Raw genomic sequence first — 144,179 nt, 5'->3', positions numbered from 1 at the left:
TTTAATTTGTACAAAATACAATATCATCATTTATTCAAACTTCAATTCTATGATAGGAAATAGGGTGAGGGGTCCTTACTTGATTTGACACCGAAAAGCTAAATGGTTACTGCACCTATGGGCGGTCCCTGGGTTCCCTGAATTTTCCTTCGGGAACTGAAACGCGCTTATGGTACTGGCACTGGGGCTTTCCGGTGCAGCGGCTCCTCCGGCTCACGTTGCGGTTGGGTGTTTTGCTTCGATCAACCTCGTTTGGCGGTCAAAAATTGCTCTGGTATGGTGGCGGGTGGCGGTGGTTGGCTCCCTGGCGGTTGGGCTGTCTTCTCCGGCGAGGGGCTCTGGCAGCTAGGGTTCAGGTTTGGGTGCAGATGAGGTTATTTATACGCATCCACTTTTGATCTGGGCCGTCCATCACTTTTAATCTGGACCGTCCGATCACGATTAAATAGGGAGTGAATCTGGACCATTCATCGCGATTCAATCTAGGTCGTCCGTGCGCGATTCAATCTGGATCATCCGTGTGCGATGCAATCTGGGCCAGTCGTCCGTGCGCGCGGGAACAGATCTCAACCGTTCAATCGCACGCACGCGAATCACCCATGTAGCTCCCCCCGCATGGCCTCCTGCATCAGCGTCTCTGCCACCTGGCGCGTTCTGATTGGTCGGGAAAGCTGACTGAGCATCTAACGTGGCAAAATTTTTTTAAATTGTATTTTGGCCCTTATTTTCTGATTTCTTCTTCAAAAATACCCCCAGATTCTAAATTTTTATCCCTTTTTTCACCAAATTATTTTCAATTTCACCCCCCATCTATTTTCCTTCATTTTTACACAAAATAAATTAAAAAATTACTTTTTTTAATTTTAATTAAGATTGTTAAGGGAAAGGGTTCACGTGTAGCGGGGACACCCCTATGGATCCCCATGGATACTAGTAGGCTGGTGAAAACGAGAAACGGTGATAATTAGTTATTGTTAATTAATATGGATTTATGATATGTTTTATGTTACTGATTACCCATGAAATTGTGATCTGTATGATATTATTGCTTCTGTAATTTGTTTCCATAAATTCCCCGACGGTAAGAAAAAAAGGTAAATGGTTTTATTTTAAATAAATGTATTGGTTTAAATCTACTGCTCCATTGGTTGTTTTGATTTTCTACTAACCTTTACTTCTGTGACGGTGATATAGTGTAATGTCCTTACTGGACTAGTGTAGTTCACTGTAACACCCAAACTCTTATTTATTATTTTTATTGAAATTTTATAATTTATTCATAAGGGTGTAATTTAATTTAATTTAATTTACTTAAAATAAAAATAATAATAATGATAAAATGGTTAAAATTATTTTATGAATTTAATTGAAAATAATTTTGGGAAAAAAGGGTGAAAATTTAGATTCTGGGGGTGTTTTTGAAAAAAAAATCGAAAACTGAGAATCAAAACGTAATTTAGAAAAGTTGTGTCATGTCAGCAGCCACGTCAGCAGCTCAGTCAGCAGCCCCGGCCAACCAGGACATGCCGCATGGTAAGGATGCTGACGCGGGAGGCCATGTGGGCGATCCAGGTGCACGCGATCGAACGGTCCATGTAACGGCCCCGGAAATATTAAAATGAAATGAGTATTTAAATATATCAAATGCGGAAGCGAGATCAAAATTTCAGTTAACATCCCTTACACGAAAAAACCAAAAACGTACTTAAAATACAAAAGATTAAACTAACTAAGAGAGAAACTCGAAAATAAAACTATGAGTATGACTACAGAGTCTCTAGGCATCCCCTTCGTCGTCCTCCTGCGGAACGGGCTCGGGAACCATGTCTTCCTGATCTGAAATGGTTAAATAAGGAGTGAGCTACACTAGCCCAGTAAGAACATCACGATATCTCACCGTCACGGAGGTAAAGGTGGGTAGAAAAACACAAAAGACCAATGGAGCATAATTTACAACAAACTCGTTTATTAACATGAAAACCTTTACCCTCCACTTACCTCGGTGGAATTTATGAAAACAATATAAGAAAAACAATAACATTATCATAATCATTGAATAATATAAGCTGTAAAACATAACACTTATCACGCCCCTTGAAATTTCAATCATTGTACAACATATCTTTTTCTCATTTACCAGCCTACTAGTATCCGTGGGGGTCCATAGGGGTTCCGCTACCCGTTAACCTTTAACATTCATAATCAGTTTCCAGGGCCGTCCCCATACCCCGTCCGGTATGGGCGCCAAAACCATGAACCTCAATACCCCGTCCGGTATGAGGGTGAAACGGGCCGTCCCCATACCCCGTCCAGTATGGGCGCCAAACCATAAGATCTCCATACCCCGTCCGGCATGTGAGACCACAATCCCGGTAGGGTTCCCTACGGACCCGGTCCGTCCACCATCTCCCAGGATATGTAGTCAGGCTGACCCCCATAATACAATTATCAGTCTACACAATCTTTCATTTTCCTTTTCCTCAGTCAGCATCATCAATTCACATTTAAACAAGCAAAACAGTAATTCATGCCGAACAGACAACATACAGTATCAGTTTTTCAGTCATTCAACCCATGATTAATAAAAACGTAGTATATGCACACCAATCTATAAAATGAACACATCAAACCTCATTTTGCATTTAAAGCTGTAAACAGGCTAAATAACAGTAAATCACCAATCACACTAGACTCGGGCTCCATTAGCCACCTTAAGCAATTTCACACATTTGTTAATTCAAGAAATACCGTTTTATCATTTTGAACTTTAATACCGTGATAGGAAATAGGGTGAGGGGTCCTTACTTGTTTTCGGGATCCGAATACGATTCACAGTGCGCCTGCAGGCCGTCCCTAATTTTCCCTGAATTTTTCCCGGGGAACTAAAACACACTAACAGTACCTGCACATGTTCCAAAAAAAATCCAAATTAGGCCCAGGGCCTCTTTCGGCCCAAATCGCAACTCTGGCATGGCGGCTCCGCCGTGCTCCGGCGACGGCGCCGCCGCTGGCGGCGGCGAGTCGCCTCGGGTTGGCTGTTTTCGGCCGAATTCGGCCACACTTGCATTGGTCCTTGTCAGAAAACAACCCTAGGGCCCTCGGGGGGCCAAAAAATCACAGAAAAGCGGAGCTTACCGGCGGCGGCGCTCTCGGGTACTGCGGCTCTCCGGCGAGGTTCGTGTTTTGGTGATTCGGCTTCGGTCAACCTGTAGAGAAAAGAATGGTGATCACGGTGATATAAAAATTGCATCGAACGGAGGCCGGGAAGGACCTCGTCGGAGGCAAAAACCGAGAGGGGGCGCGGCGGCGCCGCTGGGTTTCGGCCGCGTATTCCGGCCGTTTGGCCGGGATTTCGGCCTCAATTTGGCCATAGGAGGAATCAGCGGGGAAAAACGAGTCGGGGGTATGAAATTTACCTCGATCGGCGGTCGGAAATTTCCCCGGTGCGGCGGCGGGTGGCGGCGGTCGGCCTCTGGTTCATCTTCTCCGGCGAGCGGCGGGCGGCTAGGGTTTGTGGTCTGGTGTGGGGGTTCTATTTATAACCCCTTGCCTTTTGATCACAGCCGTTCATTTCGTTTTAATCTGGGCCGTTCGTTTTTGATTGAATCTGGGCCGTCCGTGCGATTGAATCTGGGCCGTCCGATCGCGCGATTGATCTGGACCGTCGGATCGCACCCACGCGGATCGCCAACGTGGCTCCTTTCGGAGTGACGCGGTCTTGCCACGTGGCAGGCCCCGGTTGGCCAGGACTGCTGACCGGGCCTGCTGACGTGGCTGCTGACGTGGCCCCCCTTTTTTTTTTTTTTTCCTCCCTCGTTTCCGGGTGCTACAGTCCAGATCTCACGCGTGCGGACGACCCAGATTGAATCACGCACGGACGGCCCAGATCGTATCGTGATGGACAGCCCAGATTTATTCCTATTTTAATTGCGATCGGACGGTCCAGATTAAATCGCAATGGACGACTGAGATTAAAAGGGGAAGGTTATAAATAACCTCACTCACACCCAACCCCAAACCCTAGTCGCCAGTACCCTCGCTGGAGAAGAAGACCCAGTCACCGAAGGAGCCGACCACCGCCACCCACCACCGCACTGGAGGATTTTTCGACTACCAAATGAGGTAAATTTTCTCCTCTTGGCTCGTTTTTCGATGCTGAATCCGTCTATGGCCAAATCGGAGCCAAATTACCGGCTAATCGGTCGAAAAACTAGTTTACATGTTTATGTTTGATTGGATAATTGAGACCGAGAAAAATAGAATAAAGGTATGTGAATTGATAAATGGATAATGTCGACAGCCTAACTAGGTATCCTAGGAGATGGTGGACGGACCGAGTCCGTAAGAAACCCTATTGAAAATGTGGTCTCTCATATCGGATGGGGTATGGAGACCTTATGTGTTTTGGTGCCCATACAGGACGAGATATGGGGACGGCTTGTTTCACCCTCATACCGGATGGGGTATTGAGGTTCATGGTTTTTGGCGCCCATACCGGACGGGGTATGGGGATGGCCCTGAATCAAGTTATCAATGTGAATGGTTCACGTGTAGCGGGAACCCCTATGGATCCCCATGGATACTAGTAGGCTGATAAAAGAAGAAAATATGTTGTCTGATGATTGAAATGCAAAGGTATGATATGTGTTATGTTATAAAGTGTGTATGATTTCATGATATTATAATGTTATTATTTTCTTATATTATTTTCATGAAGCTCACCGAGGTAAGTGGACAGTAAAGGGTTTTATTATTTATAAATGAATTTATCATGAATTATACTCCATTGGTCGTTTTTATTTTCTACCAACATTTACTTCTGTGACAGTGAGATAGTATGATGTTTTTACTGGGTTAGTGTAGCTCATTCCTTATTTAATCATTTCATATCAGGAGGATTTGGTTCCTGAGCTCGTCCCGCAGGAAGATGGCGAGTAGACATTTAAGGATTTCATAGTTTTATTTATAGCATTCATTACTAATATTTAACTTAGTTAGTTTATTCTTTCATACGTTGAATATGTTTTTGGTTATTGTGTAAGGGATGTTAATTAGAATTTTTATTTCGCTTCCGCACTTAGAACTTTTTAATACATACATTTCATTTTTATTTCCGGGGTCGTTACACTCATTCTTTATTTAACCATTTCAGATCAGGAGGACTTGGTTCCAGAGTCCGATCCGCAAGAATATTGCAAGTAGATGCTAGATACTTTCTATTTTCCATTACTTTTCTTATTTCTCGTGTTACTTTCAGAGAATTCATTCCGTAATGTTGTTTAATACTTTTAAGTTATTGTATAAGGGATATAAACCTTAACCTTTTATTTCGTTTCCTCACTTAAATTATTATATATTTTCTTTTGAATTTTCGGGATCGTTACATGACCGATCTGTCCATATTTTCTTGCCACTTTGAACCAACCCAACACAATCCGCACATTAACAAAAAAATCATATAGATTAGGACCAAACTAGTCGAATTAGGGAAGTTTAGTATGTGTGTTGTATTTATCCTTTGTGTTTTTTAGATCCTCTATCTCTTTATATTAAAAAATTATTTTTTATTGACTTGTCGTAACGATTATGAGCTAAATTGACATTTACCTTTTACTAAATTAGCTCACTTTGATTATCAGCTAATATTTTCCTTAATAAAAGAAAATATTGAATTTGAATTAAAATGTTGGATTTGAATTTTGAACCGATGTAATTATCTAAATTAAGAGAATGCAGACATTACAAAATATTTTTTTCATTCTTAAATATAATGGACTCACTGATACTTAACTCGACTTGATCACCACAATCTCACCAACACACCAATAAATTTAAATTATTATTTGATACTTAAATTATATATATTTTTTTGTTTATTACGTCGAGACTTATGATTTACATATAATTTTTTGAAGTTTTTGTTTTTTTTTTTGTGGACTCACCCAATTCTTGCCAAAACGCGGGTCTCATACTTTAGACAGTTTTTGTAGCACCCGGAAAGGAGGAGAAAAAAAAAAAAAAAAAAAAAAAAAAAAAAAAGGGCGGCCACGTCAGCAGCCACGTCAGCAGGCCCGGTCAGCAGTCCCGGCCAACCAGGGCCTGCCACGTGGCAAGACCGCGTCACTCCAAAAGGAGCCACGCTGGCGATCCGCGTGGGTGCGATCCGACGGCCCAGATCAATCACGCGATCGGACGGCCCAGATTCAATCGCACGGACGGCCCAGATTCAATCAAAAACGAACGGCCCAGATTAAAACAAAATGAACGGCTGTGATCAAAAGGCAAGGGGTTATAAATAGAACCTCCACACCAGACCACAAACCCTAGCCGCCAGCCGCTCGCCGGAGAAGACGAACCAGAGGCCGACCGCCGCCACCCGCCGCCACTCGCCGCCGCACCGGGGAAATTTCCGACCGCCGATCGAGGTAAATTTCATACCCCCGACTCGTTTTTCCCCACTGATTCCTCCTATGGCCAAATCGAAGCCGAAATCCCGGCCAAACGGCCGGAATACGCGGCCGAAGCCCAGCGGCACCGCCGCGCCCCCTCTCGGTTTTTGCCTCCGACGAGGCCCTTCCCGGCCTCCGTTCGATGCAATTTTTATATCATCTTGATCACCATTCTTTTCTCTACAGGTTGACCGAAGCCAAATCACCAAAACACGAACTTCGCCGGAGAGTCACCGTACCCGAGAGCGCCGCCGCCGGTAAGCTCCGTTTTTCCGTGATTTTTTGGCCCCCCGAGGGCCCTAGGGTTGTTTTCTGACAAGGACCAATGCGAGTGTGGCCGAATTCGGCCAAAAACGGCCGAAAACAGTCAACCCGAGGCGACTCGCCGCCGCCAGCGGCGGCGCCGTCGCCGGAGCACGGCGGAGCCGCCGTGCCGGAGTTGCGATTTGGGCCGAAAGAGGCCCTGGGCCTAATTTGGATTTTTTTTGGAACCCGTGCAGGTACTGTGAGCGTGTTTCAGTTCCCCGGGAAAAATTCAGGGGAAAATTAGGGACAGCCTGCAGGCGCACTGTGAATCGTATTCGGATCCCGAAAACAGGTAAGGACCCCTCACCCTATTTCCTATCACGGTATTAAAGTTCAAAATGATAAAACAGTATTTCTTGAATTAACGCATGTGTGAAATTGCTTAAGGTTGCTAATGGAGCCCGAGTCTAGTGTGATTGATGATTTACTGTTATTTGGCCTGTTTACAGCTTTAAATGCAAAATGAGGTTTGATGTGTTCATTTTACAGATTTGTGTGCATGTACTACGTTTTTATTAATTATGGGTTGAATGACTGAAAAACTGATACTGTATGTTGTCTGTTTGGTATGAATTACGATTTGCTTGTTAAAATGTGAATTGATGATGCTGATTGAGGAAAAGGAAAAATGAAAGATTGTGTAGACTGATAATTGTATTATGGGGGTCAGCCTGACTAGATATCCTGGGAGATGGTGGACGGACCGGGTCCGTAGGGAACCCTACCGGGATTGTGGTCTCACATGCCGGACGGGGTATGGAGATCTTATTGGTTTTGGCGCCCATACCGGACGGGGTATGGGGACGGCCCGTTTCACCCTCATACCGGACGGGGTATTGAGGTTTATGGTTTTGGCGCCCATACCGGACGGGGTATGGGGACGGCCCGTTTCACCCTCATACCGGACGGGGTATTGAGGTTTATGGTTTTGGCGCCCATACCGGACGGGGTATGGGGACGGTCCTGGAAACTGATTATGAATGTTAAAGGTTAACGGGTAGCGGAACCCCTATGGACCCCCACGGATACTAGTAGGCTGGTAAATGAGAAAAAGATATGTTGTACAATGATTGAATTACAAGAGGCGTGATAAGTGTTATGTTTTACAGCTTAAATTATTCAATGATTATGATAATGTTATTGTTTTTCTCATATTGTTTTCATAAATTCCACCAAGGTAAGTGGATGGTCAAAGTTTTATTATTGATAAAAGGTTTTGTTGTTAATAAACGAGTTTATTGTAAATTATGCTCCATTGGTCTTTTTGTGGTTTTTTTTACCCACCTTTATCTCCGTGACGGTGAGATATCGTGATGTTCTTACTGGGCTAGTGTAGCTCACTCCTTAATTAACCATTTCAGATCAGGAAGACATGGTTCCCGAGCCCGTTCCGCAGGAGGACGACGAAGGGGATGCCTAGAGACTCTGTAGTCATACGCATAGTTTTATTTTCGAGTTTCTTTCTTAGTTAGTTTAATCTTTTATATTTTAAGTACGTTTTTGGTTTTTCGTGTAAGGGATGTTAAATGAAATTTTGATCTCGCTTCCGCATTCGATATATTTAAATACTCATTTCATTTTAATATTTTCCGGGGCCGTTACAGTTGGTATCAGAGCCGCATTTCCTCGGACCCATCCCTTACACTATAGTCCTTTAAAGAAATACTCACCGATTGGTCGTTACTCAACCATTCCTTGTAAATGCAGGTACACAGAAATGAGGAGAGGAAGGCCCCCACTAAACCGAGCGGCCCAAGATAATTCGCTTCGGGAGGATTTGGACAGATTATATGAGATGGTGGAAGCTCTCGTAGCTGCTCAGCGAAGGCAAGAGGAGAGAAGGGAGTTACCCGGACCTCCTCCGCTAGCGCAGGTTGAGCCCCCGTTACAGCAGGCTGATCCCGAGCCACCCCGGCAGGAGCCTGTTCCTCCACAGTACCACCCGGCACCACAGCCGCGGTACGACCCGGTACCACAGCCACGGTACCAACAGGTACCGCCACAGCACATTCCAGTGCCCCCACCCCATCAGCAGGCGCCACCACAGGGTCCCCCAGTTCACCCTCAGCCGGCCCCAGTTCCTTTACCTCGGGACCCCGCTCCCTCCTTGATCGACCCTGGCTTCATAGAGAGGTACAGGAGACTGAACCCTTCTACTTTTTCGGGGGAATCCTCTTTTGAAGAGGCCCAATACTGGTTGGCGGAGACTGAGCGAGCCTTTGAGACCTTGGGAGTAATTCCTGAGCAGAGGGCTGCCATTGCCTCCTACATGCTGGTAGGGGAAGCAGTACGCTGGTGGGAGCTCAAGCGGGCCACCCTGCCTGTACCAGTTACTTGGGAGCAGTTCCTAGCGGCTTTCCATGCGGAGTATCTCCCTAAGCACATCCAACATTTAAAGGAAATTGAATTTGCTCAGTTGGTCCAGGGTAATATGACAGTGTCGGAGTATGCCCGCAAGTTCCTGGAGCTGGGCCGACATGCCCCGGAGACATTGTTGGATGAGGGCCGAAAGGCCAGGAAATTCCAGTGGGGTCTCCGCCCGGTGATCAGACAGCACTTGTTGGTGATGGAGCTCGAGACATATTCGGCAGTCCTGGCAAAGGCGCAGATCATAGAAAGGAGCTTCGACACCCGCCCTCAGCTAGCGGGAAGTTCCCGACCTTCAGCCCCGCTCCGCAGGCCAGCGCCTACCATGCCAGTCCAACCCAGCAAGAGACCCAGGCCTGCTGCTCAGGGCCCTCCTCAGGCTATGGGGGCAGCTCGTGGGAAGATCTGCCAGTACTGCGGCAGGGATCATGGGGACCGACCCTGCTACCGCCTCAACAACACCTGTCGCATATGCGGCAGTACCCAGCACTATGCGAGGGAGTGTCCTAGGAACCAGAATCAAGGGAGGCCTCCAATCCAGGGCAGAGTTTACAACCTTACCCAGAAGGATGCCGATGCAGACCCGGACGTGGTACATGGTATGTATACTATCTCTGGCCACATTGCTCATATTTTGTTTGATACTGGTGCATCACATTCTTTTATTTCACATGTTCTTGCTTCCAAAATTTGTGTACCACCTGATAGACTTGATTCATTATTGTTTGTATCTACCGCTGGGGGGGAGACATTACTAGGAGAGGTTGTCTACAGGGCATGTGCCGTGGAGATAGCAGATAGGAAATTGAGGGTAGACCTGATAGGGTTAGACACAGGGGATTTTGATGTAATCCTAGGAATGGATTGGCTGGCGGCGTATCACGCCACCATAGACTGCTTTAATAAAAAGATTGTATTTAATCCTCCCAACGAGGAACCATTCACAAGTTAATAAAATTATTCGGTACTGATTCTCCCTAATGACAAATTCTTTTCTTCTTAATTCCCAGTGCGTTGATATTGTATTTTCCCTAACTAGGTAAACCCAAGAAGGAAGTTTGTATCCAAGAGATTCCAGTAGTCCGAGACTTTCCAGACGTATTTTCGGATGAACTGCCCGGTCTACCAGGGGACAGAGAGGTCGAGTTCACCATAGACTTACAGCCAGGAACCCAACCCATCTCGGTAGCTCCTTACCGAATGAGCCGCATCGAGATGGAAGAGCTAAGGAAACAAATCACTGAGCTACAAAACAGTGGCTTCATTAGACACAGCATTTCCCCATGGGGTGCCGGGGTTACTTTTGCAAAGAAAGGAGATGGAACGTTGAGACTGTGTATTGATTATAGAAGGATAAACAAGGTAACAATTAAAAACAAGTACCCTCTCCCCCGGATTGATGACCTTTTCGATCAGTTGCAGGGTGCACAGGTCTTTTCTAAAATAGATCTACGATCAGGTTACCATCAGGTAAAAGTGAGAGCAGAAGACATCCCCAAGACGGCATTCCGAACCAGGTACGGACACTATGAGTTCCTGGTTATGCCGTTTGGGCTAACCAACGCCCCGGCCATCTTTATGGATCTAATGAACAGGATCTTCAGAGAGTTCTTGGATAAATTTGTCATCGTGTTCATCGATGATATCTTAGTCTACTCAAAAAGTAGAGAAGAACATGCTCATCATCTTGCCCAAGTCCTCCAGGTACTCAGGGAAAAGAAGTTGTATGCAAAGTTGAGCAAGTGTGGATTTTGGCTCGAGCAAACCGCCTTCCTAGGACATGTTATATCGAAGGAAGGGGTGTCGGTGAACCCCGAAAAGGTTGAAGCGGTACTTGGTTGGGAAAGGCTGACAACAGTTAAGGAAATTCGCAGTTTCCTAGGGATGGCGGGTTATTACCGCCGGTTTGTCGAAGGGTTCTCCAGTCTAGCGGCCCCTCTAACCCGACTCACAAAGAAGAATGCAAAGTTTGATTGGAATGAGAACTGCGAAAGGAGTTTTTCAGAATTGAAGAAGCGACTGACTACTGCACCCGTGCTGGCTCTACCGAGTGGATCAGGAGGGTATACAGTTTATAGTGATGCCTCCTATCTGGGCCTGGGTTGTGTCCTGATGCAGCATGGAAAGGTTATAGCATATGGGTCTAGACAGCTAAAGAATCATGAGAAGAACTATCCTACCCATGATTTGGAGCTTGCCGCAATCATACACGCCTTGAAAATCTGGCGCCATTATTTGTATGGAGAGACCTTTCAGATCTACACCGATCATAAGAGCTTGAAGCACATCTTCACTCAGAAGGATCTCAACATGCGTCAGAGAAGGTGGATGGAACTCCTCAAGGACTATGATTGTGACATCCTATACCATCCAGGTAAGGGCAACGTAGTAGCCGATGCCCTCAGTAGGAAGAGTGCAGGCACCCTAGCCCATCTGATGGTTTCGGAATGCAGGTCCATTGGGGCTACGCAGCAGGTTCGACTGCAAGATCTGAAGAGGGCCACATGTTTGAGCCACCTAGCAGTCCAACCCGAGCTAATCCAAAGAATAAAGGAAGCCCAGTCAATCGACTCCGCCCTAGTAAACCGCAAGAAGGATGCAGAACAGGGAGTGAACTCAGAATTTCAGATCTCTGCCGACGGATTGATTCGTTTCAAGGACAGAATGTGTGTCCCAGACGACAATGAATTAAAAAGAGACATCATGACAGAGTCCCATAGTTCAAGGTTCGCCATGCATCCAGGAAGTACAAAAATGTACCAAACTATGCGACCCCGATTCTGGTGGAATGGGATGAAGAGAGATATAGCCGACTTTGTATCTAAGTGCTTGGTATGTCAGCAGGTCAAAGCAGAACATCAACGCCCAGGGGGGTTGCTTCAGCCTTTACCGATTCCAGAATGGAAGTGGGAACACATCACCATGGACTTCGTATCGGGACTACCCAAGGCACGATCGGGACACGATGCCATATGGGTAATTGTTGACCGACTCACTAAGTCTTCCCACTTCCTGGCCATCAGAATGACTGATTCGTTGGACAAGTTGGCAAGAATGTATGTCCGGGAAATAGTCAGACTGCATGGGGTCCCAGTAACAGTGGTATCCGACAGGGATCCCAGATTCACTTCTCGGTTTTGGAATAGTTTCCAGCAAGCTATGGGAACAAAGCTGTCCCTCAGTACTGCCTTCCACCCCCAAACCGATGGACAATCAGAGAGGACAATCCGTACGCTGGAGGATATGCTCCGAGCTTGTGTCCTTGACTCCGGAGGCCATTGGGACGACCATCTACCCCTGATAGAGTTTGCCTACAACAACAGTTACCAAGCAAGCATCGGCATGGCCCCATACGAGGCGCTTTACGGGCGTCCGTGCAGGTCACCGATTTGTTGGGAGGAAGTGGGCGATAGAAGATTGTTTGGCCCGGATTTAGTGGAAGAAACCACGTCCAAGATAGTTAAGATCAAGAAGAACATCCAGACAGCTCAGAGTAGGCAAAAGAGCTATGCTGATACCCGAAGGAGGGACCTGGCCTTTGAGAAAGGTGACCGGGTGTTTCTTAAAGTCACCCCCTTCAAGGGAATTAGTAGGTTCGGCAGAAGGGGAAAATTAAACCCCAGATACATTGGACCCTTTGAAATCTTAGACAAGATTGGTACCACTGCCTACAGACTTGCACTGCCCCCTGAGCTCTCCCGGGTTCACAATGTGTTTCATGTATCTATGCTGCGCAAGTACAATCCGGACCCTTCTCATGTCGTGGCTCATGAACCGCTCTCACTCCGAGAGGACTTGTCTTATGAAGAAGTACCGGTCAGTATCACGGACCGAGAAAGCAGAATACTCCGTAACCGGGAAATATCATTTGTAAAAGTCTTGTGGCAGAACCACACGCCTAGGGAGGCGACTTGGGAGCTGGAATCAGAATTTAGGGCCCAATATCCTCATCTGTTTGATCAAGAGTAATGAGGCAAATTTGGGGACCAAATTTCTTTATGGGGGGGAGAGTTGTAGCACCCGGAAAGGAGGAGAAAAAAAAAAAAAAAAAAAAAAAAAGGGGGGGCCCACGTCAGCAGCCACGTCAGCAGGCCCGGTCAGCAGTCCCGGCCAACCAGGGCCTGCCACGTGGCAAGATCGCGTCACTCCGAAAGGAGCCACGTTGGCGATCCGCGTGGGTGCGATCCGACGGCCCAGATCAATCGCGCGATCGGACGGCCCAGATTCAAACGCACGGACGGCCCAGATTCAATCAAAAACGAACGGCCCAGATTAAAACAAAATGAACGGCTGTGATCAAAAGGCAAGGGGTTATAAATAGAACCCCCACACCAGACCACAAACCCTAGCCGCCAGCCGCTCGCCGGAGAAGACGAACCAGAGGCCGACCGCCGCCACCCGCCGCCACTCGCCGCCGCACCGGGGAAATTTCCGACCGCCGATCGAGGTAAATTTCATACCCCCGACTCGTTCTTCCCCACTGATTCCTCCTATGGCCAAATCGAAGCCGAAATCCTGGCCAAACGGCCGGAATACGCGGCCGAAGCCCAGCGGCGCCGCCGCGCCCCCTCTCGGTTTTTGCCTCCGACGAGGCCCTTCCCGGCCTCCGTTCGATGCAATTTTTATATCACCGTGATCACCATTCTTTTCTCTACAGGTTGACCGAAGCCAAATCACCAAAACACGAACTTCGCCGGAGAGTCGCCGTACCCGAGAGCGCCGCCGCCGGTAAGCTCCGCTTTTCCGTGATTTTTTGGCCCCCCGAGGGCCCTAGGGTTGTTTTCTGACAAGGACCAATGCGAGAGTGGCCGAATTCGGCCGAAAACGGCCAAAAACAGTCAACCCGAGGCGACTCGCCGCCGCCAGCGGCGGCGCCGTCGCCGGAGCACGGCGGAGCCGCCGTGCCGGAGTTGCGATTTGGGCCGAAAGAGGCCCTGGGCCTAATTTGGATTTTTTTTGGAACCCGTGCAGGTACTGTGAGCGTGTTTCAGTTCCCCGGGAAAAATTCAGGGGAAAATTAGGGACAGCCTGCAGGCGCACTGTGAATCGTATTCGGATCCCGAAAACAGGTAAGGACCCCTCACCCTATTTCCTATCACGGTATTAAAGTTCAAAATGATAAAACAGTATTTCTTGAATTAACGCATGTGTGAAATTGCTTAAGGTTGCTAATGGAGCCCGAGTCTAGTGTGATTGATGATTTACTGTTATTTGGCCTGTTTACAGCTTTAAATGCAAAATGAGGTTTGATGTGTTCATTTTACAGATTTGTGTGCATGTACTACGTTTTTATTAATTATGGGTTGAATGACTGAAAAACTGATACTGTATGTTGTCTGTTTGGTATGAATTACGATTTGCTTGTTAAAATGTGAATTGATGATGCTGATTGAGGAAAAGGAAAAATGAAAGATTGTGTAGACTGATAATTGTATTATGGGGGTCAGCCTGACTAGATATCCTGGGAGATGGTGGACGGACCGGGTCCGTAGGGAACCCTACCGGGATTGTGGTCTCACATGCCGGACGGGGTATGGAGATCTTATTGGTTTTGGCGCCCATACCGGACGGGGTATGGGGACGGCCCGTTTCACCCTCATACCGGACGGGGTATTGAGGTTTATGGTTTTGGCGCCCATACCGGACGGGGTATGGGGACGGCCCGTTTCACCCTCATACCAGACGGGGTATTGAGGTTTATGGTTTTGGCGCCCATACCGGACGGGGTATGGGGACGGTCCTGGAAACTGATTATGAATGTTAAAGGTTAACGGGTAGCGGAACCCCTATGGACCCCCACGGATACTAGTAGGCTGGTAAATGAGAAAAAGATATGTTGTACAATGATTGAATTACAAGAGGCGTGATAAGTGTTATGTTTTACAGCTTAAATTATTCAATGATTATGATAATGTTATTGTTTTTCTCATATTGTTTTCATAAATTCCACCAAGGTAAGTGGATGGTCAAAGTTTTATTATTGATAAAAGGTTTTGTTGTTAATAAACGAGTTTATTGTAAATTATGCTCCATTGGTCTTTTTGTGGTTTTTTTTACCCACCTTTATCTCCGTGACGGTGAGATATCGTGATGTTCTTACTGGGCTAGTGTAGCTCACTCCTTAATTAACCATTTCAGATCAGGAAGACATGGTTCCCGAGCCCGTTCCGCAGGAGGACGACGAAGGGGATGCCTAGAGACTCTGTAGTCATACGCATAGTTTTATTTTCGAGTTTCTTTCTTAGTTAGTTTAATCTTTTATATTTTAAGTACGTTTTTGGTTTTTCGTGTAAGGGATGTTAAATGAAATTTTGATCTCGCTTCCGCATTCGATATATTTAAATACTCATTTCATTTTAATATTTTCCGGGGCCGTTACAGTTTTGAAGCTTACTTCCTATTTATTTTGAATTAAGAACTAATTAGAACTTATAATTTATTTAAATTAGATTATAATTATGTAAATTAATTAATTCTAATAAATATTTATTTCTAAAATATTTATTATTTACTTAAACTTTAAAATTATACTACTGGGTTAGTTTAAAAATTAATTTAATTACATTTTCACTATAATTAAAAGAGAATACAACACTAATAGTAAAGAAATTTATATATAAAAAGAATACGAGAGATTTTTCCTCTACAACTCTTTAAAATATATACAAAATATTCTCAAAATATACATAAAATATTTATTAAAATATATATCAGAATATAAATAAGATATTCTCAAAATTTAAATCACATTCGACGTTCATCAAATCCTTTCTTATTTTTTCTACACTTGCAATCATATATATGATGTAGTGTGAAAGCCTCCATGGATCAATTCCCATATCTTTATATTAAATGTTTAACAAATAATTATATCAAAATTAAAAATATTTTAGTAAAATTAACTCTATGTTTAATTAAATAATTTAATTTAATATTTAGTACGTAGTTATTGATTTATATGATATTAACTAATATTATATCTAATATAAAGTAAAGAATATATTGTCACGTTCACTAACCATGTATTATGCTTTTACTTTTTAATTTATTGAAAATATTTAATAATTCAAGAATAACTTTTCAAGCATTAAAAATTCAATATTTTTTATGGGTATCAAAGGTGCCAAATCTTTATTTATTTTTTTAAATAATACTTGTAATTATATATATATATATATATTAGAATGAATATATTTACTAAAGATGGTCAATTTGGACTGTTAATTAATTACTTTACCTCTCCATTTTCTTAGATTCTTCTCTCATATATATATATATATATGTGTGAACACATAGTTATTTAATTATATCGTAATCTGTGTATATGTATAATATTGAGATAATATTAATTATGGGGTTTGGAATAAACATATTATAAATTAAAAGATGCATGCATGCGTTGTATTGAAGCTAATAGTAATTATTCATGATTCTTCATTGCATGCAAATTGTAAGTAACACACACACATATATATACACATAAGTATAGGCAGAGAGAAACTACATGAGGTAAGAAATTAAACAAAGAGAAACTCTACAATTGAAGATTTGTAATCATGTTTCTCACCATTCTGTCTCAGTTATCTGCTCCACCACCAAAAATGTAACGGCCCCGGAAAATATTAAAATGAAATGAGTATTTAAATATATCGAATGCGGAAGCGAGATCAAAATTTCAGTTAACATCCCTTACACGAAAAACCAAACAAACGTACTTAAAATATAAAAGGTTAAACTAACTAAGAAAGAAAACTCGAAAATAAACTATGCGTATGACTACAGAGTCTCTAGGCATCCCCTTCGTCGTCCTCCTGCGGAACGGGCTCGGGAACCATGTCTTCCTGATCTGAAATGGTTAATTAAGGAGTGAGCTACACTAGCCCAGTAAGAACATCACGATATCTCACCGTCACGGAGATAAAGGTGGGTAGAAAACCACAAAAAGACCAATGGAGCATAATTTACAACAAAACCTTTTATCAATAATAAAACTTTTACCATCCACTTACCTTGGTGAAATTTATGAAAACAATATGAGAAAAACAATAACATTATCATAATCATTGAATAATCTAAGCTGTAAAACATAACACTTATCACGCCTCTTGTAATTCAATCATTGTACAACATATCTTTTTTTCTCATTTACCAGCCTACTAGTATCCGTGGGGGTCCATAGGGGTTCCGCTACCCGTTAACCTTTAACATTCATAATCAGTTTCCAGGGCCGTCCCCATACCCCGTCCGGTATGGGCGCCAAAACCATGAACCTCAATACCCCGTCCGGTATGAGGGTGAAACGGGCCGTCCCCATACCCCGTCCGGTATGGGCGCCAAAACCATAAACCTCAATACCCCGTCCGGTATGAGGGTGAAACGGGCCGTCCCCATACCCCGTCCGGTATGGGCGCCAAAACCATAAGATCTCCATACCCCGTCCGGCATGTGAGACCACAATCCAGGTAGGGTTCCCTACGGACCCGGTCCGTCCACCATCTCCCAGGATATCTAGTCAGGCTGACCCCCATAATACAATTATCAGTCTACACAATCTTTCATTTTCCTTTTCCTCAATCAGCATCATCAATTCACATTTAAACAAGCAAATCGTAATTCATACCAAACAGACAACATACAGTATCAGTTTTTCAGTCATTCAACCCATAATTAATAAAACAGTAATATATGCATTCGAAACTATAAAATGAACACATCAAACCCCATAATGCATTTAAAGCTGTAAACAGGCCAAATAACAGTAAATCATCAATCACACTAGACTCGGGCTCCATTAGCAACCTTAAGCAATTTCACACATGCGTTAATTCAAGAAATACCGTTTTATCATTTTGAACTTTAATACCGTGATAGGAAATAGGGTGAGGGGTCCTTACTTGTTTTCGGGATCCGAATACGATTCACAGTGCGCCTGCAGGCTGTCCCTAATTTTCCCTGAATTTTTCCCGGGGAACTGAAACACACTAACAGTACCTGCACGTGTTCCAAAAAAAATTCAAATTAGGCCCAGGGCCTCTTTCGGCCCAAATCGCAACTCCGGCACGGGGGTCCCGCCGTGCTCCGGCGACGGCGCCGCCGCTGGCGGCGGCGAGTCGCCTCGGGTTGACTGTTTTTGGCCGTTTTCGGCCGAATTCGGCCACTCTCGCATTGGTCCTTGTCAGAAAACAACCCTAGGGCCCTCGGGGGGCCAAAAAATCACGGAAAAGCGGAGCTTACCGGCGGCGGCGCTCTCGGGTACGGCGACTCTCCGGCGAGGTTCGTGTTTTGGTGATTTGGCTTCGGTCAACCTGTAGAGAAAAGAATGGTGATCACGGTGATATAAAAATTGCATCGAACGGAGGCCGGGAAGGGCCTCGTCGGAGGCAAAAACCGAGAGGGGGCGCGGCGGCGCCGCTGGGCTTCGGCCGCGTATTCCGGCCGTTTGGCCAGGATTTCGGCTTCGATTTGGCCATAGGAGGAATCAGTGGGGAAGAACGAGTCGGGGGTATGAAATTTACCTCGATCGGCGGTCGGAAATTTCCCCGGTGCGGCGGCGAGTGGCGGCGGGTGGCGGCGGTCGGCCTCTGGTTCGTCTTCTCCGGCGAGCGGCTGGCGGCTAGGGTTTGTGGTCTGGTGTGGGGGTTCTATTTATAACCCCTTGCCTTTTGATCACAGCCGTTCATTTCGTTTTAATCTGGACCGTTCGTTTTTGATTGAATCTGGGCCGTCCGTGCGTTTGAATCTGGGCCGTCCGATCGCGCGATTGATCTGGGCCGTCGGATCGCACCCACGCGGATCGCCAACGTGGCTCCTTTCGGAGTGACGCGATCTTGCCACGTGGCAGGCCCTGGTTGGCCGGGACTGCTGACCGGGCCTGCTGACGTGGCTGCTGACGTGGGCCCCCCCTTTTTTTTTTTTTTTTTTTTTTTTTTTTTTCTCCTCCTTTCCGGGTGCTACAAAAAATGAGTGCAAAAGAGAAAGAAAACAAAATGAGAAAGGTGGATTGTAAACTAAAAATTTTACAGCTTCAGATGAGATTGAATCAAATAGATTTCTACCAACTACCAGATTTCCACAAAATACAACTACGGAGGAAAAAGAAGATGATCGAAATTATGGTAGATGATACTAAAAAGAGCATTAAGATGGTTTTACCACCGCCGTTCGAGATTCAGTTACAGAAATTACAACACCTTGAAGAGGAGGTAAATAGATTTGAGAAAGAGATAGAAGAATTGAAGAATACTCACTGGAACAAATCATTATCACAAATTAAAGAAATTTCAACTTATCATCAAGTTACAACTAGAAATACAAGTGTAGAGTCGACCGACAGCGTAAGCTTGCATAACAACGGTGCTTTGATTAGAAGAAACATTGTACATGGAGATAGCAACAAGATTGATACTGCAACTTATTTGAATGTCGGTGACCAAGTTAACTTCTTATTTTTACAAAACATGAATGATTGAGGGTATATGTCGAACTCCATAATCTAAATTCAGCATGGGAAGAAGAAATAATTGTGACTTTTATTATAAATATATATATATATATATATGTAGTAATGAAGCTTGGTGTATCTAGTTTTTACTTTCTCAGAATGTCAAATTAAATAAAGGGTTTGATTTGCATTATCATAAGTATTAATGCACAATTGTATGTTGAATAAAATTATATATTAATAATAATAGGGGCACAATTATATTAAATGTTTAATGCCAAATAAAAACTAATATTTTTTTAGACATTCTATTTCTTAATATAAATATAACTATATTTATAATAATAAAAAATTATATATAGATATATATATATTAAACGAATCGAGTGTAAACATATAATTTCTAGTGTATATGTATTATACTTATTCTTTGGGTTTTTTAAATCCTCTATCTCTTTATATTAAAAAATTACCTCTTATTGAGTTGTCGTAATAATTATAAACTAAATTGATATTTATATTTTACTAAATTAGCTCACTTCGATTATCAACTAAAATTTTTTCTTAATAAAAGAAAATCTTAGATTTAAATTTTTGAGCCGGTGTAATTATCTAAATTAAAAAAATTTAAACATCACAAAATATTTTTTTATTTAAAAATATAATAGATTTACTAATATTTAATTTGACTCGATCACCGCAATCTCACCAACATACTAATAAATTAAAATTATATATATATATATTACTTGTTTATTATGTCGAGATTTATGATCTAAATATAAACTTTTGGGTTTTTTTTTTGGACTTACCGATTCTTGCCAAAGCACGAATCAAGAAATAATTAGAACTTATAATTTATCTAAATTAGATAATGATTATGTAAAATAATTAATTATAATAATTATTTATTTAGCTACTTAAAAATTATACTACTTGGTTAATTTAAAATCAAAATGTTTAATTAAGTCGTCGATTAATTACGTTTAAAAGTTATATTAACATTGTGATAAATTAAAATTTTCCTGATAATTGTTTGATAATTAATTATATTAAATTAAAAATATTGAATTAAAATTCTTTAACTGTAAAAATTGATAAATTTGTCTTTAACTTGTTCTGCAAGTAATCATTAATCAATCCTGTAATTCTCAAGAACTCTGTCTAATGAGTCATTTCATTTCTCTAAAATAATTCCAGTAGTTTGCCCAACCCATCAGAATATCAAGACTGAAACCATGATCTTCACTCCCATATATCCCAATATGTATATATGTATATATGTGTCTGTGCTGCACTTGAAAAGCCTGAAAAAAGAAAAGAGAATGCACTAATCCGATATGAATGAAAGATGCATGCATGCTCTTGCATTGAAGCTGATACTAATTATTCAAGATTCTTAATTGCATGCAAATTGTAAGCAATATATAGAGATATATATATACATAAAGAAAGAGAAACTCTATAATAGAAGATTTATGGTAAGGTTGAGTGACATGAATGAAAATAAGTTTTAAAAAAAAAAGAGAGAAAATGAGCTTCCAATCGAGATAAGATTGAGTGAAATAGACTTCGGAGTCACAGAAATCACGACTAGAGAACAAAAATAAAGTAATTTGAAGTATGATAAATGATTTTAAGATGGTTATGACACCAAGGTCATTCGTGATTAAGTTGTAGAAATTACAGTGTACAGAATATGAGATCGAGAGATTTGAGAAAAAAGATAGAAAAATCAAAGAATGATATCGGAACAATTCACTATCACAAGTCGAAAAAATTTCAAGTTACAATAAAAAGTAAAAACGTGCACTTAACTGTACAATTGATTAAATATTTTCGTAAAACTATAGTTTTTGTATAGTAAAAATAACTAGTAGTTTTTATCTTTATTAAATTAATATTTAATATGTAGTCATCAATTTATATGATACTAAAAAATATTATATCTCATATAAGGTGGAGAATATATTCTCATATAATCATATATTATACTTTTACTTTTACTTAATTGAAAATATTTAATAATTCAAATGTATTTTTCAAGCATTAAAAATTCAATATTTTCTTATGGGTATCAAAGGTGCCAACTTTTTAGTTATTTGTTTAAATAATACTTGTAATTATATATATATATATATGAGAATAAATTCCAACAAACATGATAATATATTTAATAAAAATGGTATTAATGTGATCTAAATAAGCTTTTATTTGGATGGTTAATAAAAACTTTATTAAACAGAATAAACAGTATATGAATTAATTATGGAGCTTGGAATAAACAGAATATGAATTAAAAATGCATGCATACATGCGTTGTATTGAAGCTAATACCAAATTATAAGTAACATATATGTTTATATATATATAAGTATAGATAGAGAGAAACTCCATAAGATAAGAAATTAAACAAAGAGAAATTCTACAATCGAAGATTTGTGATAGATATATAGTTTGAAGATCATGTTCATACTGCCTCAGTTATCTTATCCAGCTCCAAAACAGAGCCTGCAAGAGATAGAAAACAAGCAGAGAATGTTGGCTTGCAAAAGGAAGACTATAGAGCTTGAGCTAAGATTGCATCAAATAAGTTTGTACCAACTAAAAGAGCTAGAGAGACTACAAGCAGATTTGAAAAAGCAAGTGATTCTATGTCGGATAAATGACATTAAGAGGAACTACGAGATGTATTTCTCAGTGTCAATCGAGACTGAGTGGCAGAAATTACAGCATCTAGAAGAGGAGATAGCGAGATTTGAGAAAGAGATAGAAGAATTGAAGAAGAATAACTGGAACAAATCGTTATTACAAGTTGAGAAAATTTCAACTTATCATCAAGTTACAAACAGAAATAAGAGTGTGCAATTGACTAATGGTGTACTCTTACAAAATGATGGCGCTTTGATTAGACGAAACAATGTCAATGGCGATAGCAACAACATTGATACATCAACTTATTTACACTTTGGTAATCAGATTAATTTTTTACTTTACCAAAACCACGAAATTATCGGTGTAAATCCACCTCAATAATCTAAATTCGGCAGGGGGGTGAAGAAAAATTGTAACTACTATTATATATATGCAGCGGTAAAGCTTGATGTATCTATTTCTTTTCACTTTTCCAGGATGTCAAGTGAAATAAAGGTGTGTGATTTGCAATATTTATATATCAATGTAAATTTTATGTTAAATAAAATCATATATTAATGTGAAAATTATAGGGGGAACAATATCTATTAATGAAGTTATATATATATATAGGTGTTATGTTATTAACTCTTATTAATGAGAGAAAAGTTTTTCGGGATTTCTTTTTGAATTTTAACGATTAAATAATCAAAATCTACGCAAAAAATTTTCTTGAAACATTACCGTAACTAATAATACGAGACATATAAGTGTTATTAAATGCGTAGAACTAATTAAACAACGATACAAACACATCAAACTTTTCTTTTCTCCCCAAGAGGTAAGTTCTCTCATATATAGTTCCTTTCAATTCTTTCCTCTCTCGCCCTTGCATGTATGCATAATCATGTCCCAGAAAACATATGTTGGCCCTCGTCGTATAGCAACTCAAGAAGAAAGGTGAATTAGGTTTTTCGGATTTTTGTAAGTGCACCATTGCTCATACGTTTTGGAAATGCTAGTACTCGATTATGAAGTGATTACTTTAGTAAGATAAAACTTTCACTCTCTTTCTCATGTTATCTTCCCGAAAAGTTATCATTATCATTTTATTTTCTTAAGTCATTAATAAAGTTATTGTTTCTAATGTAAAATAATAGGTCACGAAACACGTCTTAAGATGTTTGTTCATCTTGAACATGTAAATAACTAAAGTATTTATGCATATAAGTTCGTATTAAAAATTATGCCAAAATTAAAATAATAAATTAAATTTTTTTACTAAGTCCATAACTATATTAAAATTAAAAATATCAAATTAAAATTTCTAGTGAAACTAAAAGATTATACTTAGTTAAATATTTTAATAAAATATTTATATTTAGTATTATTTATTACAAGGTGGAGAATACATTGCCATACACATTAATCATATATTATATTTTTATTCTCTAAGTGATTAGAGATATTTAAAAATTCAAGAATAGCTTTTGAAGCATCAAAATTCAATAATTTTCTCATGAGTATCAAAGGTGCCAACTCTTTGTCTATTTGTTTAAACAACACTTGTAATTATGTATATATATATATATATATATATATATATATATGAGAATAAATTCTAAAGAGCATGATATGAATATATATTTACCAAATTAAGATGGTAGATTTCTCACTTTTTAGAAAAATAATTAAGTTAATTTATTTTGAATTATAATGACTTAGGATCATATATATATATGTATATATTCTAATGTTATGATCAAGTAATATTAGTAATAACTTAATAAATTTAAATCAAATAAGTATATATCCAATTTAATTAAATCTAAAACGTTTTAGTCTCTTCTAGTAATTAAATCATAAATTTACAAGTAAATGAAATCACACTTAGTATTTTTACAGAGAGTTCTCACTTCTCTTTTTTTGCTAGCTATGGGTTCAAATTTCTTTAATGATCAGCTTGGACCTTTCATTAATTATTGCACTTCTCCTTTTCTTGGATTCTTCTGCATATGAATATATAGTATATCCTATATATATATATATATATATATATATAGAGAGAGAGAGAGAGAGAGAGAGCCACATATATGTACACTCATAGTAAATGAGTGAATTGTGAACTAATGATAATTAATCAAAGATGCATGCATGCGTTTTATTGAAGCTAATAATAATTAATCACGATTCCTCTGTTGATTGCATGTAAGTAATATATATATATATATATATATATAGCTATGTATACACAAACTCTAAAAGATAACAAACTAAATAAAGAGAACTCTGACTTTTTGAGTCGTGATAGATCACTTTGTTCACTATATTGTCTTATATTCAAGACACATATGAAGAGTGAGATTGAGTATCTTGAAAACTAACGTAGATCTCTAGCTTGGGATATGATGATTTCAAAGCTTGAGTCAAGATTGAACCACGTAAGTTATTCTAGATTTTAACGGTTTCGGAAATTTAAATGAAATATATGTATTAAAAATCTCAAATGCGGAAGCGTAATAAAAATTTTGATTAACATCCCTTACACAATAACCAAAACGTACTCAAATCGTTATCACGAGTGGAAACAATATCAACCTATCGTCAAGTTACAACTACAAATAAGAGTGTGCAGTCGACTGACAGCATACTTTTACAAAACGATGGGGCTTTGATTAGAAAAAATTTTGTCCATGGAGATAGCAACAAGATTGATACAGCAACTTATTTGCATGTCAGTGACCAAGTTAACCTTTTATTTTGCCAAAACATGAATGATTAAGTGTATGAATCCAACTCCATAATCTAAATTCAACAGGGGGAGAAGAAATAATTGTGGCTATTTTATATATGTATATATGTAGTAGTGAAGCTTGGTGTATCTATTTTTTACTTTCTCAGGATGTCAAATTAAATAAAGGGTGTGATTTGCATGATCATAAGTATTGATGTAAAATTGTATGTTGAATAAAATTATATATTAATAGTAATATGGGCACAATTATATTAAATGTTTAATGTTAAATAGGAACTAATATTTTTTATACCATGTTGAGTTTACAGGTTATCCGAATCCGATCAAGCCATTTTATTAAATTAATATAATTATATTTATATTTATCAATAAATATAAATATATTTATTAAAACAATATATTATATTTACAATAATAAAAAATTATACATATATAATGTATCAGGTTTAAATATATTGTAGAAAGCTAAACTCGAATTTGACCGATTTGTCCATATTTTCGTGCCACTTTGAATCAAACCCAACTCCATGCAATCTGACTATTTTCTTTATATACATTTTTGCTAACTTTTCCAAGGGATCGGTCATCCTGATGGCCAAGAAGTGGAAAGACTTGGTAAGCCGGTCAACAATTATCCAAATGGCATCATGTCCTGAATGGTGATATGTTCCCACTTCTATTCTGGGATCGGTAATGGCTGAAGTAGCCCGCCTGGGCGTTGATACTCTATCTTGACCTGCTGACATACCAAACACTTAGAAATAAAGTCAGCTACATCTCTTTTCATTCCGTTTCACTAAAATCGGGGTCGCATACTTTGGCACATTTTAGTACTTCTGGGATGCATGACAAACTTTGAGCTATAGACCTCTGTCATGATGTCCCTCTTTAACTAACTGTCACATGGAACACACACCCTGTCTTGGAATCTGAGTAACCTATCGGCAGAGACTCAAAATTTTAAGCTAACTTCCTATTCTGCATCTTTCTTGAGGGCTACTAAGGTGGAATCAGGGGACTAAGCTTCCCTTATTCTCTAGATTAACTCAGGCTGCACGGTCAGGTGACCCAAACATGTGACTCTTCTCAAGTCCTGAAGTCGTGCCTATTGTGTGGCCCCTATCTGCCTGCATTATGAAACTATCAAATAGGCTAATGTACCTGCACTTTTTCTGCTGAGTGCATCGGCTATCACATTGCCTTTACCTGGGTGATACAAGATGTCACAATCATAGTTCTTAAGAAGTTTTATCCACATTCTCTGACGCATGTTGAGATCCTTTTGAGTGAATATGTGTTTTGAACTCTTGTGGTCGATATAGATCTGAAAGGTCTCTCCATACAAATAATGGCACCAAGTCTTCAGGGCATGTATGATTGCGGCAATCTCTAAGTCATGGGTGGGATAGTTTTTCTCATGACTCTTCAACTGTTTCAACCCACAGACTATGACATTCTCATGCTGCATTAAAACACAACCCAGGCCTAGATAGGAGGCATCATTATAAACTATATATCCCCTTGATCCACTCAGTAAGGCCAAAACAGGTGCAGTAGTCAGCTGCTTCTTTAGTTCTGAAAAACTTCTTTCACAGTCCTCATTCCACTCAAACTTGACATTCTTCTTTATGAGTCGGGTCAGGGGAGTAGCTAGACTAGAAAATCATTCCACAAACCTGCGGTAATAGCTGAAAATTCCTAAAAAGCTACGGATCTCTTTAACTGATATCAATTTCTCCCAGTCGAACACTGCTTCAACCTTTTCAGGGTTCACTGATACTCCATCCTTTGATATGATGTGTCCCAGAAAGGTGGTCTACTCAAGCCAAAATCCACACTTACTCAACTTTGCATATAACTTCTTTCCTTTGAGAACCTATAAAACCTGAGCTAGATGTTGAGCATGTTTCTCTCTACTTTTTGAATAAACTAAGATGTCATCGATGAACATGATAACAAATTGATCCAAGAATTGTCTGAAGACCCTATTCATCAAGTCCATGAAGATGGGTAGGGCGTTGGTTAGCCCAAATAGCATGACCAGGAACTCATTGTGTCCGTACCTGGTTCGAAAGACTGTCTTGGGGATGTCTTCAGTCCTGATTTTCACTTGATGGTAACCTGAAAGCAGGTCTATTTTGGAGAAGACCTGGGCATCCTGCAACTGATTGAAGAGGTCATCAATCCTAGGAAGGGGATACTTGTTCTTGATTGTGACTCTGTTCAACCTTCTGTAATTAATACATAACCTTAACGTCCCATCTCCTTTTCCGACAAAAGTTACTTCGGTACCCCAAGGGGACACACTATGTCTGATAAAACTATTATCCTGCAATTCAGTGATCTATTTTCTCAGTTTCTCTATCTCAACACGGCTCATGCGATACGTAGCAACCGAAATAGGCTGGGTGCTTGGCTGGAGGTCTATGGTGAATTCGACTTCTCTGTCCACTAGTAGTACAAATAGTTCATCTAAAAACACATCTGGAAAGTTTCGGACTACTGGAATCTCTTGAATATAATTCTCTTTCTTAAGTTTGCCTAGTTAGAGAAAACAGTATGGTTAAAGTACTCGACGAATAAGAAAATTTGCCATGAAGGAATAAATACTAAATGATTTTATTAATTTATAAATGGCTCCTCATTAGGAGGATTGAATACAACCTTCTTGATAAAATAATTTACAGTGGCGTGATACACCGCTAACAAATTCATTCCTAAAATTACATCAAAATTTCTCGTGTCTAATTCTATTAAATCCACACTCAATTTTCTATCTACTATGTCTACGACATAAGCCCTATAGACAACTTCTCCTAATAGTATCGTACTCCCAACAGTAGACACAAATAACATAGAATCAATTTTATCAGGTAATACATTAAATTTTGAGGCAAAAATAGGTGAAACAAATGAATGCAATGCACCAATATCAATCAAAACATGAGCAAGATAATTATAGATAGTGTACATACCCTGTACCACGTCCAGGTTGACAACTTCTCCTAATAGTATCGTACTCCCAACAGTAGACACAAATAACATAGAATCAATTTTATCAGGTAATACATTAAATTTTGAGGCAAAAATAGGTGAAACAAATGAATGCAATGCACCAATATCAATCAAAACATGAGCAAGATAATTATAGATAGTGTACATACCCTGTACCACGTCCAGGTTGGCTTCTGCATCCTACTGGATGGAATTGTAAGCTCTGCCCTACATAAAAGGTCTGCCCTGATTCTGGTTCCTTAGGCACTCCCTCGCATAATGTTGGGCACTACCACATATGCGACATGTGTTGTTGAGGTGGTAGCAGGGTCGGTCCCCATGATCCCTACCACAATGCTAATGGATCTTACCGCGTCTTGCCACTGGAGCCTGAGGGGGAGCTTGGATCACCAGTCTGGGCCTCTTGTTCTGCTGAACAGTCGCAGTAGGTGCTGGTCTACAGGGTAGAGCTGAGGTTTGAGGTTCCTGCTACCTGAAAGAGGGTGCAGAAGCTCCTCTCCACTAGCTGTGCCTTGGCCAGAACGGCCGAATAAGTCTTGAGCTCCAGCACAAATAAATGTTGTCTGATCTCTAAGCGGAGGCCCCACTCGAACCTCCTAATCTTCCTGCCTTCATCCAACAACGTCTCAGGAGAATATCGGCCCAACTCTAGGAACTTGCGAGCATATTCTAACACAGTCATGTTCCCCTGGACCAACTAAACAAATTCCATCTCCTTCAGATGTCGGAGATGCTCTCGAATGTACTCTACATGAAAAGCTGCTAGGAACTATTCCCAAGTAACTGGAACAGGCAGGGTGGTCTGTTTGAGTTCCCACCAGCGATCTGCTTCTCCTACTAGCATGTAGGTAGCAACGGTGACCTTCTGTTCGGGAGTCACCCCCAAGGTCTTGAAGGCCTTCTTTGTCTGTGTTAACCAGTACTCGGCATCTTCAAAAGATGATCCCCCTATAGAAGTAGATGGGTTTAGTCTCTTGTACCTCTCTATGTACCTTAGTCAATCATTGGAGGAACTGGGTCCCGTGGAAGAGGGACGGGGCCATGCTGAGGATAAACTAGGGGGCCCTGTGGTGGTATTTGCTGATACAGTGGGGGCACCAGATTGTACTGTGGCAGTGCCGAGTGGTATTGTGGCTGGGGCACCGAGTCATACTACGGTGGTGTTGGGTGATACTATGGAGGAGCAGGGTTGTACCGGGGTAGCTCGGGATCTTCTCGCTGCAGGGGTGGCTCAACCTGTGGCAGCGGAGGAGGGTCAGGTAGCTCCCTCCTCTTCTCTCGGCCTTGCTGGACAGCAATGAGTCTCTCCAGCATCTCAAATATCCAGTCAACATCTTCCTTAAGCGAATCATCCCGGGCTGCTCGATTTAGTAGGGGTCTTCCTCTACTCATCTCTCTGTACCTACATTTCACAAGGAAGGGTTGAGTGATAATTCATCGTTTTGGTGTTTTCCTAAGTATTATTGTGTAAAGAATGGGTCCAAGGAATACGGCTCTGATACCAACTGTAACGACCCAGAAATCCAAAAGGAAATATATAATAATTTAAGTGAGGAAGCGAAATAAAAGGTTAAGGTTTACATCCCTTACACAATAACTTAAAAGTACTAAACAACATTTCAGAATGAATACTTTGAAAGAAATATGAGAAATATGGAAAATAGAAAGTATTTAGCATCTACTCACAATCTTCTTGCGAATCGGGCTTTGGAAGCAGGTGCTCATAATCTGAAATAGTTAAACAAAGGATGAGCTACACTAACCCAGTAAGGATATCACACTATATCACCGGCACATAAGCAAATGTTAGAATAAAATCAAAACAACTAATGGAGCACTAAATTTAGCAAATTCGTTTATCAATCATAAAATCATTTACCGTTCACTTATTATAGTAGAATTTATGAAAACAACCTATAGAGATAATAATACCATACAGATCATAACTTCATGAACAATTAACAACATAGAACATATCATAAATTCATATCCATTAACAATAAACCAAATCATAACCGTTTCTCATTTTACCAGCCTACTAGTATCCATGGAGGTTTATAGGGGTGTCCTCGCTACATGTGAACCCCTTCTATTAATAATCTCAATTACAAGATCGTCTCCATACCCCGTCTGGTATGAGCGCCAAGACATTAAACCTCAATACCACATCCGGTATGAGGATGAAGTGGGCCATTCCCATACCCCGTTTGGTATGAGCGCCAAATTACTAAGTTTTTATACCCCGTCTGGTATGAGACAACGTTCACGATAGGGTTCTCTATGTACTCAGTCCATCCACAATCTCCCAGGATATCAAGTAAGGTTGCCACTCCATCTGTTTATTTGATCACACCCCTTTCCTATTTTCCTTTAGTCTCAATTACCAAATCAAACATAATCACATAAATAAATAAACATGCATTTGGTAATGCAATCATGCCTCAAATCCCAAATCAAACAATAGTCAGGTAAGGTAGTAATACATGCATTTAAACCATAAAATAGATAAATCAGATACTATCATGCTTTTAGACTATAAAATAAATCAACAAAGAACAATGTCCGGTTCGGGCTCCATTAGCAATCTGTAATTAGTTATGCATATTTATTTAATTTGTACAAAATATCGTATTATTATTTATTTAAACTTCAATTCTATAATAGGGAATAAGGTGAGGGGTCCCTACTCAATTTGACGCCGAAAAACTAAACGATTTACTGCGCATATGGGCGGTCACTGAGTTCCCTAAATTTTTTTTCGGGAACTGAAACACGCTTATAGTACCTACAAATGTTCCAAATAAACCCAAAATCAGTCCTAGGGTCCACTCAGCCAATTTTAGAAATCCAGCACGGCGCTGCCGTCGTCCGCAGTGGCGGTCCGCCTCGGATCGGCTATTTTTGGCCGATTTTACATCGATTCCTGTGAGCACACACGCTAAAAGGCCTCGGTGGGCCAAAAAATACCAAAAATCGAAACTCATCGATGGCGGGGCCCTCCGGTGCAGTGGCTCCTCCGGCTCACGTGGCGGTTGGGTGTTTCACTTCGGCCAACCTGTAGAGAAGAAAACAATGATCACAACAGTGAAAAAATTACGTAAAACAGAAATTGGGAAGGGCCTTAGCGGAGGCGATTCATGAAATTTCCCGCAGCGGCGCTGCCAGGCTTCGTTGGTATTTTTCGATCAATTAGCCGGTCTTTTCACTTTGATTTGGCCATGGGTGAGCTTAAAATTGAATTTCGTGCAAAATGGGAGTCTTTACCTTTTTTGGCGGTCAGAAAGGGTTCCAGTGTGGCGGCGGGTTGCGGCAGTCGGCTCCCCGACAGCTGGATTGTCTTCTTCGGTGAGAGATTCTGGCGGCTAGGGTTATGGTTTGGTGCGGATGGGTGTTATTTATACCCATCCGCTTTTGATCTGGGCCGGCCATCGCATTTAATCTGAACCGTTCGATCACGATTAAATAGGGAGTGAATATGGACCATTCATCGCGATCCAATCTGAGCCGTCCATCGTTATTCACTCTGGGCCGTCCGATTGCTTTTAATATGGCTGTTCGATTGTGTTTAAGAGGGAGTGCATCCAAGCTGTCCGCGCGCGCGAGATTGGACCTCAGCCGTTCGATCACGCGCATGCGGATTGCCCACGTGGCCCCCCTGCGTGGCCTCCCGCATCAGCACTTCTGCCACTTGGTGCGTCCTGGTTGGTCGGGGCTGCTGACCGAGCGTCTGACGTGGTAATTTTTTTCTAAATTATATTTTGACCTCCGGTTTCTGATTTTTCTTTTAAAAATACTCACAGAACCCAATTTTTCACCACTTTTTCTCAAAATTGTTCTCAATTTAATCCTCCATCAATTTTACTAGATTTTTTCCATTAAAATATAAAAAAATATAATAAAATAAAATAAATAAATAAATAAAATTTTATATCTATTAATAAAGAGAATGATTTTGGTGGGTGTTAGATTTAGTATGTGTGTTGTATTTATCCTTTGTGTTTTTTAGATCCTCTATCTCTTTATACTAAAAAATTATTTTTTATTGAGTTGTCGTAACGATTATGAGCTAAATTTGTAACGACCCCGTAAATAAAAAAGAAATGTATATATAAAAAAAATTCTAAGTGCGGAAGTGAAAGAAAAATTATGATTAATATCCCTTACACAATAAGCAAAACGTATTAAACATATGAAATAATAGGCTAATTAAAGGGAATACTAGAAATGAACATTATAAGGAAAACTATAAAATCTTTAGACATCTACTCGCCGTCTTCCTGCGGAACGAGCTCGGGAACCAAGTCCTCCTGATCTGAAATGGTTAAGTAAGGCATGAGCTACACTAGCCCAATAAAGACGTCACACTATCTCACTGTCATAGAAGTAAATGTTGGTAGAAAACAAAAATGAACAATGAAGTATAATTTATAATAATTTTATTTATCAATAATAAAAATTCTTACTGTCCAGTTACCTCGGTGAGATTCATGAAAATAACTTATGAAAACAATAACATTATAATATCATGAAATCATACGCACTCTGTAACATAACACATATCATACTTTTAATATATCAACCTACAAGTATCCATGGGGATCCATAGGGGTCCTCGCTATACGTGAACCATTCACCTTAATAACTTAATTCCAGAGTCGTTGTAACACCCAAGTATTAGTATTTTTATTTGTAATTATTTGATTTTTTTTTTAATTAATTTTATTTTATGAAAATAAAAATAAAAATAATGATAAAATTGGGTAAAAATATTATTTGGATTTAATTGAAATTGATTTTGGGAAAAAGGGGTGAAAATTTAGATTCTTGGGGTATTTTTGAAAAGAAAATCAGAAATCGGGGGTCAAAACGCAATTTAGAAAAATTATGCCACGTCAGCACCCACCTCAGCAGCCACGTCAGCGGCCCGGTCAGTAGCCCCGGCCAACCAGGACCCGCCGTGTGGCAAGGCAACGCTGACCAGGGAACGGGCCACGTGGGCGATCCGCGTGCGCGCGATCGGATGGACTAGATCGGTTCCCGCGCACACGGACAGCCCAGATCAAACGTGCGCACGAACGGCCCATATTCACACGCACGGACAACCCAGATTGCATCGCGATGAACTGTCCAGATTTAATTCCAATTAAATTGCGATCGAACGACCCAGATTTAATCTTGATGGACGGTTGAGATTAAAAGGCAAAGGGTATAAATAATCCCACCCATACCTGACCACAAAAAACCTAGCCGCCAGTGCCTCGCTGGAGAAGAAGAACCAGACGCCGGAGGAGTCGGCCGCCGCCACCCGCAGCCGCACCGGGGAAGTTTTCGACCGCCGATTGAGGTAAATTTTCTCTCCTTTGCTCATTTTTCGATGCTGAATCCGCCTATGGCTAAACCGGAGCCAAACCACCGGCCAAACGGCTGAAAAACCTAGCCGAAGCCCAGCGGCGCCGCCGCGCCCCTCCTCGATTTTTGCCTCCGATCAGGCCCTTTCCGGCCTCCGTTCGATGCAAATTTTATACCACTGTGATCACCGTTCTTTTTTCTACAGGTTGATCGGAGCCAAACATCAAAACGCGACTCACGCCGGAGGAGCTGCCGCACCCGAAAGCACCGCCGCCGGTAAGTTTTGGTTTTTTCCTGACTTTTTGGCCCACCGAGGGCCCTAGAGTTGTTTTATTGCAGGGACCGATGCAAGTGTGGCCGAATTCGACTGAAAACAACCAACCCGAGGCGAATCGCCGCCGCTTGCGGGGGCGCCGTCGCCGGAGCACGGCGGAGCCACCGTGCCGGAAGTGTGATATTGGCCGAAAGGGGCCCTAGGTCTGATTTGGAATTTTTTGGGACACGTGCAGGTACCGGTAGTGCGTTTCAGTTTTCTGAAAAAAATTTAGAGAAATTAGGGACAGCCTGTAGGCGCACTGTAGAGCCGTATTCAGACCCCGAAACAAGTAAAGACCCCTCACCCTGTTTCCTATCACGATATTAAAGATAAATAAATAATTAAATTGTACTTTGTGACTTATTAGATGTATAATTGATTAAGGTTGCCAATGGAGCCCGAGTCTGATACAGTGTTGGTCTGTTATTGTTTGATCTAATTTTCAGTATTAAATGCAGCATAATATTTGATGTAATTATGTTATGGTCTCGTATGCATGAACTATGTTTCTTTTATTATGATTTGTATTATGGTGAACTCGGTACTGTATTGTTTTATTTGGTGTCAATTACTGGTTTACATATTTTGTATGATTGGATGATTGAGATTAAGGAAAAAGGCAAAAAGGTTATGTGAATTGATAAGTGGATAATGTGGACAGCCTAACTAGATATCCTGGGATATGGTGGACAGACCGGGTCTGTAGGGAACCCTATCGTGAACGTGGTCTCTCATACCAGACGGGGTATGGAGACCTTATGTGTTTTGGCGCCCATACCGGACGGGGTATGGCGACGGCCCGTTTCACCCTCATACCGGACGGGGTATTGAGGTTAATGGTTTTGGCGCCCATACTGGACGGGGTATGGGGACGACCCTGGTATCAGGTTGTAAATGTTAATGGTTCATGTGTAGCGGGGACCCCCTATAGATCCCCAAGGATACTAGTAGGCTGATAAAAGAGGAAATCTGTTTCCTGATGATTGAAATGTAAAGGTGTGATATATGTTATGTTATAAAGTGTGTATGATTTCATGATATTATAAGGTTATTGTTTTCATATGTTGTTTTCATGGATCTCGCCGAGGTAAGTGGACAGTAAAGGATTTTATTACTGATAAATGAATTTGTTATAATTTATGCTCCATTGGTCATTTTTGTTTTCTACCCACCTTTACTTCCGTGGCGGTGAGATAGTGTGATGTCTTTACTGGGCTGGTGTAGCTCATCCCTTATTTAAACATTTCAGATCAGGAAGACGTTGTTCCCGAGCCTGTTCCGCAGGAAGACAGCGAAGGAGACGCCTAAAGACTTTATATTTATATTTATAGTTTTTATTTCGAGTATCTCTCTTAGTCAGTTTGTTCCTTCATGTTTTGAGTACGTTTTGGTTATTGTGTAAGGAATGTTAATCAAAATTTTTATTACGCTTCCGCATTTGACATTTTTAATACATATATTTCATTTAAATTTTCGGGGCCGTTACAGCCGTCCCCATACCCCGTCCGGTATGAGAGTGAAGCGGGCCGTCCCCATATCCGGTTCGGTATGAGCGCCAAAACATTTAAAGTCTCCATATCCCATCTGGTATGAGAGACAACGTTCCCGGTAGGGTTCTCTATGGACCCGGTCCGTCCACCATCTCCCAGGATATCTAGTGAGGCTGTCGACTTATCCATTTATCAATTCACATACCTTTTCTATTTTTCTTAGTCTCAATTACCCAATCAAACATGAATACGTAAACCAGTAACGAACACCCAACAAGGCAAACACAACATCGGGTTCACAATAATTCAAACCATAATAAATTAAACAATGATTCATGCATACGAAGCCACAGAATAAACAAATCCAATACTATATTGCATTTAGACTGTAAATAAATCAAACAGGAACTGACTGAAAAATATATCATATTCGGGCTCCATTAGCAACCTTAATTAATTATACATATCTATTAATTCATAAAATACCGTTTTATCATTTATTAAGCTTTAATGCCGTGATAGGAAATAGGGTGAGAGATCCATACTTGATTCGAAATCTAAAATTGATTTATCACTGCGCCTACAGGCACTCCCTAGATTTCCTGAATTTTTCTCCGGGAACTGAAACACACTTCCGGTATCTGCACATGTCCCCAAAAAACTCCAAATCAGACCCGGGGCCTACTCGGCCAATTTTGAAATTCCAGCACGGTGGCTCTGCCGTGCTCCGGCATCGGCATCGCCGCCAGCGGCGACAATCCGCCCCAGGTTGGCTATTTTTGGCTGTTTTCGGCCAAATTCAGCCAAACTAGCACCAGTTCCTGTGAAAAAACACACGTAGGGCCCTCGGTGGGCCGAAATAATACAAAAAACTAAGACTTACCGGCGGTGGGTTCCTCTGGTGGCTGGGCCGTCCGTGCATGATTCAATCTGGGCCATCCGCACGAGTAAAATCTGGGCCGTCCGCACGCGCTTTTGATATGGGCCGTCCGTGCGCACGGGAACAGATCTCAGTCGTCTGATCGCGCGCACACAGATCGCCCATGTGGCTCCGTTCCGCGTGGCCTCCCACGTCAGTGTCTCTGCCACGCGGTGTGTTCTGGTTGGCTGGGGCTGTTGACCGGACTGCTGACGTGGCACAATTTTTTTAAATTGCGTTTTGACCCCCGGTTTTCGATTTTCTTTTCAAAAACATTCACAGAATCTGAATTTTTACCCATTTTTTCCAAAATTATTTTCAATTAAATTTCAAAAATAATTTTATCCCCTTTTATCATTATTATTATTTTTATTTCTATTTAATTAAATTAAACTAAATTTAAAACCACATAATTATTACATAATAAATCAATTATAAAAATTAAAATAAAATAAAATAAAAATAATTCCAATAATAATAATAATAAAAAGAATTACGATGTTAGAAAATTGACATTTACTTTTTACTAAATTACCTCACTTTGATTATCAGTTAATATATATATATATATATATATATATATGAACACAGTTATTTAATTATATCATAATCTGTATATAAGTATAATATTGAGATAATATTAATTATGGGATTTGGAATAAACAGATTATAAATTAAAGATGCATGCATGCGTTGTATTGAAGCTAATAGTAATTATTCAAGATTCTTCATTGCATGCAAATTGTAAGTAACACACACACACACACACACATATATATATACACACATAAGTATAGGCAGAGAGAAACTACATAAGGTAAGAAATTAAACAAAGAGAAACTCTACAATTGAAGCTTTGTAATCATGTTGTTCACCATTCTGTCTCAGTTATCTGCTCCACCACAAAAAATGAGTGGAACAAGCAAGTTAGAAAAACTAAAGATTTTAATGCTTGAGATAAGATTGAATCAAATAAAGTTCGACCAACTATCCGAGTTGCAGAAAAAAGAACTATAGAGAAAAAAGAAGGTGATCGGAAGTATGATAGATGATTTTAATAACAGCACCAAGATGATTCTACCACCACCGTTCGAGACTCAGTTGCAGAAACTAAAGCATCTGGAAGAGGAGGTAAATAGATTTGAGAAAGAGATAGAAGAATTGAAGAATGCTCACTGGAACAAATCATTATCACGAGTCGAAACAATTTCAACCTATCGTCAAGTTACAACTACAAATAAGAGTGAGCAGTCGACTGACAACATACTTTTACAAAACGATGGTGCTTTGATTAGAAAAAACATTGTCCACGGAGATAGAACCAAGATTGATACACCAACTTATTTGCATGTCGGTGACCAAGTTAACCTTTTATTTTGCCAAGACATGAATGATTAAGTGTATGAATCCAACTACATAATCTAAATTCAACATGGGGAGAAGAAATAATTGTGGCTATTATATATATGTATATATGTAGTAGTGAAGCTTGGTGTATCTATTTTTTACTTTCTCAGGATGTCAAATTAAATAAAGGGTGTGATTTGCATGATCATAAGTATTAATGTAAAATTGTATGTTGAATAAAATTAGATATTAATAGTAATATGGGCACAATTATATTAAATGTATAATGTTAAATAGGAACTAATATTTTTTATACCATGTTGAGTTTACAGGTTATCCGAATCCGATCAAGCCATTTTATTAAATTAATATAATTATATTTATATTTATCAATAAATATAAATATATTTATTAAAACAATATATTATATTTATAATAATAAAAAATTATACATATATAATGTATCAGGTTTAAATATATTGTAGAAAGCTAAACTCGAATTTGACCGATTTGTCTATATTTTCGTGCCACTTTGAATCAAACCCAACACAATCCGCACATTAACAAAAAAAATCATATAGATTAGGATCGAACTAGTCGAATTAAGGAAGTTTAGTATGTGTGTTGTATTTATCCTTTGTGTTTTTTAGATCCTTTATCTCTTTATACTAAAAAATTGTTTCTTATTGAGTTGTCGTAACGATTATGAGCTAAATTGACATTTACTTTTTACTAAATTAGTTCACTTTGATTATCGGCTAATATTTTTCTTAATAAAAGAAAATATTGAATTTGAATTAAAATGGTGGATTTGAATTTTTGAACCGGTGTAATTATCTAAATTTAGAGAATGCAGACATTACAAAATATTTTTTTCATTAAAAAATATAGTAGACTCACTGATACTTAACTCGACTTGATCATTACAATCTCACCAACACACCAATAAATTTAAATTATTAGTTGATACTTATGATCTACATATAATTTTTTGAAGTTTTTGTTTTGTTTTGTTTTTTTTTTGTGGACTCTCCCGATTCTTACCAAAACGCGGGTCTCATACTTTAGACAATCTTGAAGCTTACTTCCTATTTATTTTGGATCAAGAACTAATTAGAACTTATAATTTATCTAAATTAGATTATAATTATGTAAATTAATTAATTCTAGTAAATATTTATTTCCAAAATATTTATTATTTACTTAAACTTTAAAATTATACTACCGGGTTAGTTTAAAAATTAATTTAATTACATTTCTACTATAATTAAAAGAGAATATATCATTAGTAGTAAGCAAATTTATATATAAAAAATACTACGAGAAATTATAAGTTCCACCATAATTCTTTAAAATATAAACAAAATATTCTCAACATATATATAAAATATTTATTAAAATAAATATAAAATATATATCAGAATATAAATAAAATATTCTCAAAATTCAAGTCACATTCGACGTTCATCAAATCCTTTCTTATTTTTTCTACACTTGCAATCATATATATGATACAGTGTCAAAGCTTCCATGGATCAATTCCCATATCTTTATATTAATTGTTTAACAAATAATTATATCAAAACTAAAAATATTTTAGTAAAATTAACTCTATGATTAATTAAATAGTTTAGTAAAATTACAATCTAAATATAGTATATATCACTAGTATTATCTCTTGTAACACCCAAGAATATTTATTATTATTATTATTATTATTATTATTTTATTGTATTATTTTTAATTAATTCTAAATAAATATAATTAAGAATTAATAAAATTTAATTTATTTTAATAAAAATAACAATAACAAAAAAATAAAAAGGGAAAAAAATTACTTAGGGATTTAATTGAAAATAATTTTGGAAAAAAAAGGTAAAAATTTGGGTTCTGGAGGTATTTTTGAAAGAAAATTTGAAAACCAAAGGTCAAAATGCAATTTAAAAAAATTGCGCCATATCATCTGCCCGGTCAGCAGCCCTGGCCAACCAGAACACGCCGCGTGGCAGAGATGCTGATGTGGGAGGCCACGAGGAAGGGAGCTACGTGGGCGATCCATGTACGCGCGATCGGACGGCTGAGATCCGTTCCCGCGCGCACAGACGGCCCAGATTGAATCACGCACAGATGGCCCAGATTACATCGCGGTGAACGGTCCAGATTCATTTCCTATTTAATCGCGATCGGACAACTCAGATTAAATCGTGATGGACGGCTAAGATTAAAAGCGGAATGTTATAAATAATCTCATCCACACCTAAACCCTAACCCTAACCGCCAGAGCCCTCGCCGGAGAAGACAGCCTAGCCGCCAGGGAACCGACCGCCGCTACCCGCTGCCGCACCAGAGTACTTTTCGGCCGCCAAACGAGGTAAAAATTCTCCCATTGGCTCAGAATTCGATTCTAAATCCACTATGGCAAAATCGGAGTCAAAACATCGGTTAATTGGTAGAAAAATACAGTCGAAGCCCAGCAGCGTCACCGCGAGTTGTCTAGATTTTTGCCTCCGATAAGGCGCTTCCCAGCTCCCCTTCGACGTAATTTTACCACCATTATGATCACCATTTTCTCCTCTACAGGTTGACCAAAGCAAAACACCTAACCGCAATGTGAGCCGGAGGAGCTGCCGGACCGGAGAGCCCCGCCGCTGGTAAGTTTCAGTTTTCTTTATTTTTTCGGCCCACCGATGGCCTTACATGTGTTTCCTCGCAGGAACTGGTGCAAGTTTGGCTGAATTCGGCCAAAAAGGGCCGAAAATAGCTAACTCGAGGTGGATCGCCACCGCGGGCAACTGCGCAGTCGCCGGAGCACGGCAGAGCCGTTGTGACAGAATTCTGAAATTGGCCGAGTAGGCCCTGGGTCTGATTTTTGAGTTATTTGGGGACATGTGTAGGTACCGTAAGCGTGTTTTAGTTCCCAAAAAGAAATTCAGGGAATCTAGGGATTGCCCGTAAGCGTAGTGAAAATCCAATTTTAGAGTTCGAATTAGGTAAGGACCCCTCACCCTATTTCCTATCACTTGATTGAAGTCTCAATAAATGATAAAACTGTATTTTGTACAAATTGAGTAGACATGTGTAATTAATTAAGGTTGCTAATGGAGCCCGAATTAGAAATATTTCTCTGTCAGTTCCTGTTTGATTTATTTTATAGTTTTAAATGCATTATGGTATCTGGTTTATTTATTCTATGATTTTGAATGCATGAATCACTGTTTACTTCGCTACTGCTTGATTTTGTGAATATAAGATATGTTTGTCTTATTGGATGCACGTTACTTGTTTAAGTATTTATGTTTGAATGGGTAACGGAGACTAAGGATACATAGGAATGGGATTGAATTGCTAATTAGATAAGATGGCAGTCTCACTAGATATCCTGAGAGATGGTGGACGGACCGGGTCCATAGAGAACCCTACCGGAAACGTTGTCTCATACCGGACGGAGTATGGAGACTTTAAATGTTTTGTCGCTCATACCGAACGGGGTATGGAGACGGTCCGCTTCACTCTCATACCGGACGGGGTATTGAGATTTATTGTTTTAGCGCTCATACCAGACGGGGTATGGAGACGGTCCTGGAACTAAGTTTGTTAAAGTGAATGGTTCATGTATAGCAGGGACCCCTATGGATCCCCATGGATACTAGTAGGCTGATAAAAGAGGACAATCGCAGTTTGATGATTGAAATATAAAAGTATGACATGTGTTATGTTACAGAGTATGTATGAATTTCATGATATCTATGATATTATTGTCTCTATGGATTGTTTTTATAAATCTCACCGAGGTAAGTGGACGGTAAATGGTTTGATTATTGATAAATGAATTTGTTGAAAAATTGTGCTCCATTGGTTATTTTTGTTTTTCTACCAACCTTTACTTCTGTGACAGTGATATAGTGTGACGTCCTTATTGGGCTAGTGTAACTCATTCCTTACTTAACCTGTAACGACCCCGGAAATATGAAAATGAAATGAGTATTTAAACACATAAAATGCGGAAGTGAGATCAAAATTTCAGTTAACATCCCTTACACGAAAACCAAAAACGTACTTAAAATATAAAAGATTAAACTAACTAAAAGAGAAACTCGAAAATAGAACTATGAGTATGACTACAGAATCTCTAAGCATCCCTTTCGTCGTCCTCCTGCGGAACGGGCTCGGGAACCATGTCTTCCTGATCTGAAATGGTTAAATAAGGAGTGAGCTACACTAGCCCAGTAAGAACATCACGATATCTCACTGTCACGGCGGTAAAGGTGGGTAGAAAAACACAAAAGACCAATGGAGCATGATTTACAACAAATCTTTTTATTTATGATAAAACCTTTACCATCCACTTACCTCGGTGGAATTCATGAAACAATATAAGAAAAACAATGACATTATCACAATCATGGAATAATATAAGTTGTAAAACATAGCACTTATCACACCTTTTGTAATTCAATCATTATATCACATATCATTTTCTCATTTTCCAGCCTACTAGTATCCATGGGGGTCCCTAGGGGTCCTACTACCCGTTAACCTTTAACATTCATAATCAGTTTCCAGGGCCGTCCCCATACCCCGTCCGGTATGGGCGCCAAAACCATAAACCTCAATACCCCGTCCGGTATAAGGGTGAAACGGGCCGTCCCCATACCTCGTCCGGTATGGGCGCCAAAACACATAAACCTCAATACCCCGTCCGGTATGAGGGTGAAACGGGCCATCCCCATACCCCGTCCGGTATGGGCGCCAAAACACATAAGATCTCCATGCCCCGTCCGGCATGTGAGACCACAATCCCGGTAGGGTTCCCTACAGACCCGGTCCGTCCACCATCTCCCAGGATATCTAGTCAGGCTGACCCCATAATACAATCATCAGTCTACACAATCTTTTATTTTTCTTTTCCTCAGTCAGCATCATCAATTTACCTTTAAACAAGCAAATCGTAATTCATGCCAAACAGACAACATACAGTATCAATTTTTCAGTTATTCAACCCATAATTAATAAAAACATAGTATATGCACACAAATCTGTAAAATGAACACATCAAACCTCATTTTGCATTTAAAGTTGTAAACAGGCCAAATAACAGTAAATCACCAATCACACTAGACTCGGGCTCCATTAGCAACCTTAAGCAATTTTACACATTCGTTAATTCAAGAAATACCGTTTTATCATTTTGAACTTTAATATCGTGATAGGAAATAGGGTGAGGGGTCCTTACTTGTTTTCGGGATCCGAATACGATTCACAGTGCGCCTACAGGCCGTTCCTAATTTTTCCCTGAATTTTTCCCGGGGAACTGAAACACACTAACGGTACCTGCACGTGTTCCAAAAAAAACCCAAATTAGGCCCAGGGCCTCTTTCGGCCCAAATCGTAACTCCGGCACGGCGGCTCCGCCGTGCTCTGGCGACGGCGCCGCCGCTGGCGGCGGCGAGTCGCCTCGGGTTGGCTATTTTCGGCCATTTTCGGCCGAATTTGGCCACACTCGCATCGGCCCCTGTGAGAAAACAACCCTAGGGCCCTCGGGGGGCCAAAAAATCACGGAAAAACAGAGCTTACCGGCGGCGGCGCTCTCGGGTGCGGCGGCTCTCCGGCGAGGTTTGTGTTTTGGTGATTCGGCTCCGGTCAACCTGTAGAGAAAAGAATGGTGATCACGGTGATATAAAAATTGCATCAAACGGAGGCCGGGAAGGGCCCCGTCGGAGGCAAAAACCGAGAGGGGGCGCGGCGGCGCCGCTGGTCTTCGGCCGCGTATTCCGGCCGTTTGGCCAGGATTTTAGCTTCGATTTGGCCATAGGAGGAATCAGCGTGGAAAAACGAGTCGGGGGTATGAAATTTGCCTCGATCGGCGGTCGAAAATTTCCCCGGTGCGGCGGCGGGTGGCGGCGGTCGGCCTCTGGTTCGTCTTCTCCGGCGAGCGGCAGGCGGCTAGGGTTTGTGGTCTGGTGTGGGGGTTCTATTTATAACCCCTTGCCCTTTGATCTCAGCCGTCTATTTTGTTTTAATCTGGGCCGTCCGTTTTTTATTAAATCTGGGCCGTCCGTGCGATTGTATCTGGGCCGTCCGATCGCGCCCACGCGGATCGCCAACGTGGCCCGTTCAGGAGCGACGTGGTCTTGCCACATGGCAGGCCCCGGTTGGCTGGGACTGCTGACCGGGCCTGCTGACGTGGCTGCCGATGTGGCTTTTTTTTTTTTTTTTCCTCGGTCCGGGCGCTACAACTCTCCCCCCCATAAAGAAATTTGGTCCCCAAATTTGCCTCATTACTCTTGATCAAACAGATGGGGATATTGGGCCCTAAATTCTGATTCCAGTTCCCAAGTCGCCTCCCTGGGCGTGTGGTTCTGCCACATGACTTTCACAAATGATATTTTCCGGTTGCGGAGTATTCTGCTTTCTCGGTCCGTGATACTGACCGGTACTTCTTCATAAGACAAGTTCTCTCGGAGTGGAAGCGGTTCGTGAGCCAAGACATGAGAAGGGTCCGGATTGTACTTACGTAGCATAGATACATGAAACACATTATGAACCCGGGAGAGCTCAGGAGGCAGTGCAAGTCTGTAGGCAGTGGTACCAATCTTGTCTAAGATTTCAAAGGGTCCAATATATCTGGGGTTTAATTTTCCCCTCCTGTCGAACCTGCTAATTCCCTTGAAGGGGGTGACTTTAAGGAACACCCGGTCGCCTTTCTCAAAGGCCAGGTCCCTTCTCCGGGTATCGGCATAACTCTTCTGCCTACTCTGAGCTGTCTAGATGTTCTTCTTGATCTTAACTATCTTGGACGTGGTTTCTTCTACCAAATCCGGGCCAAACAATCTTCTATCGCCCACTTCCTCCCAACAGATCGGCGACCTACACGGACACCCGTATAGCGCCTCGTATGGGGCCATGCCGATGCTTGCTTGGTAGCTGTTGTTGTAAGCAAACTCTATCAGGGGTAGGTGGTCGTCCCAATGGCCCCCGGAGTTAAGGACACAGGCTCGGAGCATATCCTCCAGCGTACGAATTGTCCTCTCTGATTGTCCATCGGTTTGGGGGTGGAAGACAGTACTAAGAGACAGCTTTGTTCCCATAGCTTGCTGGAAACTATTCCAAAACCGAGAAGTGAATCTGGGATCCCTGTCGGATACCACTGTTACTGGAACTCCATGTAGTCTGACTACCTCCCAGATGTACATCCTTGCCAACTTGTCCAAGGGATCAGTCATTTTGATGGCCAGGAAGTGGGAAGACTTCGTGAGTCGGTCAACAATTACCCATATAGCATCATGTCCCGATCGTGCCTTGGGTAGTCCCGATACGAAGTCCATGGTGATATGTTCCCACTTCCACTCCGGAATCGGTAAAGGCTGAAGTAACCTGCCCGGGCGTTGATGTTCTGCTTTGACCTGCTGACATACCAAACATTTAGATACAAAGTCGGCTATATCTCTCTTCATCCCATTCCACCAGAACCGATGTCGCATAGTTTGGTACATTTTCGTACTTCCTGGATGCATGGCAAACCTTGAACTATGGCATTCTGTCATGATGTCTCTTCTTAACTCACTGTTGTCTGGGACACACACTCTGTCCCTGAAACGAATCAATCCGTCGGCAGAGATCTGAAATTCTGAGTTCACTCCCTGTTCTGCATCCTTCTTGCGGGTTACTAGGGCGGGGTCGATTGACTGGGCTTCCTTTATTCTTTGGATTAACTCGGGTTGGACTGCTAGGTGGCTCAAACATGTGGCCCTCTTCAGATCTCGCAGTCGAACCTGCTGCGTGGCCCCAATGGACCTGCATTCTGAAACCATCAGATGGGCTAGGGTGCCTGCACTTTTCCTGCTGAGGGCATCGGCTACTACGTTGCCCTTACCTGGATGGTATAGGATGTCACAATCATAGTCCTTGAGGAGTTCCATCCACCTTCTCTGACGCATGTTGAGATCCTTCTGAGTGAAGATGTGCTTCAAACTCTTATGATCGGTGAAGATCTGAAAGGTCTCTCCATACAAATAATGGCGCCAGATTTTCAGGGCGTGTATGATTGCGGCAAGCTCCAAGTCATGGGTAGGATAGTTCTTCTCATGATTCTTTAGCTGTCTAGACCCATATGCTATAACCTTTCCATGCTGCATCAGGACACAACCCAGGCCCAGATAGGAGGCATCATTATAAACTGTATACCCTCCTGATCCACTCGGTAGAGCCAGCACGGGTGCAGTAGTCAGTCGCTTCTTCAATTCTGAAAAACTCCTTTCGCAGTTCTCATTCCAATCAAACCTTGCATTCTTCTTTGTGAGTCGGGTTAGAGGAGCCGCTAGACTGGAGAACCCTTCGACAAACCGGCGGTAATAACCTGCCATCCCTAGGAAACTGCGAATTTCCTTAACTGTTGTCAGCCTTTCCCAACCAAGTACCGCTTCAACCTTTTCGGGGTTCACTGACACCCCTTCCTTCGATATAACATGTCCTAGGAAGGCGGTTTGCTCGAGCCAAAATCCACACTTGCTCAACTTCGCATACAACTTCTTTTCCCTGAGTACCTGTAGGACTTGGGCAAGATGACGAGCATGTTCTTCTCTACTTTTTGAGTAGACTAAGATATCATCGATGAACACGATGACAAATTGATCCAAGAACTCTCTGAAGATTCTGTTCATTAGATCCATAAAGATGGCCGGGGCGTTGGTTAGCCCAAACGGCATAACCAGGAACTCGTAGTGTCCGTACCTGGTTCGGAATGCCGTCTTGGGGATATCCTCCGCTCTTACCTTTACCTGATGGTAACCTGATCGTAGATCTATTTTAGAAAAGATCTGTGCACCCTACAACTGATCGAAAAGGTCATCAATCCGAGGAAGAGGATATTTGTTCTTGATTGTTACCTTGTTTATCCTTCTGTAATCAATGCACAGTCTCAACGTTCCATCTCCCTTCCTTGCAAAAGTAACCCCGGCACCCCATGGGGAAACACTGTGCCTAATGAAGCCACTGTCTTGTAGCTCAGTGATCTGTTTCCTTAGTTCTTCCATCTCGATGCGACTCATTCGGTAAGGAGCTACTGAGATGGGCTGGGTACCTAGCTGTAAGTCTATGGTGAACTCGACCTCCCTGTCCCTTGGTAGGCCGGACAGTTCATCCGGAAATACGTCTGGAAAGTCTCGGACTACTGGAATCTCTTGGATACAAACTTCTTTCTTGGGTTTACCATGTACCACGTCCGGGTCTGCGTCGGCATCCTTCTGGGTAATATTGTAAACTCTGCCCTGGATTGGAGGCCTCCCTTGATTCTGGTTTCTAGGGCACTCCCTCGCATAGTGCTGGGCACTGCCGCATATGCGACAGGTGTTGTTGAGGCGGTAGCAGGGTCGGTCCCCATGATCCCTGCCGCAGTACTGGCAGATCTTCCCACGTGCTGCCCCCATAGCCTGAGGAGGGGCCTGAACGGCAGGCCTGGGCCTCTTACTGGGTTGGACAGGCATGGTAGGCGCTGGCCTGCGGAGCGGGGCTGAGGGTCGGGAACTTCCCGCTAGCTGAGGGCGGGTGTCGAAGCTCCTTTCTATGATCTGCGCCTTTTCCAGGACTGCCGAATATGTCTCGAGCTCCATCACCAATAAGTGCTGTCTGATCGCCGGACGGAGGCCCCACTGGAATTTCCTGGCCTTTCGGCCCTCATCCAACAATGTCTCCGGGGCATGTCGGCCCAGCTCCAGGAACTTGTGGGCATACTCCGACACTGTCATATTACCCTGGACCAATTGAGAAAATTCCAATTCCTTTAAATGTTGGATGTGTTTAGGGAGATACTCCGCATGGAAGGCCGCTAGGAACTGCTCCCAAGTAACTGGTACAGACAGGGTGGCCCGCTTGAGCTCCCACCAGCGTACCGCTTTCCCTACCAGCATGTAGGAGGCAATGGCAGTCCTCTGCTCAGGAATTACTCCCAAGGTCTCGAAAGCTCTCTCAGTCTCTGCCAGCCAGTATTGGGCTTCTTCGAACGAGGATCCCCCTGAGAAGGTAGAAGGGTTCAGTCTCCTGTACCTCTCTATGAAGCCGGGGTCGATCAAGGAAGGAGCAGGGTCCCGGGGCAGAGGGATTGGGACCGGCTGAGGGTGAACTGGGGGACCCTGTGGTGGAACCTGCTGATGTGGTGGGGGCACTGGAAAGTGCTGTGGCGGCGCCTGCTGGTACTGTGGCTGTGGTGCCGGGTCTTACCGCGGCTGTGGTGCCGGTTGGTACTGTGGAGGAATAGGCTCCTGCCGGGGTGGTACGGGATCAGCCTGCTGTAGCGGGGGCTCAACCTGCGCTAGCGGAGGAGGTCCCGGTAACTCCCTTCTCTCCTCTTGCCTTCGCTGGGCAGCTACGAGAGCCTCCACCATCTCATACAGTCTGTCAAGATCCTCCCGAAGCGAATTATCCTGAGCCGCTCAGTTTAGTGGGGGCCTTCCTCTCCTCATTCCCGTGTACCTGCATTCACGAGGAATGATTGAGTAACGATATATCGGTGAGTATTTATCTAAGGCACTATCGTGTAAGGGATGGGTCCGAGGAAATGCGGCTCTGATACCAACTGTAACGACCCCGGAAATATGAAAATGAAATGAGTATTTAAACACATAAAATGCGGAAGCGAGATCAAAATTTCAGTTAACATCCCTTACACGAAAATAAAAAACGTACTTAAAATATAAAAGATTAAACTAATTAAAAGAGAAACTCGAAAATAGAACTATGAGTATGACTACATAATCTCTAAGCATCCCCTTCGTCGTCCTCCTGCGGAACGGGCTCGGGAACCATATCTTCCTGATCTGAAATGGTTAAATAAGGAGTGAGCTACACTAGCCCAGTAAGAACATCACGATATCTCACCGTCACGGCGGTAAAGGTGGGTAGAAAAACACAAAAGACCAATGGAGCATGATTTACAACAAATCTTTTTATTTATGATAAAACCTTTACCATCCACTTACCTCGGTGGAATTCATGAAACAATATAAGAAAAACAATGACATTATCACAATCATGGAATAATATAAGTTGTAAAACATAGCACTTATCACGCCTTTTGTAATTCAATCATTATATCACATATCCTTTTCTCATTTTCCAGCCTACTAGTATCCATGGGGGTCCCTAGAGGTCCCGCTACCCGTTAACCTTTAACATTCATAATCAGTTTCCAGGGCCGTCCCCATACCCCGTCCGGTATGGGCGCCAAAACCATAAACCTCAATACCCCGTCCGGTATGAGGGTGAAACGGGTCGTCCCCATACCCCGTCCGGTATGGGCGCCAAAACACATAAACCTCAATACCCCGTCCGATATGAGGGTGAAACGGGCCGTCCCCATACCCCGTCCGGTATGGGCACCAAAACACATAAGATCTCCATGCCCCGTCCGGCATGTGAGACCACAATCCCGGTAGGGTTCCCTACGGACCCGGTCCGTCCACCATCTCCCAGGATATCTAGTCAGGCTGACCCCATAATACAATCATCAGTCTACACAATCTTTTATTTTTCTTTTCCTCAGTCAGCATCATCAATTTACCTTTAAACAAGCAAATCGTAATTCATGCCAAACAGACAACATACAGTATCAATTTTTCAGTCATTCAACCCATAATTAATAAAAACATAGTATATGCACACAAATCTGTAAAATGAACACATCAAACCTCATTTTGCATTTAAAGCTGTAAACAGGTCAAATAACAGTAAATCACCAATCACACTAGACTCGGGCTCCATTAGCAACCTTAAGCAATTTTACACATTCGTTAATTCAAGAAATACCGTTTTATCATTTTGAACTTTAATACCGTGATAGGAAATATGGTGAGGGGTCCTTACTTGTTTTCGGGATCCGAATACGATTCACAGTGCGCCTACAGGCCGTTCCTAATTTTTCCCTGAATTTTTTCCGGGGAACTGAAACACACTAACGGTACCTGCACGTGTTCCAAAAAAAAACCCAAATTAGGCCCAGGGCCTCTTTCGGCCCAAATTGCAACTCCGGCACGGCGGCTCCGCCGTGCTCCGGCGACGGCGCCGCCGCTGGCGGCAGCGAGTCGCCTCGGGTTGGCTGTTTTCGGCCATTTTCGGCTGAATTCGGCCACACTCGCATCGGCCCCTATGAGAAAACAACCCTAGGGCCCTCGGGGGGCCAAAAAATCACGGAAAAACGGAGCTTACCGGCGGCGGTGCTCTCGGGTGCGGCGGCTCTCCGGCGAGGTTCGTGTTTTGGTGATTCGGCTCCGGTCAACCTGTAGAGAAAAGAATGGTGATCATGGTGATATAAAAATTGCATCAAACGGAGGCCGGGAAGGGCCCCGTCGGAGGCAAAAATCGAGAGGAGGCGCGGCGGCGCCGCTGGTCTTCGGCAGCGTATTCCGGCCGTTTGGCCAGGATTTTGGCTTCGATTTGGCCATAGGAGGAATCAGCGTGGAAAAACGAGTCGGGGGTATGAAATTTACCTCGATCAGCGGTCGGAAATTTCCCCGGTGCGGCGGCGGGTGGCGGCGGTCGGCCTCTGGTTCGTCTTCTCCGGCGAGCGGCAGGCGGCTAGGGTTTGTGGTCTGGTGTAGGGGTTCTATTTATAACCCCTTGCCCTTTGATCTCAGCCGTCCATTTTGTTTTAATCTGGGCCGTCCGTTTTTGATTAAATCTGGGCCGTCCGTGCGATTGTATCTGGGCCGTCCGATCGCGCCCACGCGGATCGCCAACGTGGCCCGTTCAGGAGCGACGTGGTCTTGCCACGTGGCAGGCCCCGGTTGGCCGGGACTGCTGGCCGGGCCTGCTGACGTGGCTGCCGACGTGGCTTTTTTTTTTTTTTCCTCGGTCCGGGCGCTACATAACCATTTCAGATTATGAGGACTTCATTCCCGAGCCTATTCCGCAAGAAGACGGCGAATAGATGCCTAAATATCTTATAGTTTTTTTTATAGTCTTTCATTTCTACTATTTCTTTTAGATGACTTATTCTTTGATATTGTTAGTACGTTTAACTTATTGTGTAAGGAATATTAATCAGAACTTTTTATTTTGCTTCCGCACTCAGATTTTTATATACATTTTTTTTTTAAATTTCTGGGGCCATTATATCTCTTGTTATCAGTTTAATATTTGGTAAGTAGTTATTGATTTATATGATATTAATTAATATTATATCTAATATAAAGTAAAGAATATATTATCACGTTCACTAACCATGTATTATGCTTTTACTTTTTAATTTATTAAAAATATTTAATAATTCAAGAATAACTTTTCAAGCATTAAAAATTCAATATTTTCTTATGGGTACCAAAGGTGCCCCCTCTTTATTTATTTGTTTAAATAATACTTGTAAATAATTATATATATGAGAATGAATATATTTACTAAAGATGGTCAATTTGGACTGTTAATTAATTACTTTACCTCTCCATTTTCTTAGATTCTTCTCTCATATATATATATATATATGTGAACACATAGTTATTTAATTATATCGTAATCTGTGTATAAGTATAATATTGAGATAATATTAATTATGGGGTTTGGAATAAACATATTATAAATTAAAAGATGCATGCATGCGTTGTATTGAAGCTAATAGTAATTATTCATGATTCTTCATTGCATGCAAATTGTAAGTAACACAAACACACACACACAAACACACAAACATATATATACACACAAGTATAGGCAGAGAGAAACTACATAAGGTAAGAAATTAAACAAAGAGAAACTCTACAATTGAAGATTTGTAATCATGTTTCTCACCATTCTGTCTCAGTTATCTGCTCCACCACCAAAAATGAGTGCAAAAGAGAAAGAAAACGAAATGAGAAAGGTGGATTGTAAACTAAAAATTTTACAGCTTCAGATGAGATTGAATCAAATAGATTTCTACCAACTACCAGATTTCCACAAAATACAACTACGGAGGAAAAGGAAGATGATCGAAATTATGGTAGATGATACGAAAAAGAGCATTAAGATGGTTTTACCACCGCCGTTCGAGATTCAGTTACAGAAATTACAACACCTTGAAGAGGAGGTAAATAGATTTGAGAAAGAGATAGAAGAATTGAAGAATGCTCACTGGAACAAATCATTATCACAAATTAAAGAAATTTCAACTTATCATCAAGTTACAACTAGAAATACAAGTGTACAGTCGACCGACAGCGTAAGTTTGCATAACAACGGTGCTTTGATTAGAAGAAACATTGTCCATGGAGATAGCAACAAGATTGATACTTCAACTTATTTGAATGTCGGTGACCAAGTTAACTTCTTATTTTTCCAAAACATGAATGATTGAGGGTATCCTTAGAACTCCATAATCTAAATTCAGCATGGGAAGAAGAAATAATTGTGACTTTTATTATAAATATATATATATATATATGTAGTAGTGAAGCTTGGTGTATCTAGTTTTTACTTTCTCAGAATGTCAAATTAAATAAAGGGTTTGATTTGCATGATCATAAGTATTAATGTAAAATTGTATGTTGAATAAAATTATATATTAATAGTAATAGGCGCACAATTATATTAAATGTTTAATGCCAAATAAAAACTAATATTTTTTTAGACATTCTATTTCTTAATATAAATATAACTATATTTATAATAATAATAAATTATATATAGATATATATATATATATATTAAACGAATCGGGTGTAAACAGATAATTTCTAAGTGTATGTGTATTATACTTATTCTTTGTGTTTTTTAGATCTTCTATCTCTTTATATTAAAAAATCTTAGATTTAAATTTTTGAGCCGGTGTAATTATCCAAATTAAAAAAATTTAAACATCACAAAATATTTTTTATTTAAAAATATAATAGATTTACTAATATTTAATTTGACTCGATCACTGCTATCTCACCAACATACTAATAAATTAAAATTATATATATATATATTATTTGTTTATTATGTCGAGATTTATGATCTAAATATAACCTTTTGAGTTTTTTTTTTTGGGACTTACCGATTCTTGCCAAAGCACGAATCAAGAAATAATTAGAACTTATAATTTATCTAAATTAGATAATGATTATGTAAAATAATTAATTATAATAATTATTTATTTAGCTACTTAAAAATTATACTACTTGGTTAATTTAAAATCAAAATGTTTAATTAAGTCATCGATTAATTATATTTAAAAATTATATTAACACTATGATAAATTAAATTTTTCCTGATAATTGTTTGACAATTAATTATATTAAATTAAAAATATTGAATTAAAATTCTTTAACTGTAAAAATGGATAAATTTGTCTTTAACTTGTTCTGCAAGTAATCATTAATCAATCCTGTAATTCTCAAGAACTCGTCAAATGAATCATTTCATTTCTCTAAAATAATTCCAGTAGTTTGCCCAACCCATCAGAATATCAAGACTGAAACCATGATCTTCACTCCCATATATCCCAATATGTATATATGTATGTATGTGTCTGTGCTGCACTTGAAAAGCCTGAAAAAAGAAAAGAGAAGGCACTAATCCGATATGAATGAAAGATGCATGCATGCTCTTGCATTGAAGCTAATACTAATTATTCAAGATTCTTAATTGCATGCAAATTGTAAGCAATATATAGAAATATATATATATATATATACATAAAGAAAGAGAAACTCTATAATAGAAGATTTATGGTAAGGTTGAGTGAAATGAATGAAAATAAGTTTTTTTTAAAAAAGAGAGAGAAAATGGGCTTTCAATCGAGATAAGATTGAGTGAAATAGACTTCGGAGTCGCAGAAATCACGACCAGAGAACAAAAATAAAGTAATTTGAAGTATGATAAATGATTTTAAGATGGTTATGACACCAAGGTCATTCGAGATTAAGTTGTAGAAATTACAGTGTACATAATATGAGATCGAGAGATTTGAGAAAAAAGATAGAAAAATCAAAGAATGATATCGGAACAATTCACTATCACAAGTCGAAAAAATTTCAAGTTACAATAAAAAGTAAAAACGTACACTTAACTGTACAATTGATTAAATATTTTCGTAAAACTACAGTTTTTATATAGTAAAAATAACTAGTAGTTTTTATCTTTATTAAATTAATATTTAATATGTAGTCATCAATTTATATGATACTAAAAAATATTATATCTCATATAAGGTGGAGAATATATTCTCATATAATCATATATTATACTTTTACTTTTACTTAATTGAAAATATTTAATAATTCAAATGTATTTTTCAAGCATTAAAAATTCAATATTTTCTTATGGATATGAAAGGTGCCAACTTTTTAGTTATTTGTTTAAATAATACTTGTAATTATATATATATATATATGAGAATAATTCCAACAAACATGATAATATATTTAATAAAAATGGTATTAATTTGATCTAAATAAGCTTTTATTTGGATGGTTAATAAAAACTTTATTAAACAGAATAAACAGTATATGAATTAATTATGGAGTTTGGAATAAACAGAATATGAATTAAAAATGCATGCATACATGCGTTGTATTGAAGCTAATACCAAATTATAAGTAATATATATGTTTATATATCTATATATATAAGTATAGACAGAGAGAAACTCCATAAGATAAGAAATCAAACAAAGAGAAATTCTACAATCGAAGATTTGTGATAGATATATAGTTTGAAGATCATGTTCATACTGCCTCAGTTACCTTATCCAGCTCCAAAAATGAGCCTGCATGAGATAGAAAACAAGCAGAGAATGTTGGCTTGCAAAAAGAAGATTGTAGAGCTTGAGATAAGATTGCATCAAATAAGTTTGTACCAACTAAAAGAGCTAGAGAGACTACAAGCAGATTGGAAAAAGAGAGTGATTCTATGTCGGATAAATGATGTTAAGAGGAACTACGAGAAGCATTTCTCGGTGTCAATCGAGACTGAGTGGCAGAAATTACAGCATCTAGAAGAGGAGATAGTGAGATTTGAGAAAGAGATAGAAGAATTGAAGAAGAATAACTGGAACAAATCGTTATTACAAGTTGAGAAAATTCAAACTTATCATCAAGTTACAAATAGAAATAAGAGTGTGCAATTGACTAACGGTGTACTCTTACAAAATGATGGCGCTTTGATTAGAAGAAACAATATCAATGGCGATAGCAACAACATTGATACATCAACTTATTTACACGTTGGTAATCAGATTAATTTTTTACTTTACCAAAACCACGAAATTATCGGTGTAAATCCACCTCAATAATCTAAATTCGGCAGGGGGGTGAAGAAAAATTGTAACTACTATTATATATATGCAGCGGTAAAGCTTGATGTATCTATTTCTTTTCACTTTTCCAGGATGTCAAGTGAAATAAAGGTGTGTGATTTGCAATATTTATATATCAATGTAAATTTTATGTTAAATAAAATCATATATTAATGTGAAAATTATAGGGGGAACAGTATCTATTAATGAAGTTATATATATATATATAGGTGTTATGTTATTAACTCTTATTAATGAGAGAAAAGTTTTTCGGGATTTCTTTTTGAATTTTAACGATTAAATAATCAAAATCTACGCAAAAAATTTTCTTGAAACAGTACCGTAACTAGTAATACGAGACATATAAGTGTTATTAAATGCGTAGAACTAATTAAACAACGATACAAACACATCAAACTTTTCTTTTCTCCCCAAGAGGCAAGTTCTCTCATATATAGTTCCTTTCAATTCTTTCCTCTCTCGCCCTTGCATGTATGCATAATCATGTCCCAGAAAACATATGCTGGCCCTCGTCGTATAGCAACTCAAGAAGAAAGGTGAATTAGGTTTTTCAAATTTTTGTAAGTGCACCATTGCTCATACGTTTTGGAAATGCTAGTACTCGATTATGAACTGATTACTTTAGTAAGATAAAACTTTCACTCTCTTTCTCATGTTATCTTCCCGAAAAGTTATCATTATCATTTTATTTTCTTAAGTCATTAATAAAATTATTGTTTCTAATGTAAAATAATAGGTCACGAAACACGTCTTAAGATGTTTGTTCATCTTGAACATGTAAATAACTAAAGTATTTATGCATATAAGTTCGTATTAAAAATTATGCCAAAATTAAAATAATAAATTAAATTTTTTTACTAAGTCCATAACTATATTAAAATTAAAAATATCAAATTAAAATTTCTAGTGAAACTAAAAGATTATACTTAGTTAAATATTTTAATAAAATATTTATATTTAGTATTATTTATTACAAGGTGGAGAATACATTGCCATACACATTAATCATATATTATATTTTTATTCTCTAAGTGATTAGAAATATTTAAAAATTCAAGAACAGCTTTTGAAGCATCAAAATTCAATAATTTTCTCATGAGTATCAAAGGTGCCAACTCTTTGTCTATTTGTTTAAACAACACTTGTAATTATATATATATATATATATATATATATGAGAATAAATTCTAAAGAGCATGATATGAATATATATTTACCAAATTAAGATGGTAGATTTCTCAATTTTTAGAAAAATAATTAAGTTAATTTATTTTGAATTATAATGACTTAGGATCATATATATATATATGTATATATTCTAATGTTATGATTAAGTAATGTTAGTAATAACTTAATAAATTTTAAATCAAATAAGTATATATCCAATTTAATTAAATATAAAACATTTTAGTCTCTTCTAGTAATTAAATCATAAATTTACAAGTAAATGAAATCACACTTAGTATTTTTATAGAGAGTTCTCACTTCTCTTTTTTTGCTAGCTATGGATTCAAATTTCTTTAATGATCAGCTTGGAACTTTCATTAATTATTGCACTTCTCCTTTTCTTGGATTCTTCTGCATGTGAATATATAGTATATCCTATATATATATATATATATATATATATAGAGAGAGAGAGAGAGAGAGAGAGAGAGCCACATATACGTACACTCATAGTAAATGAGTGAATTGTGAACTAATGATAATTAATCGAAGATGCATGCATGCGTTTTATTGAAGCTAATAATAATTAATCACGATTCCTCTGTTGATTGCATGTAAGTAATATATATATATATATATATGTATAGCTTTGTATACACAAACTCTAAAAGATAACAAACTAAATAAAGAGACCTCTGACTTTTTGAGTCGTGATAGATCACTTTGTTCACTATATTGTCTTATATTCAAGACACATATGAAGAGTGAGATTGAGTATTTTGAAAACTAACATAAATCTCTAGCTTGGGATATGATGATTTCAAAGCTTGAGTCAAGATTGAACCACGTAAGTTATTCTAGATTATCAGAGTAGCAGATTTTACGAGCAAATATAAAAAAAAATTTGATTCGAAGTATGATATACGATGTCAAGTTGACTTATCGTGGAAGATATGATCTCGCATCGCACAAATTGTAGCATATAGAAAATGAGATAAATGGATTTGAAGAGGTGATGAGAGGGTTGAAGAATGAGTACTGTAACAAATCACTATTAAAGTTGAGAAAAATTCGATTAATCGTTCGAGATTAAATTGTAAAAATTACAGTGTATAAAATATGAAATAGAGAGATTTGAGAAAGAGATAGAAAAATGAAAGAATGATATCGAAACAATTCATTATCACAAGTTGAAAAAATTTTAAGTTATAATCAGAAGTAAGAATGTGCACTTAATTGTATAATTGATTAAATATTTTCGTAAAATTATAATTTTTGTATAGTAAAAATAAGTAGTTGTAACGCCCAAACAATTTGGGCATTTTTTGTTAGTATTAATTTTATTTAGTTTAATTTTTTTTTTTAAAAAAGAGAGCGCCACGTCAGCAGCCACGTCAGCGGCCCAGTCAGCAGCCCTGGCCAACCTGGACCTGCCGCGTGGCAAGACCACGTCGAGGGAACGGGCAACGTGGGTGATCCGCGTGCGCGCGGATCGGACGACCCAAATGCGTCCCCGCGCGCACGGATGACCCAGATCAAGCGTGCGCACGGACGACCCAGATGCGATCGCACGGACGGTCCAGATTCAATCAAAAACGGACGGCCCATATTTAATCAAAATGGACGGCTGAGATCAAAAGGCAAAAGGGTATAAATAGAACCCCCACACCTGACCACAAAAACCCTAGCCGCCTGCCCTCGCCGGAGAAGACGAACCAGACGCCGGAGGAGCCGGCCGCCGCCACCCGCCGCCGCACCGGGGAGATTTCCGACCGCCGATCGAGGTAAATTTCATACCCCCGACTCGTTTTTCCACGCTGAGTTCCCCAGTGGCCAAATCGGAGCCAAAATCTCGGCCAAACGGCCAAAAAACACGGCCGAAACCAAGCGGCGCCGCCGCGCCCCTCCTCGGTTTTTGCCTCCGATGAGGCCCTTCCCGGCCTCCGTTTGATGCAATTTTTATATCACCGTGATCACCATTCTTTTCTCTACAGGTTGATCGGAGCCGAATTACCAAAACACGAACCTCGCCGGAGAGCCGCCGCACCCGAGAGCACCGCCGCCGGTAAGCTTCGATTTTTCGTAATTTTTTGGCCCCCCGAGGGCCCTAGGGTTGTTTTATCACAGGGACCGATGTAAGTGTGGCCAAATTTGGCTGGAAACGGCCGAAAACGGCCAACCCGAGGCGAATCGCCACTGCTTGCGGCGGCGGCGGCGCCGGAGCACGGCGGAGCCGTCGTGCCGGAATTGCGATATTGGCCGAAAGGGACACTGGGTCTAATTTGAGATTTTTTAGAACACATGCAGGTACCAGTAGTGCGTTTCAGTTCTCCGAAAAAAATTTAGGGAAAATTAGGGACAGCTTGTAGGCGCACTGTGAAGCCGTGTTCGGACCCCGAAACGAGTAAGGACCCCTCACCCCATTTTCTATCACGGTATTAAAGTTCAATAATGATAAAACGGTATTTCTTGAATCAACGAATGTGTGAAATTGCTTAAGGTCGCTAATAGAGCCCGAGTCTAGTGTGTTTGTCGGTTAACTGTTATTTGGCCTATTTTACAGTTTTAAATGCAGTATGAGGTCTGATGTTTTCATTTCATAGTTTCATGTGCATATTTTACTGTTTTATTGATTATGGGTTGAATGACTGAGTAACCGATGCTGTATGTTGTCTTGTTTGACATAAATTACTGTTTTGCTTGTTTGTGTGTGAATTGATGATGTTGACTAAGGAAAAGGGGAATGAAAGGTTATGTAAATTGATAATTGTATAATGTGATCAGCCTTACTACATATCCTAAGAGATGGTGGACGGACCGGGTCCGTAGGGAACTGTAGCGCCCGGACCGAGGAGGAAAAAAAAAAAAAAGCCACGTCGGCAGCCACGTCAACAGGCCCGGTCAACAGTCCCGGCCAACCGGGGCCTGCCACGTGGCAAGACCACGTCGCTCCGGAACGGGCCACGTTGGCGATCCGCGTGGGCGCGATCGGACGGCCCAGATCAATCGCGCGATCGGACGGCCCAGATACAATCGCACGGACGACCCAGATTCAATCAAAAACGAACGGCCTAGATTAAAACAAAATGGACGGCTGAGATCAAAAGGCAAGGGGTTATAAATAGAACCCCCACACCAGACCACAAACCCTAGCCGCCTGCCGCTCGCCGGAGAAGACGAACCAGAGGTCAACCGCCGCCACCCGCCGCCGCACCGGGGAAATTTTCGACCACCGATCGAGGTAAATTTCATACCCCCGACTCGTTTTTCCACGCTGATTCCTCATGTGGCCAAATCGAAGCCAAAATCCCGGCCAAACAGCCGGAATACGCGGCCGAAGACCAGCGGCGCCGCCGCGCCCCCTCTCGGTTTTTACCTCCGACGAGGCCCTTCCCGGCCTCCGTTTGATGCAATTTTTATATCACCGTGATCACCATTCTTTTCTCTACAGGTTGACCGGAGCCGAATCACCAAACCACGAACCTCGCCGGAGAGCCGCCGCACCCGAGAGCGCCGCCGCCGGTAAGCTCCGCTTCTCCATGATTTTTTGGCCCCCCGAGGGCCCTAGGGTTGTTTTCTCGCAGGGAACGATGCGAGTGTGGCCGAATTCGGCCGGAAACGGCCGAAAACAGCCAACCCGAGGTGAATCGCCGCCGCAAGCGGCGGTGCCGTCGCCGGAGCACGGCGGAGCCGCCGTGCCGGAGTTGCGGTATTGGCCAAAAAGGGGCCCTGAGCCTAATTTGAGATTTTTTGGAACACGTGCAGGTACCGTTAGTGTGTTTCAGTTCCCCGGGAAAAATTCAGGAAAAATTAGGGACGGCCTGTAGGCGCACTGTGAATCGTATTCAGATCCCGAAAACAAGTAAGGACCCCTCACCCTATTTCCTATAACGGTATTAAAGTTCAAAATGATAAAACGGTATTTCTTGAATTAACGCATGTGTGAAATTGTTTAAGGTTGCTAATGGAGCCCGAGTCTAGTGTGATTGATGATTTACTGTTATTTGGCCTGTTTTACAGCTTTAAATGCATTATGAGATTTGATGTGTTCATTTTATAGTTTCGAGTGCATATATTACTGTTTTATTAATTATGGGTTGAAAGACTGAAGAACTGATACTGTATGTTGTCTGTTTGGCATGAATTACGATTTACTTGTTTAAATGTGAATTGATGATGCTTATTGAGGAAAAGGAAAATGAAAGATTGTGTAGACTGATAATTGTATGATGGGGTCAGCCTGACTAGATATCCTGGGAGATGGTGGACGGACCGGGTCCGTAGGGAACCCTACCGGGATTGTGGTCTCACATGCCGGACGGGGTATGGAGATCTTATGGTTTTGGTGCCCATACCGGACGGGGTATGGGGACGGCCCGTTTCACCCTCATACCGGACGGGGTATTGAGGTTTATGGTTTTGGCGCCCATACCGGACGGGGTATGGGGACGGCCCTGGAAACTGATTATGAATGTTAAAGGTTAACGGGTAGCAGGACCCCTATGGACCCCCATGGATACTAGTAGGCTGGTAAATGAGAAAAAGATATGTGGTATAATGATTGAATTACAAAAGGCGTGATAAGTGCTATGTTTTACAGCTTATATTATTCCATGATTGTGATAATGTTATTGTTTTCTTATATTATTTCATGAATTCCACCGAGGTAAGTGGATGGTAAAGGTTTTATCATAAATAAAAGGATTTGTTGTAAATCATGCTCCATTGGTCTTTTATATTTTTCTACCCACATTTACCTCCGTGACGGTGAGATATCGTGATGTTCTTACTGGGCTAGTGTAGCTCACTCCTTATTTAACCATTTCAGATCAGGAAGACATGGTTCCCGAGCCCGTTCCGCAGGAGGACGACGAAGGGGATGCCTAGAGACTCTGTAGTCATACTCATAGTTTTATTTTCGAGTTTCTCTTTTAGTTAGTTTAATCTTTTATATTTTAAGTACGTTTTTTGTTTTCGTGTAAGGGATGTTAACTGAAATTTGATCTCGCTTCCGCATTTTATGTAACGGCCCCGGAAAATATTAAAAAGAAATGAGTATTTAAATATATCGAATGCGGAAGCGAGATCAAAATTTCAGTTAACATCCCTTACACGAAAAACCCAAAAACGTACTTAAAATATAAAAGGTTAAACTAACTAAGAAAGAAAACTCGAAAATAAACTATGCGTATGACTACAGAGTCTCTAGGCATCCCCTTCGTCGTCCTCCTGCGGAACGGGCTCGGGAACCATGTCTTCCTGATCTGAAATGGTTAATTAAGGAGTGAGCTACACTAGCCCAGTAAGAACATCACGATATCTCACCGTCACGGAGATAAAGGTGGGTAGAAAAACACAAAAAAGACCAATGGAGCATAATTTACAACAAACTCGTTTATTAACATGAAAACCTTTACCATCCACTTACCTCGGTGAAATTCATAAGACAATATACGAAAACAATAACATCATCATAATCATTGAATAATCTAAGCTGTAAAACATAACACTTATCACGCCTCTTGTAATTCAATCATTGTACAACATATCTTTTTCTCATTTACCAGCCTACTAGTATCCGTGGGGGTCCATAGGGGTTCCGCTACCCGTTAACCTTTAACATTCATAATCAGTTTCCAGGGCCGTCCCCATACCCCGTCCGGTATGGGCGCCAAAACCATGAACCTCAATACCCCGTCCGGTATGAGGGTGAAACGGGCCGTCCCCATACCCCGTCCGGTATGGGCGCCAAAACCATAAACCTCAATACCCCGTCCGGTATGAGGGTGAAACAGGCCGTCCCCATACCCCGTCCGGTATGGGCGCCAAAACCATAGGATCTCCATACCCCGTCCGGCATGTGAGACCCCAATCCCGGTAGGGTTCCCTACGGACCCGGTCCGTCCACCATCTCCCAGGATATCTAGTCAGGCTGACCCCCATAATACAATTATCAGTCTACACAATCTTTCATTTTCCTTTTCCTCAATCAGCATCATCAATTCACATTTAAACAAGCAAATCGTACTTCATACCAAACAGACAACATACAGTATCAGTTTTTCAGTCATTCAACCCATAATTAATAAAAACGTAGTACATGCACACAAATCTGTAAAATGAACACATCAAACCTCATTTTGCATTTAAAGCTGTAAACAGGCCAAATAACAGTAAATCATCAATCACACTAGACTCGGGCTCCATTAGCAACCTTAAGCAATTTCACACATGCGTTAATTCAAGAAATACCGTTTTATCATTTTGAACTTTAATACCGTGATAGGAAATAGGGTGAGGGGTCCTTACTTGTTTTCGGGATCCGAATACGATTCACAGTGCGCCTGCAGGCTGTCCCTAATTTTCCCTGAATTTTTCCCGGGGAACTGAAACACACTAACAGTACCTGCACGTGTTCCAAAAAAAATCCAAATTAGGCCCAGGGCCTCTTTCGGCCCAAATCGCAACTCCGGCACGGCGGCTCCGCCGTGCTCCGGCGACGGCACCGCCGCTGGCGGCGGCGAGTCGCCTCGGGTTGACTGTTTTCGGCCGTTTTTGGCCGAATTCGGCCACACTCGCATTGGTCCTTGTCAGAAAACAACCCTAGGGCCCTCGGGGGGCCAAAAAATCACGGAAAAACGGAGCTTACCGGCGGCGGCGCTCTCGGGTGCAGCGGCTCTCCGGCGAGGTTCGTGTTTTGGTGATTCGGCTCCGGTCAACCTGTAGAGAAAAGAATGGTGATCACGGTGATATAAAAATTGCATCGAACGGAGGCCGGGAAGGGCCTCGTCGGAGGCAAAAACCGAGAGGGGACGCGGCGGCGCCGCTGGGCTTCGGCCGCGTATTCCGGCCGTTTGGCCGGGAGTTCGGCTTCGATTTGGCCATAGGAGGAATCAGTGGGGAAAAACGAGTCGGGGGTATGAAATTTACCTCGATCGGCGGTCGGAAATTTCCCCGGTGCGGCGGCGAGTGGCGGCGGGTGGCGACGGTCGGCCTCTGGTTCGTCTTCTCCGGCGAGCGGCTGGCGGCTAGGGTTTGTGGTCTGGTGTGGGGGTTCTATTTATAACCCCTTGCCTTTTGATCACAGCCGTTCGTTTCGTTTTAATCTGGGCCGTTCGTTTTTGAATGAATCTGGGCCGTCCGTGCGTTTGAATCTGGGCCGTCCGATCGCGTGATTGATCTGGGCCGTCGGATCGCACCCACGCGGATCGCCAACGTGGCTCCTTTCGGAGTGACGCGATCTTGCCACGTGGCAGGCCCTGGTTGGCCGGGACTGCTGACCGGGCCTGCTGACGTGGCTGCTGACGTGGCCCCCCCTTTTTTTATTGTTTTTTTTTTTTTGTTTTTTTTTTGTTTTTTTTTTTCCTCCTCCTTTCCGGGTGCTACAACTTAAAAAAAAAAAAAACAAAAAAAAAAACAAAAAAAAAGGGGGGGCCACGTCAGCAGCCACGTCAGCAGGCCCGGTCAGCAGTCCCGGCCAACCAGGGCCTGCCACGTGGCAAGATCGCGTCACTCCAAAAGGAGCCACGTTGGCAATCCGCGTGGGTGCGATTCGACGGCCCAGATCAATCACGCGATCGGACGGCCCAGATTCAAACGCACGGACGGCCCAGATTCAATCAAAAACGAACGGCCCAGATTAAAACGAAACGAACGGCTGTGATCAAAAGGCAAGAGGTTATAAATAGAACCCCCACACCAGACCACAAACCCTAGCCGCCAGCCGCTCGCCGGAGAAGACGAACCAGAGGCCGACCGCCGCCACCCGCCGCCACTCGCCGCCGCACCGGGGAAATTTCCGACCGCCGATCGAGGTAAATTTCATACCCCCGACTCGTTTTTCCCCACTGATTCCTCCTATGGCCAAATCGAAGCCGAAATCCCGGCCAAACGGCCGGAATACGCGGCCGAAGCCCAGCGGCGCCCCCGCGCCCCCTCTCGGTTTTTGCCTCCGACGAGGCCCTTCCCGGCCTCCGTTCGATGCAATTTTTATATCACCGTGATCACCATTCTTTTCTCTACAGGTTGACCGGAGCCGAATCACCAAAACACGAACCTCGCTGGAGAGCCGCTGCACCCGAGAGCGCCGCCGCCGGTAAGCTCCGTTTTTCCGTGATTTTTTGGCCCCCCGAGGGCCCTAGGGTTGTTTTCTGACAAGGACCAATGCGAGTGTGGCCGAATTCGGCCAAAAACGGCCGAAAACAGTCAACCCGAGGCGACTCGCCGCCGCCAGCGGCGGTGCCGTCGCCGGAGCACGGCGGAGCCGCCGTGCCGGAGTTGCGATTTGGGCCGAAAGAGGCCCTGGGCCTAATTTGGATTTTTTTTGGAACACGTGCAGGTACTGTTAGTGTGTTTCAGTTCCCCAGGAAAAATTCAGGGAAAATTAGGGACAGCCTGCAGGCGCACTGTGAATCGTATTCAGATCCCGAAAACAAGTAAGGACCCCTCACCCTATTTCCTATCACGGTATTAAAGTTCAAAATGATAAAACGGTATTTCTTGAATTAACGCATGTGTGAAATTGCTTAAGGTTGCTAATGGAGCCCGAGTCTAGTGTGATTGATGATTTACTGTTATTTGGCCTGTTTACAGCTTTAAATGCAAAATGAGGTTTGATGTGTTCATTTTACAGATTTGTGTGCATGTACTACGTTTTTATTAATTATGGGTTGAATGACTGAAAAACTGATACTGTATGTTGTCTGTTTGGTATGAAGTACGATTTGCTTGTTTAAATGTGAATTGATGATGCTGATTGAGGAAAAGGAAAATGAAAGATTGTGTAGACTGATAATTGTATTATGGGGGTCAGCCTGACTAGATATCCTGGGAGATGGTGGACGGACCGGGTCCGTAGGGAACCCTACCGGGATTGGGGTCTCACATGCCGGACGGGGTATGGAGATCCTATGGTTTTGGCGCCCATACCGGACGGGGTATGGGGACGGCCCGTTTCACCCTCATACCGGACGGGGTATTGAGGTTTATGGTTTTGGCGCCCATACCGGACGGGGTATGGGGACGGCCCGTTTCACCCTCATACCGGACGGGGTATTGAGGTTCATGGTTTTGGCGCCCATACCGGACGGGGTATGGGGACGGCCCTGGAAACTGATTATGAATGTTAAAGGTTAACGGGTAGCGGAACCCCTATGGACCCCCACGGATACTAGTAGGCTGGTAAATGAGAAAAAGATATGTTGTACAATGATTGAATTACAAGAGGCGTGATAAGTGTTATGTTTTACAGCTTAGATTATTCAATGATTATGATGATGTTATTGTTTTCGTATATTGTCTTATGAATTTCACCGAGGTAAGTGGATGGTAAAGGTTTTCATGTTAATAAACGAGTTTGTTGTAAATTATGCTCCATTGGTCTTTTTTGTGTTTTTCTACCCACCTTTATCTCCGTGACGGTGAGATATCGTGATGTTCTTACTGGGCTAGTGTAGCTCACTCCTTAATTAACCATTTCAGATCAGGAAGACATGGTTCCCGAGCCCGTTCCGCAGGAGGACGACGAAGGGGATGCCTAGAGACTCTGTAGTCATACGCATAGTTTATTTTCGAGTTTTCTTTCTTAGTTAGTTTAACCTTTTATATTTTAAGTACGTTTTTGGGTTTTTCGTGTAAGGGATGTTAACTGAAATTTTGATCTCGCTTCCGCATTCGATATATTTAAATACTCATTTCTTTCTAATATTTTCCGGGGCCGTTACAGTTGGTATCAGAGCCGCGTTTCCTCGGACCCATCCCTTACACAATAGTGTCTTAGATAAATACTCACCGATATATCGTTACTCAATCATTCCTTATGAATGCAAGTACACGGGAATGAGGAGAGGAAGGCCCCCACTAAACCGAGCGGCTCAGGATAATTCGCTTCGGGAGAATCTTGACAGACTGTATGAGATGGTGGAGGCTCTCGTAGCTGCCCAGCGAAGGCAAGAGGAGAGAAGGGAGTTACCCGGACCTCCTCCGCTAGCGCAGGTTGAGCCCCCGCTACAGCAGGCTGATCCCGAGCCACCCCGGCAGGAGCCTGTTCCTCCACAGTACCACCCGGCACCACAGCCGCGGTACGACCCGGTACCACAGCCACGGTACCAACAGGTACCGCCACAGCACATTCCAGTGCCCCCACCCCATCAGCAGGCGCCACCACAGGGTCCCCCAGTTCACCCTCAGCCGGCCCCAGTCCCTCTACCTCGGGACCCCGCTCCCTCCTTGATCGACCCTGGCTTCATAGAGAGGTACAGGAGACTGAACCCTTCTACTTTTTCGGGGGGATCCTCTTTTGAAGAGGCCCAATACTGGCTGGCGGAGACTGAGAGAGCCTTTGAGACCTTGGGAGTAATTCCTGAGCAGAGGGCTGCCATTGCCTCCTACATGCTGGTAGGGGAAGCAGTACGCTGGTGGGAGCTCAAGCGGGCCACCCTGCCTGTACCAGTTACTTGGGAGCAGTTCTTAGCGGCTTTCCATGCGGAGTATCTCCCTAAGCACATCCAACATTTAAAGGAAATTGAATTTGCTCAGTTGGTCCAGGGTAATATGACAGTGTCGGAGTATGCCCGCAAGTTCCTGGAGCTGGGCCGACATGCCCCGGAGACATTGTTGGATGAGGGCCGAAAGGCCAGGAAATTCCAGTGGGGTCTCCGCCCGGCGATCAGACAGCACTTGTTGGTGATGGAGCTCGAGACATATTCGGCAGTCCTGGCAAAGGCGCAGATCATAGAAAGGAGCTTCGACACCCGCCCTCAGCTAACGGGAAGTTCCCGACCTTCAGCCCCGCTCCGCAGGCCAGCGCCTACCATGCCTGTCCAACCCAGTAAGAGACTCAGGCCTGCCGTTCAGGGCCCTCCTCAGGCTATGGGGGCAGCTCGTGGGAAGACCTGCCAGTACTGCGGCAGGGATCATAGGGACCGACCCTGCTACCGCCTCAACAACACCTGTCGCATATGCGGCAGTGCCCAGCACTATGCGAGGGAGTGCCCTAGGAACCAGAATCAAGGGAGGCCTCCAATCCAGGGCAGAGTTTACAACCTTACCCAGAAGGATGCCGATGCAGACCCGGACGTGGTACATGGTATGTATACTATCTCTGGCCACATTGCTCATATTTTGTTTGATACTGGTGCATCACATTCTTTTATTTCACATGTTCTTGCTTCCAAAATTTGTGTACCACCTGATAGACTTGATTCATTATTGTTTGTATCTACCGCTGGGGGGGAGACATTACTAGGAGAGGTTGTCTACAGGGCATGTGCCGTGGAGATAGCAGATAGGAAATTGAGGGTAGACCTGATAGGGTTAGACACAGGGGATTTTGATGTAATCCTAGGAATGGATTGGCTGGCGGCGTATCACGCCACCATAGACTGCTTTAATAAAAAGATTGTATTTAATCCTCCCAACGAGGAGCCATTTACAAGTTAATAAAATTATTCGGTACTGATTCTCCCTAATGACAAATTCTTTTCTTCTTAATTCCCAGTGCGTTGATATTGTATTTTCCCTAACTAGGTAAACCCAAGAAGGAAGTTTGTATCCAAGAGATTCCAGTAGTCCGAGACTTTCCAGACGTATTTCCGGATGAACTGCCCGGTCTACCAGGGGACAGAGAAGTCGAGTTCACCATAGACTTACAGCCAGGAACCCAACCCATCTCGGTAGCTCCTTACCGAATGAGCCGCATCGAGATGGAAGAGCTAAGGAAACAAATCACTGAGCTACAAAACAGTGGCTTCATTAGACACAGCATTTCCCCATGGGGTGCCGGGGTTACTTTTGCAAAGAAAGGAGATGGAACGTTGAGACTGTGTATTGATTATAGAAGGATAAACAAGGTAACAATTAAAAACAAGTACCCTCTCCCCCGGATTGATGACCTTTTCGATCAGTTGCAGGGTGCACAGGTCTTTTCTAAAATAGATCTACGATCAGGTTACCATCAGGTAAAAGTGAGAGCAGAAGACATCCCCAAGACGGCATTCCGAACCAGGTACGGACACTATGAGTTCCTGGTTATGTCGTTTGGGCTAACCAACGCCCCGGCCATCTTTATGGATCTAATGAATAGAATCTTCAGAGAGTTCTTGGATAAATTTGTCATCGTGTTCATCGATGATATCTTAGTCTACTCAAAAAGTAGAGAAGAACATGCTCATCATCTTGCCCAAGTCCTCCAGGTACTCAGGGAAAAGAAGTTGTATGCAAAGTTGAGCAAGTGTGGATTTTGGCTCGAGCAAACCGCCTTCCTAGGACATGTTATATCTAAGGAAGGGGTGTCGGTGAACCCCGAAAAGGTTGAAGCGGTACTTGGTTGGAAAAGGCTGACAACAGTTAAGGAAATTCGCAGTTTCCTAGGGATGGCGGGTTATTACCGCCGGTTTGTCGAAGGGTTCTCCAGTCTAGCGGCCCCTCTAACCCGACTCACAAAGAAGAATGCAAAGTTTGATTGGAATGAGAACTGCGAAAGGAGTTTTTCAGAATTGAAGAAGCGACTGACTACTGCACCCGTGCTGGCTCTACCGAGTGGATCAGGAGGGTATACAGTTTATAGTGATGCCTCCTATCTGGGCCTGGGTTGTGTCCTGATGCAGCATGGAAAGGTTATAGCATATGGGTCTAGACAGCTAAAGAGTCATGAGAAGAACTATCCTACCCATGACTTGGAGCTTGCCGCAATCATACACGCCTTGAAAATCTGGCGCCATTATTTGTATGGAGAGACCTTTCAGATCTACACCGATCATAAGAGTTTGAAGCACATCTTCACTCAGAAGGATCTCAACATGCGTCAGAGAAGGTGGATGGAACTCCTCAAGGACTATGATTGTGACATCCTATACCATCCAGGTAAGGGCAACGTAGTAGCCGATGCCCTCAGTAGGAAGAGTGCAGGCACCCTAGCCCATCTGATGGTTTCGGAATGCAGGTCCATTGGGGCTACGCAGCAGGTTCGACTGCAAGATCTGAAGAGGGCCACATGTTTGAGCCACCTAGCAGTCCAACCCGAGTTAATCCAAAGAATAAAGGAAGCCCAGTCAATCGACCCCGCCCTAGTAAACCGCAAGAATGATGCAGAACAGGGAGTGAACTCAGAATTTCAGATCTCTGCCGACGGATTGATTCGTTTCAAGGACAGAATGTGTGTCCCAGACGACAATGAATTAAAAAGAGACATCATGACAGAGTCCCATAGTTCAAGGTTCGCCATGCATTCAGGAAGTACAAAAATGTACCAAACTATGCGACCCCGATTCTGGTGGAATGGGATGAAGAGAGATATAGCCGACTTTGTATCTAAGTGCTTGGTATGTCAGCAGGTCAAAGCAGAACATCAACGCCCAGGGGGGTTGCTTCAGCCTTTACCGATTCCAGAATGGAAGTGGGAACACATCACCATGGACTTCGTATCGGGACTACCCAAGGCACGATCGGGACACGATGCCATATGGGTAATTGTTGACCGACTCACTAAGTCTTCCCACTTCCTGGCCATCAGAATGACTGATTCGTTGGACAAGTTGGCAAGAATGTATGTCCGGGAAATAGTCAGACTGCATGGGGTCCTAGTAACAGTGGTATCCGACAGGGATCCCAGATTCACTTCTCGGTTTTGGAATAGTTTCCAGCAAGCTATGGGAACAAAGCTGTCCCTCAGTACTGCCTTCCACCCCCAAACCGATGGACAATCAGAGAGGACAATCCGTACGCTGGAGGATATGCTCCGAGCTTGTGTCCTTGACTCCGAAGGCCATTGGGACGACCATCTACCCCTGATAGAGTTTGCCTACAACAACAGTTACCAAGCAAGCATCGGCATGGCCCCATACGAGGCGCTATACGGGCGTCCGTGCAGGTCACCGATTTGTTGGGAGGAAGTGGGCGATAGAAGATTGTTTGGCCCGGATTTAGTGGAAGAAACCACGTCCAAGATAGTTAAGATCAAGAAGAACATCCAGACAGCTCAGAGTAGGCAAAAGAGCTATGCAGATACCCGGAGGAGAGACCTGGCCTTTGAGAAAGGTGACCGTGTGTTTCTTAAAGTCACCCCCTTCAAGGGAATTAGTAGGTTCGGCAGAAGGGGAAAATTAAACCCCAGATACATTGGACCCTTTGAAATCTTAGACAAGATTGGTACCACTGCCTACAGACTTGCACTGCCCCCTGAGCTCTCCCGGGTTCACAATGTGTTTCATGTATCTATGCTGCGCAAGTACAATCCGGACCCTTCTCATGTCGTGGCTCATGAACCGCTTTCACTCCGAGAGGACTTGTCTTATGAAGAAGTACCGGTCAGTATCACGGACCGAGAAAGCAGAATACTCCGTAACCGGGAAATATCATTTGTAAAAGTCTTGTGGCGGAACCACACGCCTAGGGAGGCGACTTGGGAGCTGGAATCAGAATTTAGGGCCCAATATCCTCATCTGTTTGATCAAGAGTAATGAGGCAAATTTGGGGACCAAATTTCTTTATGGGGGGGAGAGTTGTAGCACCCGGAAAGGAGGAGGAAAAAAAAAAAAAACAAAACAAAACAAAAAAAAACAAAAAAAAACAAAAAAAAGGGGGGGCCACGTCAGCAGCCACGTCAGCAGGCCCGGTCAGCAGTCCCGGCCAACCAGGGCCTGCCACGTGGCAAGATCGCGTCACTCCGAAAGGAGCCACGTTGGCGATCCGCGTGGGTGCGATCCGACGGCCCAGATCAATCACGCGATCGGACGGCCCAGATTCAAACGCACGGACGGCCCAGATTCAATCAAAAACGAACGGCCCAGATTAAAACGAAACGAACGGTTGTGATCAAAAGGCAAGAGGTTATAAATAGAACCCCCACACCAGACCACAAACCCTAGCCGCCAGCCGCTCGCCGGAGAAGACGAACCAGAGGCCGACCGCCGCCACCCGCCGCCACTCGCCGCCGCACCGGGGAAATTTCCGACCGCCGATCGAGGTAAATTTCATACCCCCGACTCGTTTTTCTCCACTGATTCCTCCTATGGCCAAATCGAAGCCGAAATCCCGGCCAAACGGCCGGAATACGCGGCCGAAGCCCAGCGGCGCCGCCGCGCCCCCTCTCGGTTTTTGCCTCCGACGAGGCCCTTCCCGGCCTCCGTTCGATGCAATTTTTATATCACCGTGATCACCATTCTTTTCTCTACAGGTTGACCGGAGCCGAATCACCAAAACACGAACCTCGCCGGAGAGCCGCTGCACCCGAGAGCGCCGCCGCCGGTAAGCTCCGTTTTTCCGTGATTTTTTGGCCCCCCGAGGGCCCTAGGGTTGTTTTCTGACAAGGACCAATGCGAGTGTGGCCGAATTCGGCCAAAAACGGCCGAAAACAGTCAACCCGAGGCGACTCGCCGCCGCCAGCGGCGGTGCCGTCGCCGGAGCACGGCGGAGCCGCCGTGCCGGAGTTGCGATTTGGGCCGAAAGAGGCCCTGGGCCTAATTTGGATTTTTTTTGGAACACGTGCAGGTACTGTTAGTGTGTTTCAGTTCCCCGGGAAAAATTCAGGGAAAATTAGGGACAGCCTGCAGGCGCACTGTGAATCGTATTCGGATCCCGAAAACAAGTAAGGACCCCTCACCCTATTTCCTATCACGGTATTAAAGTTCAAAATGATAAAACGGTATTTCTTGAATTAACGCATGTGTGAAATTGCTTAAGGTTGCTAATGGAGCCCGAGTATAGTGTGATTGATGATTTACTGTTATTTGGCATGTTTACAGCTTTAAATGCAAAATGAGGTTTGATGTGTTCATTTTACAGATTTGTGTGCATGTACTACGTTTTTATTAATTATGGGTTGAATGACTGAAAAACTGATACTGTATGTTGTCTGTTTGGTATGAAGTACGATTTGCTTGTTTAAATGTGAATTGATGATGCTGATTGAGGAAAAGGAAAATGAAAGATTGTGTAGACTGATAATTGTATTATGGGGGTCAGCCTGACTAGATATCCTGGGAGATGGTGGACGGACCGGGTCCGTAGGGAACCCTACCGGGATTGGGGTCTCACATGCCGGACGGGGTATGGAGATCCTATGGTTTTGGCGCCCATACCGGACGGGGTATGGGGACGACCCGTTTCACCCTCATACCGGACGGGGTATTGAGGTTTATGGTTTTGGCGCCCATACCGGACGGGGTATGGGGACGGTCCTGGAAACTGATTATGAATGTTAAAGGTTAACGGGTAGCGGGACCCCCATGGATACTAGTAGGCTGGTAAATGAGAAAAGGATATGTTGTATAATGATTGAATTATAAAAGGCGTGATAAGTGCTATGTTTTACAGCTTATATTATTCCATGATTGTGATAATGTTATTATTTTTCTTATATTGTTTTCATAAATTCCACCGAGGTAAGTGGATGGTAAAGGTTTTCATGTTAATAAACGAGTTTATTGTAAATTATGCTCCATTGGTCTTTTTGTGGTTTTCTACCCACCTTTATCTCCGTGACGGTGAGATATCGTGATGTTCTTACTGGGCTAGTGTAGCTCACTCCTTAATTAACCATTTCAGATCAGGAAGACATGGTTCCCGAGCCCGTTCCGCGGGAGGACGACGAAGGGGATGCCTAGAGACTCTGTAGTCATACGCATAGTTTATTTTCAAGTTTTCTTTCTTAGTTAGTTTAACCTTTTATATTTTAAGTACATTTTTGGTTTTTCGTGTAAGGGATGTTAACTGAAATTTTGATCTCGCTTCCGCATTCGATATATTTAAATACTCATTTCTTTTTAATATTTCCGGGGCTGTTACATTTTATGTGTTTAAATACTCATTTCATTTTCACATTTCCGGGGTCGTTACAGGAACTCTACCGGGATTGTGGTCTCTCATACCGGACGGGGTATGGAGACCTTATGTGTCTTGGCGCTCATACCGGATGGGGTATTGAGGTTTATAGTTTTGGCGCCCATACCGGACGGGGTATTGAGGTTTATAGTTTTGGCGCCCATACCAGACGGGTTATGGGGACGGCCCTGGAATCAGGTTGTAAATGTTAAAGGTTCACGGGTAGCGGGACCCCTATGGATCCCCACGGATACTAGTAGGCTGGTAAAAGAGGAAAATATGTTGTGTAATGATTGAATTACAAAAGGCGTGATAAGTATTATGTTATACAGTTTATATGATTTCATGATGATGATAATGTTATTGCTTTCGTACATTGTTTTATGAATTTTACCGAGATAAGTGGATGGTAAAGGTTTTATTATTGATAAAAGGATTTGTTGTAAATTATGCTCCATTGGTCTTTTTGTGTTTTCTACCCACCTTTACCTCCGTGATGGTGAGATATCGTGATGTCTTTACTGGGCTAGTGTAGCTCATTCCTTATTTAATCATTTCAGATCAGAAAGACATTGTTCCCGAGCCCGTTCTGCAGGAAGACGACGAAGGGGACGCCTAAAGACTCCATAGTCATATTCATAGCTTTTACTTTCGAGTTTCTCTTTTAGTTAGTTTGATCTTTTATATTTTGAGCACGTTTTTGGTTTTAGTGTAAGGGATGTTAATCGAAATTTTGACTTCGCTTCCGCATTTGACATTTTTAATACACATATTTCATTTTAAATTTCCAGGGTCGTTACAGTAGTAGTATTTATTTTTATTAAATTAATATTTAATATGTAGTCATCAATTTTTATGATACTAAAAAATATTATATCTCATATAAGGTGGAGAATATATTCTCATATAATCATATATTTTACTTTTACTTTTACTTAGTTGAAAATATTTAATAATTCAAATGTATTTTTCAAGCATTAAAAATTCGATATTTTCTTATGGGTATCAAAGATACCAACTTTTTAGTTATTTGTTTAAAATAATACTTGTAATTATATATATATATATATGAGAATAAATTCCAACAAACATGATAATATATTTAATAAAAATGGTTGAGTGCTATAATTTATTATTTTATTTAAAGATTTAGTTATTAATTTGAGAAATTGTTTTCAAAATTTTTTGATATTAATTTGTAACGACCCAAAAACTACAAGAGAAATAAATTATAATTTTAGTGCGAAAGTAAAATAAATAGTTGATGTTTACATTTCTTATACAATAATTCAGATTACCCAATTAGATTATGAGAATGATTATTCTAAAAGAAATAACAAAAAATCAAATAAATAAATGAAAAATAAACAACTGGGCATCCTATTCACAACTCTCTTGTGGATCGGGTTCTGGATCTTTATCCTCTTGATCTGACATGGTTAATAAAATAATGAGTTACACTAATCCAGTAAGAATATCACGCTACTCACTAAGATAGAAATGAAGGTTGGTAGAAATCAAAAGAATATCAAAAGAAATTTGATTCAGAGTATGATATAAGATGTCAAGTTGACTTGTCGTGGAAGACATGACCTTGCATCGCACAAATTGTAGCATATAGAAAATGAGATAAATGGATTTAAAGAGGAGATGAGAGGGTTGAAGAATGAGTACTGTAACAAATCACGATTACAAGTTGAGAAAAATTCAACTGATCATTAAGTTATAATCAGAAATCAAAGATCACAGTCAACTTCAGGTGTGCTCTTACAAAATGATGTTGTATTTCCTAGGAGAACCAATTGTCCACGAAGATAACAACAAGATTGATACATCAATTTATTTGTATATTGGTGATTTGAAAGTTAATATTATCTCAAACATGCATGATTGATTATATAAGTCAACCATTTATAATGTAAACCAATCAGGAATAAGAGAAATCATTTGTGATTTTTATTACATGTGTAGTGGTAGAGTTTGATATATTTATTTTTTACTTTTTTGAAATACCAATTACACTCATTTAAATTTAATTACTATATAATAAAAAAATTTAATTACACTCATTTAAATTTAATATCATTTAAGTTGGATGACTAACTAAACACAAACAATGTTAAGTAATCGAAATAGAGGTAGGAAGTGAGATCTTGAGGGGCTTGAGTAAATCTAACTAAGCTTTCATGTATATGATGCATCCAACAAGTAAGGTGATAAGTCCATGTATCAACTTATAGGAAGATACAGAAATCATAGACCTTCCAATCTTTATAAAATAACTAATCGATATGAATTTCAAGGTTTGTGGCAAACGAACCAAGCCTATCCCCATGATTGACGAGTTAGACACTAAACTTTCTATTGTCTTTCATTTTCGACATCTTCTTGCCTATTAAAAGCAACCGAAGTAATCATTTATCTTATTCAATTCGTCTATCCAAATAAAATATTTAAATTCTCATCTATAAAAGACTTTATAATTTTCATATTTAGCATGTATAAAAAAAGATAAGAACAACAAGCTTGAATGAAAAAAAAATCTTTCTTTACACATCAATAATGGTTGATCTACTATGGAAGTAGAGAAATCAAATCAGGGTAGAGACTACTAACCTGGAGAAGATAAATCCTTTATGTTTTCCTAACGAACTTAATGAATCCTATAAGTTAACAATAGTGACAATCTTTAATTAATAAAATGAGATTTACATGTAAAGACAAATAAAAAAGATCCAAACTTTGCACATTTTTCGTATGATTTAGTTAAAGAAAAAGAGCAAATTACCACAATTTATAGGTGAAATATAAATAGAAAAGAACAAACACATGGTCTCCATCACTAATCCACTTGTTGCATATATTCAACTTATGATTTTCAAAGATCGATATCTCAAATAATTCACAAATAACTGTTAAGCCTCTCATCTCAAAAAGTATTAATCTAGAATGGATCATCGAAATATCTGTTATCGAAGCTCGTATTTTGTCCAAACATTTCGAGTGACGTTCTATTTTTTGAATTTTGGTGGAGTTAAATAATATAACTTATAAACTGCTTACTTGAGAACCAATCATATTTTTTAAAGGAGGATCATAAAAATAAGTTACTACGCTTCTTAATTATTCATTATTTACGTTTCTAATTTAGAAAACAACTACAAACAATAATATAAAGTTAAAATGTATAGAAATAATAGATAAAACTAGAAATTCATTATTTTAACTGTAAGGATCAAGTTGAATTTTCTAATATAAAAGTAAAAGAAAAAATTAAACTAAGGAGATTTGTAGGTTGAATCTATTTTATAAATAAAACTAAATCTATTAATTGACAAATAGTAATCGTTTATTTTTTTTTAAAAATAATTTTATACTTAATAGGGTAATATACATCATAGTTATTGTAACACCCCAAGTGCATTATTATTGTTATTATTTTTGTTCAATTTATTTTATTTTGTAATTATTGGAATTTTATTTGATTTTTTATTTAATTTAATTTAATTTGATTTAATTTAATAAAAATAAAAATAATAATAATGATAAAATTGGGTAAAAATATTATTTGGATTTAATTGAAATTGATTTTGGGAAAAATGGGTGAAAATTTGAATTCTGGGGGTATTTTTGAAAAAAAAATCGGAAACCGGGAGCCAAAGCACAATTTAGAAAAGTTGTACTACGTCAGCAGCCACGTCAGTGGCCCGGTCAGCAACCCCAGCCAAACAGGACTCGCCGCGTGGCAAGGAAACGCTGACCAGGGGACGGGCCACGTGGGCGATCCGCGTGCGCGCGATTGGACGGCCTAGATCCGTTCCCGCGCGTATGGACGGCCCAGATCAAACGTGCGCACGGACGGCCCATATTCACGTGCACGGACGGTCCAGATTCAATCAGGACCGGACGACCCAAATTGCATCGCGATGGACGGCCCAGATTTAATCCCAATTAAATCGCAATCGAACGGTCCAGATTTAATCTTGGTGGACGGTTGAGATTAAAAGGCAAAAGGTATAAATACCCCCAACCACACCTGACCAAATAAACCCTAGCCGCTAGTGCTCGTCGGAGAAGAAGAACCAGACGTCGTAGGAGCCGGCCGCCGCCACCCGCCGCCGCACCGAGGAAGTTTCCGACCGCCGATCGAGGTAAATTTTCTCCTCTCTGCTCGTTTTTCAATGCCGAGTCCATCTATGGCCAAACTGGAGCCAAACCACCGGCCAAACGGCCGGAAAACCCAGCCGAAACCCAGCGATGTCGCCGCGCCCCTTCTCGATTTTTGCCTCCGATGAGGCCCTTCCCGGCCTCCATTTGATGCAAATTTTATACCACTGTAATCACCGTTCTTTTCTCTACAGGTTGATCGGAGCCAAACATCAAAACGCGACTCACGCCGGAGGAGCCGCAGTACCCGAGAGCACCGCCGCCGGTAAGTTTCGATTTTTCGTGATTTTTCGGCCCACCGAGGGCCTTAGGGTTGTTCTATCGCAGGAACCGATGCAAGCGTGGTCGAATTCGGCCGAAAACGACCGAAAACGGCCAACCTGAGGTGAATCGCCGCCGCTTGCGGCTGCGCCGTCGCCGGAATTGCGATATTGGCCGAAATGGGCTCTAGGTCTAATTTGAGATTTTTTGGGACACGTGCAGGTACCAGTAGTACGTTTCAGTTTCCCGGAAAAAATTCAGAAAAAATTAGGGACAGCCTGTAGGCGCACTATAGATCCGTATTCAGACTCCGAAACAAGTAAGGACCTCTCACCCTATTTCCTATCACGGTATTGAAGCTAAATAAATAATTAAACTGTACTGTGTGACCTTATAGATGTATAATTGATTAAGGTTGCCAATGGAGCCCGAGTCTGATACAGTGTTGGTCTGTTATTGTTTGATTTAATTTTCAGTATTAAATGCAGCATGATGTTTAATGTAATTACGTTATGGTCTCGTATGCATGAATCATGGTTTCTTTTATTATGGTTTGTATTATGATGAATCCGATACTGTGTTGTCTTATTTAGTGTCTATTACTGGTTTACATATTGTGTGTGTTTGGATAATTGAAACCAAGAAAAAAGGGCAAAAATATTATGTGAATTGATAAGTGGATAATGTGGACAGCCTAACTAGATATCCTAGGAGATGGTGGACGGACCGGGTCCGTAGGGAATCCTACCGGGAATGTGGTCTCTCATACCGGACGAGGTATGGGGACAGCCCGTTTCACCCTCATACCGGACGAGATATTGAGGTTCATGGTTTTGGCGCTCATATCGGACGGGATATGAGGACGACCCTAGAATCAGGTTGTGAATGTTAATGGTTCACGTGTAGAAGAGACCCCTTATGGATCCTCATGGATACTAGTAGGCTGGTAAGTGAGGAAAATGTGTTGTTTAATGATTGAAATGCAAAGGCGTGGTAAGTATTATGTTATACAGTTCATATGATTTCATGATGATGATAATGTTATTGCTTTCATATGTTGTTTTATGGATCTCACCGAGGTAAGTGGACAGTAAAGGTTTTTATGTTAATAAACGAGTTTATTATAAATTATGCTCAATTGGTCTTTTTGTGTTTTTTACCCACCTTTACCTCCGTGGCGGTGAGATAGTGTGATGTCTTTACTGGACTGGTGTACCTCATTCCTTATTTAATCATTTCAGATCAGGAAGACATTGTTCCCGAGTCTGTTCCGCAGGAAGACGGCGAAGGGGACGCTTAAATACTCCGTAGTTATATTTATAGTTCTTATTTTCGAGTATCTCTTTTAGTTAATTCGTTCTTTTATATTTTGAGTACGTTTTTGGTTTTTGTGTAAGGGATGTCAATCAAAATTTTTATTACGCTTCCGCATTTAATATTTTTAATACACATATTTCATTCTAAATTTCCAGGGCCGTTACAGTTATATATTTAAAATCTCAAAATCTAAATAGAATTTGTGTTTTAATTGAGTAAATTATGTACTAATAATTTTTAAATATAAAAATAAAACTATGTTATACTATTGCTATGTGTTTAATTTAATTGAATATAAATTTGAAAATTATATGCTATATTTTTGATAAATTAGTATGATATATTTTTATTCTTATTTTCATAATTTAATTATTTTTATGAAATTATAAAAAAATAATTCTAAAATTATACCTTCTTCTTTAGGTTCGCTGAGAAACAGCCAATCCACTGTTAGGGTTTATAACCCAGAAAACCCGAAGCCAACGATTCTTCCTCCATTTTCAATGATCCTAGTAAATTTTCCAGTATCTTCTCTTTTTGAATGATAAACTCCCTAATTCAAGGCCCAAAAAGAAGAACCCCACAATGACGAAGGTGTACGGAACTGGTGCATACGATTTCAAGCGGCACCGAGTTGCCGAGTACCCGGTCGAGTCGCCGACTCAGTTAGGCGAGAAAACCGTCGATTCGAAGCCCGGGTCATCCCTTCCCAACTCAATAACCTTGTTGGATATACAACGCGACAGGTTGACGAAGATAGCGGCTGCCAGTTGGCTCAAAACTGGTGGCGAAAGCAGCGAAAAGCAGTTTGATCCTGAGCTAGTAAAGGATATTTACTATAATGAGCTGACGTTGAAAGCGGGCCGCAAGCCTGTGCCTCTGCAGCGGGTGATGATTCTGGAAGTGAGCCAGTACTTGGAGAACTATTTATGGCCGAATTTTGACACCGAGACTGCTACGTTCGAGCATGTGATGTCTATGATACTCATGGTAAATGAGAAGGTAATGGGTCTTCAGCTTTTCTTAACTTGTTTATTAATTTATGGTTATGTTACTTGTGGGTCTCTATAATTGTGCTTGGTTGGGGAGAAAATTTTTGGGATGTTTTAACTAGATGTTTCAATGTTCAGAGTTTGAAACTCTAGTTTAACCATAATTTCCAATTGTTAGAGTACAATTGGAAATTATGATTTGTGTAACTTTTTCTGGTGTTTTTTCAAAAAAAGTTTGGAGATTGTTGTTTAACTTTCCTGAGTTGAGATAATGATATTTGAATTGGAAATGAATTTGATATGATTAGGGAAACATGGGAATGGAGTTAAGTTTTTCTGAGAGGTGAGTGGGTCTAACTTTCTATTTTAGCTTGAGCATATGTGGGTTTGATATCTGCAGCAGCATTTAGATGGGAATTATATCCCACACATTTAACACTTATCATTTGGTTTTTCGTTGGTCACTTGGTTTACATCCATTCTCTCTTTGGCTTTTATGTCATTTGCTGGGAAACAGAAAGCACATTTTACTTATAAAAGGGTGAGAGGTTCTAAGTGTCAAATTGCAATAGAGTTTCAGGATGTTTCAGTAGGTAATATATGGAAAGTAAGTGTAACACTCAAAATTCCATTTCTTCAAGTGGATTTTCATATCATTTGGTTTTTGATTAGTATGTTCAGGATTGTGTGGAAAAAACAAAATGGGTTTCCTAAAAAATTTTTGGTTTATATCTTAGTTTGTTCAGCTGTGCTGAAAACTAACACTATCTTAGTATTGAGGAAAGTGAGGAAAAGAAAGGGCGTGATATTTACTATCCTTTAGCTTGTTTGAATAAAAGATAGAAATTAGTAAAAGAAAAGTAAGAGATGATAAGCATCTCTTATCAAGTTATTGACTTTTTTTTTTAATGATTAATCTTTTCTTCTTCTTTATAAAGTTACTGTACAAAATATTACGACAATAATTTCCTTTCACAATCGTTTTCAAATTTTAGTTATACAAACAATGAAAACAATGGTCCTTTCTTTTAAAACTCATTTTTCTTCCCTCCATTTGTTACTAATTTTTATGTCAGCGTAGCGTAAATGTGAAAAAAATCTAGAGTAAAAGTATGTGTTTCACTCCTGACTCCAGACTCCAGTCAAACATGTATATCAACTATGAACCTCCATTGTGTTGTGTTCCATATCTTGGAATGAAGCAGTTTATATTCACTTCCTAATGGTGACACAAATTGTGAGGCTTTTATGTGTTTTTTTGAGGAAGCAAGTCATTTATGAATTTCATATTTGAAATTTACAGTTCCGAGAGAATGTAGCAGCTTGGATATCTTTTTATGACAGAAAAGGTGTATTCCGGGGATTCCTTGAGCGGGTTCTTCGGCTTAAGGAGGTTTGTGTTCCTTCCCTTCTTTCATGATTCATATATTTGTATGTAGGTTTCTCACTTGTTTCTGACATATATTTTGAGCAGATTGGCTTCCCTCATGTGGGAAATGGGAGTCAGCTTTGGCCAAAGCTCAATTAATTAAATCTTCCTATTCCTATCCTTTTCCCTTTATTAGCTCTATATCCCAAGTGGTTTCAAGAGTTTGTCCTAAAAACCATATGTTTAAATATTTATTTGAGAACTGTTTATGAGAATTTTGAAATATATATATATGTATATAGTGAAGTTGCAAAAAAATGGCCTTTAGGGGAGAGATTAGAAAGCAACAGTAAATTAAGATGTGTTTAGTTAAACAGCGTTATACCTTATTATTGCAATTAATATCTATTTCCATATCTGGATAGAGTAGCAAGCACCATTCATTATACTGGGTAGAACTGAAAAAAGGAGGCAAGAACTCCGAGTAAAAAATTTTTGTTCAGTATGTCTATGAAGAACTAACCAAATGGTTTTGCTCATGGAACAAACTGTTTGAAGAGATGCAATTTATAATATTCTCCAAAATTCATTTTTGGATCTGAAATTATCTAATTCTAGTATTGGAAACAAATATCCTGCTTTACAGGGGAGAAACTATATTCTAATAGCTTGGTTGCTAATCTGCTTGTTGATGTTGTACTTTATGCATTTTTACATTATATGTAGTTGACAATGTTTTCATCTAATAAATGTTTCATATATGTCCTGTTTTTGTGATATTGCATGCCAAAACAGTTTGGTAGTTATTAAGCTATTAGGAGTTTGACTCATTTAGATGACATCTCTAATAATTTTATCTGATTGTAGGGAAGGGACCTAACTATTGCAGAGAAGACGAACTATCTAGTTTTTGTGATCAATGCTTTCCAGGTTTGTACTTGTTCTGGTGTATACTTGCCCCATCATTCGAGGCTTATTTTTGACTTATTTCTCCCAAACAACAATTCTTGTTTAGGATCAGCTTATTTTAGTGATGTGCGAATTATTCTTTATTGCTTTGAATTAAGTTACCTGATAATTCAGGCTTATATTTCTCTTAACCTTTTCAAATTAGTCTTCTTGTTTTCTAAAAGTTGCTACTAGTTATCATAATTAGGACCCAAATGCAGTATCAAAGAATTGTATGAGAAAAGAGAAGGTAATATTGCAAGCATAAAAAAGCATGCTTATTTAATTGCATTGACATTGTGGTAACTCTACTATTGCAAACCTAATCTCGTCATGCTTCCATTTTATAAGTTGTTTTGAGAAATCATTAGGAAATAAAATTTTCTTGAAGCTTTTTTTCTTATGTTCATGTTATTTTGCTCAACTTCTTGATATGACAGAGTTTGGAAGACGAAGTTGTTAGCGAGACTGTTCTGAGATTAGCGAGTTTGCAATGTTGGCACAGTTTGTCATTTGGTCGTTTTCAGGTGAGATTAAGATACATTTTTTTTTTTTGAAATAAGAGTTTGAGATACATTTTATGATATTTGCGAAGATGATGGAACTTAATTCATTCTTGAACCATTGGATGCATGATTTACTTCAATCATTTGTAGATGGAGCTTTGCCTTTACCCGGAGTTAATTAAGAAATGGAAGAGAATGATAAAGAGAGAATCTAAGGAGGCTTCAAAACGAGGAGAGCTTTTTGACCCCTCGTCTGCACTTGAAGTGAATTTCTTGAGAAATCTCATTAAAGAGTTTCTGGAGGTATATTGTGTACAGAGAGACTAAACTATTGTTTGGTCAATTATTTCAAACAGTTTAAAGATTGCATAGCTAAATATATCCATTTTTCACTGTATACAGGTTCTAGATTATGAGGTTTTTCCCCAGAAAAATTCTCAAACTGAGGAGGATGAAGTTGTTGATACTAATGGATTTCAGCAAGTTGATGATGCTTGTGTGCTGTATTGTGAGAGGTTCATGGAATTCCTCATTGATTTGTTAAGCCAGTTGCCAACAAGGAGGTATATGTACACCTGCAATCAGGGTTCCTACTCTTTCCATATGGTCAAGTCTTTTTTCTAGTAATACGGATAGATTCTTCAAGATCGGATATGCTGTAAAACCTTAAGAGATAGGTAGATATATCTCGTTTGTCTTTTAAATTAAAGTTCATAGATATAGTTGCGACTCGGTAATGTGTCCTGACTTTTCGAAGGTGGAAGCACTCTTGTATGAGCAATTATCTTGGGCTATGGACTGTATTTGGTTTTGGTGTTTCCATCTCATATCTTTCTGTTACCTTTATTATGGTTTACAGGTATCTACGACCTCTTGTGGCCGATGTAGCTGTTGTTGCCAAATGCCATTTGAGCTCTCTTTATAAGCATGAAAAGGGAAAACTATTTGCACAACTTGTTGACTTATTACAGTTCTATGAAAATTTTGAGATTAATGACCATGATGGCACACAGTTCACAGATGATGAGGTGCTTCAGACTCATTATGATCGATTCCAATCTTTACAGCTACTTGCTTTCAAGAAAATTCCTAAGGTTCGTCAATGGTTATTCAGTATGTAACTCTAAATTTTTTATTTTCCCCCTTATATAACTTTGAATTTATTTTTTAATGAAAAAAAGAAATATTATTAGGAAAAAAAGAGAAAAAATTACATCAGAAAGGGATAAGAGATGTCCTTGAAAGGGAGGTGTCGTTGACCAGTTGCTTTTCTGTTCATCATCCCTCTCCATATCTTCATACTATTTTCTGAAATATCTAATTTTTCTTTATTTCAAAAACAAAAATCTAATTTTTCTACATTTGGTACTTGTAGTTGCGAGAACTTTCACTGGCTAACGTTGGTGCAATTCACAAGCGTGCTGATCTTTCCAAGAGGTTGTCTGTACTTTCTCCCGAAGAGTTAAAGGATGTTGTTTGTTGTAAGGTTTGTAGATGCAAGAATTGATAGTTGTGACATTATGGTTCTTTTATATTGATAATGGGCCTAGTGTTGTTTCATTCTATGTGATGCTAAATTGCAGTTGGAAGTATTGTTCTTTGTCATGGTTACAGTGGTGAAGTGTGTCTGAAAGTAAATTTGCGATTCCCATTTTCTGGCTTTAGTAGGCATTTGAGTTGGAAATTAACCGAGACTACACTGTTTGAATGTTAATCACTTCCAATTTATTTATTATCTATTATATCTTCTTTTCTTTTTCGGGGGGGCGTTTGCTGTGCTAATCATGTATCCCTTGCATTTGGCAATCTTGTGCACAAGCATTTACAAGTCTAGAAATACTGATGCAGAATAATATCTTAAATTGGAATAACTTTTTTTTGCTATCAAGGAGATTTTTGTAATTGTCATCATCATCATCGTCATCATTTAATTTATTTGGCAAAGACAGTAGTTGACACTGTTGAGTTAAAAGTTCTTTCTAGGATTTTAGTTATTGTTTATGTCCTTCGTGTCCTTTCTAGATTGTCTTTTCTGTCTATTTATTCTCTATTTTTGCACCTTAATCCCCTATTTTCTTTTGAGTCTCTCTTCTATTGTGTATATTTTCTCTTTTAATTCTGTATTTTTTGTCTTGAGGGTCTTATATGTTGTGCTGAGGATCTCTTGGACCTAATTCACTCTCTCATTCGTCTGTTATTTTTTGTTTGTCAGTGGCACCCCTTTGATGCCTTGTTTATAATAATGTTTTCTTTTCTTTTTTTTTCTTGTTTTTTTTTTCTAAAAGGTTTCTCATTTAATTTTTCTCAAGTTCCATACTTTTCACAGGATGAGTTGGTTTCAAACTCTACTTACCCGAAATCATTTTTTACCCCAAATTTCTGAAATTGAGAAACCGGTCATTTAGAAGAGGAACATAAAATACTTTTCACTACTTTGTGTTGATAGCATGAGTTGCAATTTAGTTTTATAATGAAATGGTACTTGTTCTCTTTATCTTGGAGCTTGCTTGCTGGTACACATTTTTCTATTTTACCTAATTTTATCTTTCTTGCAGCTTAAACTGGTTTCAAAGGATGATCCTTGGTCAGATAGTGTTGATTTTCTTGTTGAGGTCATGGTGTCATTTTTTGAAAGACAACAGTCTCAAAAAGAAGCTATAAATGCTCTTCCACTCTACCCGAATGAACAGATTATGTGGGATGAAAGCCTTGTACCAAGCATTAATTACTCTGGGGAAGGTTGTCTTGCTCTTCCGAAGCTTAATCTGCAGTTCTTAACTTTGCATGATTATCTCCTAAGAAATTTCAATCTCTTTCGACTTGAATCTACCTATGAGATCCGTGAAGATATTCAAGAAGCTATACCACATCTCCTTGCTTACATCAATAATGAAGGAGAAACTGCATTTCGTGGTTGGTCACGTATGGCTGTACCAATTAAGGATTTCAAAATCACTGAGGTAAAGCAGCCAAATATTGGAGAAGTCAAGCCATCATCTGTGACAGCTGAAGTTACGTTTAGCATTTCAAGTTACAGAGCTCAAATAAGATCAGAATGGAATGCCCTTAAAGAACATGATGTTCTATTTTTACTTTCTATTCGTCCTTCTTTTGAGCCTTTAAGTGCTGAGGAAGCTGCAAAAGCTAGCGTGCCACAAAAGCTTGGGCTTCAATATGTTCGTGGATGTGAAATTATTGAAATCCGTGATGAGGAGGGAACACTTATGAATGATTTCACTGGAAGAATTAAAAGGGATGAGTGGAAGCCCCCAAAAGGTGATCTGAGGACTGTGACTATTGCTCTAGATACTGCACAATACCACATGGATGTCACCGACATTGCCGATAAAGGTGCAGAAGACGTTTACGGAACATTTAATGTTTTGATGAGGAGGAAACCTAAAGAAAACAACTTTAAGGCTATCTTAGAATCTATAAGAGATCTTATGAATGAATATTGTATTGTTCCTAAATGGTTGCACAACATATTTCTGGGTTATGGAAATCCTTCTGCAGCACAGTGGACCAACATGCCTGATCTTTTGGAAATAGTAGATTTTAAAGATACATTTCTTGATTCAGATCATCTGCGAAAGTGTTTTTCTGATTTTCAGGTTGAGATATTACTTCCCTATAGAAGCGGAGAATTACTTATTCATATCTTTTTTTTTTCTTTTTCCTAGCAATTCTAATGAATTCTGCTTACAGGTTTCTTTCATAAATCCTGATGGTTCAGAGAACTCTGATCCAAGGCCACCTTTTCGAATTAGGCTTCCAAGGATGCTGAAAGGCAATGCTAATGCACTTCCAGGAAATAAGAATTCTGTTGATAATTCAATAAATGATGTGAAAATGGTGGATGGGTTACCTGAGAAAGAAAACCTTATTGTTGAAGCATACATTCCTCCGGACCCAGGTCCTTATCCTCAAGATCAACCAAAACAAAATTCAGTCAGATTTACACCCACACAGGTGCTAAGCAATTCTTTAAGTAATATTGAAGAATTTAATTATGGTATCAACTGTAATCTTTAATTTTATTCTGTTAACTCATTACCTTTTGTAAAGCAAAGTGGACGGTTAAGGAAGAATTTTATTCTTTAAGTATTTTGTTAACATATCTTCCATTCCATCTGTCGATGTGACTCTTTATCTTCTTTATGTTTGCAATTATTCGCTTTCTTCCTTTGATAGTTATCCCATTTTCCTTATGAACTTCTTTGTTCGACTTAGAGTGTGTTGCCTTATTAATTTCTTTGTATTTGTCATTATGCAAGGATAAATACTTATTCATCAAGCACATAAGCTGGTTGCATAAGTTGTATGACTAAGTGGGTGCTGTGATTGTTTCTTTGATTCCCATAAGCAGTTTAGCTAACTTTTTCCATTTTACTTGTTTGGTATCATAAAATCTAGGTTTCTTATTATGTTCCAATAAGCAATTTTAGCCAGAAAAAAGCGAGCATCCCTCATTTTTTCCAAGTTTTTGGTATATTGAGTTTCAATATTTATTTTTTAACATGTTTAGTTACTTATTGATCCACATACATGTGTTTTTCTTGAATGCAACAAATACCATTTTTTAAGATGAGCATCTTTACCACAAACAAATAAGTGCTTGTACTTATTTTTTTCTTAAAATTAGTATCCAGGGGCTTTAAGCTGCTGAAAGGCTTTTACCTTTATCTCAGCAATCCTAAACACTATTTAACCGTGAGATTAATCTATTATTTACCTTTTGACTAATTATCTTTACTATTTCCTTTTCTGCAGGTTGGTGCAATCATCTCAGGTATAGAGCCTGGACTAACAATGGTTGTAGGTCCACCTGGTACAGGAAAGACTGACACAGCTGTACAGATCTTGAATGTCCTCTATCACAATTGTCCTTCACAGAGGACACTAATTATTACTCATTCAAATCAGGCTCTGAATGATCTTTTTGAGAAGATAATGGAGGTATGATGTTTAACAGATTATATGATAACAAATTCAACTATGTTGACCAAATTTCAATCTTTGCTTCGGGTTCTCACTGGCTGGTAAATTTCTTAATACATGCCTGTATTTTGTATTTCAGAGGGATGTTCCTGCACGCTATCTTCTTCGCTTGGGTCAAGGTGAGCAAGAACTAGCAACTGATCTAGACTTCAGCCGGCAAGGCCGTGTTAATGCAATGCTTGTTCGAAGGCTAGAATTACTTAGTGAGGTTGAGAGGCTTGCACGATCTCTAGGACTTCCTGAGGATGTGGGTTATACTTGTGAAACTGCTGGGTACTTTTGGTTGCTTCATGTATACTCACGTTGGGAGCAATTCCTTGCTGCTTCTTCTGGTAGCGAAGACAAACCCACATTTGTTCATGATCGCTTCCCCTTCAAGGAGTTCTTCTCCAACACCTCTCAGCCAGTTTTTACTGGTCAGTCATTTAAGAAAGACATGCGTGCAGCAAAGGGTTGTTTTCGTCATCTTAAGACTATGTTCCAAGAGCTTGAAGAGTGCCGGGCTTTTGAGTTGCTCAAGTCAACTGCTGATCGAGCTAATTACCTGATGACTAAGCAAGCAAAGATTGTGGCAATGACTTGCACTCATGCAGCTCTAAAGAGGAAAGATTTTCTTCAGTTAGGTTTCAAGTATGACAATTTATTGATGGAAGAAAGTGCTCAGATTCTGGAAATAGAAACTTTCATCCCAATGTTGCTTCAGAGGCAGGAGGATGGTCATGCCCGCCTTAAACGCTGTATACTGATTGGTGATCATCATCAGTTGCCTCCAGTGGTAAAGAATATGGCATTCCAGAAGTACAGTCATATGGATCAAAGCTTGTTTACAAGGTTTGTTCGTCTGGGTATTCCGTACATTGAGCTCAATGCTCAGGGAAGAGCCAGGCCAAGCATAGCTAAGCTTTACAATTGGAGGTACAGAGAGTTAGGAGATCTTCCCTATGTAAAGGAGGAACCCATCTTCCATAGGGCAAATGGTGGATTCTCCTATGAGTATCAGTTGGTGGATGTGCCTGATTACAATGGGAGAGGGGAGAGTGCGCCATCTCCTTGGTTTTATCAGAATGAGGGAGAGGCTGAGTATGTTGTCAGTGTTTATATATACATGAGACTGCTAGGATATCCTGCAAATAAGATATCCATCCTGACAACATATAATGGCCAGAAGCTTCTGATTCGTGATGTTATCAACCGGCGCTGTGTCCCATATGACTTCATTGGTCCTCCCAGTAAGGTAAGTTATCATAGATGCCTTTTTCCGCAATATATCTTAAATCTCTGGGAAGGCGTCATAACATGGGCAATGGGTGAAATTTTTTAGACATGTTCTGTTTTCTATATGTTATGCAGGATTATTTTAATCAACCGGGTTGTACTTGATGTAATTTGGCCTTGCTTTTTCTGATGGCAATAAATTGTTAGGTTCCTTGTTTTCCTCTGGATAAAAATTCTTTGCTTTGTTCATTTTTTTTTCATAGGTTGCCACTGTTGATAAGTTTCAAGGCCAACAAAATGATTTTATTTTGCTGTCTCTTGTGCGTACTCGTTTTGTGGGTCACCTTCGTGATGTTCGAAGATTGATTGTTGCCATGTCTCGTGCTCGTCTTGGTCTTTATGTTTTCTGCCGCCGATCTCTGTTTGAGCAGTGCTATGAACTTCAGCCTACATTTCAACTGCTGCTTCAGAGACCTGATCATCTTGCTCTTAATGTGAATGAGAATATGCCTTTGACAGAACGTCATGTTGAAGATATTGGACCTTGCTATCTTGTTAGTGGTGTTGAGGAGATGGGCAGCATTGTTTATGGGAGAATTAATCAGATATATCAGGTATAACTAATTAACTCTTCTCTTTCTTTGATACTTGAGTTTCACCTTTAAGTGCTGTAATTTTTATTTATGTTAGCAATTTCTTAGCATTAGTTGCTAGTAGGATGAAATCTTAACCTTTGAAGAGGCAGCCTGAAAAACCATTTATTTTATATCCTCACCAGAGATATAATTCTGGTTGATATGTGATTTAAGGTCAGTTTAAACTTTTTGAATTCTACATTCAATGAACTTATCGGTTCTCTTCCATTAACTGTCCCTTAGAAGTGGCACGCAGCCTTCATGGATTTTATCCCCTTGTTTGGTTCTGTGATTTTTCTGTTAGGTTTACTGAAATTTGGAAGAACATTTATTATCTCATTTTTTTGCCAGTCAGAAAAAAAGAGATGGTCCTTATTATGTGGAATTATGCTGTTGCAGACAAAGAAACATGATAAAAACAGATTCCTGAAGTCTTTTTGTTAGCAGGAAATAAATTTTACTGGAGACAAAAGTGAACAGAACTGATTCCTTAATTCTGCAGCAACTATGGAATTAGAAGGAAAAAATTAGGTGTAGTGCAAAAGAGCACCCAAAATATAGTTATTTAAAGCAATGAAAAAGCAAGGGAACTAGTATACATGATGTAGGAAAAACTAGTGTTTAATTTGCCGACATTTTGTGATAATTTTTGGAGTTATTAGATATCACAACTAAGAATTAGGACAAAATAACTGGAAAGTAGCTACCAGCTACTCCTAGGAGGATTCTTTAGGATTCTTGAACATCAAACCAAGTCTTTTTTCTTAAGCATCACATATGGGATAACATAGCTGGAAAGTAGCCATGAGTCACTCCTAGAACTTAGTTATTCAAAAAGAATATGTGGGGCGTTTTCTCAATTTTCTGGATCTATTATGCAATCAAATCTTAAGTGTTTAAGGTTTCCTTGATGTAATAACTAAGAAATCCTAAACATCAAACTTAGGATTTCTTAGACATTTTTTTTTGGTTTGATTTTTGGGTTTTGTCCCCAAATCTCTAAGTAGGCAAAGTAGCCCATATTTGTCATATATTGGTTGGTATTAGAGTTAAAATAGTCCTATGCTAGAAGCTTCAAAATTCTATACCCAAACAGGCCTAAAACCCATCTTAAAAAAGAAAAAAAAACCAACGTAGAAATATTGCAAACACTAACCTTCTCTACCAGTCGCCATCCTAGATCACAACCACCAGTCAGAATTGCTCTTATCCTCCGGCTCTGTGGTGTGGTTGCAGATCTTGTAGAAAGTCAATGATTGGAAGCTGGATGAGTATGTTAATTTCCTGGAGCATCTTTTCTGTTGCAGTGGTCCTCATGGGTATTGATAAACTGGTACGGAAGCTAGGTTAATGGAGCTTTTCTTGTGAAATCTTTCTATTTTCAGGTGGTCAATATTTCCGCTGACAATCAAAATTTCCTTTGGAAATGGATTTGGAAACTTAATGCTTCTTCCCGAGTTGTGTTCTCTACTTGGGAACGGCGATAGATAACCTTATAGAAAGGGAGAAAATTCAAGTAAACAGTAGTTATTTTTGCGAGAGGGCAGAAAAATACTGAATCGGGTGTTGTTATGTTGCCTTTTCTCTTTTAGGTGCTGGTGCACTGCCTATGGGCTTGGTATGATTTTGGTGATGGCAAGATCAGTTGCTGATGAAATTTGTGCTTGGTGAGGCATCCAATGTGATAAGCATACTTTATACCACTTATTCCCTTGGCTACCTTTTGGGTTAACTTAAAGGAGAATAGTAGGACTCTTGAAGATATAAAATTAGTAAAGCTTCCATTCCGTATGGGTGAGCTTGGCGTTAGATCAATTGGGGAATTTAACCAGCTTTTGGAAAGTGGCAGCAGGCGAGTTACATATGATCAGGTTAGTCTATAATGGAGGGAGATCAAAACCAAATTCGAGATGGAGATGAGGGTGTAGAGGTCTAGGCAGTGTAAATCCCACATGGTTCGGTCTCTGGAAGAAATTTAATTTTTCCTGATGAGTTTCAAGAGTTTCTTAGAAGGAGGAACTTTTTTATGGCAAGAGGTGAGGTTTTAGTTACACAACTCGGCAGAGGAGGGGGCTTTACAACAGTGATTTCCTACTGTGTTCTCCTTGGCCAGATTTAAGGAGGCCACCATCTAAGGATTTCTCTTATGCCTTGGAGTCTGGGCTGTGAGTTGGATGGATAAGTTGATTTCGTTAACCATCTTTCCCATTTCAGTGGCTCTCATGCGGGTACTGATGAACCATGGTTGTAGTTGGGAACCGATGGTGCTTTTCTGTGAGATCTTTCTATTTTCAGCTAGCGAATATTTCTTCTAACCATTAGAATTTCCCCTGAAAATGGATTTGTGAACTTATTACTTATCCTGGATTTGCTCCTTTGCTTGGACATGGCAAGAGGTAGGATTCTCACTGTATATAATCTTAGAGAAAGGCTGAAAATCCTAGTAAATGAGTGTTATGTCTACAAGAGGGCAGCTAAAATATCAAATCAGCGCCTTTTATGTTGCCCATTCTCTTTCTGTCTCTGCTGTACTGCATATGAGCTTGATGTGAGTTGGGTGGTGGCATGGGTAATTACTGATTAAATTTTAACTTCGCGAGGCAACCAAGGTTATAAGCACACCTCCTACCACTTACTCCCTCAGCTACCTTTTTGGTTACTTTAAAATAGAGGATTAAGAGGGCTTGGAGGTGGAAGTGGAAGTGGATGATTTTATGAATGAATGATTAGGTTAGTCAATGATGGAGGGTGATCAAAGCCAAATTCGGGATGGGGCTGGATAGATGGAGGTCCATGGTATGTAAATTCCTACATGGTTGGTTATTTGGAAGAAAGTTAGTACTGTTTTGGACGAGTTTCATGGGCATCTTAGATGGAAGGATTGTTTCAGGGCAGAGGTGAGTCTTTGGTTTCACAGTTGGAATGAAAGAGGCACTTTGCAATAGTGATTTCCTATTATGTTCTCCTTGGCCACCATGGCTGAGAATTTCTCTTATGCCTCTGGCATCAGGGTGTGAATTGCAGATCATGTTAGAAATCTTACTAATTTGGAGGTTGATGAATTTGTTAATTTCCTTAATTTTCCCATTTCAATGGTCATCTTGTGGTTATTGATGAACTGCTACGGAAGTTGGGTTCTGGTGGTGCTTCTTCTGGGAAATCTTTGTATTTTGAGTTGGTCAATATTTTTCCAAACCATGCCAGGTTTCCCCTGAAAGTGTGTTTGGAAACTTCATGCTTCTCCACGAGCTGTGTTGTTTGCTTGAAATGGTGAGAGGGAGGATGCTCACTACAATAAATATTGGAGAAATGGAAAAAATCCTAATAAATGGGTGTTATTTTTGAAAGAGAGCAGCTGAAAGACCCAAATCTCTTGTTATGTTGCCCTTTCTCTTTCTAGATTTGGTTCACTACTTATGGGCTCAGTCTGAGATGGCAGATTAAGTAGTTTTTTTTCTGAAAGGAAGTTGATCCGGTTGTTATTATACCCAAGTTCAACGACCTCCATGAATTTACCCGATTGAAAAAAAGAATTTACTACAAAAAAATTCTAAAGCTACTAAAAACCTTATCTTATCAATAGTATTATATGAAGTTGTAGATTAACTAGAAATGCAATTACTAATCTATTTGAAAATTTGAAAATCCAGTCTATTTTGTATGAATACATAGGATAAGCTTTCTATTTACATTAATAATTTGCTTGTATTTATTTTTGCGTGGGGGAGGTTTGGTGGGTGCGGGGGGATGTGTCCCTGGCTTGTGATACTTTTATTATCTCTTATTACTTGGATGTCCTGATGCCACATTCAAATTTCTTTTTGTTAGGCCCGTATGATGTACAGTCAATTTGATCAGCATGCAACTTATTCAGAACATTTAGATCCATCTACAAATGCACCAGAGGAACCTGAGGATACTTCAACATCTGGGCACAATGACGCACAAGCATCTGCAAATGATGAATCTGGTGAGACAAATCATGGACACTACTCGGAGGAAACTACAGATATGGATGGCCTTGCAGATGTTCCAAACGGGGATAAGTCTCTTGAGAATGGAGAAACAAAAGCTCCTCCGGGAAACGAAGAAACAAGGTCATCTGAAACTGATCTGAATGATGGAACCACCTCAATGGTGGAGTAGTGTGATGAAGAACTTTTTGTACTCAAGCATTGTCATCCTCGCGGTGGTAGAATTATCTTGGGCCCGAGGACTAAATTAAATATTGCCCTGTTTGGTTATTCATGTCTCGAGTGCCAAATCAGAAACTTGATGCGGTCTACGCAGTGCACAGGTTTATTCACAGCATATACAGAAGGTTGCTCTTTTGGTCTTCGGGTTAATACCGTTTAAGTCTAACCTAAGAGGATTGTGCACCCATGATACTGCTAGGCTTAAGCTATTATCTGATCATGTATTACTTGTAGGGTAGGCAGGGTAGTCTGTATTATGTAATTCAGAAGGGCATCTGGCTAACCAGTGCCTAATTTTTGAACAACTTGCTTTTGTTTTAGAGAGAAGAGATAGTGTATGTAATATAATTTTTCGATTTTCTTTCTCAGGGGATGCACTGTAATTTGATTGTATGGAAATCTTTTTGTAAATTATCATGAGCAAGTGAAAGCTTATTGTTTTTTCGAATTTTGCGACATCTCCAAAACGTCGGTTTCTTTTTCCCCAGCAAAATCTTGGTACGTATATGATCCTAAAAGAGCTGCGTTTGTGATTTCAATTAGAGCTGGTGCAATCTCGAATTTCTTTTTTGGATCGGTTGCTTTATGACAGAGGATGTACCGTTCAAGATTCGAGCTCATATTCTTTGAAAAGAATATTGAAAGTACTAACTATCCAACAAAAAGGTAATGCAATTTCGGAATAATGCAACCTTGAATTTGTTCGGTTGAATAACACAACATCGACTTTGTTTGTGAACAGATTATTAGAGCTGGTACAATCTCGAACTTCTTTTCTGAATCGGTTGTTTTATAATAGAGGATTTACGATTCAAGATTCGAGCTTATATTTTTGAAAAGAATATTGAAAGTATTAACTCTTCAACCAAAGGGTAGTATAATTTCGAAATAATGTAACCTTGAATTTGTTTGGTTGGATGATAAGATCTACATATTAGGGTTTTTTTTAATCTCTTTCTACAATTTAAAGTCTCTTTTTGATAATGTAAATATAAATGTAAATGTAAATGTATATGTAAATACAAATATAAATTATATACACTTTTGTAGAATTATATATATAAGCAATTTAATATTATTTACATGTTAATGTTTATAATTTGATTGTGCTTGAGTTCATGTATGTGTTTGAAATTGTAGGATGTTGATCTATTACCTATATATATATACATATATATATATATATAGAAATTCTAGAGAATGAAATATGGGCCAAAATAATTATTGAAAGAAATTTAAGGAAAATAATTATGAAAATGAAATATATATATATATGTGCATAGTATGAAATTTTAAAATCAAAATTTATAAATTACAAATAAATTTGTAGAATTATATTACAAAAATGGATGTGAAAATAGAATATTAAGAACATAGAATTTTTGAATAAATAAATATAAAATATTTCATAATTATTTGACTAAAATTATCGAATTAATTTAAATAAATATATTTGCTTTAATTTAAATTTAAAATTTCAAAAAATATAATTCCAATATAATATATATATATATATATATATATACACACGACTGGACCAAAATAGACTACAAATGGATAACAATGAATGCGAAAACGATGAAGATATCATAAATATTCGCGCACATGGAAAGGAAAGTTGAGATTCTCGGCAAATGTTGGCTTGTGTCAGTGGAAAGACTTGAGAGGTTATCGCCATGGACGATCTTCATTTCTGATCAACCCGGAGATAGATATAGAGAGAGAAAAAAGGAGTAAAAAATTCCAGTCATGTCTACAAGCTCAACTGATTCGTCGCTTCCAATTCAAAGGTAAAGCCTCTTAGCTGAGTATATACGCTTTTCTTTTTTGTTTTTTTTTGTTTTTTACTGTTTAGACTCTGTAAGCATAGGTCTTCCTGTTGATGTTAATCAAGTTCGAGATCAAAGATTTAGTCGCTCTGTGTAATTCATATTAAAAAAAAATTTAGATCTAATGTTTTCCTTTAGCACTTGTTAGTGCTAATTTTGTGCTTCTTTTGGTAAAATATAAATGGAAAAGTCGTTTGGATATGAAAAATGAAGGAAGGAAAGCTTCCATATGTATAATATTCTGCTGCAAAATTTCTAATCGGCGGCGGGAATTTGCTATGTTCTGGAAAGTTAAGAGCAATAATTTCAGTGAATTTCTTTAATTTTTAGTGATGTTGACTCCAATTTTGTAACTTTCTATGGGAAATTTGCTACTCTTGAATTTGGGATAAACCTGGATTATTTCTTTCTTTGGCATCACAACCTAACAAACGACTTCATAAATCTTACGGATTTAATTGCAGTACATGAACAAGCTATTGAGAAAATTCGCATGATAATTTATTTAGTCATGATTGATGTCAAAACTGAGATTACAGAGTTCGTAATATGTGTAATTAAGTCGTGCTAGTGGTGAAGTTAATAAAAAGAACTTAAGCTATAAATTAAATCCTAATACTACTTAAGACTAATATTATTCATATTATAATAACTTGTAGATTATTTTGGAAACTTTTTGCTAATCCATTTACAGATTCTAAGTCAAGACTATGTTACATCATTTTCTTGTGATTGGAGAGGAATTCTTACAGAAGAGGTAAGACAGAGTTTTAAGCTTCCCAATAAAAAAATTAAAAAACTCTGCCCTTGATCATTCTTGATTAAAGCGAGAAAAATAGAAACAACAAGTGTGAAACCTTTTTGGTAGGTTGAAATCAACAATTAGGGAAATCAGTGTTTCACCATCCTTTAGCTTAATCTCTGTAGAACTAAGTGTTGCCTTAGCTTCCTGTTGGTGGAATATATATAGAAGTCTCTTTAGGTGAATGATCTTGAGCACTTAATATCTTTGCTTTGATGAGCTACTGCGTGATTCTTCTTCCTGGTCCTCCAGTCCTTCATCCTTCACCTTGGTGATAAGATTATGAAATATAGTGACTTGTTATTTCCAAAAAAACAAAAAAAAAAAAAAAAGAAATTTAGTGACTTGTGAAATTTGGAAATTTTCAGCAACTTGGCCAGCTTATCCTGTAAACATTTTTTAAAGTTCTTCACAAGATCATTTATTGTATTTCCTGGCGTTTCCACTTTAGTGCTCAAGGTGTTAAATTGTGCTTAAAGTTTGTTTTGGATTTAATTCACTGTTAGTCATCATCGTCTACTATTGAGAAGCTGTAAAACCAAAGGCACCTGTCAGAACCTAATCTTGACTTGGGAAGGAAACAAAGGAAGAGAAAGGAATTTACAGAATGGAGAATCTGGAGAAATATTGAAAAGAAAATGAATTTTAAATATCATTAATTTATCTTGGATGACGAACAATTAGACACTATAGCTTGTATAGCTGTTAACTAATCACTGAACAATTCAATTGCTCTTAGCTTCTGTATATTGAATTTGGTTAGTCTAGTCACTTATTTCTTTGTCACTTTTCTTTCTCTCGCTTCCCTGTCTCTCTCAAGGTTATTAGGGAAGGTGGCACTGGTAACTGGTGGAGCCTCTGGCATTGGAGAGAGCATTGTGCGATTATTCTACAAGCATGGTGCAAAGGTTTGCATAGTTGATGCGCAAGACGACCTTGGTCAAAATGTCTGCAAATCTCTTGGTAGTAACCCGGATGTATGCTTTTTTCATTGCGACGTCGCAGTAGAGGATGATGTTTGCCGTGCAGTTGACTTTGTGGTTAACAAGTTTGGTACACTGGATATTATGGTGAACAATGCTGGTATATCAGGCAATCCATGCTCTGATATTCGGAATTATGATTTATCAGAGTTTGAGAGGGTTTTCGATGTAAATGTAAAGGGTGTTTTCCATGGAATGAAACATGCAGCTCGGATTATGATTCCACTAAAGAAAGGTACAATCATTTCTCTTTGTAGTGTTGCTAGTGTTATAGGCGGCATAGGCCCACATGCATACGTAGGGTCTAAGCATGCTGTTTTGGGGCTCTGCAAGAACGTTGCAGCTGAGCTGGGAAAATATGGTATACGCGTGAATTGTGTTTCACCTTATGGAGTTGCAACAGGATTGGCTTTGGCTCACTTGCCAGAGGATCAAAGAACTGATGATGCATTGGCAGGTTTCCGTGCATTTACTGGAAAGAACGCTAACTTGCAGGGCGTGGAATTGACATCTACAGATGTGGCTAATTCTGTTCTTTTCCTGGCAACTGATGAAGCTAGGTATGTAAGTGGAGCTAATCTCATGGTTGATGGTGGCTTTACATGCTCAAATCACTCACTTCGAGTCTTTCGATGAAGAGTAATATTCAGGAGCTATTATAAACTCCTCATTTTGGTGGTTGTCTCAAGCATCTATGAAGGGGGTATCTCCGTGGGGACTTTGTGGCCTTTTGACTCTTAGGAGTACTGAATGCAAGGAAATGTTACCGTAGCTACATTGTCTTTTTAATCTTTGAATAGCTAAGATTGTTTTGTATTAATCTAAAGGCTGCAAATTCAGAGTAATTACCTTGTGGCAGCATCCAGTGATGCAGTACTAGCCTGTTTGCAGAATTCAATAATAGGTAAAGAGGGCCAATTGGGGATTTGAACGTTGTGTGGATCTGTTTGTGAATTGAACTGGAGGTTTACATGACATGTATGGTCATGTAATTGCAATGGATATGAAATAAATTTTACTATCATGCAGGTTCTGAATTAGCTTCATTTATTTCAAGCACTCTTTATCTTCTGTTACATTCCATGATTCTTGCTGAGTAGTGAAATCTCCTGTCTCTAAACTGTGTTAGGGAGAGCTTTTGGGATACAGGGCCTCTCTCTGTCTGTATAATTACTAGTGAAATAATTACAGAAGAGTTTTTGATGACAATGTGGAAACAAAATCTGAGAATCAGATGGAGTTGGAGAAGCAAAATGTGATGGGATTTAAATTGAACACCACACCAGAATACTACACTGTAAAACTTTTCAAGAAGAAAGGAAAAAAAGAGCTTACACATAAATGATCTGGCCAACATTCAATAGACTCTCATGAGGAACATAAAACATTGCACTGTTCTCCCTGCACATCTTCTTGAGAAACGCATACATATAATCAATAGCTATCTTCTTAAAAATATTTGAATCCCTCCGTGCCTTCACTACCGTATTCCCGAGTATATGGACAACTCCAGCATCTCTAGACCTTTTCAAGAACTCTAATTCCTCCTCTTCAATCTCCCGAATGGCCCGCCCAGAAAGAGATTCGGAAGGCACAATTGATTCATTACAAGCACTTGGTAAGTCTACATCGTGGGACGTAGTACTGCAATCATCAAAATCTGAATCTGAACCTCCATCCATTAAGGACTCAAGCTTCACAAACCTGAAGAGGTTGTCAAGGAGCTTAGTCTCAAACTCATCATCTTTCTTCTGATGATCATTATAGCCGTATCTTGCAATGCAACGGAACATATGGAATTCCTTGGGTCCGACTCTGGTTACTATGAATCTCTCACCTTCTGGGACGATGTAGACAGGAACATATTTGACACACACAAAAATTACAACAGAATGGATGGCAGGTAAATTAGTGATAAGATGAGAAAAGATGTGTGGTATTCCACTGGCTAGCTCAGTGTACATGAGACCCATGCCAGGAACCCTGGCAAGTCCTAAACTAGGGCCAAGTCCTAAAATCCATGCGGTTGAAATCTTACTATGCACTTCAGACTCGTAGCGTAGTTGAGCGCCATAATTCCAAATCCACATGACGATAAAGAAGGCTGCTGCAATCACCAGGGGTACCCATCCACCTTGATTAACTTTAAAGAGCACTGCAGAAAAATAGGTACCCTCTACCGCTAACGATAACACAGTGAATATTAAAACAAATATCCAATGCCAGTGCCAGACTAACAGCATGATTAAAATAATAAGAAATGTGGTCATCAGCATCACTGCCACCACTGCAGTTCCTGCCATACATGAAAAACCAGTTTTATGTTGATGTTAAAGAAGATGATCAAGACACATATAACTAGCTTTTCCATTAATAATTTAAAGTAAAACCTACTTCACACGTTGTGTCATGCAGGCTATATTTGAAGAATAAAAAGGAAAAAAAATAGAATCAAATGTAAAAGATATAGGAGAACAGGGTGAAAAAAGCATGGGACAAGTTAATGAAGTTAACAACTTCAAATATGCTTACCAGTAGCATTACCAATTTGGCTTTGGTTTTTGAATGTAGCAGTTACACCAACACAAAGAATCATAAGGATCCAATTCATATCTGGAATGTATATTTGGTTATGGAACTTATTTGACGTATGCAAAACTTTAACTCTAGGAAAATAGCCCAGTGCAAGAGCCTGCTTGATCAATGAAAATGTAGCACAGATTGTAGCTTGACTTGCAGCAACAGCAGCTGTAGTAGCAACAACCAGCATTGGCCAATAGAACCCATCTGCAGAAATAAATACTTTTGTGACACTTTTCTTTAATGAAATTGATCAATAATTCATAATCCAAAGTTGAAATGTTTATAGTAATGAAATAGGAAAATGCATCTAGTTGATAAACAAACCTGGAATAGAATGATAAAAGGAATTATCTACATGATTTGAGTTTTGCACAAGGTAGGCAGCTTGTCCAGAATAGGCAAGGAGGAGGCAGGGGAAGACAATAGCTGTGAACGCGATTTGTATGGCTGGTACTGAAATATTGGATAGGTTGACAAAAAGGGCCTCAGTTCCTGTAATTGCAGTGAATACTTAGAAAAATTTAAACTAATCAGGCCATTGTGTTAGTCCAATTAACCAACTCGAATACTGGAAACAAGTAACTAAAATTTGATCAAATATGTTAAAGAGCATAGAATATATTTTCCTATGTACTTCCTTGTATCTAATGAGGGGAATGTGGTTTTCTGTTATATAGCTTTTCTTGAATTGGTATAGGGGTGTGTTGATGTTTATCTCAAAAAAAAAAAAAAAAAAAAATTGCGGTGTATTGATGTGGGACTATCTTATCTAGTGTTAAGTCTTTGGCATTTTTGTTGTCGAATGTTTAGAATTATGTTTCCTATCCAATGTTGTTTAATTTCCAATGGTTTTTCAGATGATGTTGCTTGTATTAGTGGATAAGCTTTATTAAGAAAGGTTAATGTCGACTTTAGATTGCTTATGTAAGAAAGTATCTTTCTTTTTCCTTTCTCTTTTCTACAGTCCTGGACAGCTTGAAGGAAGTTCATCTGTGTTTTCATTTAAGTAGCAGACTAATGAAATTCAGTTCAGTTTTTTCTGCTCCAGATTTTCATCTTTTCTTCGTCAAATGTCAACAAATGGTTTCAGAGCTTTTAGCTCTTAGAAAGGGGACCAAGAAAGAAGGAAACCAGCTGCAAAAACTGAAAACCAACAACAAAGGAACAAAATAGCCTCCAGCAGTTCAAGCTCTTCCTCACCTCCTATCCTCAATGGCGAAAACTACCAGCTGACTGTTAGAATGAAGGCCTTGCTGAACAAACCTTTGGGAAGCTGTGGAATTTGGTGAAGACCCTCTTCTCTTGAGAGTGAAATTCAACGGTTGCTCAAATGAAGACTAGGATGCCCTAGTCTAAGATGCTCAATCATCCTCCTCGAGTTCCAGTTCTGACATGGACAACAAAGTTCAAACAAATGACACAATAACTATAATCTTTACTAAGTTTACTCAATGATAAGAGATTACTGGACAGTTCGGGAACATGAAAAATAAAATCTACATTCCTTGACATTTTGATTAAGCCTTTCCCTGCAATTGGTGGCTAGTTGGGAAGATGAAGAATAAATTAAAATCTATATTCCTTGACATTTTGACAAGGCCTTTTCCTGCAATTGATGGGAAACTGCCATTTTCAATTGTAACTTTTTACTACCAGAACTAGGGAAATATTGCCAGAAAGTTAGAGGAAAGTGGTCATATGGAACTTCGCAGTCCTGTAATCTCTATTTTTGTCAGTTTAAATTGGCTTTAATTGCCCTAAAATCTTACACTATATTGGAGATTACATCTCAAATTACTGACAAAAATTCTAACAAAAAAATTCTGTACAAACTAATGGAGAACTTCAGATAATCCAGATCGCCTACTATTTCAATGGCAAGAACTATTTGAATTAGTTTCAACTGATTTGGACCATTCTAAAGGAAAAAAAAAAGTCAGTCACATTCTGGACACACTGCGAAAACAGGAGACCCAAATTTTGATGCATGAGATGAAGATGATTGAATGATAATAACTTGGCTCTGGAATTTAGTGACACTAGAGATAGGCAATACTGTTATGTTCTTACCCGTCATGAAAGAAGTGCAGGATTCAATCAGAGAAGCCTACTCCAAGGTAAAAGATGCAACTCAAAGCTATTTTCTGACTGTAAAAACTTGGTAAACAAAAAAAGAAATAAATCGATCAAAGAGTACACCGACCTATTAAAAAACTGATGGCAGAAACTTGATCAATATCACTGCTTCACTATGAAAAATAGCAAAGATGCCGCTACCCGGAAGAAGATGGTAGAGAAAGACAGAGCATATCAAGTTCATGTTAGGACTTAGTGAAGAATGTGATCAGGTAAGAACTCAAATCCTGGGAAAAGAAGAGATACCATCTTTGAATGAGGTAAAATCCCTGGTTCATGCCAAAGAAAGCACGAGGAAATTATGGTAGAATCCTGCATTACTGACAATTCAACAATGGTAACTAAAGGCTCCAAACTACATTAACAGGGAAAAGTCGAGTAAAAATGAAACTTCAGCAGAAAATAGGGACAATTAATGATGTACTTTATGTAAACTCCATGTGAAGTTCACTACCTTGAGCAAAGACTGGGGATACAAGAACAATTCGCAGAAGTCGTACCGACAAAACCCGTGCAGTTAACAGCAAGAAGAAGAGATACCTACTGATATAAGTGAATTCAAGGTTGAAATTGAATGGTTAAAAAGTAGGCCTGAGGACCAAGAGAAGCCCACAGGCAAAAGTCTGTCAAGTAATGTTTTTTCACTCATATGGTTTAAATACCTCAGATACACCATTTGAGAAATCATGGAATATAAACTCAGGGGCATTGATCATAAAACCAATTCCTCAAAATATTTTTACACATATTCCCCATGCCCAAGTAGTAGAAAAATTGTTAATGTAGAAGAATGTTTAAACACTATTCCAGGATTCATGATTTAAGCTGATTGATATCAATGAGGATCCTAATGTTACAAGGGTTGCAAATGAAGGAAAATCATTGGAGAAATCCGAATAATCTAGGAGATTGGTTGGAAAATTGAAATAACTTGCTGTGACTCGTCTAGACATTCATAAACACAAAAATAAGTATTCCATTAACAATTTAAATTACCTCACACTAACTCTTTTAGACACCATTTGCTATGAGTGTTGTGAGTGAATTTATGGACTCACCTTAAACTAGTAACTGGGAGGTCATTCCATGCACCTTGAGGTATCTTGAAGGTACAATGAGTTATGGATTACTTCATAAGAATCATGGCATACTTTGGTCGACGGATACACAGAGGTTTATTGGATTGGTAATCTTTCTTATTGTAGATACATTACAAGGTATTGTACGCTTTTGGGTGGTAAGCCAGTGCCTTGGAAAAAGAAGGCTAGTTGCCAGAAATATTGACTATTCCAAACCATGTACCCCACTGCTTAATTATTAATTTTTTTTAAATACAAGAGAAGTAATATTATTCACAGAAGTACCAAGAGAGTACCGCTCATGTACAAAGCATACTTACAAGTCAATTAAGTGGTCTATAACCCACCCAAAATTATCCCAATTTTTGATGTCATGACTTAACAAAATAGAATTAAAAGTATAAATACATCTATCTTTAATGTTTGTAACATTAGTCTCAGTGCCCTAAAAAACTCTTGCATTTCTTTATTTCCACACAACTCAAAAAATAGTTAGTGGAATAAGGAACAAATATTTTTTCTTCTTACAATAACCTGGCCAAGTCCACAACTCTTTACTCAAATTTTCAGCCATTACCCAACTTAGGCCCAGCAAACCCAAAACAGAATTCTAGATGCTGTAGGTCGTCGGGCATCACAAAAGTAGATGGTTGCATGTCTCCTCTTCCGATTTGCAAAGGTAGCATCTGTTAACCATGGTATTACCTCTTCTTTATAAATTAATATAAATTAATATTTATATTACGACCTTTGTTTTCCAGAATTGCAACCCGCAGAGTTACTATGATAGTCAAATAGGGATCGATATTGCTTAAACCCTAATTTTTCACAAGATTATTAAGCACATTGAGGTTAATTACCAAGAGCCTTTGGTTTTGGTGGTACCTATTTTTGGTCAAAGCATCATAGGTTCGATATCCATATAAGAAAACAGCGATAGCCCTTAACCAAAAAAATTGTTATTTATACAAAAAAAAATTTTTATATAATGCGATTCAAACTACTCATGATGTCAAAATACAAGCTAGCCAATATGTTCATAGAATCCTTAGGGGAGCTCTTGTGATTTTTATTTCTTACAGGTTTGGTGCATATAATATATGCTTTAGTTTTATGAGTGCTAGAAGATATACTTTGCAATATAGGTTTAATTCATTTACAGCTTTTTTTTTTCTTGGCATAGAGATCAATATAAACACTCACGTATCTTTTCTTCAAGCAAATAATCAATTGACCATAATTTCAATAGAAGAAGCTGAAAATATACCTGTAATACTGAGCATTATGCCACCAAGTGAGATGAAATTCTCTTTCCCTCCTCTTTTCATATATCGATACATGTAAACAGGTGAAAAAGCTTTTAGAATGCCACTGTCATATTTCCAAATGTTGAATATGCCAATTCCTCCAATTAACAGAAACCAAGTTAGCAGAATTGGGGAAAAAAGCCTGCTAACTTTATCAATACCGTGATGCTGGATGCTGAACAAAGCAATTAATATCAAAACAGCTACAAGTACAACAAGCTCTGTGACACAAAAAACTAGCATTAGTTGAACCATATCGTATTTACTGGATGAAAGAGAAACAGATGAGGAAGGCTAATACCATCACTTATCTTCGGGTAGACTATCTTTATCCCGCCAACAGCTGATAAAACTGGCAAAGATAATAAAAGTCAAAATGCTTTTTGGAACCTAGACCAACAGTTTCAGATGCATTCATAATTACTGATAATTTGTTAGTTTTAGGACATAAATCAAGCTCAACAAAATAACATTACAAAAGTAGACATTTATTATCCAGACAATTCCAATTCGTGAAGTCTTATGCAGTGAGTTCCAATAACAACAAAATCAAACAAGAGTTCATTCTACTAGAATTGTCAGGTCATATTAACTACTTTACATACAGGTACAGCAAAAATATTCAAGGTGAGTTTATTAATTGGACTAGTATGCTATTATAACCTTACAGGAGATTGACATGTGGAGATAGAGATCTAATGATGCAAAATTACAAGAGTAGTATTAAGAACTAGCTCAAATGGAGGAGAGATAAGGGTTTTTTAAATTATTTTTCTGCTTTCTATTTTGTTTGCTGTTATGAATTTGAATACTAGAGAATATTTTCTGTTATTTAGTACAGTACTAGAATATGGTGATGACCGCTACAAAAGTTAAGAACCTACTAGAAGGACATCAGCCAATATAATGATAGGTTGTACCCTGCAGGAGATATGAAAAAGAATATTATTATCAGTTATTCTTTTTCTTTTATTCTCTCTATTCTCCCCATCTCCTTATTTTTATTCTTGTTCTTCTTATATCTCGATATCACCCCTATAAGCCAGTGCCCCAAGAAAGGTCCTAAATGAACACCAAATGTCAAACAATTGTGACAACCACTGCCAAACTAACTTAGATAATGTCACTACTACACGAGCTACACTACCAACACTCCTGTTGTACACTGTGACAATGTAGAGCTACTTACTCTTTTGCAAACATATCTTCTATAGGATGAAACACCTATTATTTGATTGCATGCAATGGGTTCCAAGATTGTTGTTGAAGACAGCCACACCTTTTTGTGGGGGCATGTTGAACATGGAGACTTGGCATTTAAATCAAGCTCATATCATCAATTGAAATATGTAGACAGTATTTTAAATTAATACAGGTGTTAAAAAAACCCCAAGAATTTTCAACATTAAGATGGAAGGAAAAAAGCTCTACAAGTTCAATAAATAAGCAAAGCATACCTGATATTGCTGGAGTAAGAATTCCATCACCAATCACCATGCAAGAGCCAACAAGGACAAGAACAAGAAGTGCATTCTTTGCACACGCATGTCCCTCCAACCATCGCTTGGTCTTTGCAGCAAATGAATTTTCACTGAATCTAGAACGGCTATACGTTGTTAGCTTCTCATCAACTTGGTCTCTGCTAGGAATGATCCCTATATTTGCATGCCGAGAAAGTAAAGAATAAAGAGCAAATGTTCCACCTGCAGTACAAGAATATATAACTCTCATGTATGACTTTTAACGAACATCATGATGCTTCATTAGCAGTACATTGACAGTAATTTGAAAGGAAAAGAAGTATTAGACCAACCAGGAGAAGTGAATGATAAACCACATTGAAGCAATAAAGGATGTGTGATTTATCAGTGTAGAAGTAGCTATATCACTAGTTTAAGTTTTAACTAGTCAATAGATGTTTGTTTTGCAGTCTCCATTTTGTATTTTTCCTAAAGACTGTAGCAAACCTTATATTGGATAAATTTCTAGGCCGTAATTAACTTTATATTCAACGACATTCTACCTTCAATGTTGTCTTAACTTCAAAACCTTTAGCTCCTTTTGACACAGTAACCTCATCACATATATTCTATCTACAATGAGATACAAAGAAGTGGAAAAACAAAATAAGAATCTCAAGATGCATGATAAACTCAGAAAACATCTTATAGATAAAAAAACAAGTATTCATACATCTTCACAGACTGTTCCCAGAAGAATGTGGTTTCACCGTTCATCTTGTGAGATGTGCCACAACCTCAAAAGAAATTTCATTGCCTTTCCCTCTTCATTATGAAGAGAAATATTTAGAATATTTGTTCTTGAAAAAATAAGACAAGATAGTGATTAAAATCAATGTTTCACTAAAAATTGATGCTTGTTGAAATTTATCACTTTAGAATTGGGCAAAACTGCATGTCCAACAATTTTAACCATGTATCGAGTATGAAGATAGGAAACTACTCAAACCATATTGGCACTAGTGGCTCCTATTTGGTGTTTACATCCACCACAAGAGATTCTTTATATTAAACACAGGTTAAGTTAGATTTCTACTTCAGAATTTACCTTGACCATTGTCGTTTGCTCTACAGACAATGAAAACATACTTTAACAGTGGGATGAGAATGAGGGAGTATATAATCAATGACAGAGCTCCAACGATGTCCTCCCGATTATCAATTCCGTCAGGAAATGTATTGTAGAAAACATATAAAGGAGATGTGCCTATATCTCCATAGATGGCCCCAAGACTCTGAAACGCAAGCCGAATTACCAATAGAGTTGACATTTTCTGAGGAAAACAAATGTTAATCCACCGGTCACATAAACTGTTGGATAGTCCTGATTAACTTACATAGGCATATTCCCATGAAAAGGAAAAATTTACATAGGCATGTTTGCCTTTCACAACTCTTTTGTTGTCTAAAATTAATTTTAACTACACATATAGGATTTATAAATTGAAAACTTGAATGAGGAAACATCGTAAACTCCTCTCAACATTTTGATGTCTGTCACTCTTACTAACTGCAAATCCCTAGGGGCAAGTAGGAGCAAAACTAACAATAAAAGACTAATGGTTGAAAGCAGGATAATAAACTGGCTGTTGAATAAGCCATGATTTATTTATCTGCATCCGTGTGCCTGACCAAAGTGGTCTATGTGTATATTTGAGAAAAGAAGAGATACAGGAAGGAAAGTAGAGAATTATCATACCTTTTCCTCATACACAATCTTAAGCCGCTCAGTTTCTGCTTCCATTTGCTTATCCCAAGCCCATACATCATTCTTCTCATCAGAAGCATAACTATTTTCAAATGAAGCCATCTTCTTCTCAGTTCAATTAAATAATCTGTTCTCCACCAAGTAAATCTTATTGTATTCCCCCCAGTCAGGTAGTAATGTTGAAACTTGCAACCTCATACCAATTTCCTGATCAAATAATTTCATATCAGTTATAAATATCTTATTAACAGATTATGGAAAACCAACAGTTCCCTTTACAATTGCTAATCAATCACAATAGCTGAAAATTAACTATTGAAGCTAATGAATCTTAGCTATCCTTGCCATCAACATGAGCATGTAGTTTCCATGACCCTACTTCAATCTGATACTTACTAAAAACTTCTCATTTTGGCTGAGAAAACTTCCTGGAAAGTTTAAAAAAAGTTGAAACCAAAGCTTGAAACGGCAAGCAAATTAACCATGAACCTAAGCTTGAGGAGAACCCATTAACATAGTAGAAGATGCAATATCTCAAACACCTCATTTGCAGAAACAGGAGACACACAGATGCACAAGGTACATTCTCTTAAATTAAGTGAAAGACTTCAAAAAAAAAAAAAGAAGAAGAAGAAGAAAAAGAAGAAGCTTTATCATCTCCTACCATAAATCAGTGAAGAACGAAATTCCCAATCGTTCCCAGATCAGAGACGCTCCTAAAAATCAAACCCATCTATACAGTTCTCCTACAAACCCATTAACCAAAATCATACGAAAAACAAACCCCATTTCTCCTTTTTTACTTCGAGGAAACAGAAATGAATCAAAAAAGAGAAAAATTTAGGTTCAAAGGAAACAGAGTGGAGAAAGAAGGAAGAAATCTGTCATTTGCAGAAGAATGAATAGATGGAAACGCAATCGACTGGCATGCATGCAATCCTTGGAGGTGGTTTCATCATAAAAGAAAATTAATAAATCCTCAGATCACCATTAAAAATTATATTAAACATAACTGAGTGATATTCTTTGGAAATCATCCATACGTTTAACCATTTATCATTCTGAGCGCATTTTTCTCCGAGTTTAACGACAGCATAATTCATGTCTTTTTTTCTTTGCTTGAATTAATGAAATATTTATATATACACACATAAATATATATATATATATATATAAGCAACTCTGCACATGAAAAAATAATGGTTTTGTCATAACAACTATACATGTTAAAAAATCTGAATAGATTATGATTTTATGTAAGTGAAAAATTAAACACTTTGAAATTGTAAAAACAAAAATGTTATTTAGAAAGGAGAAAACTAAATATAAAGTTATTCATTTGCTTAGGAAATATTTCATAATACTTTGACTTTTTGTGTTATTTTTAAGTGTAAATTGTAATTTCTGTAGATTCGAGGCATTAATTTAGACGTCACGAGATATTATTTTTATTAGAATCATAATAATTCGTTGGAACAAAATTCAACTTAGTAATTATCATCTCACTTATATACTGATGAATTATCATTTAAATTTTTTAAATATAACATTATAAATTGATTTTCGTCGGTTCATAAAATTTTCATAAAATGACGAGATTTGCATACTAAATAAATTCGTGATTACCCGATAAATCTCTAAGATGTTAACCACTAGAATTGTGTTAGTGGTATACTATTATACAGACGAAGTAAAGTAAGTATATACATTAAATTTAATACTAAGTTTCTATTATTAGACATAATCTTTATTATTTTTTTTAATTTTTATAATTATATAAAAATATTAGAAATTTAAATGTTAAATTATAATTAAGAAATTTTAGAACTAGATTTGGAAATAAAAAAATAATTTTGGATAAACAATATAATAATAATAATAATAATAATAATCACAATCACAACTTAATCAATTATGTGTTTGAAAAATACCAATTAAAAAATAATTATAAGATTCAAATATTATAATTACATTTAATTATTACAAATTTAATATCATCAAAATAATAATTTACAATAAATCAACGAATTTCTATTGCTCTCCAAAAAATTGGTTGTATCATTTTATATGTAAATATATATAAATATATATATATATATATATATACATACATATTGTATAAGTGGTGAAACGTGTTTCATGGCCTCTACGAATATTTTTTTTTTCATTATTATTATTATAAATTATATTAAAAATCAATAATTAAGAAAGGTAAAAGGTGGGCCAATTTAGCATCTTCACTTTCTTTTTTATTATATATATTTTTATAAATAAATTAAGAGGTGAAAATCGTACTTAATTCATTCCCTAATCCAGCTTTTAGAGCTAATTAATTATTCCCTAGCATTAATTAACAATTAATTAATGGAGTTTAATACTTACTAAAAATGTGATTTACATGTCTTAATTAAATTAATCACGAGGACTAATTATTTTGTTCATGTTTCCCAGCACTCTTACAGCGTTCGGAATCATATCTTGCAAAGATTGGTTTACACTCATATTCCAGATTCTTATATATGTGCTATAGCTGTATGGATGAGCACAAGTCCCGTCATCTAATATTCTTTAAAGTTATATCCGTATAATGAAATATACACGTAAATATTATATGTATGTATGTGTATGTATGTATATATATATATATGTGTGTGTGTGTGTGTAAAGGACAGCAAGAGTTGAGAGGAAGCAAAGCTTTGTATGTTTTGAGATGGAAGAACCTGCAACAGCAGCTGCAAAGAGAGATAAAGATCACCCCCCAAACAAGTTTCGTGGATCATCAGGTTCTGCTATAATTTCTTTGTTTTTTCTCCTTAGCCATATACATATACACATATACATACATATATATATATATATAGTTTATGTGTGTGCATGGAAGAAACCTCTTGTTTTTTTGTTCTTTTTCTTTATGGAATATGTTGGTGCGGATATGTATACAAAGCATATACAATTAAGTCCATGTCTGAAGTATTTTGAACTGAAACTGGTTTAAATGGCTATTCCAATATATATATATTACAGGGACGAGGTCAAAGTGTGTTCAGTTTCCAAGCTGTTGTAAAAGAACAAAGAAAAAAGAATTTGAATTCAATCAAAGAGGAAAAACATTCAACCCTATGTAAGTTGTTTCAAGCTTCTTTCTTTCTATAATAAATCTAGATAGTCATGTACTTTTATTATTATATACAAAATTTCTACTATTAAGTAAATATTTTTTTTAATAAATTATATTATTTCGAATATTTTTTTAGTAAATTATATTATTTCGAATTTTTAAAAAAAATAAATTATGTTTTTACGAGTATTTTTCATAGTAAATTATGTTATTTCGAGTATTTTGTTTTAATAAATTATGTTATTTGCTTGTGTTATTTCGATTATTATTTTTTTTAGTAAATTGTGTTATCTGCATGTGCTAATCGTATCAATAATTTTATATCGAGAATACTATAGATTTGGATCCTAAATTATATGTCTCGATTTAAAAGTTGCATTATTTTTATATATTATCTAATTAATGATGAATTAGTTTTCGCTAAAAAAAAAATTAATCTAAGTCGTATACACATAATACCCTCATATATTAAATGATAACTATTATAAACATAAAGATCAAAATTTTAAAAATCAAAATCAGACTTGTTCGTATTTAATTTGGTCCAAAAGCTTTAGATCTAATTGCTTAAATTTGTTCTATGTAATAGAAATATTTATTACCTTAATATAATACAAATACAATAAATATATATTTTAATTTTAAATTTTTTTTATATTTAATTCAAGTCATATTTTATTCTGATTTCTTTTATAACAAGTGGAAATTTTATGTAATTAAATATATAAATATGAACAAATTTTATGTATTATATAATTAAAATTTTAAAATTAATTGGTAATTAAATACAAATTTAACATGTTTTAATTTAATTTTTTTTATTTTATTTTTTTGCAGGATTCGCACTCTTCTTTGTTGTGTGCTTTGGGAAGCATGTTTTGATCCGGGCACCAAGACCATCCATCAATAGACTACTCAAGAACAAAATAAGAAAAATTTTGAATTTATTTGGAGTCTGAAAATCTGAATGTTAATTCTATTTAAGCTTTCAATTTGAATGCATGTAATAAGTATTGATTAAATAAAGAGTTTTTTTTTTTTTTTTTTTTTTGTTAAGAGATGAAATGTAACGTCCTGAGTCCGAAAACTAGGTTCGGATGGATGAAATTTATTTTTTTCAAATAACAATAATGTGTAGTGTTTAATTTTAATTATTTTGTTTTTGAGATATATGTATTTTGGACACTTTTGAAAATAATTTTAGAAAGTAATGTCAAACTGAAAATAAGGGAGGACTTGTTTGAAAAGAAATTTAGAAAGGAAGGATCGATTCGCGAAAAGGAAGAAACATGCCACGTGGACGCCTAGTCAGCAGCATGACAAATCACCGTACGCCGCGTGGCGGACACACCAACACGGGCTCCACGTGGGAAGCCACGCTGGCAATCTGCACGTTAGGCCGATCGAACAGCTCGAGGTCGCGCTCACGAATGGCTCAGATCAATTTTTTGAATAGGCTCGATCGTACGACTCGCATGTCTTCAATTGAATGATTCAGATGCATTTCTTAAATAAGTGCGATCGGACGGCCTCTGTTGCATCATGTGGACCAGCACGGACGACCCTGATTGAAAAAAGAGAGATATTTAAACCTCTCTTACTCGGCTCCTTAAAACCCTAGTCGATGCCCTAACCGGAGAAGAAGAAGAGGGGCGGCCAGAGGAGAGCTCAACCACCGGAGAGACGTTGTCGCCAACATGCCACAAACCTAAAACGTGTCGGTACCTCCTCATAAGATAGATCCTCCTGGAGTGAAGGGGGCTCGTGAGACAAGATATGTGAGAGGTCCGAGTTGTACTTGCGTAACATGAACACATGAAATACATTATAAACCCTAAATAACTCTGAAAGTAGTATCAGTTTGTAGGTGGCTGTACCAATTCTGTCTAAGATCTCAAATGGTCCAATAAACTAGGGAATTTAATTTTTTCCTCTTGTCAAATCTATTGATTCCTGTGAAATGAGTGATCTTGAGGAACACTCGATCACCTTTCTCAAATTTCAAATTCCTCTTCTGAGTGTCCGCATAACTCTTCTGTCTGCTCTGAGCTGTCTGGATGTTCTTCTTGATCTTAACTATCTTAGCTGTAGTCTCCTCCACAAGATCTGCGCTGAATAATTTTCTATCACTAACCTATTCCCAACAGATCAGCGATCTGTATGGGTGGCGATATAATGCCTTGTACGGAGCCATGCCGATTCTTATCTGTTAGCTGTTATTGTAGGCGAACTCTATTAAAGATAAGTAATCATTCCAATTACCTCCGAAGTCTATAACATAAGTTCGGAGCATATCCTCTAATGTGCGAATCGTCATCTCTGGTTGTCCATCTATCTGAGGGTGGAATGCGGTACTAAAAAATAGTTTCGTTCCCATGGCTTGCTAAAAACTAAGTCAAAACCAAGAAGTGAACCTAGCGTCTCTATTGAATACTACTGTCACTAACACTCAATGTAACCTGACTATCTCTCGGATATACATTCTTATTAGGTTATCCAAGGAGTCTGTCATCTTGATAGCTAAGAAGTGAGAAGACTTAGTGAGCTAGTCGACAATTACCTAAATAACATCATGTCTTGAGCATGCCCTTGGTAACCCTGTCAGGAAATCTATTGTGATATGTTCTCATTTCCATTTTGGGATCGATAATGGCTGAAGTAGCTGGCTTTAGCGTTGATGCTTTGCCTTAACCTGTTGATATACTAGACATTTGGAAATAAAATTGGCTACCTCTCTTTTTATCCCGTTCTACCAAAATCGGGGTCGCATACTTTCACTCATTTTAGTACTTTCGGGATGCATAACGAACTTTGAGGTATAAGCCTCTATCATGATGTTCCTTTTTAGTTCATTGTCATTTAGAACACACACATTGTCTTGAAATCTGAGCAATCCATTGGTAAAGACTCAAAATTATAAATTTATTCCCTGTTCTACATCATTTCTGAGAGCTAATAGGGGGGAATCGGTGGATTAAGCTTTCTTTATTTTCTAGATCAATTCAGGTTGAACATTTAGGTGGGCCAAACTGTAACTCTCTTCAAGGAGTGGATAATAGCGGCAAGTTCTAAGTCATGGGTGGGGTAGTTTTTCTCATACTCTTCAACTGCTTGGACCCATAGGGTATAACCTTCTCATGCTGCATCAGAATACAACCCAACCTTAGGTAGGAGGCATCACTATAAACTGTATATCTGCTTATCCCACTAGGTAAAGTCAATACGAGTGCAGTAGTCAACCGCTTCTTGAGTTCTGAAAAGCTCTTTTCACAGTTCTCGTTCCACTCAAACTTAACATTCTTCTTTGTGAGCTGGGTCAAAGGAGCAGCTAAGATAGAAAATCCTTCCACAAACCTATGATAATAACTTGTCATTCCTAAAAAACTACAAATCTTTTTAACCGAGGTCAATTTCTCCCAACTAAGCACTGCCTCAACTTTTTCAGAGTTCACTAACACTCCATCCCTTGATATGATGTGTCATAGGAAGGTAATTTGCTCGAGGTAGAACCCCACACTTACTCAATTTTGCATACAACTTCTTTTCTCTAAGAACCTGTAAAACCTGAGTCAGGTGGTGAGTACGTTCCTCTCTGCTTTTTGAATAAATTAGGATATCATCGATAAATACAATGATGAATTGATCTAAAAATTATCTGAAAACCTTGTTCATCAAGTCTATAAAAATGGCTAGTGCATTTATTAGTCCAAATGACATGACTAGGAACTCATAGTGTCTGTACCTAGTTCTGAAGGCTGTCTTAGAAATGTCCTCTATCCTGATCTTTACCTGATGGTAACCTAAACGCAAGTCTATTTTGGAGAAGATTTGGGCACCCTGCAACTAGTCAAAAAGGTCATCGATCCTAGAGAGGGGGTACTTATTCTTGATCGTGACCTTGTTCAATCCCTTGTAGTCAATACATAACCTTAATGTCCAATCCCCTTTTCTTGCAAATATGACTCCAGCACCCCAAAGGGAAACACTATGTTGGATAAACCCACTATTCTGCAATTCATTGATATATTTTTTCAGCTCTTCCATTTCAACACGACTCATGCAGTAAGGGATAACCGAGATAGGCTAGGAGCCCGACTGAAAATCTATGGTGAATTCAAATTCTCTGTCCACTAACGGTCTGGGAAGTTCATCAGGAAATACATTTAGAAAGTCTCGAACTACTGGGATCTCTTGAATGTAAATTTTTTTCTTAGGTTTTCCTAGTATAGAGAAAACAACCAAGTTAAAATACTTTATAATAAGAAAATTATCATGAGGGAATAATATTTAAAATTTTCATTAACTTGTAAATGACTCTTCATTAGGAGGGTTGAATACAAGTTTCTTATAAAAATAATTTATAGTGGCGTGATACGTTGCTAACTAGTTCATTCTTAGGATTACATCAAAGTCCTCTATATCAATCTTTATTAGATCCACACTTAATTTCCTATCTATTGTGTTTATGATACAAGCTTTGTATTTAACCTCCCCTAGTAGTATCCTACTCCCAAGAGTAGAAACAAATAACACAGAATCAAGTCTTTCAGGTAATACATTGAAGTTTAATGTAAAAGTATGTGAGACAAATGAATGTGAAGCACCAGTATCAATCAAAATATTTGCAAGGTGATTACAGATAGTGTACGTACCCTATATCACTTATGGGTTGACTTCAGTATCCTGCTGAGTGAGGTTGTAAGCTCTGCCCTAGATAGGGGTATGACCTGGTTTTGATTTCGTGAATAGTCTCTCGCGTAGTGTTGGGCACTCCCACATATGCGGCAAGTGTTGTTGAGGCGATAGTAGGGTCGGTCCCCATGATCCTTGCCACAGTGTTGGCAAGTCCTACCGTGTCCTGTTATCAAAGCTTAAGTCACTGGCCTAAATCTCATGTTCTGCTGAACTGGTGCAATGGATGCTGGTCTACGGTGTGAAATTGGGAGTCTGAAATTTTTCACTATTGGAGGAAAGATGCGAATATTCCTCTCTACTAGTTGTGTCTTGGCTAGAACGGTTGAATAAGTACTAAGCTCATACATGTACAATTGTTGTCTAATCTCAGGACGAATGCCCCACTCGAACTTTCTTGTCTTCCTACCTTCATCCATCACGCTCTCAGAAAAATACTGGTCCAACTCTAGGAACCTTTGGACATATTTTGATACAATCATATCACTCTAGATTAGGTGTGCAAACTTTATTTTCTTCTTATGCTGAAAGTGCTCTAGGAGATACTCTGTATTGAAGACTATTGAGAACTGTTCCTAGGTGATTAGAACGGGCAGGGTGGCTTACTTGAGCTACCACTAGCGACATGCTTCTCTCACAAGTATGTAGGTGGCAAATACAATTTTCTATTTGGGAACCACCCCAAGAGTCACGAAAGTTTTTTCTATCTCAGCTAATCAGTACATGGCCTCTTAAAAAAAGGATGCTCCTAGAAAAGTAGATGGGTTTAGTCTTTTGTACCTTTCAATGTAGCTTGCATCCATCATGGGTGGAATAGGGTCCCGTGTTAGAGGAACTGGATTATGCTGGGGAGGGACCGGGTGGTCTTGTGGCGGTGCCAGATTATATGGTAAAGGCACTGGATTATATTATAGCGGCACCAGATGATGCAGTAGAGGCACCAGATTGTACTGTTGTGGTGCCGGATAGTACGGTAGAGGAGTAGGGTTATACCGAGGTGGCTCTAGATCTTTCTGATGTAAGGGTGGCTCAAACTGTGGTAGCGGGAGAGGGTCAGGTAGCTCCCTTCTTTCTTCCAAGGCCTACTAGGCAGCGATGAGTTTTTCTAACATCTCAAAGAGTCAGTCAACATCCTCTCAAAGTAAACCCTCCCAGACTGCTCAGTTTAGTGGGGGTCTTCCTCTTCTCATCTATATGTACCTACATTTCACAAAGAATGGTTGAACGATAATTCGTATTTGGTGTTTTTTAAATCTTTGTGTAGGGAATAGTTATGAGAAATGCGACTCTGATACCAACTGCAAAGGTTCAGAACTTAAATAGAAATAAATTTATAAATTAAATACGGAAATGATTAATAGAGTCGGAGTTTACATTCCTTACATAATAATTTAGAATGTCCAATAGGGATATGAAAATGTCTATTCTAAAAGACAAACAGAAATTAAAGAAATAAAATGAAAAGTGAATAACTAAACATTTTAGGACAACCTTCACTAGCATTTGAAGGGAGTTCAGGTAGTGAACTACTCACAACTCTCTTGTTCATCGAGATCTGGATCTTGAGTCTCTTGATCTGAAATAATTAATAAAATGGTGAACTACATTAGCCAAGTAAGAATCACACTAATCACAGATACGAAAAACTGAAAATTGATAAAAATTAGAACAGTTACTAATGAAGCCCTTGTTTTATTTAAATATATTTAAACTTGAAGACATTTATTTAATACTTACCGTAACGAGTTTTTCAAAGACAACCTATGAAGACTCATATTCATACATTTTTTTTTTATTTTCACATATAAGAGAACAAGAGACGATAGTTTTTCTTTCTTACCTCCTTACTGGTACCTATGGGAATCTATAGGGATGTCTCCCTACCCGAGAACCCGATATCAAATTTAAACAATTAATCGGTCGTCCCCATACTCTATCTGATAATGGTAATGGTGCCAAATATTTCATCGCCTTGATACCTCGTTCGGTATGAGGGTGAACCATATCTCCTAAACCTTTCTAGTAAGGGACTTTTCAGCCATGTCCGACTGAGGTAAGGTTCACAGTAGGATTCTCTATGTACGGGACTCGTCTGCCCTTTTTTGAGTATCTAGTAAATCTTTCACATACAGATTTTCATCAACAAAACAACCAACCATGCAATATCAATATCTCATTGTAAATTCATATATTAATAAAATGACATTTAAGCAAATAGTACGATTTCATACCTCAACAATTAAGAAACGTAATTGAGATATTTATTTCAAATTAATGAATCAAATAAAGATCACGATTAAAAAATAAATAAATGAGAAAAATAATTTAAAATTAATAATTTTAATCATACGGTTGATTAATCAAGTAAATAGAACAGTACAAAAAAATAAATGAAAAATCAAGATAGTTGTGAACTAACTGGTTCTGCCTCCACTAGTAACATATAATTATTTTTTTAGGATTTTCTAATTTTTTATAAAAATATGAAATTATACATCGTTAAAGTTCAGTTTACTATAACGAAGAATAAGGTGAGGGATCCTTACCCAGATCGGTGTTTTGAGACGTTGAGTTGTCTACTATGCCTCCTATCGAGTACTGAATTTCTTGAATTTTTTCTGTGAAATTCAAAACACTCATCACATACCTAAAAATACTTCAGAAATTCAAAATCGGTGTTCAAAACTCATTCCTACCAATTTTGGAGTTCCAGCACGATGGCACCGCCATACTCCGGCGCCGGCTCTGCCGCCCATGGTGGCAGTTTGCCTCAGCCTGGTCAGTTTTGGCCGATTTGGGTCGTATCCCTGTAGAAAACACGTTAAGGGCCTCGGTTAGTCAGGAAATTAAAAAAAAAACCAAACCTATCAGCAGGGGGGACCTCCGGGTGCGGCAGCTCCACCGATCCTCCTTCGCGGTCGAGGTTCTTTCTTTGGCTAACTTGCATAGAAAAGGAAGGTGAACACAATAATAAAAAATCACGTGAAATAAAAATCAGAAAGGGGCTCATCGGAGAGATTTTTGAGTTTTGGGTGCGGCGGCTTTATCAAGCTTTGCCCGCAGTTTCTAGCTCACCCGCCGTCTATTTTGCTCCAATTTGGTCACAGGGGTGCTGGAATCAAATTCAGAGCAGGTAGGGGGAAGTTTTACTTTTTTTGGCAATTGACAGTAGCTCTGGTGCGGCGGCAGTCGGCGATTGGCCTCCTTCTCCAACATCTGGTTCTTCTTCTCCAGCGGGGGCTAGCAATTAAGGTTCGAGTTCCCGTGTGATTTGAAGTATTTATACCCATCATGTGTTGATTTGGATCGTCCATTGTGATTAAATAGAAAATAAATCTGGGTCATCCATCACGATTTGATCTCGATCATCCGATCGAGCTTAATGGGAAAACAAATTCGGTTCGTCCACGTGTGCGGGATCAATCCTAGGCTTTTCTGATCGCGAGGCACGTGGATCACCCACATGGTCTCCTGCATAGCACCGACGTCAGCGTGCCTTACCATGCAGCATGCTCCGATTTGTCAGGATTTCTGACTGGGCGGTCCTACATTGTCGAACTTTTTTTTTTTTTATATTTTGACCCCCTATTTTTAATATTTCTTTTAAAAACACTCATCGAACCTAAATTTTTATTCTTTTTTTTCAAAATTATTTTCAATTACATCCCTAACCTATTTTTTTCAATAAATTCAATAAAATAAAATAAAATTAATTTATAAATAAATTTTTCTTTATTTTTAAATTGCCAAAATTGATCTCGTGCCAAATTCTGGGCTCGGGTATTACATTATTTTTAGTCGTATGAGATTGGGAAGTCTCATACCAGATGGGGTTGGAAGTTTACAAGTTTTATTCATACCGGATGAGGTATTGAGATTATTTCTTTTGGTTGTGGTGCTTATTACCGAACGGGATATGAAGATGACTGATTTAATTACAATGAAAGTTAATATATCCACGTGTAACGGGGATCCTTATAGACACCGATAGAAGAAGGTAAATTGATAGAGTATCGATAGATATTGTAAGGAATCCGACTTTGGAAAAGTAGTGAAGAGTTAAATGTTATATCTCTGTTGAAATGTATGTTATTAGATTGTTATTCTGATTTTCATCTTAATGTATGACATTTGAGAAGATTACAAGTTAGGGGAGAAAATACTAATGTTTTCAGTGAAATGAGCAATGAATGCATTAGTATTTGGGTTTTGTTAAAAGTATGCGCCATTAGTCGTTTTATATTTTCTATAACTCTTTAATTTTCTGTGTTAGTGATAAAACATTGATATTCTTACTGAGCTAATGTAACTCACATCTTTCTTATTAATCATTCCATATTAGGACGACTAAGAACCAGATCCTGAATAGTAAGATACCAGCTAAACAATTATCTCTTCCACTTCGTCGACTTTAAATAGAGATTAATTACATTTATTGTTAATATTTTTCTATTTTAAGTTCTAAAGTATTTCCATAGCCCCCTATTTGGGCATTTTAAGTAAATTTACAAAAAATGTAATCTTTAAATTTTAATTCTTCCACTAAATAAAAAAGTTCAATATTTTGAAACATGTTGGAACTTGGCACATAAGGTTGCATTATCCTTTTTGTTTATCCAGGGTCCATATATAATGTTGTTTTACATTTTAATGTTTGGCAAATATGTTCCATATCCGGGGTCACGTGATTGAACACCAACCTTATATTTCGAAATATATATGATATAGAGAACACTCGATGAAGGTTTAAAATTGACAAGGACATATTAAGGAGAGATATTGTCCCTTTCATGAAAGTTTATCCAAAAAGTACATTTATCTCCTATCATTTTGGGAGCTCAAGAACAAAATCATAAGAAATTTTTGTATTATTCTCTAATAATTAAGCTTTATAAAGGTATTCATTGATTTAATATTAATTTAAATAGTTATATAAAGTTGTTTATTTATTTAATAAAGAAGATATAAATATATATATATACATATGTAACAGCCCCGGAAATTTATAATGGAATGTATATTAAAAATATCAAATGCGGAAGCGAAGTCAAAATTTGAATAACATCCCTTACACCAAAACCAAAAACGTGCTCACAAAATATAAAGGATCAAACTACCTAAGGGAGAAAACTCGAAAGTAAAAACTTCGAATGTGACTATGGAGTCTTTAGGCGTCCCCTTCGTCGTCCTCCTGCGGAACCGGCTCGGGAACGATGTCCTCTTGATCTGAAATGATTAAATAGGGAATGAGCTACACTAGCCCAGTAAAGACATCACGATATCTCACTGTCACGGAGGTAAAGGTGGGTAGAAAACACAAAAAGGCCAATGGAGCATAATTTACAACAAATCCTTTTATCGATAATAAAACCTTTACCATTCACTTACCTCGGTGAAATTCATAAAACAATATACGAAAGCAATAACATCATCATCATCATGAAAATATATATATGAACTGTATAATATAATACCTATCACACTTTTCGTAATTCAGTCATTACTCAACATATTTTCCTAATTCACCAGCCTACTAGTATCCATGGGGATCCATAGGGGTCCCGCTACCCGTTAATCCGTAACACTTGAAATCATATTCCAGGGCCGTCCCCATACCCCGTCCAGTATGGGCGCCAAACCATAGACCTCATTACCCCATCCGGTATGAGGGTGAAACGGGTCGTCCCCATACCCCGTCCGGTATGGGCGCCAAAACACATAAGATCTCCATACCCCGTCCGGTATGGGAGACCACAATCTCGGTAGGGTTCCCTACGGACCCGGTCCGTCCACCATCTCCCAGGATATCTAGTTAGGCTGAACACATTATACAATTTCCATTCACATAATCTTTCATTCTCCTTTTCCCTCAGTCAGCATTATCAATTCACATACAAACAAGCAAAACGGTAATTTATGCCAAACAGACAGCATAAAGCATTAATATCCCAGTCATTCAATCCATAATCAGTAAAACAATAAAATATTCACACGAAACTATAAAATGAAAACATTAAACCTCATACTGCATTTAAAACTGTAAAACAGGCCAAATAACAGTTAACCGACAAACACACTAGACTCGGGCTCCATTAGCGACCTTAAGCAATTTCACACATTCGTTAATTCATGAAATACCGTTTTATCATTTATTGAACTTTAATACCGTGATAGGAAATAGGGTGAGGGGTCCTTACTCGTTTCGGGGTCCGAACACGGCTTCACAGTGCGCTTGCAGGCTGTCCCTAATTTTCCATAAATTTTCCTCGGGGAACTGAAACGCACTACTGGTACCTGCACGTGTTCCAAAAAAATCCCAAATTAGGCCCAAGGCCCCTTTCGGCCCAAATCGCAACTCCGGCACGGCGGCTCCGCCGTGCTCCGGCGACGGCGCCGCCGCTGGCGGCGGCGATTCGCCTCGGGTTGGCTGTTTTCGGCCGTTTCTGGCCGAATTTGGCCACACTCGCATCGGTCCCTGTGAGAAAACAACCCTAGGGCCCTCGGGGGGCCAAAAAATCACGGAAAAACGAAGCTTACCGGCGGCGGCGCTCTCGGGTGCGGCGGCTCTCCGGTGAGATTCGTGTTTTGGTGATTCGGCTCCGGTCAACCTGTAGAAAAAAGAATGGTGATCACGGTGATATAAAAATTGCATCAAACGGAGGCCGGGAAGGGCCTCATCGGAGGCAAAAATCGAGAAGGGGCGCGGCGGCGCCGCTGGGCTTCGGCCGTGTATTCAGGCCGTTTGGCCGGGATTTTGGCTCCGATTTAGCCACAGGAGGAATCAGCGTGGAAAAACGAGTCGGGGGTACGAAATTTATCTCGATCGGCGGTCGGAAATTCATCCGGTGCGGCGGCGGGTGGCGGCGGCCGGCTTCTGGTTCGTCTTCTCCGGCGAGCGGCAGGCGGCTAGGGTTTGTGGTCTGGTGTGGGGGTTCTATTTATAACCTTTTGCCTTTTGATCTCAGCCGTCCATTTTGTTTTAATCTGGGCTGTCCGTTTTTGATTAAATCTAGGCCGTCCGTGCGTTTAAATCTGGGCCGTCCGATCGCGCCTACGCGGATCGCCAACGTGGCCCTTTTTGGAACGACGTGGTCTTGCCACGTGGCAGGTCCCGGTTGGCCGGGACCGCTGACCGAGCCTGCTGACGTGGCTGCCGACGTAGCTTCTTTTTTTTTTTTTTGGCCCCTTTCCGGGCGCTACAACATATATATTAAATATACATTATTTTACAAGTTCAATTTCAATTAAGTTTTGAATACATAAAACACAATTGAGTTTTGAACATATAAACACTCGTAGAGAAAATGTCAATTATAATTACATTTAATTGCTACAAATTTAATATCCTTAAAAAATAATAATTTACAATAAATTAATGAATTTCTATTGTTCTCCAAAAAATTGGTAGTATCATTTCATATATAAATATAAATATATATATATGTACATATTGTATAAGTGGTGAAACGTGTTTCATGCCCTCTACGAATATTTTTTCTTTCATTATTATTATTATTATTATTATAAAGTACATTAAAATCAATAATTAAGAAAGGAAGAGGTGGTCCAAATTTAGCATCTTCACTTTCTTTTTTATTATATATATTTTTAAAAATAAATTAAGAGGTGAAAATCGTACTTAATTCATTCCCTAATCCAACTTTAAGAGTTAATTATTCCCTAATTATTTGAGCATTAATTAACAATTAATAAAATAATATGAATTTATTTATTTAATGAGAATCTAATACTAATCTAAAGCTTTAAAAAAGATGTCACGTGTTTCGTGTGATACATCAAATATTTATTTATTTTTGTAGAAATAAAAATTGACGATTTGGGTATTTTTTAATATAAGAATAAATATATATTTACGTTATATTTAATGCATATATAATCTCTTAGAAGTTTCATTAAATCTCTAATGCATATATATATATATATAGATTTAGAAACAGAAGCGTGATTGAATTTATAATAAAATCATTTATACGTTGTATAATAGATCTTCCAAATCGATATGTGACCTTCCAAACTCTCATTTTCTACTAATGAAATAATAAAAATAAATAAATTTTACATGCGATTTAGAGACCATAACCGAGTTTTTATATCGTCAAGTTTCGTTATTTCTTATTTATTTAATTATAAAATCAGAAATAATATTTTTAGTCTCAGTATATAAAAGAAATTAATACTTTACCAAATGTATTAAGACTCAATATCCGTAACCGATCACTTTTAAACGAACTCAATAAAATCGATATTCTTTTATGCACAATAAAATTCACGTTAAACTCACACGATCAATTACTAATTATCTTAGTCATGTTTCCCAGCACTCTTACAAAGTACTTGTTCGGATTCACATCTGGCAAAGAGTGGTTTCCATTTATATTCCAAATTCTTACAAATGTTCCCATAATTTATTATTCTTTCACTTATACCCATATAATGAAATACACTTAAAATGTTATATGTACATATATATATGTATATATATATATGTATGTAAAGGAGAAGATTGAAGGATAACAAGAGTGAAGAAGAAGCAAAGTTTTCTATTTTTTGGGATGGCAAAGCGTGCAGCAGCAGCACAGCGATGCTCTCCATGTTGTGGGAGGGAAGAACGTTCAATAATAGGAACAAAGCCAGATAAAGATAATTCCATAAACAAGTCAGATGAATCATCAGGTTTTGTTGTAATTGATTTGTTTTTTTCTACTTGATACACACACACACACACATATATATATATATATATATATATATATATATATATATTGATGCATGAAAGAAACCTTTTTTTGTTTTTTTGTTTTTCTTTATGTAATAATATGTTGGTATGCATGTTTATATAAAGTATATACAATTAAGTCCTGTAGTGTTTTGAACTGAAACTGGGTTAAATGGCTCTCCAATATATATATATATATATATATATATTACAGAGACAAGATCAAAGTGTTTTCAGCTTCCAAGGTGTTGTACAAGAACACAGAAAAAAGGAGATATGTTTTATAAAAGAAGAGAAGCCTCCAACACTACGTAAGTTTTAAGCTTATTTCTTTCTAAAATAAATCTAGATAGTCCGAACTTACACTATTATTTACGAATTCTATATTCTCGTGTAGTAAAGTATATGTTTGAGTCTCGAAATACATATTTCGAATATTTTCTTCGATAAATTATGTTATCCGTAGGTAGTAACTTTAGTAATAATCATTCTTCGTTCAGATTATCGATACTTTTTACTTTTCTTTAGAATAATGTAAATTTGAGTTATAAATTATACATTTTGTGTGTTCTCGTTTAAAGGTTATTGTATCTATATAATGTAGATTTTGATATAATACGAAGATGATACAAATTCAAATGAATTTTTTTTTTTTTAATTTTAAGTTTATTCATTTTATAACTAGTGCATATATAAATTCTCTGACTGTTGGATCGAAAATATAATTAAAATTGATTTTAATTTCCCATAAATATATAGATATGAATAAATTTTTATGTATTAAATAATTAAAATTTTAAAATCAATTGGAAATTAACATAAATCTAATATGTTTTGAAAAACTTTTTGCAGGATTCGCACGTTTCTTTGTTGTCTGGTTTGGGAAGCTTGTTTTGATCCAGGCACCAGCACCACCTCCCATCAATAGACTTGTTTTTACTCTATAGTTTGGAGCCTCAAAATCTGAATGTTTAATTCTATTTAAGCTTTCAATTTGATTGTACTAAATAATGATTGATTAAACGAAGAGTTATCTCTGATATATATATATATATATATATATAATATTTAGTGCCAATTTTTTGAAATCACCAATGTTATGTATGACTTGCACATCCTAAACTTTTCATAGACACAAAGATTTTATTTTTTGGATTAAATTTATAACATCGACATAGTTTTGATCATATGTTTCTACCGATAACATCCAATAAACCTTCTTATGGTAATTTATATGGCGCAAAAAAGGACGTGAAATAATTTTGCATATTATCACAAGTCGATTGAGAAACGAGGAACATACTCACTTAGTGATCTTTGACGAAGACCTCATTTTGGGATAAAAGATGCCCGTGGTTCTCAATTAACAAAAATGACATACTCCATGATGAGAGAGACAAAAGATTGATGGAAACCCGCCTTACTCAACACTGCTTCAAGAAAGAGTCATGTAATACGATCATATACTTTACTAATATCTAATTTAAAAGTATAATAGTCCCGATTTGAATTTGTATGATTCTTGAGGAAATGGAAAAGCTCCAAAGTTAGTAATGCATTATATGTCATCGGTATAAGAGAAATGAAAGTGGACTGTGAAACATGCATAACCTCATGTAAACATGGTTTTACTCTATTTCCTTCACGTTTTGTCACAAATTCACATCACCATATTATATAAGTTGAAGGATCTATAGCTAGAAGTATGTACAAGATTTTTCATTTTTAGAATTAAAGTAATAAATATTTCTACATCTTAAGAGTGTCTTATCATTTAAGGTACTCAGTACGAATGTAATAAAATTAGTCTTTACAAGAGACTAGAAGTTTTAGAAGAATAAGAGAGGCATACCGTTAGGTCTCAGTGCATTAGGTTTCACTCTATTTATTTTACGTTTTGTCACAAATTCACATCACCATATTACATAAGCTGAAGGATCTATACCTAGAAGTGCGTACAAGGTTTTTTATTTTTAGAACTAAGATAATAAATATTTCTATATGCTAAGAGTTTCTTATCATTTAAGGTACCCAATATGAATGCAATAACATTAGTCTTTACAAGAGACTAGAAGTTTTAGAAGAATAAGAAAGACATACCATCAGGTCTCAGTGCCTTGGTTGGACGCATTTGTCAAAGAACAGTAACCACTTCTTCTCTGTGTAAGGTTCCAACAACTTGTTATTCTTAGTTCCAGAGACCTTTGCCTCCATAGATTGCAAAGTCTATGTCAATATCACTAACCTCTCTACTGTTAAATTTTTTTGAAAATGTTATAAGAAACATCTTCAAGTTAAAAGAGTCACGAGATTTGATAAATATCAGAAGTTAAATATGATATTTGTTGGACAATTAAGATTTTTGAAACCTGTTGGAACTTGACATATTGCATTATCCTTTTTGTTTGTTCAGAGTTCATATATAACGTTATTTTATGTTTTAATATTTTTGTAAATATCTTCCATTTTTGTATATAATGTAGAGAATACTCGATAGAGATTTAGAATTGACAAGGACATACTAAGAAAAAACGTTGTCCCTTTTATGGAAGTTTCTCTAAAGAGTACATTTATCTCACATTTTTGTATTTTTCTCTAATAATTAAGTTTTATGAGGTAGCCATCAATTTAGGATCAAACTAAATTGGATAAACACTATAAGTAAATCCTACATACATTGAATTGAATTAAAAAATAACTAAAGAAATCAACAAAAGTTAGTAATAAATAATAAATATACAAACAACAATTAATAATTAATGAAATAAATAAAATAAATGCTATGTTAAATTTTTGAGATACTTTCTGTAAAATTTTGATATGATCAATTCGGATTAGGGACTAAATTTAAAATTTTAAATCTTTCAACTTTAAACCGAAGTTAGACTTTTTGTTTCTATTCATTTTACTCGGTTCAATATGGTTTAGTTTTTCAGTTCGAATTGATTTTAAGGTTAAAATTTATATTAAGCGAAAGAATATAATACGAATAACATTTAAAGACGAAAGAAAAAAAAAACAAAGGGTAATATAATACCGAACATTAAGTTCTCTAGAAGCTTGATATCGTATGTAAAAAAGATAATATTATTTAAATATTAATTTTGTAGTTGCTTTGGATGGTTAAAATAGTTATATAAAGTTGTTCATTTAGTTAATAAAGAAGATATAAATATATATATATATATGTATTAAATAGATATTATTTTACAAGTTCAATTTCCATTTAAGTTTTGAATACATAAAAGACAGTTGAGTTTTGAACAGATAAAGACTGCTAGAGACAATGTCAAATATATTCTAAAATAAAGTGATTCCCCATATTGCTTGACAACATCAAATCTCATATATGGCTGGAAATAGGCATCCGGCTGCAGTGGATGCCACTGGAACTTTCAATGTTCTGATTCCAGAATCCAAAAAAGAATATAAAAAAAAAAAAGACTTACACACACACATACATTCCTAAAATGTATATAAAATCACAAAGTGCCCAGTAATCTTCAACATAGAAACATCCTCAGCCATAGTCTGCCAAAAGAACATAACTCACTTGGAGGAAGAAAGTGGTTCTTATATATTTTGCAATGGCAGATGGTAACTCTCTGTTTCTCTCTCTCTTTTATGTGTTTTGTCTCGTTTGAGACTAATACCCTCTAGTTCATACAACAGAGAAACCAGCAGGATGCGAGCAAGAAAGCCTTCCGCAAATAGAAACCAAAGGCACCGCAGAGAAGAAAAAGGGAAAACCAGCAGGACGCAAGCAAGGAAAACTTCTGGGTACAGAGACCAAAGGAAATGAAGAGAAGGGTTTTGTTGAAGCATGGTAATTCTGTTTCATTTGCTAGTAGATCACAATCATCGTCGACATCATACCCTACTAATTACACTTGTCATCTCTGTATTAAATTTTCATGTTTTCACTTTGCAGCCTGTTTGTTATGTGCTGCTGTTGGCTTTTCCATTCTCCCAAGAAAGAACACAAAAAGGAATAAGAAGGAAGCAAGATGGTGCCTCCTACTAATTTGATAGTACCAATCAAGTGTGCCTCCTACTTGAATGTACAACCTAAAATAACATATGATTTGTATGATCCAATCAACATGATTTACTTTCACAGAAGAAATGATTTTACTGCTCAATAAGGAGAAATTTTGAATTTACAAGTACTCCAATCTTTCAGATTCCTATTTCTTTTAATTCCAACGAGATGCTATCGTTTGAGGAAGAAATCCAGAAATCAAACAAAAGAACTAAAAAATGTGTAAAAAGAAAATCTATGGACAACAACTAACAATAAAACCAATAAAAGAACACTCACATGCCAACTATTGGTTGCTTAAACAGGTAGCATGCGCCAAGAGTTTCCTCAAAAGTAACTAGATTGCTCTTGCAACAGGTCTAGTTGAGCCAGCAACATTGCAATTTTTGGCCTCAATCTGGCATCGCCATTCTGAGCCAGATCAATCAGCACCACCTGAGCAGATTCTCCGAATTGTATTCGGTGCTTTTCAACTCTGAAGACCCTCTCCAATATCCATAGAGCTTTCTCTTGAGCCCTCACATTCCCAGATTCCAAAACCTTTATAATAGCTTGAACACCTGAGATTTTTACGACGTAGTTGCTTCCATCTTCCCAAATTTCATCTTGCAAGAGAGTCGCAAGGGCGCTGAGAACAGCTACATCTGCTCCTCTATCCTTACCTTCCAATATTCGGATTAGGGGAGAGATAGCACCTGCCTTTAGCAAACAGAATGTATTTTTAACAAAACAATAACCATCATGAATTTCACAAAATGCGTCTGCAGAAGGAGGTACACAAAACCACATTGACTTTCTGGACTTTCTGAGAGAAAATGTATTCTGTGATAGCTGACTCAGTGAGGTTGCAGCATGGAGTTTAGTTACAACAGACTCAGTTGAAAGCAACTTCACAAGTGCAGGAATAACTCCCAATTCGACTGAATGAAGCTGTAGTTTCTTATCAGAAGGGATCGTAAATCGAATCAACAACTCTGCAACATTCTCTAATAGCAAATTTGTCGATGATGTTGAACTCACTGTGGAAATCAGAATAGGCAGTAAATTCTGCCTCTTAAGTGTATCTGTTGCTTTTTTATCAGTTACAGGTAAACTGCTCAATATGCCAACTGCAGCAACCCTTTCAGTGTCAGATGTTGATGATGAAATAATGTTTACTATAACGGCAAGATGTGCTTCTGTGAGCTGTTCTGTTAACTCTGTTTTCAAATCTTTAAAGAGAGTATGCATCAAATTCAGGGCTTCAGTCCTAATTTTAACATTGGTTTCTGTCAGGAATGGTAGAAGGAGCTGAAATGCCCCATTTTCATTCATTTTTGTTCGTACTTTTGATGCACTAGAATGTGCAGCAATGCTACCGAGTGCCTGTAGAAGGTGATATTGAATAACTGGACTAGATAGGCTTAACAGTGAAAGCATTTGCTCAGCCACATCTTGGTTGACAAGAATAGATTCTGACTGAGCAATTCTTGCGAGAATTGCTGAAGCTGGCTCCCTGAGGGTCATGAGAACTGATGTAACAGAAAAAAGGAGCTGAAGAAGAGTTACTACGATGCCTGACCTGATCAAAAGTTGGATGTTCTCAGTCAAGCTGGACAAATTTTGCAAAGCACTCAAAGCAGATAGCTTGGCTTCTAGTTTTCCAGTATTAAACATTTTAACAAGATATCCAATTGCCCCATCTTTTCCTAGGGCAGCTTTACTTTGATCTGTGAGCTCCATCTTTGAGAGTGCTTTCGCCATGAGGATCTTACTCATTTCTGAGCCTGGTAAGACAAAGCATTGATAACTTCATTAGGCGGAAAAAGCCTTGAAACTTTTGGACAAAAAGAGTAAAGATTTAGTTGTAAAAGTACATCTTGCAAATACGAAAGGATCTGCCACCTAATCCCACCCAAACTAGTTAACAAAAGTTTTTGCAGGCCTGTGCTATACAAGTGTATTAATAAAAATGTTCAACAACATATCATCCTAACTAACCTACAGAAACTTGTACTCTTTTAGGTCTAGGTAGATCCATATTGGGACGCTGTGGTGAAGGTGCAAAAACAGGAAACAATGTGAATCAAATAGGGGAACCACAGTTTGCTTTTTGTAACATTACGAGAGTGATGAATTTGATCTTCTCCTCAAATAACTACCAACTACAAAAGTGAATACTATTCTAGACATTCCCCAATATATCATCCTTGATTCATGAACAACGAAATCTGACTTGCTGCAGGGAGATGATTTCCTTAATCTCAAGGGCACATGACCACAAGCTTATTTCAGTTATTTAAATTCATTCATGCTAAGTCCATTTACCTTCCTTCAAGCACTTGACCAGTGGCTTAAAGTAACCTGCCTCTGCCATGTGAAGTGCGTTCTGAGTATTGCTAGATAAAGCATTCAATAACTTTCCCGCATTATGCGAAGCTACAGGATCATCTCCATTGAGTATGGCAACCAACATAACAATGCACCCTTGGATTCTTCCGAGCTGGCGCCAAACTGTGGGAAGATCTGAGAGATCCAACAAAAGCCCAATGGCTTCTCTCTGCTCATCGGCATCACGTGTCAATGATTTCACCAATGCTGATAATGACCCAGTATCTGCCATCTTCTCCTGCATATTACAATACAATTGAGATAACTAATAAGTTGATAGAGTTTCATATTTTTTAAACAGTAAAGAACAAACATAATTAGATTAACCTAAAATTTTTGAAATTTCCAAATCAATAGCTCATATTCTGATATGGATTACCTTGCTTTCAGGATGCTCCAGAGCAAGGGTCCTCAGAATCTGAATTATAGTCAAATGGTTATTAGGCTTACTCGAATCCAGCCGATTAAGCAGAATAGTAATGACTCCTTCCTCATTTATCCATTCACTGCTAACAGTTTTGCACATAATAAAGTCCCTTAATCCAAAAAGTGCAAATTTGAACTCTTCATCTTCACCATACTTGAGTTGCAACACAATATCATCAACACACACAATTTTTCTGTCCTCCTCTATCTCGTCCCCTGACTCCTCACAACTCAAAAACCCAAGATCAAGACTTGGACTTCTAGGACCAGAAGTTGGACTTTGACTTGGACTCAAGCCTCCTTCGAACCTTGCATTCATCAACTCTTTACGCAGCATGCCAATTTTTTCTTTGACATCCAATTCTAAATCAACAGTAGCAAAGAGCACAAGTCCTAAAGATCTACCAAGGTCATGCATCATGCCCTCAATCTGCTTCATAGGTTGTTTAGCCTTGGGAGTGTTGATCAAAGTCTTAGCACGAAAAAGCTCCTTCTTGATGGATTCTAAAGCTTTCCGAATGGGAGACATGTCCATGACATTAGAGTCTTCCCTTATATCAACAAGAATTGGGATGAACTTCTCTAGATGACAAGCAAATTGGCTGAAGAGTTCCCTTTCAGATTCTGACCGTTTTGCTAGATATACTAACTCTTCTGCTAGGGTTTGTACTCCTATCACTAGCTCAGAAAAGCTTCTACTACGGGCATCACTATGTTCCATTTTTACAGATCAAAAATATTGAGTGGACAAAGATATCAAAGAAATTACAAGAGAAAAAGAAAATTATCAAGAAAATTTGGACTCTACAAAGAACCAGTCTGACTGTACATACTGGGGAGAGACCAAAAAACGAACATGGTGGAAATTAACAGAGTTTGAGTGAGGTATTCATGCCAGCCAACAGAAGAGTAAACAAAATTTGACCAAGAACACTAAAAGATCTTTAAAGAAAAACATTAGCGGACATCGGAACGTTCTTCAATCAACACAAAATTACACACCCAAAAAGAAATTATTTACATAAACGTCCGTGGTGTATATATAAGCAAGCATCAAATGGAAAGAAAAAAAAAGACCCACAAAAGAGAAGGAAGGTAACCTGGAGATGGTAAATGCAAGACTGGCAACATTGAAAATACAGCCAAAGACCATGACTTACATTTTGGGTTGTACCCATATGTCAGTCGGCTTTTGCTTCTTGGATTCAACTGGAAAACGAAAACAAATATAAATATATATATATTGCACATATAATATATATCAAAAGATGGATAAACGGATCCCTAGTGTGTGAACGTATATGCGTAAAAATGGCAGTTTGCAGTTTGTGGGTTTGTGGAGAAAGGGATCCTCCTTGTCAGTATCAGTCGAGTTTGACTCGTCATAAACATCATCTTCATTTTTCTTCTGGTTGTGTTCAAGAAGAGAAAGACTCAGTCAAACAACACAATAAATAAATACATACATACATATATATATATATAAATCTTACTAAAAAAGGTTTATTTTCTCTCTCCTTCCAGCTATCAGATTCTGGATAATATATTTTTTTTCAGGGGTGGATTGGTGCCTCGTTTACCCGCCATCAAAGGATTAATATATGTATACAAATCTGGGAATTTTGTTAAATTTTTTCTTTTTATGATGTAGATACCAATTGCAAAGTGCATTTGCCAAAGATTTATCTGTTTCTATGATACCAACCCATATAATGTAAAGGCCCAAAGCTAATAGAAATGGAAATATTGAATTATATTACCTATAAGCGGAAGCAATTAAGAATTTATGGTTTATATTCTTTACACAGTAAATCAGGATGCACAATAGGGTTACGAAAATGACTTTTTATAACAGTTCATAGTAATTGAATAAATCGTTTAAATAAAACAAAATAAAATCCTATGGAGTTCACCTCCGTTGGGCAACTCTGATGGAGTCCCAGGGGTAACCTCTATTCACAACTCTCTTGCTGTTCAAGATTTAGATCTTGATTTTCTTGATCTGAAATGGTCAAATAGGGGGGGGGGGGGGATGAACTACACTAACCTAGTAAAAATATCACACTTAACACTGATATGGAAAATCAAATGTTGGTAAAAAATTATAAAACAACCAATTGAGCTATTATTTCTTTTTAAATAAACTCGTTTAACTTAAAAAACTATTATCTCATACTTACCCTTATGAGTTTTCAAAACTAACCTATGAAGACAATATCCGAATAATATTGTGATTTTATATTTAAATGAGTAATAATAACAACTTACCTTCTTACCTGCTTACCAGTATCCCTAAGGGTCTATAGGGATCCTCTCTACGCGTGGACCCAATATCTAAGTTATCGATTAACCTACCGTTCCCATACCCTGTTTGGTAATGGGCGCCAAACATACCACCGCCTTAATACTACGTCCGGTATGAGGGTAAATTATACATCTCAACCCCTTCTGATATGGGACTTTTCAGTCCCGTTTGACTGAGGTAATGCCCACGGTAGGGATTTTTCTATGTACTAGGTTCATACACTCTTCCCCAGGGTATCCGATAGGCCTTTCATACATAGATTCATATCATCAACGAATCACCAAATCACTTACCAACATCACATTTTTACTAATCAACAGTAAGTCACACAAATAGACAACACGTAAATTAAGAAAACATAATTAGGACATTCATTGCAAACCAATCAACAGATGAGGACAATGCGGGTAGATAAACTAAATAACTGAGAAAGCAATTAAAATCAATAATTTGAAGCATACAATATAACAGTGAAGCTTTTTAGGCAGTATAGGAGAAAATAAACAACAAGCTAGGACAAATATGCACTGATCGGTTTCGACTCCACTATTGATCTGTAATTAATTTTAAAATTTTTTAATTTTAAAAAAAGATAACGTTATTGATTATTAAACTTCAATTACCTTAACGGGAAAAAGAGTGATGGATTCTTACCCCGGATCTGTTTACGAAATAATGTACTTTTCATTGCGCCTCTTGACAATACTCGAGTTTCCTGAATTTTTCCTGCCAAAATTAAAAATACCCGTCACGTATCCAAAAATACCCCAAAAAGCAAAAATATGTGTTTTTAAACTTTTTCGACCAATTTAGGGTTCCGGCACGATGGCACCACCGTGCTCCGGCGCCCGCAGTGGTGGTTCCTCTCGACCTGGCTGTTTTCAGCCAGTTGAGGCTAGTTTTTGCCGATTTTGCATGAAAACCTGCAAAAGACCAAGTTAGGGGGCCTCTGTTGACCAGAAAAGGTGAAAACTGAAACTCTACCGGTGAAGGGGTCTTCAGGTGTGGCAATTCTGTCATTCCTCCTTTTGTGGTCAGGGTGTTTCTTTGGCTAACTTACATCAAAACAAAATGAGGAAAACAACAGTCAAAAAATTATGGGAAATGGGAAACGAAAAGGAGCTCATCAGAGGAGTTTTCGATTTCGACCGCGGCAGTTCGGTCGAGCTTCACTAATATATTTTGGATCACCCGTCAGCCTTTTGACTCTGATATGGGCATAGGGAGATTCAGGACTAAATTTCAAGTGGAATGAAGGAAAATCTTACTTTTTTGGCATTGGCAGTGGCTCCGGTGCGGTGGCGACGTGGCCAGTCTCTTTTTTTGGTGTTTGTGTAACGACCTCAGAAATCCAAAAGGAGATATATAATAATTTAAGTGCGAAAATAAAACAAAATGTTAAGGTTTACATCCCTTACATAATAACTTAAAAGTATTGAACAATATTACGGAATGAATTCTCATAAAGGAACACGAGAAATAAGAAAAATAATAGAAAATAGTAAGTATCTAGCATCTACTCGCAATCTTCTTGCAGATCGGGCTCTGGAACCAGGTCCTCTTGATCTGAAATGGTTAAATAAAAGATGAGCTACACTAGCTCAGTAAGAATATCACCGGCACAGAAGTAAAGGTTGATAGAAAATCAAACCAACCAATGGAGCACTAAATTTAGCAATTTCGTTTATCAATCATAAAATCATTTACCGTTCACTTATCATTGTAGAATTTATAAAAACAACCTATAGAGACAATAATACTATACAAATCATAACTTCATGAACAACCAGTAATATAAAACATATCATAAATTCATATTCATTAATAATAAACCAAATTATAACCGTTTCTTATTTCACCAGCCTACTAGTATCTATGGAGGTTCATAGGGGTGTCCTCGCTATAAGTGAACCATTTCCCTTAACAATTTCAATTACAGGGCCGTCCCCATACCCCGTCCTGTATGAGCGTCAAATTACCAAGTCTCCATACCCTGTCTGGTATGAGACAACATTCACGGTAGGATTCCCTATACATCCGGTCCGTCTACCATCTTCTAGGATATCTAGTAAGGCTATCATTCTATCTGTTTATTTGATCACACCCCTTTCCTGTTTTTCCTTAGTCTCTATTATCAAATCAAACATAATCACATAAACAAACAAACATGTATCCGGTAATGCAATCATGTCTCAAATTCCAAAATCAAACAGTGATCAGGTAGGGCAGTAATACATGCATTTAAACCATAAAATAGATAAATCAGATACTATCATGCTTTTATATTGTAAAATAAATCACAGAGAACAATGTCCGGTTTGGGCTCCATTAGCAATCCGTAATTAATTATGCACATCTACTTAATTTGTACAAAATACCATATTATTAGTTATTCAAACTTTAATTCTATGATAGGACATAGGGTTAGGGGTCCTTACTTGATTTAATATCAAAAAGCTAAATGGTTACTACGCCTACGGGTGGTCCCTGTGTTCCCTGAATTTTTGTCTGGAAACTGAAACGCGTTTATAGCACCTACAAGTGTTCCAAATAAACCCAAAATCAGCCCCAGGGCCCGCTTAGCCAATTTCAAAAATCTGACACGGCGGCTCCACCATGCTTCGGCGACACCGCCGCCGCCTGTGGCAGTGATCCGCCTTGGTTCGGCTATTTTCAGCCGTTTTTGGCTGAATTCAGCTGATTTTGCATCGATTCCTACGAGCACACACGCTAAAGGGCCTTGGTGGGTCAAAAAAATACGAAAAACTGAAACTCACTGGCGGTGGGGCTCTCCGGTGCGATGGTTCCTCTGGCTCACGTTGTGGTTGGGTGTTTTCACTTCGGTCAACTTGTAGAGAAGAAAATGGTGATCACAATGGTGAAAAAATTATGCAAAACAGGAATCAGAAAGGGTCTCATCGGAGGCAGTTTGTGGAATTTCTCGCGACGGCGTCGTTGGTGTTTTTCGGCCAATTGACCGATCCTTTGACTCTGATTTGGCCATGGGTGAGCTTAAAATTGAATTTTGTGCAAAAAGAGAAATTTTTACCTTTTTTAGCAGTCAGAAAGGGTTCTAGTGCAGCAGCGAGTGGTGGCGGTCGACTCCCTGGTAGCTGGGTGATCTTCTCCGGAGAGGGGTTTTGGCGGCTAGGGTTAGGGTTTGGGTACAGATGGGGTTATTTATACCCATCTGCTTTCGATCTGGGCCGTCCATTACTTTTGATCTAGACCATCCGATTGCGATTAAATAGGGAATGAATCTGGACCGTTCATCGCGATCCAATCTGGGTTGTCTGTGCGCGCGGAAACAAACCAGATTGGAATCGCGACGTGCGCGTTTTACTCTGTGCCGTCCGTGCGCGTGGGAATGGACCTCAGTCATTCAATCACGCGCACGCGGATCACCCACGTGGCTCGCCCCGCGTCAGCACCTCTACCACTTGGCACGTCCTGGTTGGTCGGGCTGCTGACCGGGCATCTGACGTGGTGTGATTTTTTTAAATTACGTTTTGATCTTCAATTTCTGATTTTTCTTTCAAAAATACCATCAGAACCTAAATTTTTACTCTTTTTTTCCAAAATTGTTTTCAATTTAATCATTTATCAATTTACTCAATTTTTTCTATTAAATTAAAATAAAACAAAATATAATAAATTAAAATTAAAAAATTATATTTATTAATAAAAAATAAAAACAAAATTTGATGGGTGTTACAACTCTCCCCCCATAAAGAAATTTGGTCCCTCAAACTTATCTCTCACTCTTAATCGAACAACTGGGGATACTGGGCTCTAAAGTCTGATTTTAGCTCTCATATAGCCTCCCTCGGTGTGTGGTTTTGTCATATGACCTTTATAAAGAAAATTTCTCGATTACGGAGTAATCTGCTCTTTCGATCCACAATGTCGACCAGTACTTTCTCGTAAGATAGATTCTCTTAGAGTGGAAGAGGCTTGTTGGCCAAGACATGAGAGGGGTCCGGGTTGTACTTGCATAACATGGACACATGAAACACATTGTGGACCTTGAAAAGCTCTAGAGGTGGTACTAGTCTGTAGGCGGCGGTACCAATCCTGTCTAAGACTTTAAATGGTTCAATAAATCGGGGGTTCAGTTTTCCCCTCATGCCCAACCTACTAATTCATTTGAAAGGAGTGACCTTAAGGAATACCCGGTCACCTTTCTCAAATTTTGAATCTCTCCTCCGGGTGTCCGCATAACTCTTATGCCTGCTCTGAGCCGTCTGAATATTTTTTCTAATCTTATCTATTTTGGATGTAGTCTCCTCTACTAGATCTAGGTCGAACAGTTTTTTATCGCCCACTTTTTCTCAACAAATCGACGATCTGCATGGGCGCCCATATAACACCTCATACGGAGCCATGCTAATACTCGCATGGTAGCTGTTGTTGTAGGCGAACTCTATCAAAGGTAGATGGTCATCCCAATGGCCCACAGAGTCAAGGACACAAGCTCGGAGCATATCTTCAAGTGTACGGATTGTCCTTTTTTACTGTCCATCGGTCTGAGGGTGGAATGCAATACTGAGGGATAGTTTTGCTCCTATGGCTTGCTGAAAGCTATTCCAAAACCAAAAGGTGAACCTGGGGTCCCTGTTGGACACTACTGTCACTGGCACTCCATGCAATCTGACTATTTCTCGGATATACATTCTTGCTAACTTGTCCAAAGGATCGGTCATCCTGATGGTCAAGAAATGAGAAGACTTGGTAAGCCGATCAATAATTGCCCAGATGACATCATGTCCTGAACGTGCCTTAGGTAATCCAATCAAGAATTCCATGGTGATATGTTCCCACTTCCATTTTGGAATCGGTAATGGCTGAAGTAGCCCACTTGGGCGTTGATGCTCTGCCTTGACCTGCTGACATACCAAACACTTAGAAACAAAGTCAGCTATATCTATTTTTATCCCGTTCCACCAAAATCAAGGTCGCATACTTTGGTACATTTTAGTACTTCCGGGATGCATGGCAAAATTTGAGCTATGGGCCTTTGTCATAATGTCTCTCTTTAACTCACTGTCACCTGGAACACAAACCTTATCCTGGAATCTGAGCAACCCATCGGCAGAGACTCAGAATTCTGAGCTAATTCTCTATTCTGCATTTTTCTTGGGGGCTACTAGGGCAGAATCGGTGGACTGAGCTTTCCTTATTCTCTGGATTAACTCAGGCTGAACGATTAGATTTCCCAAACATGTGACTCTTCTCAAGTCCTGAAGCTGAACTTGTTGTGCGGCCCCAATCTGCCTGCATTCTGAAACTATTAAATGGGCTAATGTACCTGCATTTTTTCTTCTGAGTGCATTGACTACCACATTGTCTTTACTCGGATGATACAATATGTCATAATCATAGTCCTTAAGAAGTTCTATATACCTTCTCTTATGCATGTTGAGATCCTTTTGAGTGAATATATATTTAAAACTCTTGTGATCGGTATAGATATGAAAAGTCTCTCTATATAAATAATGGCGTTAAGTCTTCAAGGTGTGTATGATTGTAGCAAGCTCTAAGTCATGGATGGGATAGTTTTTCCTCATGATTCTTCAACTATCTGGACCCATAAGCTATGACCTTCCCATGCTGCATTAAAACACAACCCAGGCCTAGATAGGATGTAACGGCCCCAGAATTTAAATGAAGATATATGTATTAAAAATCTTAGATGCGGAAGCGTAATAAAAATTTTGATTAACATCCCTTACACAATAACCAAAAACATACTCAAAATATGAAAGAATAAGCTAATTAAAAGAGATACTCGAAATAAAAACTATAAATAGAACTATAAAGTCTTTAGGCGTCTAACTCGCCGTCTTCCTGCGAAGCGGGCTCGGGAACCCCGTCTTCATGATTTGAAATGGTTAAGTAAGGAATGAGCTACACTAGCCCAGTAAAGACATCACACTATCTCACTGCCACAGGAGTAAAGGTCGGTAGAAAACAAAAACAACCAATTGAGCATAATTTATAACAAACTTATTTATTAACATAAAAACTTTTACTGTCCACTTACCTCTGTGAGATTCATGAAAATAACATATGAAAACAATAACATTATAACCATCATAAAATCATATCGACTTTGTAACCGAACACATGTTATACTTTTGCACTTCAATAATCAGACAATAAATTTTCTCTTTTACTAGCCTACTAGTATCCATGGGGATCCATAGGGGTTCCCTGCTACACGTGAACCATTAACATTAATAACCTAATTCCAGGGCCGTCCCCATACCCCGTCCGGTATGAGCGCCAAAACACATAAGGTCTCCATACCCCGTCCAGTATGAGAGACCATGTTCCCAGTAGGGTTCCCTACGGACCCGGTCCGTCCACCATCTCCTAGGATATCTAGTCAGGCTGTCCACATTATCCATTTATTAATTCACATAACCTTTTTACCCTTTTCCTCGGTCTCAATCATCCAATCATATACAAATATATAAACCAGTCATTGACATCAAACAAGACAACACAGTATCGGGTTCACCATAATACAAACCATAATAAAAGAAACCATGATTCATGCATACGAGACCATAAAATAAATACATCAAATATCATACTGTATTTAATACTGAAAAATAGATCAAACAAGAACTGACCAACAAATACACCATATTCGGGCTCCATTAGCAACCTTAAGCAATTATACACATCTATTAATTTATGAAATACCGTTTTTATCATTTATTGAGCTTTAATACCGTGAAAGGAAATAGGGTGAGAGATCCTTACTTGTTTCGGGGTCTTGAATCGGCTCTGCAGTACGCCTACGGGCTGTCCCTAAATTCCCTGAATTTTCTCCGGGAAACTGAAACGCACTACCGGTACCTACACGTGTCCCAAAAAATCCCAAATCAGACCTAGGGCCCCTTTCGGCCAATATCAGAATTTCGGCACGGCAGCTCCACCGTGCTCCGGCGACGACGCTGCCGCCTGCGGCGACAATCCGCCACAGGTTGGCCATTTTCGGTCGAATTCAGCCAAACTTGCATTGGTCCCTGCAATAAAACAACCCTAGGGCCCTCGGTGAGCCAAAAAATCACAAAAAACCGAGACTTACCGGCGGCAGTGCTCTCGGGTACGGTGGCTTCTCCGGTGCGAGTCCGTTTTGATGTTTTACTCCGGTCAACCTATAGAGAAAAGGATGGTGATCACAGTGGTATAAAATTGCATCGAACAGAGACCGGGAAGGGCCTCATCGGAGGCAAAAACATAGGAAAGCCGCGGCGGCGCCGCTGGACTTCGACGGGGTTTTCTGGCTGATTGACCGGTGGTTTGGCTCCGGTTTGGCCATAGGCGAATTTGGCATCGAAAAACGAGCCAAAGAGAGAAAATTTACCTTGATTGGCGGTCGGTAAATTCTCCAGTGTGGCAGCGGGTGGCGGCTGCCGGCTCTTCCGGCGTTTGGTTCTTCTTCTTCGGCGAGGCACTGGCGGCTAGGGTTTTGTGGTCGGGTGTGGGTGAGGTTATTTATACCCTTCCCCTTTTAATCTCAACCATCCATCAAGATTTAATCTGGACCGTCTGATCGCGATTTATTTGGGATTAAATCTGGGCCATCCATCGCGATGCGATCTGGGCCGTCCGTACGCGTGAGATCTGGGCCGTCCGTGCGTGCGGGAACGGATCTGGGCCGTTTGATCGCGCCCACGCGGATCACCCACGTGGCCCGTCTTGTGTCAGCATTCCTTGCCACACGGCGTGTCCTGGTTGGCCGGGGCTGCTGACGTGGCTGCTGACGTGGCAGAACTTTTCTAAATTGCGTTTTGACCTCCGGTTTTCGATTTTCTTTTCAAAAACACCCCTAGAATCCAAATTTTCACTCATTTTTTTCAAAATCAATTTCAATTAAATCCAAAAAATAATTTTACCCTATTCTACCATTATTATTATTTTTATTTTCATTAAATTAAATTAAATTGAATTAAAATCTTATAAATTAAATATATAAAAAAAATTAAACTAAAATTCAAATACAAAAATAAAAATAATAATTTGGGTGTTACAACTCTCCCCCCTTAAAGAAATTTGGTCCCCCGAATTTGCCTCTTACTCTTGGTCGAATAAATGGTGATACTGGGCTATAAAATCTGATTCTAGCTCCCAAGTACCCTCCCTGGGCATGTGGTTCTTCCACACGACCTTTACAAATGATATTTCCCGGTTGCGGAGTATCCTGCTCTTTCGATCCGTGATACCGACTGGTACTTCTTCATAAGACAAGTCCTCTTGGAGTGGAAGTGGTTCATGAGCCAAGACATGAGAGGGGTCCGGGTTGTACTTACGTAGCATAGATACGTGGAACACATTTTAGACTCTGGAGAGCTTTGGAGGCAGTGCTAGTCTGTAGGCAGCAGTACCAATCCTATCTAAGATTTCAAAAGGTCCAATAAATCGGAGGTTTAATTTTTCCCTCCTGCAGAACCTACTAATTCCCTTGAAAGGAGTGACCTTAAGAAACACCCGGTCGCCTTTCTCAAACGCTAGATCTCTCCTCCGGGTATCTGTATAACTCTTCTGCTTGCTCTGAGCTGTCTGAATATTCTTTCTGATTTTAATTATTTTGGACGTGGTCTCCTCTACCAACTCCGAGCCGAACAATCTTCTATTTCCCACTTCTTCCCAATAATTCAGTGATCTGCACGGGTGCCCATATAACGCCTTATATGGAGCCATGCCGATGCTTGCTTGGTAGCTGTTGTTGTAGGCAAACTCTATCAGGGGTAGATGGTCATCCCAATGGCCCCCAGAGTCAAAGACACAAGCTTGGAGCATATCCTCAAGTGTACGAATTGTCTTTTCTGATTGTCCATCAGTCTGGGGATGAAAGGCAGTACTAAGAGACAGCTTTGTTCCCATAGCTTGTTGAAAGCAACTCCAAAACCGAAAAGTGAACCTGGGATCCCTGTCGGATACTACTGTCACTGGAACTCTATGCAATCTGACTATCTCCCGGATATACATTCTTGCCAACTTGTCCAAGGGATCGGTAATCCTGATGGCTAGGAAGTGGGAAGACTTGGTAAGTCGGTCAACAATTACCAATATGGCATCATGTCCTGAACGTGCCTTGGGTAGCCTCGATACGAAGTCTATAGTGATATGTTCCCACTTCCACTCCGGGATCGATAAAGGCTGAAGTAACCCACCTGGGCACTGATGCTCTGTCTTGACCTGCTGACATACTAAGCATTTAGATACAAGTCGGCTATGTCTCTCTTCATCCCATTCCACCAAAACCGAGGTCGCATGCTTTGGTACATTTTGGTACTTCCTGGATGCATGACAAACTTCGAGCTATGGGACTCCGTCATTATGTCTCTTTTTAACTCACTGTCATCTGGGACACACACCCTGTCTTGGAAACAAAGTAATCCATCGATAGAGATTCAGAATTCTAAGCTCACTCCTTGTTCTGCATCCTTCTTGCGGGCTACCAGGGCGGGGTCGACTGACTGGGCTTCCCTTATTCTCTAGATTAACTCAGGCTGGACTGTCAAGCGACCCAAATATGTGACTCTCTTCAGATCCTGAAGTCGAACCTATTGTGTGGCCCCAATTTGCCTGCATTCTGAAACCATCAAATGGGCTAATGTACCTGCACTTTTTCTTCTGAGTGCATCGACTACCACATTGTCCTTACTCGGATGATATAATATGTCATAATCATTGTCCTTAAGAAGTTCTGTATACCTTCTCTGACGCATGTTGAGATCCTTTTGAGTGAATATGTATTTCAAACTTTTGTGATCGGTATAGATCTGAAAAGTCTCTCTATATAAATAATGGCGTTAAGTCTTCAAGGTGTGTATGATTGTAGCAAGCTCTAAGTCATGGGTGGGATAGTTTTTCTCATGATTCTTCAACTGTCTGGACCCATAAGCTATGACCTTCCCATGCTGTATTAAAACACAACCCAGGCCTAGATAGGAGGCATCACTGTAAACTGTATATCCTCCTGATCCACTCAGTAAGACCAGCACATGCGCAGTAGTCAGTCCCTTCTTTAGTTCTGAAAAACTTCTTTCACAGTCTTCATTCCACTCAAACTTGACATTCTTCTTTGCGAGTCGAGTCGGGGGAGCAACTAGACTAGAAAACCCTTTCACAAACCTACAGTAATAGCCCGCCATTCCCAGAAAGTTACGGATCTCCTTAACTGATGTCAATTTTTTCCAACCGAGCACTGCTTCAACCTTTTCAGGGTTCACTGATACTCCATCCTTTGATATGATGTGTTCTAGGAAGGTGGTATGCTCAAGTCAAAATCCACACTTACTCAACTTTGCATATGTGATAGGTGTTGTTGAGGGGGTAGCAGGGTCGGTCCCCATGATCCCTGTCGCAATACTGACAGATCTTACCATGTCTACCACTAGAGCCTGAGGGAGAGCCTCGATCACTGGCCTGGGCCTTTTGTTCTGTTGAACAGGCGCAGTAGGTGCTGGTCTGTGGGGTAGAGCTGAGGGTCTAAGATTCCCTGTTGCATGAGAGAGGGTGTAGAAGCTCCTCTCCACTAGCTGTGCCTTGGCCAGAACAGTCGAATAAGTCCTGAGCTCCAACACAAACAAATGATGTCTGATCTCTGGGCAGAGGCCCCACTCGAACCTCCTAGCCTTCATACCTGCATCCAACAACGTCTTAGGAGAATATCAGCCCAACTCCAGGAACTTACGAGCATATTCTGACACAGTCATGAAAGGCTGTTAGAAACTGTTCCCAAGTAACTAGAACAGGCAGGGTAGTCTGTTCGAGTTTCCACCAATAGTCTGCTTCTCCCACTAGCGTGTAGGTAGTAAGAGTGACCTTCTACTTGGGAGTCACCCCTAGGGTCTTGAAGGCCTTCTCTGTCTCTGCCAACTAGTACTCGGCATCTTCAAAAGAGGATCCCCCTGCAAAAGTAGATGAGTTTAGTCTCTTGTACCTCTCTATGTAGCTTGGGTCAATCGTGGGAGGAACTGGGTCCCGTGGTAGAGGGACTGGGCTAGGTTGAGGATAGACTGGGGGGCCTTGTAAGGGTATTTGCTAATACGGTGGGGGCACCGAATTGTACTGTGGTGGTGCTGGGTGGTACTATGGTTGGGGCACCAGATCATACTGTAGTGGTGCCGAGTGGTACTGTGGAGAAACAAGGTCATACTGGGGTGGCTCAGGATTCTCTCGCTGTAGTGGTGGCTCAACGTGTGGCAGCAGGGGAGGGTCATGTAGCTCCCTCCTCTCCTCTCGGCCCTGCTGGGCAACAATGAGTCTCTCCAGCATCTCA

At 39.0% G+C, this 144,179-nt stretch overlaps 4 protein-coding genes and 3 long non-coding RNA genes across 10 annotated transcripts; 5 read left to right on the top strand and 2 right to left on the bottom strand.

The window, feature by feature from the left end:
• Nucleotides 1-78,797: 78,797 nt before the first annotated feature.
• Nucleotides 78,798-93,688, top strand: EMB2765 (P-loop containing nucleoside triphosphate hydrolases superfamily protein). The gene is made up of 14 exons (XM_088208985.1): nucleotides 78,798-79,380; nucleotides 80,674-80,763; nucleotides 81,607-81,669; nucleotides 82,128-82,214; nucleotides 82,344-82,496; nucleotides 82,596-82,756; nucleotides 83,053-83,287; nucleotides 83,569-83,679; nucleotides 84,749-85,807; nucleotides 85,902-86,165; nucleotides 86,967-87,152; nucleotides 87,274-88,428; nucleotides 88,673-89,023; nucleotides 92,873-93,688. The coding sequence occupies exons 1-14, from the start codon at nucleotides 78,964-78,966 to the stop codon at nucleotides 93,188-93,190; spliced, it is 4,650 nt and encodes a 1,549-aa protein (XP_088065111.1). The 5' UTR covers nucleotides 78,798-78,963; the 3' UTR covers nucleotides 93,191-93,688.
• Nucleotides 93,689-94,780: 1,092 nt separating this feature from the next.
• Nucleotides 94,781-97,887, top strand: ABA2 (NAD(P)-binding Rossmann-fold superfamily protein). The gene is made up of 2 exons (XM_022043845.2): nucleotides 94,781-95,030; nucleotides 96,692-97,887. The coding sequence occupies exons 1-2, from the start codon at nucleotides 94,990-94,992 to the stop codon at nucleotides 97,488-97,490; spliced, it is 840 nt and encodes a 279-aa protein (XP_021899537.1). The 5' UTR covers nucleotides 94,781-94,989; the 3' UTR covers nucleotides 97,491-97,887.
• Nucleotides 97,888-98,065: 178 nt separating this feature from the next.
• LOC110815842 (potassium transporter 11-like) lies at nucleotides 98,066-108,316 on the bottom strand. 4 transcript variants are annotated; one of them, XM_022043834.2, is made up of 9 exons: nucleotides 108,231-108,316; nucleotides 107,179-107,394; nucleotides 106,528-106,753; nucleotides 105,417-105,662; nucleotides 104,261-104,311; nucleotides 103,920-104,180; nucleotides 99,762-99,929; nucleotides 99,387-99,641; nucleotides 98,066-99,150 (listed from the first exon to the last, which is right to left on the bottom strand). In XM_022043834.2, exons 2-9 carry the CDS (start codon nucleotides 107,287-107,289, stop codon nucleotides 98,186-98,188), a joined length of 2,283 nt encoding a protein of 760 aa, XP_021899526.1. In that variant the 5' UTR covers nucleotides 107,290-107,394; nucleotides 108,231-108,316; the 3' UTR covers nucleotides 98,066-98,185. The 4 variants fall into 4 exon arrangements, with proteins under 4 accessions (XP_021899526.1, XP_021899519.1, XP_021899502.1 ...); XM_022043827.2 differs by having other exon boundaries at nucleotides 108,201-108,292; XM_022043810.2 differs by lacking the exon at nucleotides 108,231-108,316 and adding an exon at nucleotides 107,852-108,194.
• A 1,451-nt stretch (nucleotides 108,317-109,767) lies between these two features.
• On the top strand, nucleotides 109,768-111,456 carry LOC110815891 (uncharacterized). Its single transcript, XR_015813944.1, has 3 exons — nucleotides 109,768-109,970; nucleotides 110,212-110,308; nucleotides 111,143-111,456. It is a non-coding gene; the product is annotated as an uncharacterized LOC110815891 (long non-coding RNA).
• A 12,051-nt stretch (nucleotides 111,457-123,507) lies between these two features.
• LOC110806807 (uncharacterized) lies at nucleotides 123,508-124,849 on the top strand. Its single transcript, XR_002538361.2, has 3 exons — nucleotides 123,508-123,691; nucleotides 123,949-124,045; nucleotides 124,587-124,849. It is a non-coding gene; the product is annotated as an uncharacterized LOC110806807 (long non-coding RNA).
• A 2,330-nt stretch (nucleotides 124,850-127,179) lies between these two features.
• On the top strand, nucleotides 127,180-127,903 carry LOC148240338 (uncharacterized). The gene is made up of 3 exons (XR_015813788.1): nucleotides 127,180-127,331; nucleotides 127,407-127,560; nucleotides 127,666-127,903. It is a non-coding gene; the product is annotated as an uncharacterized LOC148240338 (long non-coding RNA).
• LOC110806788 (U-box domain-containing protein 44-like) lies at nucleotides 127,842-132,027 on the bottom strand. The gene is made up of 3 exons (XM_022031727.2): nucleotides 130,526-132,027; nucleotides 130,084-130,384; nucleotides 127,842-129,542 (listed from the first exon to the last, which is right to left on the bottom strand). Exons 1-3 carry the CDS (start codon nucleotides 131,291-131,293, stop codon nucleotides 128,104-128,106), a joined length of 2,508 nt encoding a protein of 835 aa, XP_021887419.2. The 5' UTR covers nucleotides 131,294-132,027; the 3' UTR covers nucleotides 127,842-128,103.
• Nucleotides 132,028-144,179: the final 12,152 nt, after the last annotated feature.

Source organism: Carica papaya, chromosome 8 (genome assembly GCF_054855325.1).
Source record: "Carica papaya isolate Zhongbai chromosome 8, ASM5485532v1, whole genome shotgun sequence".
Classification (NCBI taxonomy): domain Eukaryota; kingdom Viridiplantae; phylum Streptophyta; class Magnoliopsida; order Brassicales; family Caricaceae; genus Carica; species Carica papaya.
The sequence above is the reverse complement of the archived record's forward strand: the minus strand, read 5'-3'. Positions and strand labels throughout refer to the sequence as shown.

Bases quoted from the DNA above. Each gene is read 5' to 3' on its own strand.
- LOC110815842 (XM_022043834.2), bottom strand. From the start codon at position 107,289: ATGGCTTCATTTGAAAATAGTTATGCTTCTGATGAGAAGAATGATGTA. The intron at 106,754-107,178 runs GTATGATAATTC...TGTTTTCCTCAG, and splicing joins AGATTGTGTATGAGGAAAAG to AAAATGTCAACTCTATTGGT. The intron at 104,181-104,260 runs GTATTAGCCTTC...TTTGTGTCACAG, and splicing joins CTACCCGAAGATAAGTGATG to AGCTTGTTGTACTTGTAGCT.
- EMB2765 (XM_088208985.1), top strand. From the start codon at position 78,964: ATGACGAAGGTGTACGGAACTGGTGCATACGATTTCAAGCGGCACCGA. The intron at 80,764-81,606 runs GTTTGTGTTCCT...ATCTGATTGTAG, and splicing joins GGGTTCTTCGGCTTAAGGAG to GGAAGGGACCTAACTATTGC. The intron at 89,024-92,872 runs GTATAACTAATT...TCTTTTTGTTAG, and splicing joins GAATTAATCAGATATATCAG to GCCCGTATGATGTACAGTCA.
- ABA2 (XM_022043845.2), top strand. From the start codon at position 94,990: ATGTCTACAAGCTCAACTGATTCGTCGCTTCCAATTCAAAG. The intron at 95,031-96,691 runs GTAAAGCCTCTT...GTCTCTCTCAAG, and splicing joins TCGTCGCTTCCAATTCAAAG to GTTATTAGGGAAGGTGGCAC.
- LOC110806788 (XM_022031727.2), bottom strand. From the start codon at position 131,293: ATGGAACATAGTGATGCCCGTAGTAGAAGCTTTTCTGAGCTAGTGATA. The intron at 130,385-130,525 runs GTAATCCATATC...TGTAATATGCAG, and splicing joins TGGAGCATCCTGAAAGCAAG to GAGAAGATGGCAGATACTGG. The intron at 129,543-130,083 runs GTAAATGGACTT...TTGTCTTACCAG, and splicing joins GGTCAAGTGCTTGAAGGAAG to GCTCAGAAATGAGTAAGATC.